Source organism: Chlorocebus sabaeus, chromosome 9, assembly GCF_047675955.1.
Source record: "Chlorocebus sabaeus isolate Y175 chromosome 9, mChlSab1.0.hap1, whole genome shotgun sequence".
Lineage (NCBI taxonomy): Eukaryota > Metazoa > Chordata > Mammalia > Primates > Cercopithecidae > Chlorocebus > Chlorocebus sabaeus.
The window spans coordinates 78,145,049-78,289,227 of NC_132912.1; the positions used below are offsets into that span (position 1 = coordinate 78,145,049).

Below are 144,179 nucleotides of genomic sequence, written 5' to 3' on the forward strand. Positions count from 1 at the left end.
CACAATAACTTAATATGTAGCTCCGAGGACACCAAGAGACTGCTGTGTACTCCACTTTGAGAAACAAGGATTTCTCTTCAAGATTCTTTCAACTTTGGTCAGTGTAAGATTCTAGAGAACACGATCTGTTCTCCAGTTAACCATAAAATGTGCGATCATTATTCTGGGGATGATTAATTTTCCTAGAGGGGGTCAGCATTTTTCTTTCCCATCAATTTCCTTAATTCCTGATACAGAAATGGCCTTTCCTCTCTGTTCTGACCATGCCCGGCCATCACTGGAGAGGCTGACAATTTAGATCCACATCCTAGAGTCACTGATAATAGTAGTATTTCCATCTTCACCATCAACACCCAGCTTTCTTAATTAACTTCCTTCTACTCTAAATTTGTTTCATAGCATGGGTAATATGATGCGGCAATGAAGAAACACTGTTCTTGGCATAGAAATATCTAAGCTAAACTCATACATAGACCTTCGGGAATCATAACTTCCCCGAAATTCAGTTTCTGCACTGGTAATCCATCCTCAATCCAGAATCAGGAAAAAATTCCTCGTCACATTACCCATGACAATCCTCCAGTTTGGGATGCCGGCGGTTGGGAAGCATGCTCCATTCCAGTTCTGAGGAGGCTGTGGCGTCAGCTGGATGCTGCTGTGGAGCTGCCTGTACAGGTTTGCACCAGACACAGGGAAAGCCCTTTTGGAAACAATGATGGGCATTGTTGAGCTGGGTGGGGCCAGAGAGGGCACGTCGGTAACCACCAGTGAGCTGCAGCCAAGCCCCTGCATGGCAAGAAAAGCTCTTTCTCTTGGGATTTGACTTTCTGATGAAGAAGTCACATCGAAGCTAAAATATTTTAAACTTTCAAGGCATCTAAGTCCCAAAGATCTCCAGAGGCAGGTGGTGAATGCCTCAATGAGTCTTGAATAGGAACTGGAACCTCTGCACCAGTTTCTGCTTTTTTGCTGCCACCAGCCCTAACCCTCACCCTCCACAGAACAAGTCACACCAGGGAAGAGTGAGAGCCAAGGTTTTTCTCACTGCCAAGCCATGAAGACACTTGAGGCCACATCAGACAAGCCATGAACGAGCAGCTCAAATTGAGCAACTTGAACAAGGAAACAAGCACAGGCGGGCACCACAAGAAAAACAGGGCAAAGATTACAGAAGGATGGAAAATGGAGCTCCCAAAGCTGTCACAGAAGAAAGGAGTATCAAGATTCAAATCAGAAAAAGTGGGAAATAAAGGGATCATAGGCAAAAGAAGTGACCAAACTCCTCCCTACATCTCCCACGCACGAATTTGCTCACAACTCAGCCTTTCTCATTCTGTAGCCATTGTTTTCCTGCTGTTTCCTGCATGTAGCTTTGTTTGGGGCAAGTGTGGATGAATTTATACGTCTAAACGTCAGGCAGTGAGAAGCTATTCCCAGTTGCAAAAAACAACAAGCAAATCCACAGATTGTGCTCTTGTTCAAAAACGGTTGGTTTCAGAAAAGATAACTCTTGCCTTAACTATATGTGATGAATATAGAGAAAATAAACTTTATGTCAGGGGAATAGGTTCATTTCTTAAAGGAGAAGAAGTCTCAGATAGTAATTTCATTTACCAAGCACAATATCCAGGAAATGTTCATCTAAGCACAAAACACACACTTTTAAATTATTTTTTGCAGATCGGTTTCTTGCTGTCTTTACTTACATGCATATGCCATATCAACTGGTCACCTGTTTCTAGTTTTTTGTTGTTATTCAGTTATTTGTTTGGGGTGTTGTTGTCTGTCTTGGTTGTTTTGTTTCTTTGTTTTTTTCCCTCTCCTAACTTTATTTGGAGAAGAATAAAGCAGCAGAAAGGAATAGGGGTTAGCGGCACACCTCTGGAGTTTCTGGCCCTTTTCTACCTCACAGGGCATAACTTGCTGAGCTCAGTGTAAAATGAAAATACAGGGCTCCTTGTTCAAAAATTATTAAGAATCTCAAGACAATGACCCCAGAGCATTAAACCAGGTACAGGCCTTTGACAGTTCAGTTCACACGGTAACTGTGTGACTTGAAAAAATCATCCTGAGAAGCCTCAGGATTCTTATCTTTAAATTTGGGACAATAATAGTACTTATCTCACAGACTTATGGAATGACTGAATGAAGTGATGTTTGTAAAGTGCTTTGCACAGTGCTTAGCACACAGCAAGCACTTAAACATTATTAGCTATTGTTGTCACAAATTACCTCCTTATACATAATACCAAGAAACTCAAAATCCAAACGAAATGAGGAATTAGGCAATAATTAGGTCACACAAGACAATCACCACTACAGTCTTTAAAAACACTTTTTAAAATAGAGATGGGGGTCTTGCTCTGTTGCCCAGGCTGGTCTTGAGCTCCTGGCTAAAGCAATCCTTCCACGTCAGCCTCCCAAAGTGCTGAGATTACAGGTGTGAGTCACTGCACCCAGCCTACACTGTTTTCTGTGCTTACATTTGAATTATCTGAACTGGAAAGCTTTAACATAAATTACCCAAATAATTACATTAGTTGCCTCATTCACTTCGGCAATGAGTAGATCTGGTCAGTCAAGATTTGTTGTTCAAATGTACAGTACAGTTCAAATGTTCCACAAAAAAAAAAAAAAGAACTAGGCTAAGACTCATGCAAAAAAGTTGATGAACTGGGAAGATTCGGAGATTGAGGAACCAATTTGAGGGGAAAGTGCAAAAGAAAAGGATGATAGTGACAATTTTGAGATGATTGTCATTTACTGCCAGTATGGACAGATCTGAGAATGAGAGCCTATATAAAATGCCCATCCTTTATAGAGAAGCTAGAGATTATGGAATAATTTTTTAATTCAAATGTTATATTGTAAAATGTTCCAAAGATACAGAAAAATACACTAATAATGTACCCACCCTATAGCTTTATCAAATTTTAACAATCTTTACATATTTGCTCCAGATTTTAAGATTTGTATTGTATAATATAAAATACAAAAATAGAACCCCAGCAAAAATAAGGTGAACTCTTGTAATCACCATTAGGTCAAGAAACAGAACTTGGACAGCCACACTGGGACCCCTCCATGAGCCCATTCTAATCACAAGCCTTTCCTTTGCCCAAAAAATAACCTCTATTCTGACTTTTATAGAAATCACCAAAGGAGACTTTTATTTTGGTTTGAGACAAAGAGAGAAAAGGAAATCAATATTGGCCACACAATACCAAAATAACACAACTGATAAATAGTATCATAAGCAAGAACCAAAATCTAACAGTAGAAATTTCTCTTGGGCAATAAAGACTTCCTTTACTCCCCCTCAAATAATTGAAAGCTTTCCTCTCTTTCCCCTTCTCTCACACATGGATTCAACATTTTCCACATTGGATCCACTTTGGCATTTTGCCACCTATTTCACCTCTAACAGTGAAAACACATTGCCTCTGTTTCTGTCATTATTTAGCTGAAGTCACAAAAACTGGATAACGTTCAAAGTTGGAAATAATAATTAACAAGTCCATTAGGGTCCTGCTTCTAATATTAATAACTATACTTTTATATTGAGGTTATTCTGTCATATTTTTGCTTTTGTTTTTATTTAAGTCGGAGATTATGCTTTGAATAAAGTTGCTAATATCTATGCAAAATTGCTTATTTCATATATATGATGGATCCATAGCTAGGACCTAGGTAAGGCCAAGGCTTTCATCTTATCAGATCCATAGTCTCCTAGATTTGAAAGGAATATTAGACTTTCGTAAGCCCTCTCCACTTGGTAGATACCTAAAATAGACACCATATCTGCAATAGACATGTAATGCATGAACTAGCATTAAAGGGGACAGTTTATGTATTAGGATTCTGGGTGCAAGTAAAAAAAAAAAAAAACCAACTCCATATCATTTCAGCAAATATGGGAATGTACAGGCGCATTTAACCAACTGAAAAAAAAAGGCCAAAATGACTGCAATACTTTCAAAATTATTTTTATCTCTCAGCTCTGCCTCCACATTGGTATGTCAGCTTTCTTATCCCTAGCTGGCTTTCAGTATCTGAAGGCTGGAGTCATAGCTGCCCCCCACTCTAGGCTCACATTTTTGAGCCTCACATTCCTGGTGGGAAAGGGACTCTGTCTCCACTTCTGATGAAAATAAATCCTGAGTGTGTACAACTGCCAAAACTCCACAAATATACCCTTAAGATATGTGCATTTCATTGTATGTAATTTTTGTAGCAAGAGAAAGCCCACTGTAAACAAATACTGAATCCTACTTAATGAACACAAGCTGAAATACTTATGGAGAGGTGTACTAATATTTGCAATCCACTTTTAAATGCAACAAAAAGAAATCGAATTAATAGCTGGTGAGATGGATAGATATGAGATAAAGTAAATGTAATAAAATGTTAATGGCTACTGGTAGAGTTTGAGTGGCGGGTGTTCACAATATAGTTCTTTCAACTTTGTGATACGTTTGACAATTTTCATAATAAAGGGTTGGGGGCAGGAATTAATCCCAAGGAAAGATTGTACATTAACTAGCTGGGGTCTCTTACCCAGTGCTGAACCAATGTGAGGGGTAAGACACTGACTGCTCAGCTTCCATCAGTTGCTTGCCATGAAACCATCCACTGTGACCTGCAAGGCATTGTCACATAGATCTTGTTCAGGACACATGTTAGAGGAGGGAGCAGAAAGAAAAGAGCTTCCAGGGAAGCATGATTCCCCCCACAAAATAGGGGTAAAGCCCAGACAAGTACTGGAGCACACCATCAGGAGGCAGGCAGCCACTCCATGTGACTCCTTGACAGTCTTCAGAACAACAGGGTGAATGGTAGGTTCTAACTGAGTCCTGCACTCTGATGATGTCTGCCCTTGCCATTCTCAGATCAAAACTAGCAATGGAATCCGACTTTTCTCAGCTAGTGACTTTTAAATACATGCCACCAGGGGTTGGAGGAAATAACAGAATATGCCAGAGTGAGTGACCAGTATTTCAGAGTGAAGACATACTTCTTTACAGATGGGCTAGCTTTCAACCATTTGCTAGATCCTGGCTTAAGAGTGAAGCAGTTTATGTCACTTAGCATCTCACTCCTGTGAAGCCCAGATTCCACAATAAAAAACAAATTATATATATATATATATATATATATATATATATATATATATATATATTTTAGTTTAGTATATTAGGTGAGCTTGTATGTAAAGGGGAGGTTAATCTTTTCCTCCCAGCCAAGAGAGGACTTAAGCACTTGTTCTTTAGTACCATTATGTATTAATGTATGTATTTTTGTACTAAGTTATTAAATTTAGTACCAAATTTCTTTCTCTCTCTTGCTATCCAACTTTTGGATATTGGCTTTTTTATCAGGAATTTTAATAGTCAGCATTAGGAGATAATACACCCTTGCCTACAAAATTCAAAACACATTTGCATAGTTTTTAATTGACAGGAACATGAGGTCAGGTTTGCTAAACGAAGCCGGGTGTCCTCAAGTTGGCTGAGAAAGGGTGTACGTTAGCCAAAGTCATCTCAGCCTTTTGTCTTTTCCCACTTGATTTAGGAGAATCCTAGATGCTCCTCCATTCTTTCCTCCACTACCGCCTCCCACATATCAAAACTAATAACTCAAGCTGCTCCTGACAGTCCCAGGCCAGAGCAGGGAAAGAGCAGTTTCAGGTCCAGCCAGCCCTTTCACCCCAGATAGCAGAAGCCCAGAACTCTGTAAAACGACCAGCAACTACAAAGTCAACCACACAGGCTTTTTTGAATGAATTTTTTTCCCAAAAAATTTTATAGCCATTCATTTCTTCAATATCTGCAGCAGTAGTTTCAAATTATATTATGATAAAGAAAAACTCTGTATCTGAAACTGTTGCTGTGTTTCCTTCTGCCCAGTCCTCCAAAGTTAGAAATATAAATTTAAGGAGCAACAATGATAATATCACATAGCATGTATCCAGAACTTAAGATACACCACACACAATACTATTCTCTTTACATACAGTAGCTCATTTAATATTCTCAACTACTTAATGATGTGGTTTTTATTAACATTTCCATTTTACAGATGAACAAACTGGGGCATACAGAAGTTGAACAATATGCCCCAAGTCACATGGTTAGGAAGTGGCAGAACTTGGGTTCAAAGTCAGAGATGGTGCTTTCACTACTATGCTATGAAACTGAAGAAATTCTAAAGGATATTGTCTTCCCAAGATCACACAGGAACAGGGACTGGAAACCTGAATTTGCTACTTGGAACTCTGGGTCCCTTTCTGGTACAGTACAAATAGAACTGGGGGACTCCTGAGAACTTTCTCACAAAGAAGGGAAGGAGAGCCATCCCAGAGTGCAGTGACTTGGGTTTTTCAACCTTACACTTACAGAATTTGGCTAAAGGTCACAAACTGTGTCTATGTGAGTAGGAACTATTCAAAAAAGACCAGTAGATTTGGCCAAATCAGCTCGACCTAATCTATAAGGGTATCCTATGAGACAAGGCCAGAGTTCCTGGGTTTATGGTGCCTAAGACTACAGTCAATAGAAGATGCTGGATCTCTGCCTTGTTCCAATTGTTTACATGTATGGGAACCCTACCATGGTCTGACCGAGGCCAATGAAGAAAAAGAACAATGAGACGAGCAAAACAAATATCAAATTTCCACTTTGAATCAGTGGTTCTCAACTTAGAATCTTAATATGATTCTTTTTTATAGTGAAAAATTTCAAACATACACAAAAGTAGAGAAAATGGTGTAACAAATCCCATGTACCCAGCACCTAACTTGAACAATTATCACCACCTTGCCCTTCTTGCTTAGATCTTTTTAAAAATAGAAATTGTAAAACCTCACTCTAGAAAACTCATTCAATAGGTGGGGTCTCAGAATCTGCATCTTTTTCAAAGCTCTCCGTGTAATTCTGAATAGCAACTTGGTTAGGGCTGCTTCACCCCTGCTCTTAAAACTGGGGACTGCACCTACCTGAAAGAGGTAAGAAGGCTTCCCTGGAATTGATGGCATGGCATTACATGACTTACAAGAGAGTCAAACATTCAGAGGTTTAACTGCCAGGGCCCCTGCAGGAAAGAATTCATTCCAGGTGATTTGAATGAAGAAGACATAAGGACAGAGGGGAGGGCAGGTTAAGGAAAAGTGAGAGTGGTTGATGCATCCAGAGACTAGCAACAATAGGAGGCTATTACCAGCCTCCTAGGGCCATTACCAGCCCTGAGGCCCAGGGCCAAGACAGTTGCTAGAGTCTAGTGAAAACTAGAACCATAGATAAGGGGCTAATTGGCAGAAACTGTAATTTGAAGTAATTGAGTGCAGCTACTTCTAGAGACATACTACAGAAGCAGAGGGCTCAGAAGTTATACACTGACCTCTCTTCCCACCCTCCTGTCTCCTACCAGGCCCTTTCAATGGCCAAACTCAACTGGAAACCAGCCAGCACACCAAGAGATGTATCTGCAGGGATCAGCCTCCCAGGGCACAGAGAAGAGCAGAGAATGCATCTGGGGAGAACAACAAGATGGGAAATGGGAGCAGAAAATAATCAGCAGGGGAATAAGTCAGTCCTACCTGACTCTGGAGTGAGAGGAAATGGCTGATGCTTCCTGGAGTCAATCTGACACTTCTCAGCCCTAGAAGATGCCAAGTCTAAGAGCAGAGGGATTGCCTAATCCTTGATAAAATCAGCCCAAAATCCTTGTCACGGATGGCATTGAGAATGCTTTGGTGGAACAGATGTATGTACCCCTTTCCTCACAGTCAAGCTGTACTCCATGGGGGCAAAAGTTCAAGACTGTAATCATTGCCTATTTAAGTTGTCCCAGTGGAGGGGCCTGGCTTAATTTTTTTTTAAGTTAACATTATTTACTGGTCACAGGGACATTAGTTCTCAGTGAAATGCAGTTAAAGGCGATTACCTCCTCATTGCCACTTATTCTCAATTTACCAACTAAAAGGACAATGTAGGGGTTCTGATCACAGAAGTTTTATGGAGCCCATTTTCCCCTTGAAATCTTGAACTCTATTATTTGCCAGTTGTTTAAAAGCTAGCATTTCAGTTTTCAAAGCTACAATCACATTTATTTTCTGGTTAAAGAGCAGGAGAAGAAAAAAACTCCCCAGGTTGAAGTTAATGTTTTTAACTCCTTCTCCCCAAGAGACATACATATGCAAGCTTGCACCTCTAGGCTCTGGAAACATGATAAGCCATGTAACTGCACGGAACCAGGGAACTGTAATAAGACCAGAGCATCGAAACACAAGGCAGAGGAGCCCAAGAAGGAAGGTAAAATTCTAAGCAGTCTCCTTTGAAAGGGTCACTGACCAACTGGGGCATACACAAAAGAAAGAGTGATCAGAGTGACAACAGACATTGAGGGACTCTATTTGTCTCCAAACTTCTGAAGGAATGGAATAACTAATTATGTGCTTTCAAAGGACAGAACTAGAGCCAATCATTACAGAAAAATCCCTTTCACCCAGAAGGAAGAAGTTGATAACTGATCTATTCACTGCTTCAGTGTTGTACTCAGTGCTTGACCTATAAAGGGCACTCAATGTTTGCCAAATGAAAGGTTGTCACGGGCACTGGTCAGTGGTAAAAACCGCCACTGTAGCTAGAGAGCTACGTGTTACTAAACAGAGTGTCCGGTGATTCAGAATTTGAAGCCCGGTTGAGCCCGTGCAGGGAGCACTGTCAAGTTCATCCCTGTATGCGATGGACAATTGAATCTGTTCTGTTTCTGGAGTTGGTCAATTCTAAAGCTAGTGGTGCTCAAGTGGACTAGAACGTGGTCAGGAGTGGAGGGTAAGGTAGTTATCAGGGCAAGTCTGTTCTCATCCCTGGGGACAATCAGGAGTGGAAGGTAAATCTCAGAAATTCCTCCCATGTTGGGGATAAAGGCAGCCTCTTAGACTATAAAAATAAAAAGCCAATGTGAGGACTCCCTGAGAAGACATCTGAATATTTTCCCTTGGTGGAAAAGAGGAATCAGGAGTTGAATCCACCATAGCCTGTGTGGAGGAGTAGGATTTCAAGAGACAGGGCAAAAGGTGTTTCTGCAAGGGGCAGGCATAGGAAGGAGGCCAGGAGGATTATTTAAAAGTTGATCTTTAAGCAGCCAAACGACATCCATCCCTCCAAACTTCTAAAGGTAACAAGCAAGAAAACGAATCCATCGTTTCAGCCCCGGCAATTGTAACGTAAGCCTGTGAGTATCTCCCTCCACCCCACCCACCACCAAGTGAACACCTTTAAATATCCTCGATTTTGCATACAGTTAATTAAAGAATGTAGTTTGATTGCTCATCTCATCTGTTCTATAGTTGTGAGTCAATGTATGGAATTTACACTCTGGCTTTGATTCATCTCTGAGCATTCAATTTAGCAGGGAAATTTTCCTTCTCTCTTTCGACTTGGGATCCTGGCTCTTTAAATTCTATCCTTATTGCCAGGCTGTTGTCATGGAGAAAAATAACTTTAAGTAGCTCTTTGGAAAGCTTTGAGTTGCTGTTCCTTGCTATTTAAAGCTCCCCCAGTAAAACGAAAAGTACACTCTGTTTCCATATAAGGCTCTGCCACTCCAAGGCAAGAGTGTCACTGGGGTTTGGTTCTGTGTGCTTATAGCAGTGTAAGACATGTCCCAAGCATCTGGGGATCACGTTTGCTAAGCATGTCTACCCAACTTGGGAAGGCAAAAGAAAATCAGAAATCAAGACTCTGCAATCTGAAATCTTTGGTTGACGGGGCTCCCAAGTCATTATGAGCTGAAGCAAATGAGACAAGCCAAATCTTATAATCACCATCTATTCTGCCTCCCACCTGAAGCATTTGCTGTTATGTGGCCTTACCAAATTGCTATAATCCATTTCCCTGTCACCTCCTAGTGAAATATCCAGTATCTCAAACCTTCTTCAATTCAATTCACAAGCATTTATTAGATATGTAAAATAGGTCCAGTTATTTGCTGGACATTGTAGGGATCCTGAAATATAGAGCAAGCTTCCAATTAAAGTAAAGTTGGAGAGAGAAGACAACATAGATGAAATGCCAAGTGATATAGAATATGTGATTCCCAACTTTGGCTGATGACTGGACTCAACTATGGAGCTATATTACCAGGCCCCTGCATCTGAGTTACACACCCAGAGACTCTAGAAGCAGGCCCCAAGAATCAGTAAGGTTCTGCCCTGTGTGGACGACTGATGTCTGTATGACTTCTAATGAGAACATGTCTCTGAGCCTCAATTTTCTTATCTGTAAAAAAAAAAGAAGATGGTCTAGATGGCCCTTGGGTTCTTCTTTCTCTTGCACTCTAGGATTTTGCTATTTGAAGAACTAATATGTATGGTATAGATAAAATCAATGCAAAAAGTAAAAGAAGGCTTCATGAACAACGTGGGACCTGGGAGCAAAAAGAAACTGGGTGTAGAATGGTTCTACATATGGACTTTAGGATCAGACATCCTTAGATTTGACTCTCAGCTCTGCAACATACTGGCTGTATGACCTTAGCCAAGCAATTTAACCTCACTGGTTATTCATTTCTTATTTATAAAATGGGAATAATAATAATATCTGCTTCTTGGAGTTGTTATGAAGATTCAACCAAACAATGTAGACAAAGCACAAAGAATACTCATAATAATCATTGATTATGAATGAGTGAATATTTAAATAATTTATTTGTCTTCTTAGTTATCAAGGAAAATATTTTGCCCACTTGAAGAGGGCCTTTTTTCTTTTGTGAAGGAAAGATTTGCCTCTTCACATAAAGACATTAGGTTTTAAAGGAATGACTTTAGAGATCAGATCATGTATTCATTCTGTTATTTACTTAATATCTAATATGTAGGAAGGACTTCGCCTGGCATTGAGGCAGTAACTCACAAGTGAGTAAATCACAAGTGATTCCTGGGCATACTTTCAGACGCTTCGTTTCTGTAGTTTTGAGGTAGGGCCCAGGAATCGGATTTCAGCAAACCTCCAGTTGATTCTGAATAATGAGATGGCACTTTTACAAACACTACTATAGAAATACACAATTAATAAGGCAGTATTTTCATTTCAAGGAACTTACAATTCTCTATATCATGTCTGTCAAGTTGCCAAATGCATTTTGCTGCTTCTAACGTTCTTCCCTTCTCTCTCCCCCTACTTATGCACCCATTATCTGTATACTCTGTAAAAGGCACAGTGCTGGTAGACATAAAGATGGAAGAAAAACCTCTGCCCTCTAAAAGTATATTTTTATGCAAAGAAGGAAACCACAGACACTGCAGTCTGCTTGAGGGTGAAGGTTGGGAGGAGGGAGAGGAGCAGAAAAGGTAACTATTGGGTACCAGGCTTAATACCCGGGTGATAAAATAATATGTAGAACAAGCCCCATCCTGTGACCCAGTGACAAGTTTATGTATGTAACAAACCTTCACATGTACCCCTGAACCTAAAATAAACGTTTAAAAAAAGAGAAAGAAACAAGAAGAGGAGATACATAAATAAATAAATAAATAAATAAATAAATGTATGCATTTATAAGGCTCATAATTATTAGCATTTGCATGGTAAAGTGAGCATAAACTAACCTCTGACATACGTGCATTTTGTATAACAGACTACTTAGGCAAAGTTCCTTATTCCAATTCAGCAGTCTCTTAGGTAAGCGTATGAGACTAATTTCAGGAGTCCATTTGGTGCGGGAGAAAGTGCGGAGAGGACAGAGGAAAAACATGAAGATTGCACATGTTTGTTTAGCTACTACTCTGTCTCAAGCACTGGGCCAGGTTCTAAGAAGTATCAAAATTAAAAGTGAGATGATATTTTTGAGGTATTTTAATATTTAGATTGTGTCAGTTAGGATATGTTTGGCTCTCAGTAGCAGTATACCAAATTAATAGTGGCATAAACATTAAAGACATTACATTAAATGATAGAAGATATAAGAAGCTGGAGGATGGTCATTTCAGAGGTGGTTTACTAGCTCCACATTGTCAAGGTCACTGGGTTAACATTTTCAAGAGTCCCTTGGGTTTCCCATTTTGTTCACAAGATAATTTTGCAGATCCAGACATTAAATCCATTATAACCTCATGCAAAATCAGGGCAAAGGAAGAGCCGCAGCTATTACAGGGCTTGCACATATGCTTTCCCCTCTTTGTTATAAAGAATATGTCTTTCTCAGAAGATACCAGTATATTTCCCCTATGCTTCATTGGCTAAACCGAGCTACACGTCCTATCCCTAGCTGCAAGGGAATCTGGGAAAGGGAGGCATCGTTAGGTAGTGAGTCAACATTTTTTTTTTTTTTTTGCTAGAGTTGAAATAATCATAAAATTCTAAGCGAAGATTATTTATTCAATTGCTCAATCACATGAGTGCTTCTGGAATAAACACAATGAAGGAATACACATGGCCTGGGGAAAATGTAAAGAGAGAGAGGAAGACAGAGAGAGACCGAGAAGAGAAAGAAAAGACCCATTATTAGTTGAAAGATGAGAAGAATTTAAATTGGTAAAGATGAAGGAACTTTCAAGTAAGGGAGAAAAACTAAGAAAGCGGGAAATGGAATTAGAATATCTATAATGACCAGAAACCTAAGTGTAGTATCAACAGCAGCAAGGTGACAGTCTTACCACTATTTATATCATCATTAGAATAATTTTATTTTCCATGCTAAACGACCACAAATGAGCACTATTTCCTATTTGAAATGTGTGTGTGTGTGCATGTGTGTGGTGAGTGTGTGTGTGTATTTCTCAAGAAGCACTCTAGCTAATTAGACAAAATGCTTGCAAGTTAGTGAGGCTGTAATGCAGAAGGAAGAGAGACCAGGCAAATTCCTTCTGTTTGATGCCCACCTTAATAAAGCTTTCTGAGTACCTGTGAGAAGCATACTGAGGAAGGATACTGGTGCTAGATACCATTCATCAGCTATTCCAAGCTTCAAAGGCACCAAAATGCTGACTTATAAGGATTTTGCCAGAATCTATTCAAGTGGAAAGCACCCGGAGTAAGGCACAGTGTGTCTCTGAATCTTCTGCTTACATAAGAGAATAGCAAAAGCCTTAGATAAGGGAATGACTTGATCTAATGTTATATCTCTTCCTTAATTCCAGTTATTTTGTATCAGCCCCTCATGTTTGTTTCCTTTATCTATCTTGTTAACACTCAAAATTACTTTACGTATGTGTTTGTTTACCTGGTTTCTGTAATATTTCCCTTTTCAATAAAAACTCTATGTGGCTGGGCGTGGTGGCTCATTCCTGTAATCCCAGCACTTTGGGAGGCCAAGGCAGGTGTATCACTTGAGGCCAGGAGTTTGAGACCAGCCTGGGCAAAGTGGAGAAACCTCATCTCTTCTAAAAATACAAAAATTAGCCTGGCAGGGTGGCTGCACCTGTAATCCCAGCTACTAGGGAGGCTGAGGCACAAGAATCGCTTGAACCTGGGAGGCGGAGGTTGCAGTGAGCTGAGATGGAGCCATTGCACTCCAGCCTGGGTGATGGAGTGAGACTGTCTCAAAAAAAAAAAAAAAAAAAAAAACCAAAAAAACAAACAAACAAAAAACAAGAAAATACCGTATGAGAACAGATATCATATTCTTGCTCCCCATTGTATCTTCAGTCCTTGTCACAGGACCTGTGGACTCTTAATATTTATGAAATGAATGCATGAGTGAATAAATACTCCTATCTGTTAACTAATTTCCCATACAGTTACTTGAAATCTACAAAGCTGTCCAGCACCAACTGTTATTCCAACAGTCCCATGCCATGCATCACGACAGAAAAATGATGTTGGGTGTAGAGTGTGTTCAGCAAATAAAACTCCTCAAACCAAATCTCACCAGCCGACCAATAAAAGATTAATACCTACATGATCAAGCCTGTGGTTTGTCTTACTTTAAAGTACGTGGATACATTATCAGCTGTCACCCCCTAGTGGTAGAGAATATAATTATCAGAGCTACTTGTTTCTGGTCAAAGGAAGGAAAGAAGCCAAGGGCTTTTGCAGAAAAATGCGTTTGCTACCAATCTGACAACCTTTAAATTGCATGTACTACTCACACACACACATACGTATATATGTGAATTTAGAAGGAAAAAGCTTTATGAGTTACACCTTACTCTGATGATCTGGCTGTTTGTTAACCGCCTGGAAAACATAACATGAGATGTAAATAACTTGCTAAAAACTCCCTTTAAACTTTGTCTGCTTCCGTCATTACAATTGCTTATGAAATCCCTTCCTGAGAAAGAATTAAAATAGCTATTTATTCTCAAAGCCTCTTAGAGAAGAATATTGATTTCCTATTTAAAATTTGACATTTACTCTATGACGTGAGTAGAATTTCCATAAAGCAAGGAAACCATGACGAAGTTACCCTAAAGCTTGATATAGATCAACTTTTTTAGATAAATTTCAGAAAACTACATTTTTTAAAGACAAAAAAACAGTTAAATTCAGCCAAACTGCTACTTACAAATAATTAGTCGCAAAACAGTCAGTTGCTTAACTGAATTCAACCACATACATTTCCCTGCCTCCACCCAATCCTATTTTCCAAAACACCCACAGACACATATATTTGTATCTATGGGTATAGATTGTGGAAGACTTTAAAATAAACCATCCAAAATGATCTCTGATTCTGAAATCACTGGAAACAGAGAAAACATTTCTCATACATACATTTAAATGTGGTATTTGACTCTCCTTCTTAGCTAGAGAGAGTTTATGTGGGGTTTATAAGAAAGTTTATAGTCAGAAGTCCATCTGCTTATCGGTCTTGTTTGAAATGCTTAGTGTGTCTGTACTAGCAGCATTTTTTGAAGCACTCGTTGTTTACTGTGCATTGAGCCAGGCATTTAACCCTCCAAACCAACCTATGGTATAAACAGTACTATCCTAACCATCTTACAGATGAGCCTGCTCAGGCATATTAAATTCCTGGCACAAGGTTACCAGCTACGGGACTAGATCTTACTAGATCCCAATTGGTTATCCTTCCAGCACTGGCTTTTTCAGTTAACTGGCTCTGCTCAACAAGAAGCAGGAACTTAGTAAGTGCAATGACGTTGGTCATGAAGGGTGCTGGCAAGATTCAAAAGGCTTCAGGAAATATTTATTTCTTACTGGATAAAAATTTCTTGGTGAAAATCTTCCTGCCTTAAAGAAATCATGAACCTGATTAACGACTAAGGTCTTGTAAGGCATCAAAATGATCCTTTGTAGCATTATATTTTTATGTGCTGTTACAGAAAATCTGGATATGTTCTATAATTTTCTTGTGTAACTAAATCTCAATTATTATTTATTTTTTTGCCAGTATATTTCTCCTAAATATAAAGAATGATTCCCTGTACCCTCTTTTAACCTCCCCAAAATAATCACTTAGTTTAATTAAGGGTTTTAGTTACTTTAGTACCACTTAACCAACTTTTTACCCTATTTAATTTGTATGGCTGTTGGAACTTTTGTATTTGTCTAGAAGAAAATTCCCATGGTCCAGAAAATTGCTTGCTTGCCTGGTGGGATTGCCAGTTACACGCTAATTATAGTATCTTCTATAATACATTAGGTGGTGGTGGCTCCTTCATACATATATAAGTGAACCTCACAAAGATGTTCAGACCAGTGCATCAGTAAGGCTGAATAAGAAAGAAAAGTAACAGTCTTAAAGTATTACGGTATTACAAAAAAAAAAAAAAAAAAAAACCCATAAGGCAAAAATTTTGAAGTCTCAAGTGTGAAATCCTACATTCCAAGCATTAAGGAAAAAGGACAAAATACCACAAAAACTGTCAGAATGGGTAGCCTTGTTTTGCACCAATGCTGAAATATCATTTTTTATACAACTAGTCTTCTGCTAGATATTTCAGATAATGACATCAAATTTGAGTAGGCTATTTATCCACTTTGCCTATGGGGAACAGACTGGTTTTTAAAAGAAATGAGTTTATTTTCTTGTTATGGAAGAATTTAGGCATTGCCAGAAGTCTGGATGGAAATGTGGCTGTAAATATCCATGGTAAAAATAACATGCATGGTAGCTAAAAGAATGAGTGAGAATTGGGATTGATTTTTCGTTTCTGATGATCAAGCCATTATAGTTCTCCCTTGATTGGGAACAAGCCATTTTTCCATAGTCTTTGTCAGATGATATTAAAAGTCTATGGTATCTTGCTATTATTGGCTGAGTGTTATCCTTTAATCTCCTGGAAATGGGCTACTAACATTCTGCAGCATTTAGCGTGGAGAGCCTTGCACTGTTCCAGATCTCTAACCTTTTTCATCATTTAAACCAGAGCTAGTGCTGAATACAAAAAGACTCAGATAAATATATCTCGGGCAAGTGTGAGGCAAAAAATGAAACCTTCTTCTTGGGAGTATTATTCAGAAGGTTAAGTTTGTCAGAAAAAAATTTACCTCCAAATGCTAGACCTGGGCGCTGGTCTTGCCATTTCCTTGGTCAGTCCTTTATCCTCCCTGGACCTCAATTATTTCACCCACCAATGCAGAGACACATGCTCATCTGTGAGTGAAAAAGATCACGTCTAAATAGTCCTTCCCAAATCTCAGCAAGACCTATAAACTAAGATCTTTCTCAGTCTGTCATTAGCCAATCATTCTTTAAGTCGGTTTCTCTGTTTAGTCTCCGTCATATCCCTTTCCACCCTCTGAAATGGTCTTATTTATTTGTCGGATTTTATTGTCTATCTCTGCTTTTGGAATTTAAGCTCCATGCATTCAGGAACCCATCTTGTTCATTACTATATCCAGAGGGTCTGAAACAGTGTCTGATGCATGGGAGGATTCAAGAAGTAATGTTGACGACATGAAAAAATAAGTTTCCTCAATAAATAATACTGAATACTAAGAGAAGAAACGTGTAATTGATGAGTTTTCACTCTTCTGAATAAGGTTATTCTAATGTCCCTTGTTAGCAGATGACTTTGTGGGAAGAGATTAAAACAGCTTAAAGAGGCTGCCCAGAGCTTGTACTCTGCAATGACAACACTAATTTTGTTCTGATTTCCAGTATACATCCTTGCTTAGGGGAGAAATGTCCTATTTCACTGTCCTTCTGAGGCAGGCTTTCCTACTTCAAGTGAGACCAGTTCAGTATAGTCTTCCAAGCAGGTAAAGTCATTGACTGCTTTCAGTGCTTTCCCTGCTAGTCTCAGTTCCACCTACTTCTAATTATATTAATATGCTGGAAAGAAAATGCAAGAAGGCTCTTCATTCTAGCATGAATGAATTGTTCAGGCCCTTCCTAAGAGGAAGTATCAATTTAGAGCGGGGACAACACACAGTCCTTGAGCACCTGAGGTTAAGTATATCCACAAACATTCATAAGCATTGTGATTGAGTTGCACATTGGCCCCACCAATACCTCTCCACCCATAGGCTGATTTGTTTTTCATTTGATTCTTATTTCTCCAATTTACAGGGAGAAAAAAAATAAGGTTTGGTGTGTTGAAGCATTGTTGAGCAATCTTAGACCTGAAAGATATCTTACTGATTATCTAATTCAATGTTTCCCAAACTTGTTTGAACAAAAAAATCACCCAAGGTGCTGGTTAAAATATCAATTCTCAGGCCTCACCCTGCTGATTCGGATTCAACAGGTTTGGGTGAGGCCAAGTGCATTCGGATTTTTTTAACAAGTGCCCCAGGTGATCCTTGTGTTCAAGCAGGTTTAGGAAACACCAACATACACATTTTCATTTACCAGAGGAAGAAACTAAGGCTCAGAAAGCCCTGAAAGTACATCCGGGTCACACAGCTCACTAAGAATCATCAGTTCCTGGACCTGGATTCTTTCCCTTGTGCCAGCCTGCCTCCACTAAATCTCCATCCTGCCAAAAAACTATAAAAATAGACACAAGGAAACTAAGCACCCCCAAAATGCTTTCACTTCCTCTGTATTTTCAATGAAAATGTTAACTGACTTATTTCAAAATTCCCTTGTTGTGAAAACATTTTTTTTAACTCCACTCATAACGTGTGTTTGGCCTGGATTGGTGTCCAGACTTTAAAGGCAAGCTCTACAGATGCCATTTCAGGATGCTCTCTCAACCTGAGTTGTAGCTCCGTGGAGTTGACCTTCCGCTTCTTAAATTCAAATCTGGATCGTCATCAAGTATCACTTGGTTTATCTAGTGAGTAAAGAATTCAGCGAGGTAGGTGTTCAGAGCAGCTTTTTCATCATCAGGAACTAAAAGCAATTACTAATCTGTTTTCACTAATGCAGTCCATCTGTGCATGAGCAATTTGTGTGGTTTTCCTAAGAAGGACATCATATTCTCTGTTTTTTTAAATGCTTAATACTTGCAATCAGAGAGACAGAAATATCCAGCCAGCCCCAATTCTTATAAAACAGAGCTGAAAGCAGGTGATTCAGCTGACTTTAGATGACTCAGCCCGCCTTGATGGCCAAAGTTGGTGAGTCATTTGTCTACTGTCTGAGAGAATTCATTTCAGGAACCCAAATTTCAGGGGCCTCCAAAAACTCATTAAACTGTTTAGTAACTCATTAGTTCTATTGGAGTTATTGTAGCCTTTCCTTTACCTCAGTTTATATTCCTGTTCAAACAAATCCAAGTCAAACTTCATATCAAGCAGTAGGTTCTACAAGGAACAGTCCACGATTTAGGATGAATTTGTAGTTCCTTTTGGTTTTATTTCCCTGGTAATCTGAGTTTTTAGGGAAAACCCAAAGTTTGGAGTGGTTTTGCTGTGGACACAGCCTCAAGTTTGTTAAATCTCATGATAAAAGAAAAGTGAGGAGGAGTTAATGGCTAATTTGGGTTTACAGGGAAATATCTCCATGTAAATTCTATGGCTCATAAGAGAATATTCTGGGGACTGAAACCTTTTCATATTATTTGAGATAAAGAAGTGGTCTTCTATCCTGATTTTCATCAATCTTACTGATATATTTGGAAATCTTTTAGGGCCTGACACTTAACCATAATCAGCTCTTGCAAAATTGCCCATCTTCTGTCATTATAATAATGGTAACAGTTGCTATCATTTGTTGTGCATTTATATTTTACCCAACATTAGGCTAAACTGAAAATATGGAGGTATCAATATACTCACAATGGTCTTAAAAGACAGTGGTCTTTTAAAAGATTTCAAGGTATTAATTGTTTAAGTAAGGGGCTTAGAAAAGGAACCCAGGAAATGTCAATGGTCAATCCACCTGTGCTAGGTTTGTAAATACTAAGGTACCCATTTCAGTGAAATTCTTCCTGGAAATCAGACTCCAAGACAGAAAAACAGAAGTCACTCAAACTATAGGATCAGCCCTGACCTGCCGTCATTCCTAAGGTTGCTTCCTGCTATGGAAGATTGAATTCAGGGTTGAATTAATGAAGTATTGGCTCAAATTCTTTCTGGAGCACATGAGTAAAATGTCTGGGACCAAGTGATGGAGACAATATGGGAAACATGAAACTGCTCTCCTAAAATATCTATTTGCCCCTCAGCTCCCAGAAATGCTAATCTGGACAAAGGCTGGACCCCTTGCCTCCAGAGCCCATGTTCACAGGGCCATGGCTTATAGGCTTAACCTGCATCCACTCATGAACAATACTGCTGAAAGTCTCAAGTGGCAGACAAATCACAGTAAACCAGACTAAAAAATAGTTCAAATATCTTCTAACACTTTGTTTTTACAGATGTGAAAGCTGGGATCCCAAGAAGTGATTTGCCCACGCTCACAGTATGTTTTTGTGACCAACTGTAAGTTACCTGGGATCTCTCATTCTTCCTTCAACACCAAGCCCTGCCTTTGTCAGTTTTGGATCTCAATATCACTATTGGAGTTTCTGTTTGCATTGGGTACTTTAAAAAACAAAAGGCAAACAAACAAACAAACGAAACCCAAATGCTATTTAAACCTCTCTAGTTAAAATGGCAGACTGGAGAACTTATCAGATGGCTCTTTTTAGGAAATCCTTCTTAAAATAATACCCATTCTTTAAAAAAATAAATAAATAATACCCATTGTTATCCCATTCTTATATCCAGAAGCTCATCCTCTGTCTTGCTTTGTCTTTATCAATGAAAGATTATTTTGTTGTGCAAACACTTTTGCCTAGAGGCTCATCATAAACATTCACTCCCATAAATATATGAGATCTGCATCAGGGCATTGGTTGGAACCATCAAAAATAGGGTAGACCCATCAGTAGGAGACTGGTCAAAAAAGATGCATTAGACTATGCATTAGACTATTAACAACATAGACTGTGTTCCTGTTTAAAAAAAGTAAGTGGAAAGATCTCTACTTACTGATATAAGCACATGTTCAGGATATGATATGAAGCGAAACAAGAACAGGATGCATGTATGTAGAATGACTATGTGAGTTTGTTAAGTGTTTATATATATACACACATACCTTTGTTTCTGCATAGACAATTCTGGAAAGACCCTCAAGAGAAGTACTGTTTTTACTGTTAGCATTATTACTTGATAAGAATTTCTTAAGTAGAAAGAAAGAGCAGAGGGGAGAAAGCCATCGTGTTTCTCTACTTCTAGGACTGTTGGCCAAAATTAATAGATTTGATCTATTTGTAAAAGGAAGTTAGTCCTCCCAAGCAGGGCTGCTGGAACTACAACCAGGGAAATGTGATAGAGACAGATGGTGAAGCATTTGACTTTTACCAGCTGCTTTGGTTTTCCCCTTTGGCTAAATGCATTAAGAGCCATTTGAAAGAGAAACACTATAATTATACCATGCATGACAGATAAAAACAGCCACAAAATGATAGTATTAGATTCTTAATCCTTATTACAACCTCCTTGAAGATGGGTGTGACAGCCACTCATTCAGGAATACACCTAAAGACACACCTTATATGTCATATTACATCTTGTTTGTCAGGTACCTTATGCTTGGTGTTACAGCAGAAAGAAAAATAACAAAAGAAATTCCACCCAGCAAGCTATCCAGGTTAGCTAAGCATTTGCATAGGCCAGAAACATAGCCAATGTCTCTTTTTCGTCTCTTTCTCTTCCTGTTTTGGCAGCTTGCATTTTGATGATGGGTGAGGAATAATTGTTTATAAAACTTGTCATCAAAATATCATCTCCTGTTTTCTCCAGGGTTGGCGTTTTATGGCAGATAAAGTTTAAAACCTCACAAGGGTCCATTCCATTCTATTTTTATTATGTTATTAAACTTCAAATAAGAAGATTTTCACCCTCCTCTTTTTAGGAAGATGGGAATCTCATAGAAATTCAATGTGATAAAACCTTTTCCAAAAGCAATTTTAGGTCTATAAAATAAGAACCTTTAAAAATGTCTTTACTTTTTGATCTAACAAATTTGTATCCGTAATTACATCCTAAGCAAATAACCAAAGAGTTAGATTTAGGTACAAGGATGTTCTTCAAATTCTTATTATTATAGTGAAGTCATACTTATGTTAAATTATTAGTTGGATCAATTATAGTGCATTCATGTGACAGACCAGTACGAAGTTATTAACAATGTTAATGACAAGATTCATATAAATCCTGCATATAGAATATCATTCTAATTTTATTATTTATATGTTAACTGTCACTGTTTCTGGTATTTGGGATAATTTTATGCTAGGACTGAACCTGAATATGCTTCTTTGGTGAGTAATGCTAGTGCAAAAAGATCTGAACTTTAACTTTTCACCACTTCCAATTGTGACTCCTAGCGATTGGCCAAACATCTAGCTTCTTCAGTCTGTCTTAGTTTCTCACAAGCAAAAGAGAGATAATAACCCAATACCTATCACGAGGAAAAAAGCTAATTTCTCCCCTTATTAAATAATAAGTTTCAATTACTGAAATTGCCCAAGAAGTTAGAATAAATGATGTTTGATGGTACTATGTTCCCAATAAATTGAACCGTGGAAAACTAAGATAAGTAAGGATATCCATCCCCAACAACAACAACAGCAACAACGACACACACACGCATGCACACACACACACACCTCTCTCAATAATTGCAAACACGTCTACTCCTTCTGCCCACAATCCCACATGACAGTTAAGTACAGTTATTCATCTTCTAGTCTATGTTCAAGGTCAAAATCTAGTTCTGCTTGGAGTTAAGCATTGTGTAAAGGTCTTCGCAATTCTGAAGGAAGTTTATTGCAAACAACCTCTTTAAATGGCAGCTATGCTTATAGTAATTCCGTTTTTTAATATCATGAAAACCACTTTGAGATCCTCAAGGCCAGGTGCTAAACAGCAATCAGTGATTACTTAGTCAACACCAACAATATGTGAAACAGAACATCTCTGAGAGGTCAAGGCTGAGATAAGGACATACACTATTAGACATGCATAAGATGCAACAATGACAACCATTCCCACTTCTTTCTCTATGCATCCCTGGTTTAATTGGAGGCTGGGAAGCTCCCTTGGAGAACTAAAACCCTGTCCATAACTAAGGTTGGCACACATTGGCTCATCTGGTTGGAGACAAGCCAAAGGCACAAGGAGATGAAGAACTCAGAAGTGTGCTACAGCCAGCTCCCATCAGCTAGTGAGTGCCTACTGCATGCTTCTCATCCCATCTCTGTTCAGTGACTGCACACTGATAGCCTGAAATTGACCATAGTGTAAGTATTTATCCCAAGAAAAGCAGTAAATGCCATAAATCAGGCTACATCCCCCCCCCACTTCTCCCCTCTCCCAAGCTAGCTGTTAAATATTTACTAGCATACCACTGGGAGAGCCCCTGAAAGAGAACACATCTAGGGAAGGAGGAGTCTACAGTGACAAGCCACATTCAGTGCCATGTAGGAATGTTACTCAGTATGGCGCTCTTACTTGAATGAGTTTCACCCCACCAACCCTAGATGCCACAGTGTGCCCTAGGAGGAGCTCCTCTATGGACCTGTATTAATCCATTTTCATGCTACTATAAAGAACTGTCTGAGACTGGGTAATTTTTAAAGAAAAGAGGTTTAATTGACTCACAGTTCCACAGGGCTGGGGAGGCCTCAGGAAACTTACAATCATGGCTGAAGGAGAAGCAAACACATCCTTCTTCACATGGCAGCAGGAAGGAGAAGAATGAGAGCCAAGTGAAGGGGGAGGCCCCTTATAAAACCATCGGATCTTGTGAGAACTCACTCACTATCATGAGAACAGCATGGGGGAAATGACCCCCATGATTCAATTTCATCCCACCAGGTCCCTCCCACAACATGTGGGGATTATGGGAACTACAATTCAAGGTGAGATTTGGGTGGAGACACAGCCAAACCATATCAAGGCCTCTCTAACGTCAGGCTAGAAAGACAGGGCATGAGGTCCAGCATGTGTTTTGAGTACGCATCTACATCCCAGAAGTCTTTTAAAAATCTCATATTTCCAACCTCACAATAGTACTCTAAGGTAAATATCATAATATTTGTGTCCTGACAAGCAAGGAATTAGTCACATAGGATCAACACTATAGCAAGCAGGGTGAAAAATGATATAAAAACTGGTTCTCTAACTAAACCTGTGGTTGAGGCTGCAAAGTTCCTATACCACTCTTGGTTTTCCACTATATTGGCTTCTGTGATGTTCAAATAAAGTGAATATGGAATTTTCCTCTGTGTCCAAGCTTCCCATGGCTAATTTCTTGGTGACTCAGAATACTTTTGCAAGAGGCAAGCAGTTGTGATCTATAGCACTGGCACCTACTGAAACAACAGAAACAAAGAAGATCCCCAGTGCAGGAGTTGCCTTCTAGTACCTACAAGCATGTTAACACAGAGGGATAGCAGCCATTTCCCTCCTCATTTCATAGACCCAAGACGTTAGCAACATGAGGGGTGATTAGCAGACCAGTATTCCTCTGGGGTAACACCGTGAAACAATGCAAGTACACAAAGTACCAAGCAGATGTAAAAGAGAAATGATCAAGTGGTAAAGGGTGTGTTTGTCAAAAGATTTTCTTTCTAGAACAGCATATGCAGAACTACTGTATTGCATATATTCTTCCTTTTCCATGTAAGTCACGTATCCCTAAACAACAGGGATACATTCCAAGAAATGCATCCTTAGGTGATTTTGTTGTAGTGCTAACAAAACAGAGTGTACTCACACATACCTAGCTGGCATAGCCTGCTACATTCCTAGGGTATGTGGTATAGCCTATTTCTCCTATGCTACAAACCTGTACAGCATGTTACTGTACTGGATACTGTAGGTGATTGTAACACAAAATGCTAAGTATGTGTGTGTCTAAACATACAAAAGGTACAGTAAAAATATGGTATTATAATTTCGTGGGACTGCCATCATAGATGAGGTCCATTGTTGACCAAAATATCATCATGTGTCATGTGACTGTAGAAGGAGTACACTCTAAAATAATGATAAATAGTATAGAAAAAGCATAAGCCAGTAACATAGTCATTTATTCACCATCACCACAAACATGTGAGTAATGTGTTGCGCTAGGATGTTAGGACAGCTACAACTTCACTAAGCGATAGGAATTTTTATGCTTCATTATAACCTTGTGGGACCATTGTCATATATGTGGTCCATCATTGACAGAAAGGTCATGATTGTTATCGTGATGTTTTGACATCATACAAACCTTGCTGGCTGGAGAGAAGCCTCTGCCCCTCCCAGAGCTAGCCAATTCTTAGAGTTGGCAAAGTATGCTCAGGGGGTTGCTCACCTTTGACATGCAAACTAATCATCTAGAGCCACACTTCTATCTGGTCAGTACATCCCAGAAGGTGACATTCCTCTACCTTAATCATCACAGGGCCAGGTGTCAGGCAACTAAGGACCATCCTTCTAGCTTAGAGCCCCATGAAATGATTCAAAGTAGCCAACCCTAAACTGTTTGCTCTGCCCAGCCTTGCCTTTCCCGTGGAAACCCCAGTAAAAACTCTAGCCTTGCTTCCTCTTGCTCCTGTCTTCTACCTCTTGGCCAGAACCTGGTGTTCCTCACATGGCTTTGAATGATGTGGCATGCCTCTTATTTTTAGGACCTGCGAGTATAATAAACTTTGTTTCCAGAGCCTCTCCTGTAGCTGCACCATCACATTAAAGAACACAAAACTACAAAGGAACAAAGCTCTGGGTATATTTAGGATTATGGAACTTGGGCTGTGTATATCTGGCAGGGGAGCCTGTAGGGAGATTCGACTGGATCATGGAAAACCTAGACAACTATGGTGAGCAACAGACCAGAGAGGCTTCTGGACAGGGGAGTGGCAGGTGCAGAGCTATGATTCAGATTAGTTTCAGCTATGTTTCAGATTAGCATGGCACTGATCAAGGCTGTAGGTAGGGGAACCAAAGAAGTTATTTCCGTCATCCAGATGAGTCAACCAGAAGGAAGAAAGAGGAGTCAAGGATTAGAAAGACAGTGACATCATCAATATAGTAGGCGAACCACACAATCAGGTGTGGGGACAAAGAGGAAGAGTTTGGTTCTGGAGTTCTAAAAATAAAACTGCTAGTATAGGCTTTAACATATAGGGAGGGATTAAAACATTTTGATTGATTATTGGCAAGTTTGTTAGTCATTACTGAGTCAAAATGGTTGTTTGGACTGGCATTTCTTTAATTATGACCAACTTGAGCATCTTATTATGTATTCATTTATTCATTCAGCAAATGTTTATCGAATTTCTACTAGATGCCAGGTACGAGTCTAACTGTGAAGGCTATAGCTGTCAGCACCATATTACATGCCTTCATATACCATGTCTTCTTATGATGATAAATGAACAATAACCAGATAAATAAGAAAATATGTGGTACATCCGATGGTGATATGTGCTATGAAGAAAAGCAAAAAAAGGAAAGGAAATGGGGAATGCCAAGTGTGCAGTGTGAAGTAGGGAAGGCCTCCTGAGAAAGTGACATTGACCCAAAGGCTTCACAGGTCAGCCTGAGAGCCAAAAGAAAATCTGGGGAAGGGACTGTTTAGGCAGAGGGAACCGTAAGCACACAGGTCCTTGGCTGGACCATATCTGGCCCCCTCTTTTCAAGTAATTATTGAGAATCTGTAGTTGTTACTCTGTGAACTGTTTGTTCATATGCGCATTTGCTGTTAGCTTGCCTGTCATTTCTTATTGATTAGGAATCCTTCACATGTTAAAGAAATCAGCCCTTGCCTAGCATATATATTACAAATGTTTTCCTCAGCTTACCATTGTGTTTTTATTTTGTTTATATTGAGATTATGTATTTTTATATATGTCATATATTTAGTCATAATTGCTATACAGAAGTATTACATTTTAGGTAATAAAATTTATCAACCTTTTCTTCATGGCTTCTAGACTTTGTGTCTTATGTTATCCTCACTCCATGAATGAAGAAAAATGTATTCTTTTTTTCCTTCTTTTAGTTTTATGGACTTAAAAATAACATTTAGAATGTTAATACATCTGGAGTTTATTTTGGTGTAATCAGCAAAGTCAGTTGACTGTTTGAAAAACAAGGGACTCTTGAAATGAAAAACTTCTAAGACCCAAAAAACTTCTAAGACACACTTTGAGCTTCTAAAGGTGACAGAGCAGGGAGGCTGTGTGGAAATCGGCTGCAGAAGACCCTGCTGAAGCCTGCATTCTCGGACGCCACCAGCCACTCTCTAGCCTCGTTTCCCAAAGTGCTTCTGCGGCGCTCTGGCTCCACAAGATGATTACAGGTATCCAGCAAAAATGTTTTCCATCTCGAAATAAGTTTCAGAAACCTGGGATAACTGTGTTGTAACTCTAGGACAACTCTAGGACAATTGACATTCTTTAATACATCAATGTCATTGTAAGTCCCCAACTGGGGCACTGCAGGCCATGGAACATTTGTCTCGTAAACTCTCTTGGCTACCAGTATTCTGTATTTGGAGCAGTAGCTCCCAGACTTTGGTTACATCAGAAATATCTAGAGAGGTTTTATAACACAGACTGTTGAATCCCATTCCTGATCAATGGAATCCAAATCACTGAAGACAGCATGCAAGAATTTTTAAAACTCTCATTGACAGGTGTTTTGTGATCAGTGGTCCAAAATAGCCTCTGTTTAAAAAGTTTCCACTAGAGAATGAGGCCTACAGAAAATTATCAAATGATTATTTTCTCGATTATCCCAAGGATGAGACATAACTAGTATCACTCTAGATGCATAGGAGGGAAGTTCATTCATTGCACGTAATAGATTCCTGAGAGCATCATGCTTCAATTCTCTCCTAAAACCCTGGTTGAGAAGAGCTGGACGTAGTACTGGTGCCTGCAAAAAAAAGTGTACTTTCTTGGACCTTACCATCTCTTCATCTCATATCACTTACAAAAAGAACATTAAGTGTTTAATTTGATAGCAAGGGGTGGGGGTAATGGGATAAAAATCAAACTAAGCTTCATTGGACAAGCATACTCACTCGTGGGCTTCTCAAATTAATAGAGTTCTCAGAAATTTGGTTTGATCAATCATTTTTTGTTCTTTCTGAAGATAATATTTGCTAAGGTCTGTTATAAAAGCTCATTAATAACACAGTCATCTCTAATAAGATCTAATTTTTTTCTTTATCCTAACCCCGTGCCCTTATCTTGTTTACAATTCTTTCCTTCCATCAGTCTCTCAAAAGAGGGTATAATATACTTCAGACTCCATAAACTTCATTGCATTGTGCAAAACTATGTACATTCAGTTTGGAAAATAAGAATGATTTTAATAATCTGAATAACCTAATGTGTAATCACAGTGCCAAATATCATGCTTATTATTATAATTATTTCTCTCTCTAAATCAATTCATTTGTAAGCTCAAAGCATGCATTTTATTATGTCCTAATTGGATTCAGAGAGCTGTGATCTCCTTGTAACCCTAATCCCTATTATGAAATGGAAAAATCATCATTAAATTTGATTTACATGCTCCTTTTGGGTAGTGTCACCTACATTACCCTCATGGCAAGGATCTTCTATTAAAATATCTTTTTGAACTAAGAATTCTAGTCATTTAGAATAGCCAAGATGAGCACATCTTACATCCTAGAGTTAGTATAAAAATTTAACACTTTCCTTCCTGGCTATCAAAACTAATATTCTGGCAAAACTGGAATGATCGAAAGTACTCAAATCATTCCTGGTCATCAGAACTAATATTCTGTCCAAGTCTGAATTGCTGAAATTCCCAAGGTAGATTCTGAAAACAACTAACCCTGTGAAATGCCCTATGAGGTAGGAGTCTTAGAGTCAAGTAAGCTTGAGAAATGCTGAAATTCAAAATGTATCTTAGTATACTAACTCCTTTAGAACTCCTGGAGTTTTTTTTTTTTTAAGTTTCTATTAAAAACGTTGTATAGACCAGGAATTGTTTTCAAGTATCTTATTTAGTGACATGCTACAGAACACAGTTTGGAAATTGATAAGAAAGACTAACATTTACAGAGTAGCTATTATATAAGTTAGTTGCCACAATAAATTCATTTAACATTATAGTAAGTCTCCCCCTAGCTGGTGCCAACACATCGTGTGAAACCATCCACGGAAGAGGCCATAATATTTCCTTCCTCAGACAACTCATTAGGGATATTCCTTAGGAGACCAGAGGTGTGAGTTGAGAACAGGTTGGCAAGACAGCAAAAGTAGGTGCCAAGGGAGTCTGTGCCAGGTACTCACACAACTTAGTTTCATCTTCAAGATCAACTTCATTTCAATCTCATATGCAGTTTTTTTTTCTTGTGATCATGGAATACTCTATAAACACCCAATTGTAAGGTTTGGTGGATGAGATAACACCTAACTCATGATTAGATGGTATGGCATTCAGTCTCTACTAGGGCCCAGTAAAGAATTAAGAACCATTTCCAAACTGAAGAAATGATCATTTTCAGAACAGAGCATGGCCGCACTCTAAAGCCCGAGGCATCTGCACTGTTTCTCCTACTGGGGTTTACTCACAGCTCCATTTATACAGCACCTCTAGCTGCCATAGACAAGTTGAGCATCATTGGGTCTACTTGATTATTAGGCCTAAATAGTAGAGTGGTTTTCACAGAAGTCCAGACCAGCTGCAGTGCCTCCTTTAGTCTAGGTTCATTCAAAACTGGCAAATTTACAGGTTATCATCTGGTAAATAAGTCAGAGCAGTACACTCAAATGTGGGGTATGTTGCCTTTAACAACCAAAGAAGTTCACAAAACATTGTGCCTTCTTAATGATGAGGGTGTAAGGTATAGCAACTTATATTCTCTTTCTTATGAGATATCACATTTCCCAGTTTACCCAACCCTAGAAGTTTCATCAAGATGAACAAGATGACATGCCTTGAATTTTCATGGGGTGTTTCTCCCACCTCTGGCATGCATGCAGCTATCAAGGCATCTAAAACACTAGTTCGTTCCTACTCACATGGCCCACTCAGCATGAGTCATCCATATAATGGACCAACATCCTGCCCTGTAGAATGGTGAGACTCGGTTTCTGTGGACTAGATTATTGCCGAAAACCAGAATACTAACATAACTCTGAACTAAAACAATGAAGAAGACAAGAAAGAAAACAGCAGTAGCTTGCAGATTAAAGCAAAGTGCTTCTGATATTTTTTGGCTATTCAGAATACAGGGGTAAAACATTATCCAAATCAATAGCTGAGTATACCAAACAGATGAGTTAATGTTGACCTGAAAGAAATCAATAGCTCTGCAGCTTTCAAGATTTTGACGGTGGCGCTGATCTTTGCAATTCCCTCAGGGATGTAGTATTAATTATTGTTTACTATTTGGAGAAGAAATCCCAAGGACTTATTGCATATCTCTATCATTAAAGCCTTTACTTCAACAGTGAGCATGCCAGTGTCGGGAGGCTGTCAGTACATAATTCAATCTATTTCAACCATGCTTTCAGAGATTAGCGCAGTGTGGTTTTGCAGAGTTCCTGGCTTTATGTGGTATGGACTTGGGTTAACATTTCATTTTATCACCCGACTTCTAAAGCCCGCCCCCCACCCCAGCCCGCCCAACTAATGGAGTATCGAGGATTTATGGTCCTGAGAAATTTGCATCAGCTCAAGGCTGGTGAGAAGTAATCCCTAAAAAGATTGGATATTTTACTTTATCAGCTGTGGATTCACCCTTGTAAATGACCACAGATTCTTTTGGTAAAGGCTGGGTAACAGATTTGTGGTACATAATTGTGCCAGTATTGTACGATCTTTCGTCAAGTTGACTAGACTCTCCTACATTCACAAGACCTGTTCAATTTGCGAACTAGCTCAGTTCAGAAAATTGGTGATGACGATATGATTGTTGATGACTTAGATATCAACAATCAAATCAAAATAGACAAATACATATTTTTCCAATATAAGCAATGAGCTGCCACTATCATTTGCCAATGTCTTTAAACCCAAGTAGGCCACATTTCTATCTTTCAAAGTCTGTTTTCCAGACTTCTTCTGGTACAAAATGCTTTATCAGTCAGTATTCAGAAAAAAAAAATCTCTACAAAAATATAAAAAACTACTTGAGTGTGGTGGCAGGTGCCTCTGGTCTCAGCTACTCAGGAGGCTGAGGTGGGAGGATCACTTGAGTCAGGGAGGTGGAGGTTGCAGTGAGCTGGCATGGTGCCACTGCACTCCAGCCTGGGTGACAGAGTGACAATCTGTCTCAAAAAAAAAAAAAAAAAAAAAAAGCCAGAGATTTTTTTTCCAAAGAAAGAAAAACAGAAACCATTCTAGAAGAGATTAGGTGCATACAAAGCAATGGAAGGTCCAGAAGAGAGAAAGTCAAGGTAGGTCATCCCTTTATTTTCAAGTTCACTGCCAACTTACAATCAATCAAGTTATTACTTCTGTAGTCCAGGCCAACAACTCGGAGGCTGCCAGAGACAGAAAGCTTGCTAAGTACTCTATTTACTTTCCTTTATTTATTAACCTCTTTTCAATTCTGTAGACCAACTAAAATGTGAAAAAATATGTGAATCATTTCTGAGTTAAGACAGAGAAAATCCTATATGCAATTCTCTTGTCTCTTTCTGTGACATAGCTATCTACAAGAATACAAATTTAAATTTAAGCTTAAGTCTCTGTGTTACAAAGATGGTGCAAGCTCCATCAAACTGAACAACAACAAAAAAATTAAATCACCGGTTCAAAGGAAACAAAATCCCAAATGTTTTTACAAGCATGTTCTAACAAACATTTATTACGAGTTAATTTCAAATTCGCACAAACTGTTTCAAAAATAGTAAATTCTAGTCTAACTTTGGTATCCAAATAAGACAATGTCAATACAAAAAAAGGAAAATTGCAGACCAATTAATTTCAACCTAAATGCAATAATGTATATAAAAATAACATGTAATGACCAACTATGACTTATTCAAAGAGCTCAGGTTTATTTGATGTTATAAAATAAGTTAACATAATCTACTACATTAAGATTTTAAAGAAGAAATATAAAGCAAAATCTCATTTGATAAAGGAAAAAACATCTCTTAAAATTTATACATTTTTGTGATGTGTCTTAGCAAACCAGGAATTGATAGGAACTATAATAACCTAAAAAGTGTACATACCAAAGACCTACAATAATGATCATACTCAATGATAAAACATTAATTAATATATGAGGATATTTCCATGACCTTGGGTAGGAAATAAAACAAAAAAGCACTAAGCATAAAGGAAAAGACTATTGATGAACTTGACTACCTTAACATTCCAACCTTTTGTTCATCCAAAAACAGCAATAAATAATATAAGAAAAACCCTACTCCCCACTTTGAGCTATGTATTCATCTTTCGAAATTGCTTGCTGTTGCTACAAATAGCTATAAATCAACTGAACAATGTCACATCAGACACTAAAATCCATGCTCAATAGCTTAACAATGTGCACCCAATCACTAATCAGTGGTATCTCTGTTAACCAATGAGAATTCCTGACAAACGACTTTGTACAAGCCCACCCCGTCCTTTCTTTTTCTTATTATTTTCCTTTAAAAACCTGCTTGTAACAAAAACCAAATGGAGCTCATATTCAAGGTTACTTGGATCTGAGTCTTCCAGATAACTGTCCTCACTTTGGCTCAAGTAAACTCTTTAAAGTATATATCTTGCCTCAGCCTCTTCCTTTTAGACTGACAAATGTCATTATGTGCAGTTTTTACATATGCAAATGGAAGCTCAGAGAAGTTAAGTAACTTGTCTAAGTTTGCAAACATAGTAAAATTAATCCAACTGTACAGCCTCCAAATCAAAACCAGTATGTAGTACCATCTTTAAAAGTAACATGGTCTGGAGATTGGCCATGTAACACATGTTACACTATCTTCAGGAGTAGACTGTATCAAAGCAGAATGCGCACATTTACTTTTAGATTTCCTTTCATTAGAAATATTGACCACATTAAGGAAAGCAACCTTGAAGTCAATGTTGATATTGGCAATAAATTTCCAGAGTATATTTACAATGTTCATCAGACATGTATAATATTAGTAAGATTGTTGGCTATTTGCTTAAGGTTCTTTGTTTCTATTGCCTATCTGAGCTTGTGCTAAAAGAGTTCAGAATAAATCATTCCAAAATTATACCACACTGGCATAAGGATCATTTTGAGCTAAAGGCAATTGAGACTCAATAGATGCAGGAATAGCTCTCTACTCTTCTAGGCTTTATCTGCATAAAAGCAAGGTATGGATTGCCCTTTGAGGAAGGTGCCCCTTTTATACTAGGGAGAGAAGAGCTACTATTCTTATTCTTATCGAAGACAGAGCCAATACCAAGATGAATATGCTTAAACAGACTTTAATAAAAATAGCCCTTATCTTCCATTACTTCACCCACGTATGTTCATACCTCCTAATCACTTGAAGCCTGATTTTTTTATTACAAAAAAATTTATTATAAACATCTAATTGACTTTTTCTAGAATCACTTCAAAGTTAATTTCCCTAAAGCTATAACAGAGAGGAGACAACCTTATGCTGTCTCAGGCACCCCTTCTGATTGGTTGTTATACATCACTTCTTTTTTGGAAAACTGTGTCATTTTAAAGATAGAGTATGTGGCACCTAGCTCCAGAAACTCCATTCTGGTTTGGTCATTTCACACAATGGCCTCCCATAAACTTTGTTTAACAACTCCAAACTGTTTTTCTCCATTAGAAGGGTAAATAAGCCCCTGAGTCTAACTTACTCAATTCTAACCAGCCTACTTTTTTGTGAGCCCCAAACCATATAAATATTGACAAAATGTATGTGCTTTTTTCTGTCAAAAAAAGAAATATTGACCAGAGTTGAGACTTTCATTTTGATGTTCAAATATCAATACTATAAGATAGACCACTTAAAATTATTCTGATAGTGAATACATTAGATTCTATTTTTTATTCCCTTAGTTGTTTGTACATTTTTGTCATTATTTTTCTACCTTTTCAATTTTTCTACATTTGAATTGTTTATTATGTCCAAAATGAAAATCATAAAACAAGGTAATTCGAGGTCTTAGTTCCATTCCTGTCCCCCCCTTCCTGTTCTCTCACTCCCTTTAGAATTAACTATTTTTATTAGGTTTTAGTTTATCACTTCATTGCTTCCTTTTGTAAATACATACATATTTTCTTTTTCATATATATCCCTTTCCCTTTCACGCAAAAAGTCAGTCTTTTTAAGAAAAGTAAATTTGTTACTTGCTGTCAAGGAGCTTGAAGTTTGAGAAAATTAAGAGACTCAGTCTGTATTCCGTGCCACTTTCTAGGTGATTCCTGGAATGTCACTCTATTAAACATGGTTTAGTTTCTCCAAGTATTAAAACAAAAGACAGGAGATGAAAGATCTCTAAGTTCTGTTCATTTCTAAGGCAAAAATAAAACAACAAAATTTAAGTTGTGGATGTTGAATCACATCTAGCTTGAGTTGGAGAAAGAGATCTGAGGAATATTAGCAAGTGTCCCAGTGTTTTTATTTAGATGAGTTGATTCTCATTTCTTCTCATTTTCTATGCCAACCCTTTAGCGGTAAAGCCTGCAGGCATGAACTGTAGTTGAACCAAACATGGCATTAGCAAATTGATGAGAATGGACATTTTGTTCATTTTTAGAGCAGGTTCTATTTACGAAAGACTATTAAATGTTTTATTCACTGGGATCATTACCGGTATTTTAAAAAAATGACTACTATGGCACAAAGTACTAAAGTAGTCTACTCCAAACACTTCAGACAAGATGCACAGTAATAATCAGCATTAGGCTGATGCAGGAGCAAACATTATAATGACGCAAAGGAAGGAGAAAGAATCACGTGTTTAGTTCAAGTACATTCAAGTCGCTGAGGACCAATGTTGGAAATTTTTAGGAAACAACACAAGTGGTCATCGGTAAACAAAGTAAGTACACTTCCTGAGGTTATTTCTCTTGAAAAGAAATACATATTTTAATATTATTTCCAGTAAGTCTTACGCTAACAAAATAGGTCTATTTGACCTCAAGTAATCTGAAATTCTCTGGGTTATTGAATTACTGAGAAACATGCCTTCAAGGGCTCTTTAATTGGTTTGGAGAAGTACATTAAATTATAGTAATAAAGGTTAAGCATCCCAAATCCAAAATACCAAAATCTGAAATACTCAAAAATCTAAAACTTCTTGAGTGCCAACATGACACTGAAATGAAATGTTCACTGGAGTATTTTGGATTTCAAGCTTTCTGATTGGGGATGCCCAACTAGTAAGTATAATGCAAATATTCTAAAATGTAAAAAAAGAAAAATACAAAACACTTCTAGTCTCAAGCATTTCCGAAAAAGGAGGCTCAACCTGTAACTTCATGTTCTACAATTATATATCTGCTCAACTCTCTCCGCCCCAATAAGGTTCAACATAAATAGAAAAAGTTTATTTTGAGCTGCAAAGGATCCATGACGTTTCAAACATCTTTAATCCATCCATTTATTTTCTCATTTTCTGTCCTCAAGATATTCGAAATAATAGGCTATCCATTCGAGATATCAGACATTTGGTTTTGGGATTCAGTATTAGGAAAACATGGGAACATTTCATATGAAAAGCATTCTTCAGAGAATGAATACCTAGAGAAAGTACTTCTCTTTCTTTTGTTAGGAGGACATTAACTTGGGTACAAATCACTCTTTTACCAAATTGTTTCTTGCATTTAGCTTTCTTTGTGTTCAGCTTATGTTGAGTTTTAGTTTCATAGTTGTTTTTTTCTGGTAATATTTTATCTGACCAGGTAGAAGCCTAAGACACTTGACCTGTGTAAGGACCTGTGCTGAGGGAGGAATCAAGAGATTTGCACAGCTCAGAGCAGAGGGCAATCTAAGAAATAGAATGCAAAGGTGAAATCTAAATGAAAAACCAGGGAAATTACGTGATTGAAGTGTCAATCCAAGAATAAAGATAGCAACATCCAGTTCTGAGTAGAAGGGGAATAATTTGTGACTGACCAATGCTTCCTTCAAGAACACTATAAACACTGAATAAAATACAGATTAACTCTCAAAAACATCAGATAGCTGTTGAACCAAAGAGGACGAGAATGGCTAATTTTCTAAACAGGAAAGAACCTCAGAAAGGTGAGTTGGTACCAGGCAGTCACTTTTCCCTGGGGGCATTTGCAAATTTTAAGAAACTGGCAATTTAAGGTTTTCCTAGACTGCTGTTAGAAATAAATACCAGCAAAGATTTTAGTGGTCTTGAGGGTCTGTAGAGAGAAGTTGAAGATGAGGAACCTCAAACACACAACCCCTCAACACTTTTGCCAATTTCAGAAGATGTGAGGGCAGGAGATTGAAAAGTTAAGCAGAAAATATATGAAACACAAGGTAGCATGCTCTTCCTGTACTTATGGTACTAGAGAAATAAGAGTAAATTTTAGAACTTGCAAGCTAAGCCCAAAACCTGAATATCAGAAGAGTTTTTTTACTGTTTGATAATGCTAATGAGATCAAGATTAGATTCTGCCAGAGAGAGAGAGAGCCCAGTGAACATAGCAAGCCTTCAGCTGAAAACCCTAAGAAACAATATCTTAATAGCAGGACCGGAGGTAGACTGAGTCTTATCAAAACTGAATATCAGCCTCAACTCAGTTCAAACCCTCATTACTTTAAATAATCAGTCTTAATTTCGTTTGCCCAGTAGTGGAAAGGGTGAACACACTGGGGAGAAAGAAAAAGTCATGTGGAGCCTATATAATTCTTATATGCAGTGATCAGCATTTGATTAAAAAAATTCTAGACATGCTGAGAGTCAGGACTTTGTTACTGAAAACCAAGAGAAAAAAATGCAATAGAAATAGAGCCACAGGTAACCTAGATATCAGAATTAGCAAAGACTTTTACGGTAATTAATATGTTCAAAAAAATAAGAAAGTACTTTTTAAAATGAGGAATTTCTCAGAGAACTGTAACCTCTAAAAACAAATCAGATGAAAATTTTAGATTTTAAAAATGTAACACATGAAATTATGAGTTTGCCTGGGACTAGACACACAAGACAGGATTAATGAACCAGAAGAATGGTCAATGGAAAATATTCAAACTGAATCACAGAGAGAATAAGGATGGAAAATAAGAAAAAGCACAGGAAACATGTGGAACACAGTGAAAAGGCGTAGCATACATATAGTCTGTATCCCAAAAGGATAGAAAAGAGTGAGGCAGAAGAAATATTTGAAAATATAGTAGCCACACATTCAAGAAGCAACCATAAGCAACATGAATACAAATAAAATCACACTTAAACACACCATAATAAAACTGCTGAAAACCAAAGGCAAGACAAGGAAGAGAATCTGAGTGTGAAACAAAAGGTTAGAAACTAGGGAAATGCCATATGCACAGAAAAAAAGAAGATGCATTACCTGGATGATCCACTGGGTAGTACAATTGGCAGAGTATTTCAGAAATGGAGCTGAAAACTTGTAAGGATAAAGTTCCAGATAGATAGCCAGACACAGTGGCTCACATTTGCCGGCACTTTGGGAGGCCAATGTGGGAAAATTGCTAAAGTGTAAGAGTTTGAGACCAGTCTGGGCAACATAGTGTCTCTATAAAAATCAAAGCAAAATTAAAAAAAAAAAAAAATTAGTCAGATATGGTGGTATGCCTGTGGTCCTAGCTACATGGGAGGCTGAGGTGGGTGGATCTTGTGAGCCCAGGAGGTGAGCTCTGATTGCACCACTGCACTCCAGCCTGGGTGACAGAGAAACATTCTGTCTCAGAAAAAAAAAAAAAAAGAGCTAGATAGGATAATTTTGAGCTTCATTTATAGTTCACTTGTGCTAAGAAGCCTAAAAATAATGATTAAAATCCTAAGTAATTTTTGCACTAATTAGAGTCACAAAGCATTTCTTCTTTATTATATCCAATAAACTAATATATATAATTTATTGGCTGAGAAACACTGTAAGTTTTAGGAAGTATTTGCTTCTCGCTAATAATCCTGAATTTATGAGGACTGCTATCTGTGACTCTCTCAGTCAGGAGCCCAGCCTTTGAAAAACTGAACCAAAGAAAGGAAGATAGAGTGAGTGCCTCAGAGTCATCTACAGGCATATTTCTGTTTCACGTTGTTTACAAGAATGATTCAGAAGTTTTGATAGAGGATCGTGAAGAGAGGGCCAATATTTGCATATTAGATGGCTCCTCCTCAAATTTCTGGTTAAAAACCTCTGCTTCTCTTAGTGAATGCAAAGGAACCATCTAAAAATCCTATTAAGATGCAGATTCCAATTCAATAGATCTAGGGTGGGACCTGGGATTCCTCATTTCTAACAAACTTCCAAGTGATACTGGATTCTGATGGACTACAGACCACTTTTTAAAATGAGGTTTTAGGTACACCCTAAATCATTTAAATTTGACCACTCTGGCTGACAGTTGTGAATTGCCTTAAGACAGAGAGCGTCAAAAGTTTTCCTAGGAAAACAGAGTGGTGCTCACTGATTGTACTTTTGAAGTGTTTACTATAATATATTCTGAACGGTAACTACTGTGTTTGCAGAAGATGTTAATGCATGTTCCCTTGGAAGAAACAGTTCCATGGTCAAATAAGTTTAGGGAGCATTTGTATCCTTTTTTCTCCTCTAAAAGATTCACAATGCACATTTTCATTGTTGTAATGCTGAACCGTCTACAGTAGGGAAATATGTTTAGCCTGACAATTCCTTTATTTAACTGGTGTGAGTCAGAGGAACTAGCGATCCATGGAACACACTTTGAGAAATATCACCATATCATTGAGCAGTAGTTTACAACTTTGGTGTATATCAGAATTAGTTGGAGAGCTAATAGAAAACATCAGATGCCTTTGTAGTTTTACTAAATTCCAGAGGTAACTGTGATACCCCTCAGGGTTTGAGAAACATTGCTATAGAGTAATCTCAGAGGAGTTTTTGTTACTACTTGAGGATGGAGAGTTGCCTGGTAGCCAAGCTTCTCTCTTTCCAACTTGCTCTGCCAAAGTCCATGCTATCTCTGGGAGGACCAGCATCAGCTTTGAACTGCCTTCATTTAAGGAAGAGCAATCAGATCAGATGGCGCTCAATGGTAGTTTAATGGGAATAGCATTGATCTGTAAATTACTTTTGGTAGTATGACCATTTTCATGATACTGATTCTTCCAATCCATGAGCATAGAATGTTTTTCCATTTGTTTCTGTCCTCTCTTATTTCCTTTAGCAGTGGTTTGTAGTTCTCCTTGAAGAGGTCCTTCACATCTCTTGTTAGCTGTATTGCTAGGTATTTTATTCTTTTTCTAGCAATTGTGAATGGGAGTTAATTCATGATTTGGCTCTCTGCTTGCCTATTGTTGGTGTATTGGAATGCTAACAATTTTTGCACATTGATTTTGTATCCTGAGACTTTGCTGAAGTTGCTTTTTAGCTTAAGAAGCTTTTGGGCTGAGACAATGGGATTTTCTAGATCATGTCAACTGCAAACATAAATAATCTGACTTCCTCTCTCCCTATTTGAATACTGTTTATTTCTTTCTCTTGCCTGATTGCCCTGGCCAGAACTTCCAATATGATGTTGAATAAGAGTGGTAAGAAAGGGCAGCCTTGTCTTGTGCTGATTTTCAAAGGGAATGCTTCCAGCTTTTGCCCATTCAGTATGATATTGGCTGTGGGTTTGTTATATATGGCTCTTCTTATTTTGAGGTATGTTCCTTCAATATCTAGTTTATTTAGAGTTTCTAATATGAAAGGATGTCAAATTGTATTGAAGGCCTTTTCTGCATCTATTGAGATAATCATGTGGAATTTGTCTTTAGTTTTGCCTATGTAATGAATTACATTTATTGATTTGCATATATTGAGCCAACCTTGCATCCTGGGGAAGAAGCCAATTTGATAGTGATGGATTAACTTTTTGATGTGCTGCTGGATTTGGTTTGCCAGTATTTTATTGAGGATTTTTGTATTAATGTTCATCAGGGATATTGGCTTGAAGTTTTCTTTTTTTCTTGTCTTCTACTAGTTTTGGGGTTTGTTTGGTTTTGGTTCTTGGTGTTAGGTTATCAATTTGAGATCTTTCCAGCTTTTTGATGTGGGCATTTAATGCCATAAATTTACCTCTTGACACTACTTTAGTTGCGTCCCAGAGATTCTGGTACATTGTCTCTTTGTTCTCATTAGTTTTAAAATTCATACGAAACCAAAAAAGAGCCTGAATAGCCAAGACAATCCTAAGCAAAAAGAACAAAGCTGGAGTCACCATGCTACCCAACTTTAAACTGTACTACATGGCTATGGTAATGAAAACAGCATGGTACTGGCACAAAAACAGACACATAAACCAATGGAACAGAATAGAGAACTCAGAAACAAGACTGCTCAGCTACAACAATCGAATCTTCAACAAACCTGACAAAAACAAGCAATGAGGAAAGGAGTCCCTATTTAATAAATAGTGCTGGGAGAACTGGCTAGCCACATGCAGAAAATTGGAACTGGATTCCTTCCTTGCACCTTATACAAAAATTAACTCAAGATGGATTAAAGACTTAAATGTAAAACCTAAAACTATAAAAACCCTAGAAGAAAATCTAGGCAATACCATTTAGGACATAGACATAACACAGATTTCATGATGAAAACACCAAAAGCAGTTTTGCAATAAAAGCAAAAATTGACATGTGTGATCTGATTAAACTAAAGACCTTCTGCACAGCAAAATAAACTGTCATCAGAGTGAACAGACAACTTACAAAACGGGAGAAAATTTTTGCAATCTATCCCTCTGACAAAGGTCTAACATCCAGAGTCCACAAGGAACTTAAACAAATTTACAATTGAAAAAAAAAAATCCCACTAAAAATGGACAAAGGGCATGAACAGACACTTCTCAAAAGAAGACATTTATGCAACTAACAAACATGAAAAAAAGTTTAACATCACTGATCATTAGAGAAATGCAAATCAAAACCACAACGATATACCATCTCACACTAGTCAGAATGGCAATTATTAAAAAGTCCAGAAGCAACAGATGCTGGCAAGGTTGTAGAGAAAATGAAACACTTTTACACTGTTGGTGGGAGTGTAAATCATTTCAACCATTGTGGAAGACAGTGTGATGATTCCTCAAAGACCTAGAAGCAGAAATACTGTTTGACATGAAAATACCACAGACATGGAATAAACCCAAATGCCCATCAGTGATAGACTAGATAAAGAAAATGTGGTACATATATACCATGGAATACTATACAGCCATAAAAAGGAATGAGATCATGTCCTTTACAGGGACATGGATGGAGCTGAAAGCCATTATCCTCATCAAACTAATGCAGGAACAGAAAACCAAACACCACATGTTCTCACTTACAAGTTGGAGCTGAATAATATGAACACATAGACATAGGGAGGGGAACTACATACACAGGTGCCTACGGGTTGGGAGGGAGAGCATCAGGAAGAATAGCTAATGGATGCTGGGCATAATACCAAGGTGATGGGTTGACCTGTGCAGCAAACTGCCATGGCACATGTTTACCTATGTAACAAATCCTGCACATGTACCCTGGAACTTAAAATAAAAGTTGAAGGAAAAAAAAAAGAGAGAGATTCCTCTATACATTCTACATACTGTAGGAATTCCTCAAAGTCTTTTCATTGTAACCTCCTAGTCAACAGTAGCAATCCCTTAGCCCTGTTCCAAATCACAGCTCAAGAGAGTTTTCTCTCTAGAACCAATTTATTGGTTCTTTGAACAAGGATTCGTCAATCAGGATTTTAGTTGCAGTCAGTGAACAAAACCAACAAAGCAGTCCCATGAGGTAAAAGGAAGGGAAAGACAATAAACAGGTAAACCAATAAATAAGATAATTTCAGATAGTAGTCAGTGCTGTTGAGAAAATACATGGTGCCATGGGACAGAGAATGACTAAGTCAGGGATTCTGTTGAGATCCTGTGGTCCTAAACGGCTATAAATGCACTAGGGCCAGTCAGAGTAATGTGGACACCATCACAGAGAGGAAATTGACCCTGAGAGTTCAGATGGGATTGGCCCTGATGTTTCAGAAAACTTCACCAGCTACCCCCATATATTTTTGGTCATGAGGCAGCCTGTATCTCCTGTACCCACAATTGCATGACTGGCTTATACAGGACCCCAAATAAATATTGGTGAATGGTTGGTTGGTTGGTTGGGTGGATGAATATCTAGTTAACTCTAGTGATTCTGACAAGATCCATCTGGTGAGGACTTAAACCAGGACTTGTTTAAGCTATTGAGCCAAACTGATTGTTCAGTTTGATGAACACCTCCCTCCTATTAGGCATATGCAGTACTCTGTACCTGACCCTGAAACACAAGAAGGAAATGGGCTGAGTAAGAATACAAAAAAAAAACCTTTTGTGCCACAGAGTCAATGACCACTTCATTACAGCCCGACTGGAATGCACTACAGACCCTTCAAGGGAAATGGTTCCTCACTTCCCCAAGTACTTGAAGCGGGTGTGGTCTATTCATCAGGGTTCTTAGTTGCAGGTAACAGAGATGGATTCTAGCGATCTGTTAGAAAAGAGTTTATTAAAATGGCATTCTTACATCACATTATCTCTGGGGAGGACAGAGAACCAGATGTGGAGGTGCTAGCCAGCCAGAAACAATGCCAAAATTATACCATTGAACTGGTCTACTGAAAACACTAAGATTCTGCTGTCAGAACTGTCATTGCCAATGCCTCAGGCAACTGGATGGAGCTGCTGCCTCCATTCTCTTCCATCACCAGACAGGATTTTAGACACACCCCACCTCTTTAAGTTAATTCCTTTGGACCAAAGCTTGGGGTGGACATATCTGATAGGCAGAGTCTAAGTCTCAGAGTTTCAGGAAAAGCTAGGAAGGTGAGCATGTGGCATTTTCAGCTTCTAAGTAGGAGATGGCCCTACCCCATCAGGGAAGGAATCCCCTGCAGATACAAGAAGGGGGTTTGAATTCCGAACAGCCAAAAAGAAGGGGCAGATGTCAACTACAGCTGGAGCAGAGAAAGCAGATCCAAGAAAAGAAGACCAGAGACACTATCTTGACCCTGCTGGGGAATAAAAACATAGGGCACTAAGAAGCAAAGCAAAGCAATTGCATGAAGGTGCAAAATCAATACATCAATATATGAGTAGAGTGTTCTACAATTTAGTCTTGCCAGTAGCTCTGATATTTTGGTCTCTAGGCATTGGGCTTGTGTGTTAATAAGTATTGGTTAATTCATAACTTGGGAGGGGAATTTTATTTACTGGCCCATATATCCCCCAAAAGATGCTGTTGGTATTTGTTTTCTGACCCTCTCTTTTCTAAGTCTCCATATTTAGCCAATAGTCTCAAATAAACAAATATATTAAGTACTGACTCTGTGCCAAGTATTATGCTAAAAACTTTATAAGGATATCTTATTGAATCTGCACCATAATCCTGAATACAAAGAGAGACAATGAGGCTCTAATAGATTAAGTAAGTTGCTCAAGATAATAAAACTAGTAAGTGGCGGAGCCTGATGTCTTTCTTTAGATATGTTAATACCTATCTGTTTCTATTAGATAGGTTAATATCTTCAAACAGGTTATAGTCAGTTCTTCACCACCATTCAGACCGTTTAATGTAACTTTATGATTTTCTGCTCTAGTTCATTAAACGTTGCCTTTCGTTTTAGTACACAGGGAAGAATCTTGTTTTTCTATGTCCAAGTTCTTGGTTAGAAAGTTATTAGGGGAGAGAGAAGACTTTATGGTTGTTCCCATGTGCTTTCCACATGTCCAAGGCAAGACATCATTCTATCTATTTTCCAGATGAGGAAACTGGACCCACAGTCAAAGCAGATGTAATTTGTAAAGCAGGATGCCAACACCAGTGCCCTTACAACGGCACCATTGTTGAGGAAGGGCAAATAGATTGTGATTTGTGTGCTGACTAGCTGGTATACTCATTTTCTATGGCTGCTGTAACAAATTATCACAAGTTTAGTGGCTTAAAGAACACATAATTATTATCTAAAGGATTCTTCCAAAGTTAAAAGTTTGGGTGGGTAGACGTTCTGCCTACCACAGTTGGTTAAGGCTGTGTTAAGAAGGATTCTGAGGCTATGTCTGTGTTCATCAGGAAAGATAACCCTGGTCAATTAGCAATGTCTACCATGGATTCAGAAGGAAATACCATGTATTTTCTATCTTACCATGATGCAGGTTAAAGAAGGAGAGTATTAAAATACCTCCAGATAAGGCTGTAGGACCGACAGGTTCATATGCCTCCTACACAGTAATAGTTCAATACACTGAGGCAGCAGGGTTTGCAGCAGAAAAAGAGTTTAACGATCACAGGGCACTGAGTCAGGAGATGAAAGGAGACCCTCAAATCCATCTCCCTGATTTTTCCTGGGCTGGCGTTTTTAAGGGGATCAGGGACAATGAGGGTCAAACGTCAAAAGTTTTCCTAAGAAGGGTAAAGAGGATATGGGAACTGCATTCTTTAGTGAGTCAGCATCTTGTCCTTCAGGCAAGCAGGTGTCAGTAGTTTCACTGGTACACAGGACCTGAAGGAATATCTCAGAGGAAAAGCTTAATGTTTTGTAGTGTTTGAGTTGTTATCTATACAGCAGTTCAGGGGAGCTATAGTCTTACAGCGGGGTCTGCATGATTCTGGGACAATAGGCCACAATCCAGTATGGGGAAGCAGGTCAGAGAGCAAGCTGACCTCATGACAAACACTGACTGTGCTGTCAGCTTGGTTTATTTTTGTTTCTCCCCTCCATGCTTCTCTGATTAATTTTATAAAATTTGTAGGAATGGCTTCAATAAGAGGAGTGGCAGCCAGTTTGTGGGCTCCAGCCCTTGCTGGAAGGACCCTTAGAAGCAGAAGCAGAGTGCTCCAACACTCTGCCTGATTCCATACCGTTGTAGTTTTTCTATTCCTAGAGCTGGAGCTACTTGTCCCTCTGGCAAGCTGAGCCCCTGCCCAGGTTCCAGGAATGATGCTGTCTCACTGCATCTCCTGAATCCCTACACAGCGGCAGGCCCAGCTAGGTGCTGGAGCATCAGGGTAGATACAGTTCTCCACATTGGGATACAACACTACAGGATAGCTGCAGACCTGATGGGCTTACCCTTCAAACAGGGAGACAGACTGGCCAAGAAATGGATATACAAGGAAAAATTATGTTACTTCCCAGGGCTCACTTGTCCTATGCTTTCTACCTCCATGACCACACTCAGACTGCCTAAAATGCTCTGTTCTGTTTTGCTAACTCCAATCCTGTTCATTCTGAAAAAGCACTACTTCCTCTTTGATCCTCCCCAGCTGGAAGAAAGTCCATTTTCTCAATGTACTTTTGTTTTTTAGCATATCTGAGGCCACTGATGTTCCCATACTTCACAAATACCTTATTGAAGACCCACTCTATGCTGGGTACTGCATCTGGCACTCAGGACATACCAGGGATAAAAGGTACAGACTTGGCCCCTTGTTATGGAAACGACAGAACAGTGAGGAAGGCAGATATGTGTCAAGTCGTCACACCATTAAATATTATAAAGGAGCACCTGGAATCAGTCTTACAAGGAATAGGTACATGGTATTCTGAGAGTTATGAAGCTGCCTTGGGGAAGTGACAATTGATCTCAAATCTGAAGGCTGAACAGAAATTAACTAGATGAAAAAGAAAGAGAAGGCCGTTCCAGGCAGAAGACACAACATGTCAGGGAAGCAGTGCGTGGAGAGAGCACGGTATCTCCAATGCTCTGAAAGGAAGGCAGTGGCTGGAAAGGAGCAAGAGGTCTGGCGCTGGCCGGAGTGGAGAGGCAGGCCAGAGCCAGGGCATGCAGGGCAAATTCAAAGCTTTGATCTTCATCCCAATAACTGTGTGTCTACTCTACTTGCCCTTACTCACTCTAAGCTCCTCCAGTTTCCCTTACCCTTTAAGAATCTACCCTACCAGACCTCTGTGTTTAGGACTACATGAGAAGTGTTAGCTATGATTTCAAGCTACAGGCACACTTAAAGATAAAAATACAGTACATTCCTGAGAATGGGGGAAGTGGGGTCTCACCCTTGAACAAAGAATTAGGGCTTGGAAAGAGGAGAGGTTGAGATATAAAACCATCTTTCTGTTTCTCTATGATATACTCAACCAAAGTGAACAACGCCACTTGTCAGTCAGCAAACAACCAATGTGAAATGTCCACAAACATATGCACTAATATCTAACAGACTTCAATCTGAGACTTTGAAATTCCTTGGCAAGTTGGGGTCCTCAGCTCTAAGAGGTGGCAGAGGTCTGGAGCTTGCAGAGTGGCAATGTCTATAACCCCCACAGTGGCTTCCATAGGGGCAATAACTGATCATAAATGTTAAAAACAGAATTGCAGGACACTGAGAACCTTTATGTAATCAACAAATGCATATAGGACCATTTTCTGGACTTTTGTCAATGAGGAGGCAGAACATGGTGAAGGAGCATTGGCTGAGATGTAGAAGGACAATTTCTTTTTCTCACTGAAGCTCTGTCACAGAGGCGTTCCTGGGCCCTGGAAACCCTTTCAAGCCATCATAAGCCCCACTCTCATTGCAAAATGTGATGATGTCACCTGCTTAAGTATATTAATAAGAAAGGCAAAAGCTGAAGAATAATCAAAACTACCTGGAAAATGCCTGAAGAAGGCATGATGCTGGAGCCTGACGTCACACACACCATCTCTAAGTCCAACATTGCTAATTTATCTTCCAGGGCTGGAAAGAACTGCTGTTGATTTAACTGAACACCAGATGAGGTTCCTGGCTTGCATTCAGGAGTCATGTTGTAACAAAAAATGTACCTTCTCTTTAAACACTAAAATCACATTCAGGGAGGTGAGATGCTTCCGTTCCAAGAAGCACATCATGCTGAGGTAATAGTAACAGATGTACATCTCCCGTTTCCCCAACTGCTGTTTCTCCACCTGCTAAGAGTAGAAACTTGTACCTCGTCAGCCCTACTTGCTTCAAAAGGATTCTGTACGAATAAATATGGGTGCGTGTTATCTTTGTGACTTTACAAAGTTTACAAACTTTGCAAAGCCCAAGTCAGTGAAATAAAATCTCCAAAATCAAGTTACCATGTCAACACTAAGTTTTATGTGGCCAACATTTACATTAATATAACATCAGTATATATATAACAATGGAATCCCAAGGCTACAAGTATTTTTGGAAGAACCCAGCCCAATTCCCAACCCAGTGTAGAATCCCAGTCTAACACAAAGGAAAGAGTAGCTCAGAGACAGGGAGCTCACTTTTTAACTAGGTGATCTATTCCATTGTGCTTAGAAATTTTTCATTTAGTGATTTGATATCTCCTTCCTCAGAACTTTCTCTCACAGCTTTCAGTAATATCTTTTGCAGCCACACAAAATATGTATTTTTCTATGTGATAACACCTCAGATACTTAAGGGCAGCAATCATCTCTCCTCTTCTCACAAGACATTGGTACCAAAGTTCTCACTTACCAACCTAGGCATCTACCTCCACATATGCAACATGTATCAGTGTCCCCATTACAGGGTGGGAAGGAGAATCTAGCCTGCCTATATGTGAGGTGCCTCTACTGGAAAAACTGTTTTCCATCCTGGAATAACAGCTGAAAATCCAGAGCATATTTAACCCAGGGCTACAGTTTGAATACTCCTTTCTTAAATGAAAATTTCAGATGTGTTCTGACCCAGAACATGAACAACAACAAAAAAAGGAACACAAAAGATAAAATGTACTTAATTCCGCAAAAAGGCATTCAATTTCTAAAGCTCTCCATCATTTAAACATTTGAAGTTGCTCCAGGGCTTGTTTGGGATTGAGCAGGCATGCCACCCCTGAAACTCACTTCTGAAGGATCCAGATTGCGCAGGATCAAGATACTGGGATTTATGTTTTCTAACAAACTGAGATAATCAGGAATGTCACAGCTATTTCTCAAAAACACTATAACCTGGGGAACCCATTAACCCTGACATAAATACAGTAGACTCTTGAGCGATATAGGTTTGAACTGAGCGGGTCCAGTTTTATCCTGATTTCTTCTGCCACCAAAGGTAGCAAAACAAACCCTTCCTCCTCCTTTTCCTCCTCAGTCCACCCAATGTGAAGACAATGAGGATGAAGACCTCTATGATGATCCACTTCCACTTAATGAATGTAACTATATCTTCTCTTCCTTATGACTTTCCTACTAACATGTTCTTTTCTCTGGTTTGATTGTAAGAATATGGTAGATAATAAATTTAACATACAAAATATGTGTTAACTATGTTATCAGTATGGCTTCTGGTCAATAGTAGGCTATCAGTAGTTAAGTTTTTGAGCAGTCAAAAGTTACTCATGGATTTTAACTTACACAGGAATCGGTGTCCCTAACCCTTGCACTGTTCAAGGGTCAACTATAAGGGCAGACTAAGGTCACCTCCCGAATAACTCTCACAGCTCCTAAACAAGTGGAGTCCCCTAAATTTTCCTGATTTCATGGTTCTTAAAAGAACAATGGCTGAGTAATTCCACCAGTCATATACTTCTCTCTGTTATCTATCCTGATCACTCTCTGGGCTTTGCAATGTCTTGGATGTATAGCATATATAGGCTGGGATATATACTGTGAAATTGGTTTATGAATTGCTAAGAGCTGACAAGTTTAAAAATACAGTGTAGGAAAATTACTCATGGTTGTGGAGGAAGATGGGGAAAAGTGCCAAATGGGCTTTTAATGAAGCTGTCTCAGTGTGAACATATGCAAAAATAACTTTTAGATATAGGCATTATGATGAACAAAAATGATCTAGCTAAGTTTTCAAGAAAGCCTATAGGTACACAAGATCCTGGTGATTATACGTATGATGAACAGCTTATTCATGAAGGACCATTTTGTTTCCTGTTAGTGGACCAACATACTTGGCTCCCCCAAAAAACACTCCAGCTAGACAAAACATATCAACACATTAGTCAGAAATATAGCTTTATTATCATAATATTTCATAATCTAAAAACTTCTTTAATTCTGGGAACAGAATATTCCAACTTCTGTACAACTGACTGGCCCTGCAGAATACTGGAAAACAGTGTCTAAGCAATTTGAACCTTGCAGATAAGGATCTGTAACCTAGTTTGGGGAAAAAGCAAAAAGCAAGAAAAACAGTTCAAAGGAAGATTTCTTCCCTACAAGACAAATAAAATTAAATCTACTCTCCAGTTTAACCTTGAACATAGTTTCCCAGACACTTTGGTGATTTCTTCAAAAAAGCTACCGCCTTAACTCTAAGGTCAACTGCCCATGTGGACAAAGGAAATATTTAAAAATAAGACACAAACGGGACATGGCACTTAGCTCGGGTCATGGTGTGTTAAGTGGAGTATGCTTCTGAGTAAGCCATCTTCCATGTTTTGACACTAAATTTATGTCTCTAAGGAGGCACAACATACATAACACATTTCTTTATATGGGGGTCAAAATTTAGTGGGAACTTAAAAAGATTTTTAATATAATAAATCTCAAAATAATCTGTCTTGTGAAATGTAGAGTAGGATGACATTATGATACTTCCTGAAGATCATGGGGTACCACTGTCAGAGAGAGCTGCCATGCCCTCTAGGTAAGCTAGATGAAAATCCAAAATGTCAGTTACTTTAAATAAAACAGAAACAAGTTGTCATTGCACACACAGTATGGGACAAAGAGCATGCAATACAACTAACAAGTCATGTTTTTAGTATGTAAAAGGCTAAAGTGCAATCATGGTATAAGCATCAATAATAAATAACTTTAGAGGGGGAAGTTAATTCTTCAAATAACAAATAATTATAACATTACAATTTTTACAATGTTAGCCTAAAACAGTGATATTCACAACAATGTTTTTCCCCACTTGATAGCTGCTTATATATCACATGAATATCCACCCCCCATAAACCAAAAGTCAAAGTGAAGATTCAAAAATGGACATTTTCATTATGGTGGTTCAAAATGTTTGTATAATGATAAGTTACACTTTTCAATTGACTGGCATTTAAGCAACTGCTTTATTACCTATTTTTAATGCACTGCTAATTTGATGCTTATTGCAATAACAATCATAATTCTGCCAATGTTAATTAGGTTACAGTTTTGATTTTTTAAATAAGAGAATTCAGTTTACATGAACAAACATATATAGTTTAAAAACCACCCACCACAAACACACACTTTCTCCATGAGTATTTAAAAATAAATTATTAATATACTTAACATATATATTTTGCATGTGTTATATAGATGTATATATGTATATATTTGTGGACAAAATTATTCCTGTTTTCAGAAGAATGTCAGCACTTGTAAACTCTGCATGAGACCTGATGCTATTGCTAAATTTAAGGAAAAAATAACATGGAAATTCATTCTTGAGGAAAATCATACAGCAGGAAATTCTTAACAGCTCTTTGTGGAAACAAAAGCCATTTTAGGGAAGCAAGAGGGGAAGACAGTGTCAGATTCTGGCTCCTACATGCATTGTTTAGTTCAGAAATTACTTGAGAATGCAACATACAGTGAACACTCCAGATATTTGGCTGAAAGATACCTGAAGCCTTAACAGGGCACAGAAGCAGCAGGAGGCGAAGTGAACCACCCAGTGGAAAAGTTAAGCCAGCGAAGAGAAAGTCATGCCCATAGCAGAAAGAGAGAGGGCCAGTGACACTGTCCAGGAAGCAGGTCTTAGGAAAGGGCTTGGCGACACCTGCAGTGCTTCCAGGATGGTCACAATGTACCAAGTGTGCAGTCCACTGTCATTCCAACCACCTAGACACTGAGCCCATGCTGGGTGCTAATCAAAAGAGGGTTTTACTGCACTCCCCACCCAGATCCACAGAAGCAGCTATTAAGATAGAGGCTGGCAGCGTGGTCTGTGGGTGCAGAATACTCAGCCAAACAAGACGGCAGAGGTGTACCAAAATCTGAATAAACATGCATCTAGGCCACCAAAAAACCTCAATCAAACAAACGAACTGAAAGACACTCTGTCGAAATGAGAACTGAAGTCTGACTGAATGAGTCCCTTGAGCAACCCAGAAATTGAAATCTTGATTAACCAGAATACTCGGGGAATGGGAATCCTTATTTTGGAGGCTTTCAAATTAGCTGAGGCGAAGGTTATACACAAACACAAATATTTTCATTTCACTGCTATTAACAACTTTACACTCCCATTCCTTGCCTCGCACTTTGGAGAGCAGTAGGCACAGATGAATTTTCTCCCTAGGCCTGACATTTTGTGTGGCCTTGGGCCTGAAAATTAATGACCACTGCATAGAAGCCCAGATACCAAGATTACTGGAGACTGGCCCAGTTACTTTAGAAGTTAGAGCTTTAGGATTGATTTAATTTTTTTATTCTTTCTGTAACTTGCAAGCTTCTAAAAGGCGGTTATAATAAAATTCTGGTTCACTAAGATTCCCATTTGCTAATCTCTGGTTAATCGAGGTGCTTGCCTGTGTTATGCCCTTGGCTTTTCCGATGTGTCTTACCATGGAATGTTTCCAGAAGGACATTACTGTTGGCCCCTGGAATAACGTTCCCCAAAGCCCAGCGATGATTGGTCCAGCACCACCCACCCTTTTAGATGATGTTCACAATGGCTGTTGGCTTTTTTTTAGCCATTTTGGGCCTGATGTTGCCTTTGCGGCCAAACCCCAGGAGCTCCCCTTTCTTCTGAGGTCTGCAGAGGTCTCTTGAGGACTCGGCCTGTTCGTGAATGGCCTTGGCAGGTTGCATGCTGGCTCTGTCATCCTTGGCCTTTTTCAGGCAGTTCCTTCCCTTTGGGTGGAAATGGGCCTTGAGATCAGGATGGTTACACACCGAATGTGGGTGCCCTCGGCTTCTACAGAGGGTTGGGGGGAGTGGAGAAGAGATGAGCAGAAAGAAAGATTTCTTTAAAACCTTAAAAGAATAACTACTCATGGCACAATCTCTCCTACATGCTACAGTGGTGATAATGCTACCACAAAGACAAATCATAATATGGGTATTTTTCTTCCAAAAATTCCTGTGGTCTCCATGAAATGATCACATGGTACTAAATTCCCAGGGACATATTACTAGTCCTATTTACAGTGATAAGACTGAGGTACAGAAAATGTTAATTACTACCCAGAATAATACAGACAGTTGGTCTATGGAGAAGATGGGACCAGAACTCATGTCTCTTGACTCGTTAAGTGACGACTAGCAGACTCAGACAAATTCACTGCATAGACGTTGGAAAGCATATAACTCCCAGTATGAATTTACGTAAACAATGTAGTACATGAACTACATTAACAGTATATAGAGTTATTACGGCCACACTATACCTCAATGAGTGAAAGTTATACAATATAATACTCTAAAAATATTCCTCCGGTACCATCATAGTGGCATATACTAATAGACTAATAGGATATCGAAAGGTCACATCCACTTTTCACAAAGTTAGGTAGACATGCAGGTCAGTTTTCACTTAAGCCTCTCAAATCCATTTATAATATAGATATCATATAAAATAGATATGATCTCATACAAAATGCAACAGGAAAACATACAATACAAACATTATCAAATGGCCCAAGTATAAAAAGACATACATACAGGCATTTGGGTTTCCTATTTGAGGAGATGTCTGTAAGCTGAAGGAAGACAAATAAGAAAAAATGTTACTGCATTTGAGGGCTGGATTTGGTTTTTAAAATATTTCTTTTATTTTCTAAAACTTGCATTCCCATTAAGGGAGTCAGTAAGTGTTACTGGTAGCATGACCTGCAGCACCATCCATCGCACCGGTGAACAAGAACATCTCATCTCATCTTTGCTTGCTTACTCCAGGAGCCTCTGCAGGCACTTGTTCTGAGAGTTCTGAGAAGTCTATGTCAACAGATCTCAAAAATCTCAAACACTCAAAAGAGCCTCCTGGCAGAGCAACATCTGAAGAAATACGTTTTCAAATACTAGAATGCCTTTGCATCCTCATAGCTTAGCTCCCACTTGTAAGTGAGAACATAAGATACTTGGTTTTCCATTCCTGAGTTACTTCACTTAGAATAATGGCCTCTTGCTGCAAAGACCATTATTTCATTCCATTTTATGCCTGAGTAGTATTCCACAGTTTATATATACCACATTTTCTTTATCCACTCATTGGTTGATGGACACTTAGGTTGATTTCATATTTTTGCAGTTGCAAATTGTGCTGCTATAAACATGTGTGTGCCTGTGTCTTTCTCATATAATTTACTTCTTTTCCTTTGGGTAGATACCCAGTAGTGGGACTGCTGGATCGAACAGTAGTTCTACTTTTAGTTCTTTAAGGAGTGGGGTGACAGATAAAAGACAACATATGGGTATAATGTACACTGCTCACGTGATGGGTGCACCAAAATCTCAGAAATCACCACTAAAGAATTTATTCATGTAACCAAAAACCACCTATTCCACCAAAACTATTGAAATAAGATAAATACATAAAATTTAAAAACCTGAAATGATCTGCCATGATTTCTTGATTGATGCAGGCTGTATTTGCAGCTAATCTATAGCTGTGGCCAGTCACAATGTATCAACTAAGGAGAACATTGACATAAAAGGTTTCTTGCCTATCATACATCATTTCTAAAATGAGAGAATATGAAGAACAACCCCACAGTTGTCCCTGAGGCTGTCTCTCATTGAGATGATTTCCCACTCCTAATAACTCATGCAATAAAATATCTGCATGCACTTTTGTGGCTGGGCTTGGAATATTATCATTTGCAGAATAAATTGGTAATTATCATTTTGTGATAGACATGTCACCATCCAGTGTGTAGGCAGTGTATTTCCATTCTCCTGATCCTGATCTTCCTCATGTAGCTTTCACTAGAATAAGTGGTGCCACATTAGCAGGCAGACCAACAGAAGAAGAGAAACGACAAATAAAATATGGAGAAAAGGCCACCTTGGTATTGGGCCAGTGTGGTCAAGCCATGTGTCCCTGCTGTACTAAAATAATCTGAAAACCCAAGCTCAGCCTAACAGGATCATCGCTTGTATTCTTCTGACTGCAGCAAGCCACAAAGGAGGTTCCTTAAAAAAAAAAAAAAAAGGAGGCTCATGTCATGAAGAGACAAGATAGGATTCTTGTGTTCTGTCTTTTGACACATTCAGACCTCAGCAATATTTGACCCTGTTCATGCAGGCTGGGTTTGGCTTGAGATTAGTAAATTGTAACAGAAAAAGGCACCATTCTCACATGAGGTCCCAAAGATTATGCAACATACAAAGAAGGTGGGACAGATGGCTCTGGAAAGCGCCAGGCTGGTAGCTTCTGGGGACCTGAAGGCACTGGCATCAACTTTCTCTACCCCACCATCACCAAAAAGTATTTCTCAGCTGGGCTCCTGCAGTGAACTTTAGTCAATGTGTAAACTGTAAAAATAAACAGGGTATTTCTTCCTTTAAATCTTTCCTCCTTATTTTTTTTTAAATTATTGGAGAGTAACAAAATGTGTTCACTTTACTGTTTGTATGTATGTAAGTGGCAGTTGAATGATTTGTTGCATACGTTTGTATATATACTGCTCTTTGGAATTTTATGCAAAATTGAGAGACAGAGAGAGAGAGAGAGAACAAATACATGTGTATGTATGCTTCTTTCCCTGAGAAAAAGGCTAACGGTGTTATCACATGTTCAAAGTGATCTCTGACTTCAAAAATGTTTTTAGAACTCCAACCTTAGTGACTATGAATGTCACTAATGGGCCCTCCTGGGACCTCAAGAAATGAAAGGACTTTACTGTGTCTTACTGAGAGGGAAATGCATGATAAAGATGAGTAAAGATAGGTCATGAAGCTCACACATATAAAGGTACTATAAATTGTGCATGTGTAAATGTCACATACCAGATCAAATACTGACCACATAACAGGCAGAATTAACCCTCATAACAGCCCTTAGGAGGTAAGTACCATCATTCCAATTTTACAGATATGGAAGCTAAGGCAGCAGAGTTAAGTAACTGACTTGAAGCCTCAGTGCTTTACCAGTGTTCAGGCTGGGCTTCAAATCCAAGTTAGCAGACTCTAAGTCTGAGCAAGCCTTCACTCTGTACTGTCTTCTTAAAAACTATGTGTTCATGTACCTAAATATAAGAACAAAGAAGTACGTACACAATAAATTAAGTGGAATAAATGGCTGGACTAGAATTCCTCCAAAGATCCTATGAATGATGAGGTTTGGGGTGGAGGCTGGGGTTTATCATCATAGCCACCACAGAATTTCCTCTGCTCCCCCCGTGAACACGAGAGGCTACTGTTCTTCCTGGCCCTTTTGGCCTCAGGCAGATGGAAAACCTTTTCTCACTTAGCCCATCTACCTACTTCCATTTTCTCCTAGTACAACATTTTTGTTTTCTTTTTGATTAGGGAGAGGAGGATGTTAAGATGAAGATCAAAAGAGCCTTTGATCAAGGTCCCAGGTTGGAAAAACACAAATAGCCTTGTACTAAAAGCCAACCTAAGTACAGGTTTGACTAAATCTTATCCAAAATGCTTGGGACTAGAAGTGCTTCAGATTTAGAATTTCAGAATATTTGCATTCTACTTACCGGTTCAGCAACCCTAATGCAGAAATATGAGAACCGAAATGCTCCAACGAGCATTTCGTTTGAGCATGACCCTGGAGAGCACTCAAAATGTTTTGGATTTTGGAGCATTTAGAATGTCAGATTTGGCTGGGCGCAGTGGCTCATGCCTGCAATCCCAGTACTTAGGGAGGCTGAGGTGGGCAGACCACCTGAGGTCAGGAGTTCGAACCAGTCTGGCCAATATGGTGAAACGCCCCCGTCTCTACTAAAAAGACAAAAAAAAAAAAAAATTAGCTGGGCATGGTGGCAGGCACCTGTAATCCCAGCCACTCAGGAGGCTGATGCAGGAGAATCGCTTGAAGCGGGGAGGCAGAGGTTGCAGTGAACTGTGATCACGGCATTGCACTCCGGCCTCAGCAACAAGAGCAAAATTCCGCCTCAAAGAAAAAAAAGAAAAAAGAAGGTCAGATTTTTGGAATAGGGATGTTCAGCCTGTAATATACATTCACCTATAAAATAAGAAGCCATGTCTTTGATATCATCAAACTGCCAAATCTGTGCCCAGGATATCATCAAAGTGCCAAATCTGCCCAGGATATCTGTGGCTATAGAGAAAAGAATAACTCAGATGCTTTTAACAAAGAAAGTTTTGAATAATATCTTTGGCCCAGCTTAGTGAAGGTACAGAGAGCCCAGAAACCCAGGCTTCTGAAGCCTCAGCCATACCAAGGACAGCTTCTCACCCCAGTGCACCACAGAACAAGCAGAAGATTCTGACTCTACTCCCCACTCTCCCCTTCTTGCTTGCACACCTGAGTTTCCTCCTTTAGAACAATGAGGAATACCATCCCCAGCCCAGATCTCACTCTCTCCACTAAGGTTGCACTACAAAAACACCATAGATCCTCATTTCCCTTCTTATACCACCTAAGTTCCCTCCCTCTCTTCTCTTACCTCTTTTTCTCATTACCACCTCTAGAGAGCAGTGAAATTCCTAGATTAGTATGTAAGTTTCTTCTTTCTAAGGTGACTTACAGCATTAAGAATCTTCTTTGCTATGGAAAAATTTCCTTCCCCTCACATTTAGTGCCTTTGCTGAAATAATGTTTTGGCATCTGTATCTTTCCCTCAATTCCCTTGAGCATTTATGTTCTTGTTCACCTGGCTGATTTCTAAAAATACAATATGCTTACTCAGATATTGTATCTTTATGCTCTGAAAAATGGTGTCGAATTAGACACAAAGTGACCTACTATCCCATCTGTCAAAATCACTCACACAACTGCTCAAATGGAAGGTCATGAAACAGCTTGGATAATCTTATTTTAAGTGTTGCATTTATGTCCTGCAGGTTGCTAAATCAGGACTAGCAGTAATTCATTTAACACATATTTGCTGGGGTGCAGAACTTACTGGTACTGAGGCAACTGCTCTCAGTGAGGAGGGGGACACAATTACCAAATAAACAAATGAATATAATTTTACATAGTGCTAACTACCGCAGGCTGAATATCCCTAACCCAAACACCCAAAATCCAAAAGCTCCAAAATGGGAAACTCTTTGAGAGCCAACATGACCCTCCAAGGAAATACTCACACTGGAGCATTTTGAATTTCTGATTTTGGATTAGGAATGCTGAACCAGTAAGCTGCATGCAAGTATTTCAAACTCTAAAAAAATCTAAAATCTGAAACATTTCTGGTCCCAAGCATTTCAGATAAGGTATATTCAACCTGTATGACAATGAAACAGACTGTTATGAGAAAAAATGGTCTACAGGGGGTGCACACTGTCTCCTAATGTGGCTGACTATGGTTCAAAGCAGAGTTTAGAGTACTATACAAGGAAACAAGGGGAAACCACATCTGCCTAATCCTTTCAGAAATCACATACCTCATTCTTGGTCTTCCTTGGGCAACGTATCCTCCTTCCAACCCTCCAACAGTTCCCTCACCACAGCCTGACCATGCCCCACTCATACACAGCTCTCATCTCTAAATTTCTTGCTATATTCTAACTGCACTGTATTTTATTTGAATTAGTCCATTTTTCCTTCGGTAGAGCAAGTCCGTGAAGGTAGATCATATCATATTTGGAATACAGAAGGTACAAACATAAATATTTATTAATTTCCCATTTGTGTATGTATATATGTATGTGTACATTTTTGTGCATGTACTTATGTGTGTATATGCATGCATGTACATGTATAGGTACATTTTTTTGTGGTACACACATATACACAGTCATGTACTACAAAACTACGTTTTAGTCAACGACAGACTGCATATATGAGGGTGGTCCCATAATATTATAATAAAGCTGGAAAATTCCTATCACCAAGTGACACCACAGCTGTTATAAGGTCGTAGCACAATGAATTACTTGTTTGTGGTGATGCTGGTGTAAACAAATCTACTGTGCTGCCAGTCACATACAAGTATAGCACATACAATTATGTACAGAGCATAATACTTGATAATGACAATAAATGACTATGCTACTGGTTTGTGTATTTACTACACTATACTTTTTATCTTTCTGTTTTAGAGTGTAGCTGTTCTACAAAAATAAAATGTTATCTGTAAAACAGCCTCAGGCAGGTCCTTCAGGAAGTATTCCAAAAGAAGGCATTGTGACCACAGGAGATGACAGCTCAGTACACGTTACAGCCTCTGAAGACCTTCCAGTGGGACAAGATGTGAACAGGAATATTGATAATCCTGGTTCTGTGTGCATTTGTGTCTTAGATTTTAACCAAAAAAAAAAAAAAAAAAAAAAAAAAAAAAAAAGCTTAAAAGAAAAATTTTAAAATGTAAAAACAGAAAAAAAACTTATTGAATAAGGACATAAAGAAAATATTATTGTACTTCTCTGGTATAAAAATAAGCACATAGGGCCGGGCACAGTGGCTCACGCCTGTAATCCCAGCACTTTGGGAGGCCGAGGTGGGCGGATCACCTGAGGTCAGATGTTCAAGACCAGCCTGGTCAACATGGTGAAACTCCATCTCTACTAAAAATATAAAAAATTAGCTGGGCATGGTGGCGGGCACCTGTAATCCCAGCTACTCAGGAGGCTGAGGCAGGAGAATTGCTTGAACCCAAAAGGTGGAGGTTGCAATGAGCCGAGATCACGCCACTGTACTCTAGCCTGGCAACAGAGCAAGACTCTGTCTAAAAAACAATTAAGAAAAAGCACATAGACCAATGGAACAGAATAGAGCAGAATAGAGAACACAGAGATAAAGCCAAATACTTACAGCCAACAAGGCAAACAGAAACATAAAGTGGGGAAAGGCCACTCTTTTCAACAAATGGTACTGGCATAATTGGCAAACCACATGTAGAAGAATGAAATTGGATCTTCACCTCTCACCTTATATAAAAATCAACTCAAGATGGATCAAGGTCTTAAATCTAAGACCTGAAACCATAAAAATTCTAGAAGATAACATCAGAAAAGCCCTTCTAAACAACGGCTTAGGCAAAGACTTCATGACCAAGAACCCAAAAGCAAATGCAACAAAAACAAAGATAAATAGATAAGACTTAAACTGAAAAGCTTCTGCACAGCAAAAGAAACAATCAGCAGAGTACACAGACAACCCACAGAGTGCGAGAAAATCTTCGCAATCTATGCATCTGATAAAGGACTAATATCCAGAATCTACAAGGAACTCAAACAAATTATCAAGAAAAAAAAACCCCATCAGAAGTAGACTAAGGACATGAATAGACAATTTTGAGATATACAAACAGCCAACAAACATATGAAAAAATGCTCAACATTACTAATGATCAGGGAAATGCAAATCAAAACCACAAAGTGATACCACCTTACTCTTGCAAGAATGGCCATAATAAAAAAAGTTTTTAAATAGATGTTGGCAGAGATATAGTGAAAAGGGAACACTTTTACACTGCTGGTGGGAATGTAAACTAGTACAACCACCATGGAAAACAGTGTGGAGATTTCTTAAAGAACTAAAGTAGAACTACCATTTGATCCAGAATCCTACTACTGGGTATCTACCCAGAGGAAAAGAAGTCATTATATGAAAAAGATAATTGCATATACATTTATAGCAGGACAATTTGCAAATGAAAAAATATTGAACCAGCCCAAATGCCCATGCCCATTAATCAACTAGTGGATAAAGAAATTGTGGTTTATATGTACTGTGGACTACCACTCAGCCATAAAAAGGAAAGAAATAATGACATTCTCAGCAACCTGGATGGAATTGGAGACCATTATTCTAAGTGAAATAACTCAGGAATGGAAAACCAAACAATGTATGTTCTCACTCATACGTGGGAGCTAAGCTATGAGAATGCAAAGGCAGAAGAATGATACAATGGACTTTGAGGACTCGGGGAAGGGGTGGAGGAGGAAAGGGTGGGAGGGGTGTGAGAGATAAAAGACTACAAATTGGGTACAGTGTACACTACTCGGGTGATGGGTGCACCAAAATCTTAGTAATCACCACTAAATAATTTATTCATGTAACCATACACCACCTGTTCCCCCAAAACCAAAAGAAATCAAAAATTAAAAAATAAAAAAAATTTAAAAAAGAAAATATTGTTGTACTTCTATATAATGTTTATGTTTTAAGCGGTTATTACAAAAGAGTCAAAAAATTAAAAAACAATTTAAAAGTCTATAAGGTAAAAATTTTATAGTAAGCTAAGGTTAATTTATTATTGAAAGAAAAGTTTTAAACAAATTTAGTGTAGCCTAAGTGTACAGTGTTCATAAAGTCTACAGTAGTGTACAGTAAAGTCCTAGGCATTCACATTCACTCACCAGACACTCACTGTGTCACCCAGAGCAAATTCCAATCCTGCAAGCTCCATTCATGTTAAACGCCCTATACAGCTATACCATTTCTTACCTTTTATAATATCATATTTTTACTGTGCCTTCTCTTCTTCTCTGTTTAGATACATAAATACTTATCATTGTGCTCCAATCACCTACAGCATTCAGTACAGTAACATGCTGTGTAGGTTTATAGCCTGGGAGTAATAGGCCAAACCATATAGCCTAGGCACGTAGTAGGTTATACCATGCAGGTTTGTGTAAATACACTCCATGATGTTCACACAATGACAAAATTGCCCAACCACATATTTTTTAGAACGTGTCACATTGTCAAGCAACACAACTGGATATAATCTTGCATGTACATATCTAACTAGAAGAGCCAAAATGCTACCCAACTTTTGATTACAGTATTTGGCTTGATGAGAAATAATGACTGGCTATGTCTCTTTAAAAAATGTTCAACTTTCAAGCCAAAAAAATAAACTACAAAAGAGGTGAGCAAAAACAATTTTAAAAGAGAGAATGAATGGGCTTCCTTTCTTCCTCCTTGCCCTCCATTGTTTCCTCTCTTTGAGATTCCTCTTGGCTGAGTATTGGAAGATTTCATACATTTCTTAGCTCCGGATGACTTATAATTCTAAATATGAAAGTGTCAATGCTACATTTTAATTTTAGAATTCCTAACCATCAAAGTCAGGTGATGCTCAGATAAGTTAAGAGGCCAAAACAACTTAGAAAGCACTGAATCCAACCCCTTCATTTTACAGAAGAACTACAGGCCCACAAAGACCAACTATCTTGCCCAGTTAGAAGCAGGGTAAGAATAAACTGGAAGCCAGGTATTTTCAGGCCTTTTCACCTCACATCAGGCATAAGCTGATGCCCCAACCCTCTCTTGAGAGGGCAGGATGAAAGAAGATGGCAGAAAGAGGCTCAGATAGTCCCTCCAGCCACAGCTAGTCAAGGCTGGACACTCTCATGGTTTCCCAAGGAGGCAACGGAGAGGGATCAAGGTGTGACGTGACTTCCCCCTCAGAAGCATTTCACGTAGAAGACCACAGACATCCACCCAGAAAATAATAAATATGTTACATGGATGAGACTGCTTTGAATATAGTGCCTGAAACCTCACAGATGTAACACACTTCCTTCCAGTCTCTTTTTGTTCTGGAAAGTTCTGGGGCTTATATCACTGAGCTGCGCTAAGGCCAAGTGTATATGATTACAGCAAGCACCATGTAAGATTTCTTCATTTCTTTCCATCCTTCCTCTCTGCTGTTCCTTCTTTTATCCACCTGCCTTTCATCTCATTCCTTCTTCTGGACAATTAGCTTTATTATTTAATCATGTTGCCTTTTCACCCTGGCTTCCAGAAAGCTCTAAGTAAACTTTTTAATCAACCAGTAGCAACCTTGCTAATCTTTTGATCAGCATAAATGTTGTTGCCTATTTTTCTTTTCCTTATAATAGAGCCCATTTGCTGCGGGGGTGGAAGCAGTAAGAAAAAAATCATTTAAAAATCTTCTAGGAAGGAAGTAAGCATAAATAAAGTTCAATAAGTAATGGAAATATTATAAATAAACTGCTTTGGGGCATCCAAAACTCTTTCCTTGGCTTTGTTGTAGGGAACTGGAGAGAGGGCAGACATGACTACCTGCCCCCGCCCCCCTGCCGACCCAGAGTATGGTTATTTGTACCTCCCTCTGCCCTCCAATGAGACCAAGGGAATCCTGATCAAGCCACTTATGAGAACCTGGACCTTTATCCATATCCAGGGATCTCATCTGGGCTCTAGGCATTTCTTAAACTCCTGAAACTATATGCAAAACTGTATGCAGGAATCTAACCTAGAACTATCACCTGTGAATCTTTCAGTCTTTTTGAAAACCTGTATGAAGAATTTTAACCTGTAGAGACTGTTGAACAGTGTTTGCCTCCCTATTAAGGAAAAAAAATGTGTATGTGGTTTGATTTTACTTTACTGAATTCATAAGATTCTCTTGAAGAGCTCCAAAACATGATAATAACTTCTGAGCTACTTGAACACAAAATTGAAATGAATGATTTCTTTGGATACTTCATCTATTTTACAAATTTAAAAATATATATATATTTCTACCAACCCAGCATGGTGTGGAGTGGGAGGGTGAAGAGGGACTGGAAACGGCACATGCAGCATTTACCTTATTTCCAGGCGTCCTGGACTCCCGGGTAACATTTCCACAATATAGGCATGGCCCAGGCAATACTCTCAAACGATGTTTAGAGAGTCCCTGCAAGTCACCCAGCTCCCTTTTCTCTGTCCTCAGCCCATTCTCACCAACCACAGCAACCTTACACTTGGTGGCCGGTCCAGGGTGACTCACCACGTGCCCACTGAGGTCACGGCCAAAGCCAGAGGCCTGCTGGCTCTGATAGTACTCGAGCTGCTTCTCTGCCAGTTCTACCCGCTGTAACAGATTCTCAATAAAGTCCTGGAGCCGGGCTTTCCCTTGAACCTCCTTCTCAGCTGCCGCTTCCAGGAAATGGTTGAATGTGACAACTTCTCTGTAAGGCAGAAATGTCAGAACACAAAATGGAAATATGAGGCAAGGAATTCACTCATTCAACACATATTTATTGAGTGCCTACTATTTGTCAGTTACCACCCTAGGCAGTAGTACTCCATGGCAGTGACGAGAGAGGTGATCACCTCTTAGTGATTACATTTAGAGACTGTATTTTAATAGAAGAAGATAGTCACCATAAAACATACAAATAAATATATGTCAGATGGTCATAAGTGCTAAGAAAATTGAAACTGGGTGCAAGGGGACAGTGACAGAGGAAGGAAAGGAGTGAATAATACTTTAAAAAGCAAAGTTAGAAACGACTTTTTGAATGGGGTGACATTTGAACGGAGACCTGAGGAAGAAGCCATGCAGGTGTTTAGGAAGAGCAAACCAGGGACATGCAGATGGGTATGAGGTACAGTAAGGGGTTATATGGAGGAGGGAGCCAGGTAGGGCCTCACAGGTCACTGTGAGACTTCCGGTTTTATTACAAATGAGATAGGAAACCATTGGATGCATTGTTTTTAAGACAAGCTCTGACTTGGATTTTTAAAGTCTGGCGATTGAGAGAGAAAACTCTAAGGGAGAGAAAGTATAGGAGCAAGAGACCAAGCTGAGCACCAAAACAGCACAGCAAATGAGTCATCTTGTCCAAAAGTACATTTTTCAGCTAAGAACAAAACAGCCCATACAGCTACCATGAGGTCAACCCAAAGACCACCAGGAAAACTATTCTAATGCTGACATAAGAGAAGCAATGCATGGGTTGCCTTCTCATAAGAAGCTGAGCAAAATACTTCAACTACATAATTCACAAGTAGATTACAAATGCAGAAAAATTCTAATAACTTTCTTAGCATCTTATATTTTGCTTTCATTTTTAATGGAAATATGAAAATAGTATTTTTTTCTGATTTATAAATAAGCTCTTTATTTAAAAAATTCAAATAACTCATTAGAAATATAAAAAAGGAAAGATCACTTGAAACTCCATTATCCTGAGACCACCACCATTATCTTGTTAGCCATCCTCATGAGCATCACACTCATCCCCAAACACACCCACCCAAGCACACATACACACACAGTTTTCCTTCTTTTCCTACCTTGCCCTCAACTCTCAATTCTCCTCTCTCCCCACCCTCTTTCCCAGGCCGAGGACCCAGTAATCACCACTATGAATAGGTGTATATTGCCAGAGTTCTCTCCACCATATTGTCTTCACTTAATAAGAAGCCATGAATATCCTTTTAGTCATCACCCTTGTATGTTCTGCCAGTCCCCCTGGAGCTAATGAGTTCCATAATTTTACTATCCGTTGGGTAGTCCTTCCTTTAGGCACCTCCAAAATCTCTCTCAATCTTCAAGGAACGTCCTCTCATTGTTTTTGCCATGTTTAACTTACCCAAGATTCTAAAGACTCTACTTTCTGTCCTTTCAGCTCTTTCAATTTTGATTCGTGAATGCTAATTTTTGTTTATCTAACCTCATTCAGTTGTTCTAGACAGTCAATTAAATTCATTGGCTTCTCTGCATCTTCTCAACCTCCACTTGATCTTTATTTTCCACTGAGTTCTATAATTCTCTTGAGAGTAGAACTTCAGGGAAGTCTGGTTCAGGAAGTCAGAGTTTTACATAAGATCTTTGCAAAACAACTGGTAGTGACTTCCAGCTCTTTTCTTCTGTACTACCAGTCAGTGTGCCACTTTTACAATTAGTCATGATTTTTCTCTCACAAATATATTACGCCACACTTGGCCATACTGAAACTTATTCTGACACTTCCTATAGAATCACACATCCCTACGAAACTTTGGGAATTACATATTTATAAAAACAGATAACAGGTTGGCTCTAATAATGATTCACTCAAAGAAATGCTAGTGATACCAGCCCCTGTCTTTTCTAGTTTCCTATCCAGGATCAAACATAAACCCTAACTCCATAATAATTCCATCATCTTTCAGTAGCTAAGAAATATCCACACACAAGAAATAAGAGTCCCTCTGGAAAAGAATTTTTTTAATCATCAAGTTTCAAGTTTATTTCCAGATGTTTCCATATTAGCCCTCCATAGGGCTACATAGATGTGTACTTTTCAAGGTCTTCATTATTCAGGCCATGAACACAAGCCAATTTTTAAGCCCTACCGTCATTCACTTTGATCTGTCTCCTACCTGAGCCACAAACCTTAACTAGCAGCAAAGGAGTGGTGGGCCCATGTGAATGCATCCCCAGCCCTTTCGTGGTTCTTGCTTATGATTTAGGTCCTTTGGGATGGAGTATTCTGGAAATGCACCACAGGAAAATACTTCTTATTTCCAACATTAAGGCTTCAATTCATTTGGTGTCTGAGAATCCAAATTTCTACAAGTCTGTTGTAGAGGTTTCCTGGGTGATATTTAGGATAACTAAATATCACTCCAAACTGTACTTACAGGGCAAACAATCAAAAGTTAAAAAAAGAAAGTACCATTTTAAAAAATTCATTTTGGTCGATATTTCCTATGTCTTATTATGGAAATCGTTCACATATATTAAGGAAAATATAAAAATTGACCTTTTGGAAGACTCAACTGGGCAGGGACAGAATCAGCTTTTGTTCTCTGTTCTAAGTCCAGCACTCAACACAATTGTGTTTGACACACAATATTGAATAAGTATTTGTTGTAATTAATGTTTATAAAGGACAAGGAAGATATTAAAAATGACCCAAAATCCCACCACTTAGAAGTAACTACTGTCAATATCCAGTATATTTTTTCCTGTCTTTTATCTCTGTGCACATTTGCTATTCCAGGACTCTCATGCTATGCAGTCTAGCATATGCAAAGATGGCAACATTTGATGGCTTAATCTCAGGGGATTAGCATCACAAAAGCAAGAGAACAAATTTGAATGCAACACCTTTTATGATTGTGGCTGTATTTTTAAATCACATAATATTTTACCAGTGGTTCCATATGAAACTTTTAAAAATTAACATTAATGCTGATAATATTAATTTTTAATATTAATTTTAATACGCTCCCGGAATGTTATGCCATGTTATAGAAAAGAAGGATCTTTTTTCTAACTTCTCTCAACCAATTATCTTGTGCCCTGAAGCTGAGAAGTTAATACCCTCTGTATTTTTCAACCAACCTGGCACAAACTGCTAACCTAATTTCAGTTTGTAGATGTATTACATTAACTAAGGTGGAAAAAAAAAAGAAAACAGTTAAAACAAGCTTGATGGTATACTATGATTTTGTTTTAAAAAACAGGTTAAACACAAGACAAAGACTGGAGTTCATCATACTGAGATTGTATAGGGTATCTTTGTTAGATGAAAAAGGTATCAAAACCAAGTGACTAATTGTGGAAATCATGTATGTACATCTCAGATCCACATTTCATTTACATCCTGTTCAGTCTGGATGAATATCCAGAACCACCTCTTATTTCCCCATAGAATCTTGGGGTTTTTCTGAATGGAAAAGAAAAGGGGTTAAACACATTGCATTTGTAACGTCTTTCATAATTACACTCCAAACAATTAAATATCCATTCAAAGTGCAAGACAGACCAATAGATTTCAAGGTAAGAAAGTACAAAACGTTCACTGATACAGTTTCAGATCCCACATTGCAATGACTCTTGAAGAAACTACCAACTGTCACATTTGGCACAGCATCAAAGCAAAATATCCACGATTATCTGAGAAGGCTATTAAAATACCCCTCCATTTTCCTACTACGTATCTGTGGGAGACTAGATTTTCTTTATCTGTTTCAACCAAAACAACAAATTTGCAACAGACTGAATGTGGAACTACCAAAGTCCAGCTGCCTTCTATGAAGCCACACATAAACTTTTAAAACAATACCGCTCTTTTCACTAAATTATTTTTGGGAAAACAGTTATTTTTCATAAAAATATGTTATTTACGTTAGCATATAATGGATACATGTAGTGAGAGAGTCAAACAATGAAAGAAGGAAATACTGAAATAAACACGTAATTACAAAGCTAGTTAAATGTGACTAAGAAGAAGAGTAATATGATGCTATCGGACAGAACAGTAGAAGACTTGTGTGGTTTTATTTCTGGTTCTCAACCCTGTGACTCAGAATACAGTGTGAAAGCTGGAAGGCCAGATGAGAAGATAAGGGCCAACCTGAGTGAAACTCAATCAGGGTGTGGGTGCCGACGAGTGCTGGGGAAATTTAACTGATTCTAAGCCACTTCCAGCCCCATCTTTGACTTCTTCTTCATTTAAAAAAAAAAAAAAGGCCAAATATTATTAAATCTGAGGTTTTAGTCTTCAGTAGAAAACACGCTAATTTAAAGCAATATTTGACACTAAAAAAAAAAATACCAGTACAACATAAGAAACTGACCTTGAAGCTCATTATGATGCAGAATGATTTCTAGATCTGGAAATCTGTCAGACTGACAGGTATCCAGAAACCAACACAGTAGAAGAGGAGCAATGAGTGAAAAAGTCCTTTCCAGAGAGCCAAACCTTCAGTTAGAAAATATATCCATTCACACATGCATTCATTCATTTACGGGAGGACCATATGGTCTGAAAAATAGATATTATTATTTCATTTTTTACAGATGGAATCCTCTGTTACTTCTTCTGAGATGGGTTAAAGACAGGTTAATTCAGAAAAATCAAAGACATGCTATCATGTGACCAAGACACCCTAGAAGCATGTGCAGAGATTAATGGAAATATGTGTTCGCACACTGTGGTGCTCACTGCAATTTTGCATAGGCATTGAACTATGCATTTTAATGAGTGACAACACGCTGATCCTATCATCTATTATAATCTACTATCCACAAACCATTTCTTACGTCTATTTTAACTTCCTTCATTTTTTGCACTGAGCCATGCTTACTTTTGGATATGCTGTTCTCTCTGCCAGGGTCATTCCTCCTCCTCTTCCAAAGCCCCCACAATTAATTATCAATTAACTATTCCTCTAACCTCAGACTCTCTTGCCAGGGAGTATTCTCAGACACACGTCCAGGTGTACATGACATGGCCTACTGTGTTTTCCACAGAAGTTTGTACCCTATCACCATGCACATCACAATGAACCAGTGTGCCATTTCCCCATTTGACCACAAAATCAGTGAGTTCGGGACCTTGTGTGCTCCTTCACTGTCTGCAGGTACCCCCTGCACCTAACCTGAGCCCAGCACACAATACAGGATTAATGCATTTCTGCTGAATGCATGAAATGTGCAACTATATCTCTACTTGAAAATCGTTAACCAACACAGATATCCTTAAGTTTCTATTTTCCTTTTCCAGACAAGTACTGGAGCATCAAACCAATGAGTAACCTACGGGTACCTCCTACAGGAATAGGGGGTGGGATCTAAAACTGATGCCTCTCTTCTATTCTTAAACACTTTAACATCAGCTTCTCCTCCCAAAGGCAAAGCTCCACCAAGTTATTTAAATTTCGTTTTACATGACTGATTTATGAACCTCTTCAGAGGAATATGAAATGGTAAAAATACCTCTGGCTAAAAATAGTCTAGCTATTGATCACAGAGCACCTCAGACAGACCATAATGTCAACCACAAGGCAAATCCCAAAGCAGGAGTCGACCACCTCCGAGCACAGGGAGCTTGGCTGCAAACCCATAGCACAGAGTCAGCTCCTGCCCTCTCTTTGGGGCACCACAGGCCTGAATCTGCAACAACTGCACGTCTGGAGGCATGGCCCATCTCTACTCTTCTTGGCCCTTAACTCTAATGAGAAAATCAAACTATTCTCATTGGTTGTAAGTTGACCAATACTATATTCTGAGTCCCAAGGGCGTAGAGTGGGGATGTGGTAGGCGGCAGGGGAGTGGAGAAAAGAGAATATGCAGAGACAGAAATCGAAAACTTTCCTGGGTTTCTGAATTTTACCATGTGCCAACACTGAGAGGGTATGCTTGACACCTCGTTTATTCTGTATGAGTTTGTAAGTCTGCAAGGAACACAGCCTGAAAAGAGGGGACCCCATTTATATGCACAAACCAACAATGTGGAGCAAACAGACCCTTCTCCACACCACTGACCTCTATATCCAATGTGATGTTTTTCTTGGCCTGCTTCCTAGCTGTGAATCAGTCTGGACACTACATTGCCTAGTCACTGCTTTAGCTGATCAAAAAATGGGAATGAATTAAATGGCAAGAGGATTTAGTCGTGCAAAGCAAGTTACCAAATCAGATTTGCCTTTTAAAGGCCAGCGTTCCAAGGTCAGTTCTGGATAAAAACCTAAATGGGCATTACCTAGCTCAGGCCAACCCCTCCATGTCTCTTTTGTCACACCCCCTAATGACCTGTTTAACGTCAGTTTTCCCTTCTGGTTTATAAGGTCCATGAAGGCAGGAACTGGACGCACTTGGTTTACCATCCCATGGTCGGAACCTAGATCAGTATCTGCTGCTCAGCAAACACTCATAAAGATTTGTCTTCTGCATGGCTTTAGGCTGGAATGAGGCAAATGATGAAGGAGAAAGGGAAACAGATTCTATGTGTCACTGCCTGCAAGGGAGTAGGATGGAGATTAGAGACGGAATCACAAAGAGGCCTCTCATTGAGATCAAAGCCTAGCAGTGGCAAAAGCCCTACCCCGATTAAACAAAGACATCTGAGAGTCAAGTGAAAAGCCCTGGACTGGGTGTTCTGGAAGCTTAATATCATGACCACACTGATGATGCCACCCTTCCCCTGCCTCCCTACACCTCAGATGCCAGCTGACATTTTCTTTAATCACATCAGAAAAATAAATGATGTCACCATGGCAGTCCTCTCAAAATAGCAAAGAAGTAAGCCCATGCAAAATGGGCCACATTCAGTATTACATAAGTCTTGACGCTTTGGGGAAAAAAAATCACATTTTCAGGAGTCTGGCTGGGACACAGTGAACTAATGGAAAAAGCACTCAGCAGAGAGACAGAGAAATTGGATTCCAGGTTCAGCTTTGCTACTAAATCTCTATCCTTGGGCAAGTCATTCCCCTGCTCTGGGCCTTATTTTCAGCATGTATAAAATGAGTGTGTTATCCTACAGGAAACAGGGGCAACCTTCTGGTTCTCAAATCAGAAATCACATGGTCTACCCAGAGGCCATCTCTAGCAGCCCTCCCTGATGCCCCTTCAAGGTCACTCTCTTCTGGCCATCAGTGCAAATTCAGCCTTTCCTCCTCATTTCCTCAGTGTGGCCTCTCCACACAGAAAAATCTGTTCTCTAATGTATTACCAACTCGAAACTGTGGCTTATATTGAGGCATTTCTCAAAACTCCCCTTGCATGTTCGTGGGTATCCCTTATTCTTCCTATACAGAGCACAGACACTTTAGGGAAAGACAGCAAGCATTTTATGTTCCCCCTCACACACCTCGCACAGCATTGGGCACATTACTGATGTTCAGTCAGGACTTTTCAACCATATTGCAGAAAAGTATATATGTAAATTCTGTATTACTTTTATTACACTCAAATTTTCCAAACCCCATGGGACCAACTCAGCCAGCAACCTAGCTACTAATTCCATCCTTTCTTGTTAGGGATGCCTTACCGCAATGTTTCCAGGATTGATTTACCTGATCACAGGCAGCACTACCCAACAGCTCTGAATACTCTTCAATAAGTAAATACCTGTTTCACTAGAACTTTTAAGTTACACTGACTTTGTCAAGACAATGAGCAACTTCTCTCCTGGGTTTGCACTCCAAAACCTGCAGATACCTTCTACGGGGATACAATGAGACCGACCAGTATAAAAGTGCAAAATAGTTGACCCTTGAACAATGCAGGGAATTAGGTGAACCAATCTCCTATGCAGTTGAAAATCCAAGTATAATTTTTGACTCTCCAAACACTTAACTCCTAATAGCCTACTGCTGACCAGAAGCCTTACTGAAAACATAAACAAATGATTAACACAGATTTTGTATGTTACATGTGTTACATACCTGATTCTCAAAGTAAGCTAAAGAAAATGTTATTAAGATTATCATAAGGAAAATAAATTTACTACTCATTAAATGGAAATGGATCATTGTAAAGGAGGAGGAGAAAGAGAAAGGTTGGTCTTGCTGTCTCAGTGGTGGCACAGACAATAAAACCTCTGCATTTAAGTGGAACTGCACAGTTCAAACCTGAGTCGTTCAAAGGTCAAGTGTATTCTCCATTCAGACAACCTCCTCCGCTATGAGCATATATGTACAACTTCTGCAATCTGGCTGATTCAGCCTATAGATGGCCTCAGGGCAGAAGCAGCCTTTGGGCCTTTTATTTTAACTTGAAAGAAAGGATTTTAAAAGTTGAAGGAAAAAATCCATAAGCAAAAGAAGCTTATGTGAATTTTAAATAATAGATGTTTACTTTTTTTGAAACCATATCTACTATCTGTGTTTCCCAGGGTCCCTGGAGTGTAAGTCAATTGTGAATGAGACTGTTAACAACCTACTTTCTCTCACAAATGGGCCTAGGGAGCTCATGTGGAAGTGTTTGGCAGGGGCGCACAACTCCTGGTATGGTTCTTGGCAAAATAGGGCCTTCCCTTATCTAAAAGGCCAACTCTTTGGTGGAAGGCACAGCTCTCTGAGGTAGCGGTTAGGATGGAAGAGGCACCCACCGCCCAGCTAGGCAGATGCAGTCAAATCAACCCAGTATTAACAGTGTGACAGGTGGGCAGCTCCTTCTGCATCCCCATTCAGAGGGCAGGGGCGTGGGGGTGGGGAGGCTAGACGCTGCAGACACTGAGGGCGCTGTCCATAGTCCCATTCTTAGACCAAGAGCTCCAGTGTCCTCCCCGGAAACAAGACTCTTTCAGTCCCATTTTATGTACAGAAAGAGTGACTATTTTAGACCTGAATATAGAAACTGATGGGACTGGCCCAAATGAATGTTTCAAAAAAATGAAGACTTGGTTTATGTTTAAAACTTTAAGGCAATTTCCCTGCACTTTTATTTAAAATACTTTTTCTTTTTTTTTAAATATCATTGCTTTTATCTATTGGTCCAAAAATGACATATAAAAATCACCTTGTGGCCGGGCACGGTGGCTTATGATTGTAATCTCAGCACTTCGGTGGCTTACGACTGTAATCTTCAGTAGATCACCTGAGGTCAGGAGTTCAAGACCAGCCTGGCCAACATGGCAAAACCCCGTCTCTACTAAAAATACAAAAAAATAGCTGGGTGCAGTGGTGGGTGCCTGTAACCCCAACTACTTGGGAGGCTGAGGCAGAATTGCTTGAACCTGGGAGGCAGAGGTTGCAGTGAGCCAAGATCATACCATTGCACTCCAGCCTGGGTGACAGAGTGAAACTCTGTCTCAAAAAAAAAAATCAACTCGTAATTTATCCTCAGGTATACTCACAAAAATGTGAACAAACATGTATGGGGATAATAACCAAGGCACTATTTTTAATACTGGGAAAATGGAATAAAACTATGTATTCATCAATAGCAAACTGGTTAAATGGATCATGATGCATCCATACCATGGAATACTACACAACAGTCAAAAAGAGTAGTATAGTTCTATAGTTAGTAAACAAAAGATGCCTGAAATCTATTATATTAAAAACGAAAATAATTCAATGTGTAAGCGGCAGAACAGTATGTGTCACGATTTCATTTAGAAAAAATGGAATCTGTGTGTGTACAATTGTAGGCACACAGGAAAGGTCTGGAAGGACATTTACGGAACTTAACAGTGGCTGTCTCTGAAGGATAGGATAGGATGTGCTTGGATTGGAGAAGCTATTTTTACACATATAATTCTGTCCTATTCAAGTTTTTCCATGTATTAGTTTTTCAGCTGGTGCTCAGGTGGCAGATTTGGATTAACCATAACATGTAACTGACCCATGCATAGCCCACTGTTATTTAGTCAGATATGTTTAACAATTAAGCATTTTTGAACCCATCACTCCAGGCAACTACTACTCCAGATCTCATGTTCATTATTACTTGTGTAATTAATAAGTAAAATACAATAAATAAATAAGTTCAAAAAATTAATTTGGTTGCCTTTTAAACTCACTGCTCTTGAATGAAGCAAAAATTTTCAAATTTAATTCTAGGTCTCTCTTAACGCATAGAGTAACCACATCTGCCCTTGTTTCAACAGCACGGTGCAGGTCACCCTGGTGGCCATTAATGGGTCTAGACACTAACTTCCCACCAGGAAACACCAGAAACCGAAAGGGAAACATTTTTCATTAGAGATTATTTCCCTAGGAGCAAAGCAAGTCAGAGGCTGATTCAAATTCATCCTAACTACGTAATTTAAAAAATCTCTCGCCTGAACGAAAAATGTCTAGGCTTCCCTTCAAGGTAGAATGTAAGCATTTACGTGATAGCAAGTAAGATCTCTTTAATCTATGGAGTGTCTCAGGAAGTTTTAATTATTACATTTTAAGAGACAACACAAAATAGAAGAGTACCAGAGGGCAAAGAAAGGATGACATTAAATCAATCTCTATAATAGAACTCAAATTATTTGGAAACCTACCTTCTAGGATGTTATACTCCATCAATTTTAATGTCCTTTGATTCCATGAATTTCTAAGCCTCTATTTAAAACGAAATCTGACATTCTGCATTTGAGAAATACACTGACTTGTTATGTATACTTTTCTAGTTTGGGTTAAATTTATACTTACTGATAAGGAAATGCTTCTCTAAGTATGATGATTTCTCAAGCAATAGCTTCTATGATCTACAACTTGTGAAAACCAATCTCAACTCTTTGCAAGTGGGCAACACTTAATCTGATATATGTCATTTTCCAAAAAGTCAAGTCTCAAACTTAAATCATAGAAGTACAACAATATCAGAAAGTCTTTCCTCTAGGTTTCCTAATGTCTGCTTCTCCCAAATATAAATTAAATTAAATGGATTCTCAGCTACTAACATTTAATTAATCTGGGCAGATAATACAACATGGCAAATAAACCAAACTTATTTATACTGGAGGAATGTTTTTGAACTTAAGACAGCATCTTGCCCTACTGACTTTATAATACAGAAACTGTCAAGAAGATGAGCTCACTCAGCTCACTCTTTCTGCCTTCCCATTCAACTCACCCTTGCACGCCATTTGGTGCTAGGAATGGATCCCCCGCCATGGCTAGGCTATGCTAGTCTTCTCTCTAAAAACATTATCTGTAGTTTACAAATTCCCAGCTGAGAAGGAATTAGATATTTGACTTTGTTGCTGGGTTGCAGACCATGCACACAGAGGGTAAATGATATCAAAGCCCTTTGCCTCCTGGATCAACTATATCAATAAGAAATGCAATCAAGGCACCTGCAAATAGCAAAAATCAACCTTGCTTAGCATTTGTTTGTACGGGGATTGGGGTGCTGCTTAAAGCAATGGGGTTAGCATCCCCTGTCAGCAGCACTTACTCTTCTTTCCTAAGAAGCTCCTCCTCTGATTCTGTCAGGCGTTGCCTCAGTGCAGCTATCATTTCCACGGCCACGTCCACCTGTCTGTTCAGGGCCCGCTCTCGTCTCTGAACTTCCTGCTTTTTCTGAGTCAGTTGCACAAAAGCTGCCCGAACTTCCAATAGTTCCGCAGTTTTCTGGGCCAACTCTTTGGTGAGTTTATCAATTCTCTTCTCAATGGTCCTATCCACAGCCTCAACCATTCGATTGAATTTTTCTCTGACATGTGCCTCGAAAGAAGCTTTAGTGTCTGAGGTGGGCAGTCCGGGACCGGACCGTGGCCCATCCAGCGAGTCTGCACGGAGGTCCATGGCAGTGTAGGTCTGCACATAGGACACAGGCCTCTCTGCCACCACCTCAAATGGCTTCCTGTCCTTGGAATGTTCATGTGAAATGCTGTACAAGTTAACATAGCTCGGTTTCTGCTTTACCACGTTGCCACTGCTCTGCAGTTTTCCTGGTTTCAGGAGTTCTGAGGAAGTGACTAGGTCTGTGTCTTTGAGGGATGGAAAGACACTGCATTTTGTCAAGAGGGTTCTTTCTTCGTAGCTGTGACTGAACTCCAGATGGGCCCTCAAGGATGACAAGCTTCTAAATCTGGTATGGTCTCCACACCTCGGGCAGCGGAATGGCAGGCACACAGCAACATTCTCAAAGGACTCCTGCCAGGGATATCTGCTTTCCTCAAAAGCCTTCTGTTGCATTACTCTAAAAGTCCTGGGAGGGGGAAAATAGGTAGTTTACATGTCTGCTGAAAGGCACACTACTAAAATGATTGCTACTTATCTCCATGACAGCAGAGGTTTTTTGGTTTCAAGTGACTTTTGCATAGAATATTTCATGTTGCAATTAAAACCTACAGCCCATGGGCCAAATCCATCCACATCAATTTCTGCATTATTTACTGCTGCTGTATCAATTTCTGTATTATTTATTGTAAACCAAAATGGCAGTGGTAACTGAGACTGAGATTCTGCTCCTAAAAGCTAAAATATTTACTGCTTTTACAGAAAAAGTTTGCCATCTCCTACCTAGAATCAAAAAGGTGAGTAACATCCCCTCTTCACAGATGAGAACACTGGAGCAAGGAAGTAAAGCCATTAATCCAAGGTCAGATGGAAAGTGGTAGATCCAGAAGTGGAATTCAAGTTTCCTGCCCTCCTGAATTTGGCACACTAAATGCAAAACCGTGTCCCATTTTAAGGATACAATCCGAGATGCGTGAACACAAGAATATATGAAAACTCACATGAATTGTCAAAATGGGTCCTAAGACAGCAAGCTCGGGACCTATCCTCAAGCACAGGAAAGATTACTCAAGCCATGCACAGTGGCATTAAGCCTACAATCAGCTGAACATTTTTCACCCTGAAATTTTTGCCATTTTTTCCTTCAAGTATTGCTGTGATGACATAAACCAAAGTGCTTATCATAACAATAATAGACTTCATACGTGAGTTTTCCTGAAACCTGGGGACCCAATGTGTCAAATACCATTTGACATAAGTGGGGCCATGGCCAAGATTTTTATTATCATAGAGGGTTCTGGATGGATTTGTCTTGTCTCAGATGCTATTTTATATGACAACCTCTAGGGATGGTCAATGTGTGAACCAGGTAGGTATCAGCATACTCTCTTAATAACAGGAAGTTCTGGTTTCCTTGTAGGAATTTATTATCTTCACCCTAGCAACAGATGACTGTTGGCAACCCAATTCTGCAAGCAGTGCATATCTTCTATTCTTCCATGAATGGTTTCTACTTAAATGTAACAAGCATTGGACCCAAAATGAGGGAGCCCAGCTGGGGTCTTTGGGTGAAAAGAATCCTCAACCTCTTCAAAAGCAGAGGTGCAAATAGTCCCCAGGTAGCGAGGCGGGCAAGGCTTCTAGGTGAAGCCTTTGGCCCCCAGAGAGGGTAACCTCTCCCTGTGCTGGGTACACCAGGGTGTTTAACCACTGGTTTTCTGGGAATGAGATGCAAACCCTGGCTCAGCACAGGGCCAAAGACGCTGGCAAGAGGTAAAGAAAGGGGAAGTCAGGATTCTAGGGGGGCAATGGGAAAAGGGTGGCATTTTGGATGGGAAAATGGGTAATCACACACTTCAGAGCACGCAGGCTTTTATGGGCCCAGGGGAAACCCCAGTCCACGGGGCTCACGGAACAGCCCTAAGTGACTCTGCCAGAGAAGGGCAGGCTGGCAATGACCCTGCCCCGGGGTCCCAGCTCTCCCCGCCCCCGCTCCGCTGCGTGCCAGCCCACGGGTGCCAGAGTGGATTCGTGTGCACACGAGTTCCTGCTGGTCGGGGCCGGGAAGCCGGCTCTCCCAACTCCCCGCCATGCTGCGGGCTCAGGGACCCCCTCCCCAGCCCTGGCTACCCCGGTCGGTCCCCTCCGCCGAGCCGCGGGCGCAGATAGCCGGCGGCCGCCTCTTACCCGACTTGTTGCTGCTGCTGCAGCCGCCGCCGCCGGTGCTGATGCTGCGGGAGCTAAGCGGTTTTCAGCAGAGCCGTAAATCAGACTGAGCCGGGCCGGCTCCCACCCCACGCCGCACCTCCGCGCCGGGACCGGCGGCGTCCAGGGCGGAGCGAGGCGCGGCTAGCCAGCGGGGGCGGCGCTCGCGGGCACCGGGGGCACCGCGCCGGGGGTGCGAGGGTTCCGGAACGCCGCGGCCCAGGGCTGCCACCTCCGCGGGAAACACCCTTGCTCTGCCCAGCTGGCGGGAGCATCATCTGCCCGCCCGCCACCAGCCGGGAGCCCGATCCGACTCAGGATTACACTGACATCACTGCGAGAAATGCTGGGATCATTCCCCGGGGGAGGGAAGGGAAGACGCGTGTCAGCCTCGCTGTCGCGGCGCTTTCTGCAGGCCCTGGCAAGGTTTTTGCACTTAGGGGGAGCGGGAGAGTGTGGATGAGGATACAGCATAGCTGGGCATCTTCTTTGAAAATCTGCCAGTTGGAAGGCCCGGTTATTTAATTAGGACCTCTTCATCCCTAGCAGCGGGGCGAGAATGTCCCAAAATAACTAACCCAGAGAGTACACTCCAGCCTTCCTAGGCAAGTGTCCTGAGGCTACGTTAACGGGCAAAACTAAATCTAGTAAAGTGCAGGGATTATGAACAAACAAAGCAACAAGATCCCCTCACCTACACCCCCATCTCTGAGGAGGACGCCCCCTTTCCCTGGAGAAAAGATTCGTCCTCCTAAAGAGAGAATGCCCTGAAGAGAAGACGGCAAATCTTCCTTCTGAAGGACTCTGATGCCTCAGCTTGCTGGGTTTTCGCTTTTCTCTCTCTTATTTTATTTTTTTTTTTAATCTGTTTTGGTTTGCCCCTACTGTAACTCCTGAAATGTGAAACCAAGATAAAAGTTACTTTTGGGTTTTCTTGTTCAAAGAAGATATTCTGTTCATCTGTAGACAGTTAATGCATCCTCTTGACTCCTCGGGGTGTCTTCTCAAGGCTTACTGTTACTCATTTCAACACCTGATTTTATTTTAACTGTTAAGAGCGCAACAGTTATCTTAGTTGAGATTTTGTTTTGTTTCTGACAAATGAAAACAAATGAATTGCTTTGTTTTTCACAGATGAATTATCACATCAAATGCAATGGAGATCCCAAGCTCTAGCATCAGACTTGGTTCAAATCCTGGCTCTAGGGCCTGGGTCGAGTAACTAGACTTTTCTGTTCCTTCGATTCCTCGTCTACGAAATGAAGATAATCAGGACCTACGTCTTAATATAGCGGTGGATCGAATGCGCTGATGATGATGGAGTTTTGTAAAAACGCTACCTGACCGGGACACACGCTGATAGCTGTTATCGTTGTTGCTACTTCATTTATAATAATTATTAATTCCATAAGAAAGGGGCCTGCACACCCTTAAAAAGCAGGAAGGAGAAGAGGAATTAATATGTACTAACTTCCACATAAATGGAGATAGGCTAGTGTGCTGGGGTGTGTTTGCTTTGAAAATATTATATTTCATTGAAGTTACTTTTTGACTCGCTCTCAAGACTATTCCAAGAATCAATTCATTTAGTAAAAACTAAAAGTCTGAAAGGTACACACATTGGAGTGGCAAGTTATCTCGGTCATCATGGGAGGCGCCTGCAGGTTAAGCTCTCACACCTGCTGCCTTCATGGCAAAACACAGCTAAAGCGTGCTCTGGAGAGGAAAAGGTTTCCGGTTCAGACTCCTCCCTTCCTTTTTTTTTTTTTTTTTTTTTTTTTGAGACAGAGTCTTGCTCTGTTGCCCAGGCTGGAGTGCAGTGGCATGATCTCAGCTCACTGCAACCGCTGCCTCTCAGGTTCAAGCGATTATCCTGCCTCAACCTCCCTAGTAGCTGGGATTACAGGTGCCTGCCACCACCCGGCCAATTTTTGTATTTTCAGTAGAGATGGGGTTTTGCCTTGTTGGCCAGGCTGGTCTTGAACTCCTGACCTCAGGTGATCTACTGGCCTCAGCCTCCCAAAGTGCTGGGATCACAGGTGTGAGCTACCGCGCCTGGCCAGCTCCTCCCATTTCTTAGCTGCTACTCCTTTTTTTGTCCTAAGTTCCTCCCCTTTTAAATGAGAGAATGGAGATTTTCAAAGTCCTTTTCTCACCCTAAAAATATCATAAAATATTATCAAATAATTGTGAAGAGGTTATTCATGCAGGGCCTAAAGCTGAGTATTGTGGGAAATTCAACTTTGGTCAACAGGCATTTAGGACCTTAAGTGGTTCTCAGAGTGTCACTTGTGTATACCACCAATTACCTCATTTAATCTTTGGACACCTGTGAGGTAGGGCGGACCTTGTGCACTCAGTTTCAGCCATCTTGGCATCCCTTTACTGAACAGCCCTGCTTCTTCCCGTCTCTGGGGCCTCTTTATCAGGTAATGCCTACTCATCCCTCAGAGTTCATCCTAAGTATGCCCTCTTTGAGGAGGTCTTCCCTGACACTCCTGGACAAGGTTAGTGCATACTAGGAAAATTTATCACGACAGGATTTGTCACAGTAATTCTGTGTGCTGGGTTATGGGTGTAGTTGTCTCTCTAATATTTATGTCCACTGTTAAATTGTTAGCAATGTGAGTCAGGGACCCTGTCTGTCTGACTCTCCAATATATTCCCAGGACTTAGCACAGTGCTGATCAAAGTGCTCAAAAAATATTTGTTAAAAGAATGAATAATGAACAAATAAATCCCCTTTCTACATAGGAGGAAACAGGCCCAAAGAAGTTAAGTAACTTTCTCAAGATCACAAACATAGAAAGCATTAGAGCCAGGATGGCAAACCCTGGGCTTTTAACTACTGTACTCGTTGGCTTTCCAGTTTTTGATGAAGAAAATAAAGTTCTAGGAAGTAAAGTGACTTGCCTAAAGTCATATAAGTAATAAATAATAAAATCAAGATTAGAGTTCATGTCTTCTAACACTGATGTTTTTCTATGGCACATTATGCTGTTTTACTCTGCCCTCCAGGCACTTACAACTAGTGGGATGGTAACAAGGCATATATATATAAACATATATATATATAAAAAAACATATATATATATATATATATATATATATATGGTTAAAGGAATTAAATGGGAAGTGTCTGTAGGGCCTGACATCATGCCTGGCACATAGTAGATGTTCAATAAATGTTTGCTGAATTATTAATGATCATATCTCTCACCTGTAGAGTAATTACAATGGATCTTACTATACTAAACATTTATGCACATATCCAGAGTTTCTCAAAGTCGGACCTATGGAGCTGGTCAAAATGCAGATGTCTGGAACCTTGACCAGGCGTGGAATCTGCAGGTGTGGATCTTGAAGATCTGCATTTTCACCTATCTCCCCAGGTGACTCTCATGACCACTGTAGTTTGAGAAACACTCCGTTGTTACATTAACCAACGAGGCAGACATTGGCAGCCCTTTATGCACAAGACAGAATGCTACTGGAGATGTGATGAATAGAGCTAAAGGTCATTCCACTAAGAAGCATGAGAGGTAGTAAGAATTTGAAGCTAATTCTGACTCCAAAAGCCTGGGCTCTTTCTGTCATGACTGTGAAAGGAAGGGTGGTGGAGAGGAAAAGAGATGGGCAGAAAGGAAGAGTAAGTAGGAAAAGAGACAGAGGAAGAGGCAGAAAGGAAGCGAAGAAGGAGGGGAGGAAGGTCAAATGATTAATATAGAATACAGATTTCCTTGAGATGGGAAACAGCCCGTCAGGCTGGGGTGGTTGGAGAATCCCTGCTGAAAGACCTAGGAATTGAATGGAGATTTTTGAGTTGTCTTTCCTCTCCATTTATTAAATAACATTCACCCATTGTGGCCAGAAGGGCTGCCTTTCAAACACAGGTTTGAAAGGTTTGAACCAAATAGGCTGTTTAAATTTTTTGATCCATTTATTAAATATGTTGATTACATTTGCCAAAAAACAGCCTTATGGGGACTGAACACAGACCCTCTAAGATTTGAATAAGTGCCCCAGATAAAAGGTCTGCAAGGGGAACCCAGAGTCAGATTCCTGCTACTTTTTCCATGTCTGCAGCAAACATCTGTGTGCAGAAGGAACCGCCTGGAATGCAGAGCTAATAAGTGGCCTAAACATCAGACACAGTCCTTTGGAATCAGACAAATCATTTCTCACACAGAGTGTCAGGTAATTATGAAAATCCAGAGCTACACCACTTCCCAAGAAGGATGTGATAAACTTGCTCCACACTGACTTTTAAGTACTGACTTTAAGTAACAGCTCAGTTCTCAGCTGTTAGGTTTTCCAGCTCCCTCATGCAACTAATTGCATATATGTATTCATTCTGACTTTCAACAAGTATTATGGTATGCCTACTGTGTGCCAGTACAAATAACTTGCATCATTTAAGCTTCAGAGTCAGAGCTGTAATCTGGCTTTAAAGCCTTCACCAGAATACTCAACTAGAAAACTCTATTTCTATTAAATTTCGTTGTCATGGCAACCACCAAGCAACACCATGGAGAGTGCCTTAAATCCCACAGCAGTCTGTTAGCCGGAGTGAATCTGCAGGGAGTAGGGCTTCTATAGGGGCTAAAAATAGAAAACTTACAGCAAGGTAAACCCCCCACCTAGGAAGAGCAGTGTTACTTGTTCCCTTAGTGGGGTCAAACATGAACCAAATGAGAGAATGGGCTAATTTTCTACTTTGCAGGTTTCTCCAGCCCACTGCCTGAACTAAGAATGTGCAGATCCAAGATCTAATACCCTAATTAGTTGTGTGAATTTTTATTCAAGCTGGGCAACATCTCTGGGCTTCATGTCTTCATTTGTAAAAAGCAGGAGCTGGAATGAACTAAGGACTTTCCAGTACCACAATCCCAGTTGTTAGTCCAGTTAATGCATTCGTCATTTCTGGCCAGACACCGTGGCTCACGCCTATAATCCCAGCACTTTGGGAGTCCGAGACAGGTAGATCACTTGAGGCTGAGAGTTCGAGACCAGCCTGGCCAACATGGTGAATCTCCATCTCTACTAAAAATACAAAAATTAGCTGGGACATGGTGGTGCACAGTTGTAGTCCCAGCTACTCAGGAGGCTGAGGCATGAGAATCACTTGAGCCTGGGAGGTAGAGGTTGTGGTGAGCCAAGATCATGCCACTGAACTCCAGCCTGGGTGATAGAGCGAGACTGTTTAAAAAAAAAAAAAAAAATTCTCATTTGTCATTTCCTTGCTAGCATGGATTGTGTGGCTGGAGAAGAGGGCATGGAAGGCAGTCATGGTGGTGGTGGAGAAGTTTGTCAATAGGTAATTGGTCAAAATTGTTAGGTATTGTCTTAGTCCATTTGTGTTGCTATAAAGGAATACCTGAGTCTGGGTAATTTACAAAGAAAAGAGGTTTATTTGGCTCACGGTTCTGCAGGCTGTACAAGAAGCACATCTGCTTCTGTGGAGTGACTTGGGTTACTTCCACTCATGGCAGAAGTGAACAGGAACCAGTGTGTGCAGAGATCACATGATGGGCAGGTTGGAGGGGCAGAGAAGGTGCCAGATTCATAGAGTGAGAACTCACTCATTTTCTGAAGGAGGGCACCAAGTGGTTTATGAAAGATCTGCTCCATGACCCAGACACCTCCCAGTAGGCCCCACCACTGACACTAGGGATCAGATTTTAACATTTGCTGGGGCCAAACTGTATCCAAAACATAACAAATGTCAGCTACTCTTGTAATAACAACTGACAAGTATTAAGTCCTTATTATGTGCAAAGGATGATTCTCAATGGTTTCCACATGATATGCCATTTAACTTTCCTAATAAAGCTAGGAGAAAGGTGTTACTTGTATTCCTCTTTCATAAATGAGTAAACTGAGTCATAGAGAAGTAATTAGGTAATTTTTAAAGAGACAGTAAGTTATACAGCTAGGATTTGAACCCAGCCTATCTAAATGAAGAACCTATGTGCTTTGCCATTATTCTGTTGTATCTTTAGTGCCTAGATCCTTGCCTGGCATCTTGGGGACCCTCAAAAACTAATGGTTGAACATGCAATAAATGACTGATGTTCAGAAGGTTTTCAGTGCTTATCATTTACAAATTTTAAAGCCCTTTCCTTTCTTGATAGTTTATAATGTGAAGAGAAATCTTTGGCACACCTTCCCTAAGCAAAGTGGTTGTGGGAGAGCTAGAAAGCCTGTTGCTATGGAATAAAAGATACAGAAAAAAGATACAGTTAAAATATGAAGATTGCTAAATAATTAGTTAGAATTATGTAATTACATGAAGAATAAATTATGAAACTGATGCTCTGTCAAAATAGGGTCCGTTTTCTGGGACCAAAATACATAGGCATTTTTATTCTACTATTTTGGGTGAGAATTACATTGTTTTTAGCAGCAGAGAGTGAAAAGAGAGCCCTTGTAACTATAGGAAAGAGAAACTGAACTTGCAAATAAAATATACATAGACTTTTCTCCTGTATATAAAGAAAACACATGGTGTACACAAAATCCTAGTGAAACAGCTAACTCGACAGTATAATATGAATCATTTTTTAACATTTATACCCAAATGCAGATAACTGAATGTTAATTGGAGTAATTTTTACCCTTTATTGGCTTGTAGGAATAATTTTTCTGATTACAAAAAAAGAAGTATCTTCTCCTTCACCCCCAATCAGTACAGGAGTGGTTTCCTAGTTTATTCTAAGAGATGTATTTTACTAGGCAGCTCATAGCTAAGATTTTAAGTGAGTTTAAAAGGTAACGTCTTTGGATTATCTTTATTTTTGGGTGAAAATAAGTGGTGTTCTTCAGTCTCTACCTTCTAGTCTAACTCCCATATAACAATGAGTTGTTAGATTATTTTAAACTTTTTATTGGAAACTAACATACATACACAAAGTTTTCATATCATGAGTCCCAGTGAACTTTTACAACTGGACACACTCATGTAACCAGCATCCAGATCAAAAAACAGAGCAAGTTTCTGTTTCCCAGAACACTCCTGTGTATTGCTATCAAGTATTTACCCCTCCCCTTAAAAGTACCATCATCTTGACTTCTAATAGCATAGATTAGGGTAGATTAGGCTTGCCTCTGTGTATTTTGAATAAATGGAATCCTATTGTATATATTCTTTTGTGTCTGACTTTTGTTCAACATTATGTTTATGAGATTCATCCATATTGTTGTATGTAGTTGTAGTTTGTTCATTCTTATTGCTGTATAGTATTTCATTATGTGAATATGTCCCATTTATTTATACATGATGCTAATGATGAAAATTTGGGTAGTTTCCAGTTTAGCATTATTGTGAAAATTGATAGGAAAATTCTCGTGAGTCATTGAATATATAAACAGATAACTGCCAGATCATATATAAAAACAGAACGCTGACCTACATTGGTAGCCCGCGTTCCAGTATGCTGAATCACAACTTTTGTAGTAATTGGCCCCAAAGTGGCCACAAGTTGACCTTAACTATCAGTTTCCCTAATTTTTCCGCCTATTTATAACTCAGGACCAACCAGAGAAAGCCAAGTATGCTTATCTAAAAGATCAAATAGTATGCCCCACTTATACTTAGCCCGCCTCCAGCTTCTCCATTTGAGCAACCTCTAGTTGGGTCATGGTCAAATCCTTCTCTTTTTTCCATTATAAAGCTTTCCTGGTCCTCACCTGCCTTTGAGTCTCAGCCAAACGCAAGTGAGGGTGGCTGACTCCCTTGCTAGAGCAAGCTCTGGATAAAGAGCCTTTGCTTCTTCTTGTCTGCATGATCTTCATTTATTTCCACATAAATATGTGTCTTTTGGTGAGCATGTGTACATATCTCTGTGGTGTATATACCCAGGAGTGAAATTGCTAGGTCATAAAATGTGCATATATTTAATTTTGGTAGATAATGCCTAATAGTATTCAAAAATGTTATACCAATTTTCAATCCTACCAGCAATATATAAGAACTCCAAATGCTGCATAATCTCTAAAATTCTTGAAACTTTCTGACTTTAATTTAGCATTCTTATAGGTGAGCAGTAGTGTCTCACTGTGGTTTAATTTATGTGGTCTTGATGGCTAATGAAGTGGAAGCCACTTTTCACATGTGTTTTTGATGTTTGCATATCCTCTTGTAAAGTGTTCAGATCCTTTATTTTTTCTCTTGTTGTCTATATTATTTCTATTTATTAACATTTTCTATGTATTCTATATATGAGTCCTTTGTCAGATATACATATGGGAATCCTCCCTTTAAGGTTAGTGCCTTTTATATCTTGTTTAAGAAACCTTTACCTACTCCAAGGTCATGAAGTTGTCTTCCTATTTCTCCTCTAAAAGCTTTATTGTTTTATTTTTCATATTTATATCTGTAATCCATATGGAATTTTGAGCAATGGTATAGAAAGGGGTCCAGATACATTTTTCTCATATATCTCATTAATCTAGCAATGTTTATTGAAAATAGGATTCTTTCACCCACTGTATTGTGGCCTTCATCTTGAATTAGGTGGCCATGCAGGCGTGCATTCTCTGATATAGGGTGTTGGTTAGAATACCCTTGGCCCTTTGAATTTCCATATAAATTTTAGAATCAGTCTGTCAACTTCTGCCAAAAAAGAAAAGAAAAGAAAATCCTGATAGGGTTTGGACTGGGATAGTGTTGAGTTTATAGATTGATTTGGGAAGAATTGATGGTTTTACAGTATTGAGTTTCTAAATATTAAAAGTTTATGTCTAAGTTTAGTTTTTCTCAAGGATTTTTATAATTTTCAGTGTTGGGGTATTGAAAATCTTTTGATAGAATTGTTCCTACATAGTTTATATTTTGATGATATTATAAATAGCATGTTATAAAATATAATTTTCTATTTGTGGATGGTATGTAGAAATATAACTGATTTTTAAATAATGAAATTGTATTAAGCAGCATTGTTGATTCAATTATTAGACCAAATAGTTTATTCTTTTGAATTTTCTTGGCATATGCTAATTATGTCTACAAATAATGAAGCTTTACTGCTTCCTTTGAAATCCTAATTAAAAAAAAAAAATACTGCAATGGCTGGGACCTCCAGTAAAATGTTGAATGTAAGTAGCAATAGCTGGCATCCCTGACTCATTCACAATCTTAGAAGTAACATTTTCAGTATTTCACCCTGTATATGATGTTTGCTATTGGGTTTTTATAATGTTCTTTATTTGTTTAAGAAAGTACCACTTATTCCTGGTTTGCCAAGAGTTTTTCAAAATATAAGCAGAGGGGGGGCAAATGTTGTCAATTAATTTCTCTGCATCTATCAAGATGTTCATATAACTTTTCTCCTTTTTTATTTTAAAGTGATTGTGTTATTTTATTTTATTTTATTTTATTTTATTTTATTTTATTTTTATTTTTATTTTGAGATGGAGTATCACTCTGTCACCCAGGCCGGAGTGCAGTGGCGATCATCTCTGCTCACTGCAAGCTCCACCTCCCAGGGTTCCCGCCATTCTCCTGGCTCAGCCTCCCGAGTAGCTGGGACTACAGGCGCCCGCCACCACGCCCAGCTAATTTTTGTGTTTTTAGTAGAGACGGGGTTTCACTGTGTTAGCCAGGATGCTCTGGATCTCCTGACCTTGTGATCCACCCATCTTAGCCTCCCAAAGTGCTGGGATTACAGGTGCGAGCCACCGCACCCGGCCCGTGATTGTGTTAATTTTTCAATGTCAAACCAAGATTGTGTTCCAAAGGGAAGTTTGGTGTATATAACATACATACACACACACACACACATATAAAAAATATCCAGATTCAGTAGTTTAATATGTTGATAAAGATTTTTAAACTATGTTTATGTGAGATTTGTCTGTAATTCTCTTTCTTAGAATATACTTGTCAGGTTTTGGAATTGGGTTGTACTCGTCTCATAAAAGATACATGAGAGAAACAGTTGTCTCTGTTTTATGGAAGGGTTTATGCAAGATTTGTGTTATTACTTCTTTAAATTTTATGCAAGATTTGCATTGTTACTTCTTTAAATGTTCACAAGAATTTACCAGTAGAGTCATTGTGACTCTAGAGTTTTCCTTAGGGGAGATTTTTAAATAGTGGATTAAATATCTTTAATAGATATTGAGTTATTCAGATTTTCTACTGCTCATAGCTTTGGTAAGTTGTATTTTTCTGCGAATTCATTTGTGTCACCCAAATTGTCAAATTAATTGGTGCTAAATTAAAATATTATTTTATTATCTTTCTTTTCTCTATTGGATCTGCACTAATGTCCCTTATTTATTCCTGATAATGGTAATTTGTGCCATGTTCCCTTTTTCTTAAACAGTCTTGCTCTGGGCTTATACATTTTATTAATCCTTACAAATACTCAACTGTCGGTATTGCTGATATTATTAATTATATGTTTGTTTTGCCTTTCACTGATTTCTGCTTTAACTTTTTCTTTTCTCTACTGCCCTTAAATTTAATTTGTTTCTCTTTTTTTAGCTTCTTGAGATTGAAAGTTAAATGATTAACTTCTGTCTGTCTTCTTTCCTCATACATGCATTTAAAGCAGTGTATTTCTGCTTATGCACAGCTTTAGCTGAATCCCGTAATTTTTTATATGTTGTATCTTCATTATGATTTAGTCAAAATTTTTCTAATTTCCATTTTTATTTATTTATGTATCGATGGTTTATTTGAAAGTTTATTGTTTAATTATCAAACAGTTGGCATCATTCTAGTTACTTTTTGTTATTTTTTCTGCCTTGATGCTGTTTTGGAAAGATAGCACACTGTGAATGATTCTAATTTTTTCAAATTTACTAAGTCTTTTATTATGATTTTGGCAAAAGATCTATTTGCACTTGAGAAGAAGGTTCATTGTTTGATGCAGTATTTTGTATAAGCCAAATTGCTCAATCGTGTTGTTTTATGTTTCTAGATTTTTTTCTAGACTATTTTATAAGCTTCTTTTAATTCAACCAATTTTTGCCTTAACATTTATCTTAGTTTGGGCTGCCATAACAAAATATGATAAAGTGTGTAGCTTATTAATAACAAATGTATTTCTCATAGTTCTGTATATGGGAAGTTCAAGATCAAGGCACTCACAGATTTGGTGTCTGGTAAGGGCCCACTTCTTCATAAATAACACCTTTTCTCTCTGTTCTCATATGATGGAAGTGGCAAAGGGGCTCTCTGCGCCTCTTTCACAAGGGCACTAATATCATTCATGAGGGCTCTGCTTTTATGAACTAATCACCTCTGTAAGGCCCCACCCCCAACTATCACATTTGTGATTAGGTTTCCACAAATAAATTTTAGGGGGGAAATAAACATTTCAACCATAGTAATATTTGACGCTCTGTTATGAAGTTTATAGAGAGTTGGGATGTGATTGCCTCCTGCTAAAATGGCCCTTTTATGTTTATGAAATCTCCATCTCCATAGTAATTATTTTTGCATTAAATCTACTTTGTCTAATTTTAGTGATGTTCATCAACTTATGACGAGATGACATCCTGAGAAACCCATTCTAACTTGAAAATTGATATTTTGATTTGATAATCAAAAATGCATTTAATGCATCTAACCTACTGAACTTCATGGCTTAGCCAGGCCTGCCTTAAACATGTTCAGAACACTTACATTAGCCTGCAGTTGGGCAAAATCATCTGGCAGCACAGAACACTGTAGGGTATGGTTATCTACTCTCGTGACCATATGGCTGACTGGGAGCTGCAGCTCACTGCTGCTGCCCAGCATCGCAAGGGTTTCATACTGCATATCACTAGCCCAGGAAAACATCAAAATTCAAAATACAGTTTCTACTGAATGTTTATAACTTTTGCACCATTGTAAAGTGAAACAAAAAATAAGCTCAACCATCATCTTCAGGAACCGTCTATATAGGCACACCATCTTCCTTTTGTTTTGTATTTGCATGGTGTATTAGTCAAGGTTCTCTAGCGAGATATCCCACCATTCTATGAAACCAACTCCTTCCGGATGATAGGAGACATGGTAAGAATAGTGAATTCCATGAGCATAAGCCCATTTTTGTACTTCTTTGTCTGTGAAGTGAGTTCCTTGATCAGAAGCAACAGGATGTAGAATATTATAACAGTGGATAAGGCATTCAGTAAGTCCATGGATGATAGTTTTGGCAGAAGCATCATGTGCCACACAACATACATAGAAACATATGAAAGGGGATTAGGGGAATTGGCTCACATGATTATGGAAGCTGAGAAGTTCTATGACAGGCTGTCTGTAAGCTGGAGACCCAGGATACCAGTAACATGGCTCTCTCCAAGTCCAGAAGTCTCAGAACCAGGGACGCTTGTGGTGTAATTTTCAGGCCAAGGCAAAGGACCTGAGAACCTGGCAAGCAGTTGATGTAAGTTGTGCAGTCTTAAGGCCAGAGAGCCTGCAGTTCTGATATCCAAGGGCAGGAGGAGGAGAGTGTCCCAGCTCCAGGAAAAAGATTAAGGAGATTCCATCCTTTCCTTTTTTGTTCTATCCAGGCCCCCAGCTGATTGGATGGTGCACGTACACGCAGCCACTTTGAGGGCAGATCTTCCCTACTCAGACCACTGAGTCACATGGCAGTCTCCTCTGGAAACACCCTCACAGACACACCCAGAAGTGATGATTTACCAGTTCTCTAGGTATTCCCTAATACAGTCAAGTTGACATCTAAAATAAACCATGACAAGTCCAGCGTTTGTTAACTTGGTAGCCATATGCATACCCTTGAACCATACTTAATCTGCAAATAAGGATAATAAAAAGGAATAATTCCACCTAACATGATAAAATCATCCTATGTACAACCATAAATGCACTAATCTCTGCCCAGAAGAGGAGGTAAAGTCCTTGGATGATGTTTACTTTTCTCCTAATGTAACTTAAATACTACTATGTAAAATTAACAATACTTAAAGACTTATGTAAAGTTAATATATCTTATGTTACATGAAAAAGGAATAAGAAAGGAATGAAAACATGTATTTGCTTAATATGTGTATAATATACACAAAGATATTCTTAGCAAAATAAGGAGAAAATACTCATGACAGTTATAGTCCTTGTTCCTGTAACTTGTCACATGGTCATAGCTGGTTTTGATAACTACCTTCTTTTACTATCCCTTCTGTATTCCCTTTGCCTTCAGCAATTTCCTCAGCTGGTTGTGGATATTTACATGGTGAGGTGACACAAACCTTTGTTCCTGAAGGGTCTGGACCATTTATAGTCCTGCCTGTATTGGGTTGCTGTAATTTCCCATTCACTTTAATCACAGGGCATGATAGTAATAAGAGATGCCCTAAAGGATCTCCTATATCCCACCCTTCCTTACCTTCCTAGAGGTAAGGACTACCAATTTACCCTTGGTAGTCTGGATCATTCCTCTAGCCAACATCGTAACTCCCTTAGCCTGTTGACTCAGTCATGAGGAAGTCAAGGTTGCTTGGTGGTAGTCTAAACTTCCAGTTCACTGAAATCAGTGTTGTGTCTCCTGGTGTCAGCATTCCTCACTCTGGAACTAACACCTGTAGACCAGCAGAGCATAAAGTCATGGGAATAGGGAGCAAATATTTTGCCACTGGGTCACTGGGGGTAATGGTGGGTGGTGCCATTCCCATTTTCACCCCTTGATTCTTAGGCCCATGAATCTTGGCTGTGAGAGAAACTGTACCATATAGTGAATGCTGACTTGGGGAATACACACCCTTCTGGAGAACTTTGCCTGAGCCCTGCCAAATATTATAACCTAGCTGGCACTGTAACTGTGACATCAGAAGACCATCCTACTTTTCTGTGAAGCCAACTGCTTCAGGATGATGGGGAACATGGTAAGAACAGTGAGTCCTAAGAGTATGAGCCTTTTCTGTATTTCTTTGTCTATGAAGTGTTCCTTAATCAGAAGCAGTGCTCTCTCTGTGGAATGCCATAAAAGTAGATAAGGCATTCACAGATGGTAGTTTCAGCAGAAGCACTGTGTGCAGGGAAGGCAAATCTATGTCCAGAGTAACTGTCTATTCCAGTAAGCACAAAATGCTTCCCCCCACGATGGAAGCAGTTCAATGTAATCAACCTTCTACCAGAGGGCTGACTGTTTACCCCAGGAAATGATGCCATATTGGAGACTCAGTATTGGTCTCTGCTGTTAGACTGAGCTCTCACAGGTGGCAATAGCCAAGTTGGCCTTAGTGAATGGAAGTCACTTTGCTGAACCCATGCTGATATGGTTTAGCTCTATGTCCCCACCCAAATCTCACCTTGAATTGTAATAATGGTCACATGTCATGGGAGGGACCCAGTGGGAGGTAATTGAATCACGGGGATGGGTTTTCCCCATGCTGTTCTCATGATAGTGAATAAGTCTAACAAGATCTGATGTCTAACAAGATCTTTATAAAGGGGAATTCCCCTGCACATGCTCCCTCTTGCCTGCCTCCATGTAGGACAGATGTGCCTTTGCTTCTCCTTTGCCTTCTGCCATGATTGTGAGGCCTTTCAGCCACGTAGAACTGTGAGTCCACTAAACCTCTTTTCTTTGTAAATTACCCAGTTTCTCGTATGTCTCTATTAGCAGCATGAGAACAGACTAATACACATGCATAACCTCCATCCCTGCCACCATGGCCACTTTGTTCACAGGTCCACTGTGTTATGACAGGAGTGACTGAGGAAAGAGATTGACTAGTATCTACAGAATGGATCGTCCTATTCACCTGATAATTAAAGACCTCTGCTGAGAAGGTTAGCATTCACATAGGACACAAATATTCCCATATTTTTTTGCCCACTCAGATCTAGCCCTATATGTCTTGTTACCGATTTTCCAATCCCCTTCCTTTCAAGTCCCTGACCAACTGGCAAAACTATTGGCTACAACCTGTGTGTCAATATACAATTGCATATATGGCCATTTCTGCTTTCAAACAAAGTGTACAATCAGGTGAAGTTCTGCCCATTGAGAAGAATTTTCTTCACCACTTTTCTTCAGAGATGTCCCAGAGAGGGGATGTAGTGCTACAGCTGTCTCTTCTCGGGTGGTAACTGCATATCATGCAGGACTGTCTATAAACCAGGCCCTGGTCTTCTCCTCCTCTGTCAACTGATCACAGGGTACTTCCCAGGAGGACATGGGTGTAGACTGGGAGAAAAAAGGCTGTGTAGTAAGAATAGAAACCATGAGCTTTTGGGCCACTTCTTCATGTAACATACTTGTGCCTTCAGAACCTGCTCAGGCCCCATCACATACATGCAACTTCGAATTGATGATAGAGTGCTGCTGTGCACACCTAACTTTATGGTTTGGTGGGCCAGATAACACCCAGATAGGTAGCTCTGGTCATGTAGTAACTTGATAACTCATGTTCAAGCATTCTGTTTCTTCTAAAGTACAGTGGCAGGCCAAGAGCTGTCTCTCAACAGGAGAGTAGTTATCTGGGATGATGCCAGGGGCTTGCTTCAAAATGACTAAAGGCCTCCACTACAGTTTACCTATAGGGGTCTGCCAAAGGCTTCAGACAGCATCCCTGTCTGCCACTGACACCTCAAGTACCATTAGATCTACTGGATCATCTGGCCCAAGTGGCAGAGCAGCTTTCATAGCAGCTTGAAGCTCCTGCTGCTCCAGGAGGCTACAGAGCCTTCTCCTGGAGTTCCACTCCAAACTTGCAGTTTTTTTAGTCACTCAATAGATAGACCAGGATAATGCATCCAAATAAGAAATGTATTGCTTCCAAAATCCAAATAAGCCCACTAGGATTGTGCTTCTTTCTTTGTTTTAGGAGGGGCCAAATGAAACAACTTAACCTTCACCTTAGAAGGGATATTTTGACATGCCCCACACCACTGGACCCTAGAAATTTTACTGAAGTAAAAGGCGCCGAATTTTAGTAGAATTAATTTCCCATGGTCTGACACACAAATATGCTACCAGTAAGTCCAGAGTAGTTGCTAGTTCATGCTCACTACTAGGTCCAATCAGCACCGTGTCATCAATGTAATGGACCAGTGTGATATCTTGTGGAAAGGAAATGCAACCAAGATCCTTGCCAACTAAATTATGACATAAGACTAGAGAGTTGATATACCCCCATAGTCTGACAGTGAAGGTGTATTGCTGGCCTTGCCAAATGAAAGCAAACTGCTTCTGATGAGCCTTATGGACAGGTATGGATAAAAACACATTTACAAGATCAATAGCTGCGTACTATTGTTACCAAGAGAAGTGTTAATTGGCTTAAGCAATGGAACCACATCTGGTAGAGCAACTGTAATTGAAGTCACTGCTTGGCTAAGCTTATAATTCGCAGTCATTCTCCAGAATTCATCTGTCTTTACCCAAGCCAAATAGGAGAGTCGAATGAGGATGAATATGCTGCCTTTGCATATTTCCTGTTCTCACAACTTTATGCTCTGCTGGTCTACAGGTCCTAGTTCCAGAGGGAGGAAGGCTGACACAAGGAGACACAATGATTCCATTAAACTGGAAGTTAACACTGTCACCCAGCCACTTTGGGCTCCTGATGCCTCTGAGTCAGCTGGCTAAGAAGGGAATTATGGAATTATGAAATTACGAATTGTGGTAGTCTGGAGTGACTGATCCGGACTACCAAGGAGAAATTGGACTATTACTCCACACTAGAAGTAAAGAAAGTATGCCTGGAATACAAGAGATCTCTTAGGGCATCTCTTAGTACTACCATGGCTTGTAATTAAGGTTGATGGGAAATTACCTAAAATTAACCATCACACATGACATTTTTTTGGTTCTTTTATTGTCTACTTTTCTGTGTCTTTATATTTAAAGCAAGACTTGTGATCACAATATAGTTGTTATTGTTTAATCCAATCTGATCACCATAAGACTTTACTCAGTGTATTTAGATCATTTACAATTAATGTAATTATGGACATTATTAAGTTTATATATACATTTTTGCTATTCATTTTCTATTGGGGTCATGTGTTTTTATGCTTCTTTTTCTATTTTTCTTTCCCTTTTTAGAATGAAAACTTTTTAAATGATTATTTTATTTACATTTTCTATTATCTTGTAATCATATGTCATTAACTATTTATGCAGTTCTCCTAGATACAAAATATATAGCCTTGACTTATAATAAACTATTACAAATTGTTACCTTTACTATTACCTATCTGCCACTTTTGTGAAATTGTTCTACACATAATTTAAACCTCAGATCACATATGACTATTGTTTTATATATTAATGATCATTTATATTTACCATTTAGTTCCTCTTTCTGGTGTTCTTTATTCCCTTCCTGCATTTTTATCTTTCTATTTGGGAATGTTTTCTTTCTGGTTGAAGATATTTATTTAATTTACTTTTAGTGAGGACCTTATATCAAAATATCCCTTAATTTTGTTTGTCTGAAAATATGCATATTTTCCTGTCATTGGTAAAAGATATTTTTTTACTGAATATGGAATTTGAAATTAGTAACCATTTTATTTTAGTTTCCAAAGATTTCATCAATTTTCTTCTAACTTTCATTGTGTAGAGGTTGCTGTGGTATACCACAAAGACTGTCTTTCAAGTATACAGTACTTACTCCTTCTCTTGCCAAGAATATTGCATTCTGATAGCCCAGAGCTTGTGCCCTTCCTAAGAACCACCATTAGATTAATATAATGGCTTGCTCAAGGTTGGGGCAACTCACCAGGGAGAATCCACATTCAATGACTGCTTGATGTAGGTATATAAAATTTGTCCTTAATTCAGGACACATCTGAAAAGCTTTTGCAGTTTTGGAGTTCTCCAGGGGTTTGGCTGGGGTCACTGTTAAACTTTTCCTTCTGCCTAATGTTGGTTTCTTCTTTCCCTCACAGGTATTGTCCCTGCTGACAAGTCCAAATACATTTCTGCATACAAACCCTTATCTGTATTTCCCATCCCCTAATATTGTCCCCATTGATCCTCATCTCTTTGTACTCATAACCTGGTATAGTTACTTTCACATTGAATTAGAGTGGACTTGTGGAAATATAGATTCTACAGAAGTGGTGGTGTTTAACTTCTGAAGATCATAAATGATGTTGCAGCATCCCATTTTCTCTAGGATTTCTCACTGTGAGAGAAGTGAGCCACCAGATAGAGAGGACACTCAAACAGCCTCATGCAGAGGCCACTATAGAAAGGATAAAATATCCAGCACCAATTTGCCAGCTTTGTAAGAGAGCCTTTATAACAAAATCCACAGCCCCAGTCAAGTCTTCAGATGACTGCAGCTCTAGCCTACATCTGGCTGCAATCTCAGGTGAGACCCTGAGCCACAGTGTACCAACCATATTGAAAATGAATCCCTAACCCACAGAAACTAATAAGAATAAAAAATTATTTTTGTTGTTTTGATCCAATATGCTTTGGGATGACTTTTTTGTTTTGTTTTGCACGACAGTAGATAAATACAGATTTTGATAATTGAAAATGAGGTGCCAACATCACAAAAACCTAAAAATATGGTGATAGTTTGGTGGGAAGAGCTGAAAAGACTGTGAGGAAGTTATTAATGGAACCTAAATGTCATTTGGGACATTTAATGGAAACTGCATGTTGTTTATTGAGGATATAAGATGAGAAATTAAATAAAAGTGAAGAAAATGTTATTGCAAGCTGAAAAAAAGAGGACATATTATTGACTGATGGGAAGCTTATTTGTATTGTTGAGTGGGGTAGAATGGAAAATTTTAAATATGCTCAATGAACTGGAAGAATTCGCTAAGAAGATATCAACACAGAGTGTTAAATGTATCGCCTGTCTTCTACTTGCTGCTCATAGTAAAATACAAGAGCAGAAAGAAAAGCTAAAGGAAGAACTGTGAAGAAATTAAAATTGCAGAACATGTTGGGTTTGAAATTAAAATTGTTTCTTATTCCAAGATTTACAGATGGAAAACAATGCTAAAATTAAGAAATGACTTTTAGGCATATATCAATCTAGGGCACGCTCAGGAAAAACATGATCTAAAGATGAAGCAGATGGTATGACTGTAAAATCTTTTGTTCAGAGTGTAAAGAAACCTAAAGCAATGTCTCAGGGAACTGTTTAGTAAGATAAAAAGTCCTATAAGAATTTGAAGGATGCTCTTTGCAGATCTCTGTTAAATGTTGAGGCTTCTAAGCATCTTGGAGACGTTTATTTCAGTAGCCCCAGAGGAAGCCTAAGGTTCAGGAGGGCTTCCAGTAAAGACATTGTGGGTGTGGCTCATCTCTAATGGAGTAAATGCTAATAAGATCCATAGGAGAACCACAAAATTTTAAAAAGTTGTGCTGATGGTAACAGTACATGAACTAAAAGGTATCAAGACGGCACAAAATGGCAAGAGGTGTTTAGACCCCAAATTTCTAGTGTCAAGAAAAAGGCTGAGATAAACTATTCAGCTGTAAATATGTATTATCATTTGTGGAAAAGGAAAGATGATTTAGAGGTGGAACTGAACTAAGAATCCAGAGTGTAGGCCTAAAGTGCCATAGAGAATCATTTCTAGGCAGTAATAGGTTTGAGTCTTAATAAATGAATTGGCAACATGTGCCCAGGTCGATTTCAATATTTCTATGTGCCAGTGAGTCCTGTCTGCCTCTCATTTCCTCCTTTTTTAATGGAAGAGTCCATAGTGGTTATCTTATGCCTGCCTTACCATTGTAATTTGGATATTTGGGAGTGTAAAACTTGCCTCTTTTGTTTACAGGTGTTCAGATCAAGGGAAACTACTCTAAGAGGCTACACTTGAGGAACAACATCCAAGGAGCTTCAACTGCATCTGGGCTTCAGGGTAATGCTGTTGATGATGAGATCTGGGCCTTAGGGTAATGCTATTATATGATAAGTCTTTTGAGATACTTAAGAGGGGGTGAGTTTATTTTGTGTGATGGAAGGATATGAATCATTGAGGATCAAAGAGCAGAGTGTCATAGTCAGCCTACACTGCTCTTTGTTATTCATGCTGTTGGTTAGCACCCTCCCACATGGAATCAAAGCTGATCCACATGGCCAATAGAACACTGGGTTTGATTATGTATGGCTTCTTAGATTATAAAAAGCATTGCAAATTTTTCTTAATTTCTTGGATCATTCTCTATGGTGGAAGCTAGCTGCCATGTCATGAGGACACATAAGGAAGCCTATCCCAAGACCCACATGGACAGGGACCAATAGCTAGCATTAACTTGCTAGCTGATATGATTTGGGGGCTGTGTACCCACCCAAATCTCATCTCGAATTCCCAAGTGTTGTGGGAGGGACCCGGTGGGTGGTAATTGAATCATAGAGGCAAGTCTTTCCCCCTAAGGTGACTCTTGTTACATTTTAGCAAACAGACTGGCAGTATTTGGCCCCTGTGCTAGAGATTTGTGGAACTTGGAACTTGAGAGAGATGATTTAGGGTATTTGGTGGAAGAAATTTCTAAGCAGCAAAGCATTCAAGAGGTGACTTGGGTGCTATTAAAGGCATTCAATTTTATAAGGGAAGCAGAGTATAAAAGTTTGGAAAATTTGCAGCCTGACAATGCAATAGAAAAGAAAATCCCATTTTCTGAGGTAAAATTCAACTGGCTGCAGAAATGTGCATAAGTAACTAGGAACCTAATGTTAATCTCCAAGACAATGGAGAAAATGTCTCCAGGACATGTCGGAGGTCTTCACAGCGGCTCTTCCCATTACAGACCCAGAGGACTAGGAAGAAAATGTGGTTTTGTGGGCCAGGCCCTGGGTCCCCATCCTGTATGCAGCTTAGGGACTTGGTGCCTTGCATCTCAGCCACCCTAGTCATGGCTGAAAGGGAACAATGTAGAGCTTGGGTTGTGGCTTCAGAGGGTGCAAGCCCCAAGTCTTGGCAACTTCCACATGGTGTTGAGCCTGTGAGTGCACAGAAGTCAAGAACTGAGGTTTGGGAACCTCTGCCTAGATTTCAGAGGATGTATGGGAATGCCTGGATGCCCAGGCAGAAATGTGCTGCAGGGGCAGGGCCCTCATGGAGAACCTCTGCTAGGGAGGGAAGGGAATTGTGGGGTTGGAGCCCCCACACAGAGTCCCTACTGGGACACACCTAGTAGAGCTGTGAGAAGAGGGCCACGGCCTTCCAGACCCCAGAATGGTAGATCCACCAACAGCTTGCACCATGTGCCTGGAAGTGCCACAGACACTCAACACCGGCCAGTGAAAGCAGCCAGGAGGAAAGCCGTACCCTGCAAAGCCACAGAAGTGGAGCTGCCCAAGACCACCTCTTGCATCAGCATGACCCTAATGTGAGACATGGAGTCAAAGGAGATCATTTTGGAACTTTAAGATTGTACTCCCCTGCTGGATTTCAGACTTGCATGGGGTCCATAGCCCCTTTGCTTTGCCCAATTTCTCCCATTTGGAATGGCTAATGCCTGTACCCCCCACCCCCTGCCCACTGTACCTAGAAAGTAACTAACCTGCTTTTGATTTTACAGGCTCATTGGTGGAAGGGACTTGGCTTTTCTCAGATGAGACTTTGGACTGTGGACTTTTGAGTTAATGCTGAAATGAGTTAAGACTTTAGGGGACTGTTGGGAAGGCATGATTGGTTTTGAAATGTGAAGACAAGGATGTAAGATTTGGGAGGGGCCAAAGGTAGAATGATATGGTTTGACTGTGTCCCCACCCAAATCTCATCTTGAGTTCCCACATGTCGTGGGAGGGACCCAGTGGGAGGTAATTGAATCATGGGGACAAGTCTTTCCCATGCTGTTCTCATGATAGTGAATAAGTATCCAGATCTGATGGTTTTTAAAAGAGGAGTTCCCCTGCACAAGCTCCCTCTCTCTGCCTGCTACCATCCAGGTAAGATGTAACTTGCTCCTCCTTGCCTTCTGCCATGATTGGGAGGCTTCCACAGCCACATGGAACTGTAAATCCCATTAAACCTCTTTCTTTTGTAAATTGCCCAGTCTTGGGTATGTCTTTATCAGCAGCATAAAAATGGACTAGTACACTAGCCAAGTGACTTAAGAACCTTGGAGGTGAATCTTTGAGCACCAGCTGGATTCAGACTGTTAAATGACTGCAGGCTCAGTCAACATCTAACTGCAGCTCTATAACATAGCCTGAACCATAACCCAATGAAGCTGCTTTTAAATTCCTGCAGTTTCCACAGAAACCATGAGAGATAATACATTATTGTTGTCAACTTAAGCCATTACATTTTGGAGTGACATGTTATGAAGCAGTAATAGCTAATACACCATCACAGATTCTATTTCCATTTGTATGTGTTAGACCTTTTGAGCATTTCTCACGTCTACTCTATTTTCTCCATTCTTTCTTCTCTATTTACTTCAATGTGGTTATATTCCAGTGACCTGTCTTAGGGTTCTCTATCCCCATATTCTGTTTGTTCAATTGCTATTAAACTTATGCATTTACTTCTTTATTTTTTTTCTCATTTTTAGAGATGGGATCTTGCTATATTGCTCAGGCTGGAGTGCAGTGGCTATTCACAGGTGCCATCCCACTACTTATCAGCTTGGGAGTTTTGACCTACTCCATTTCCAACCTGGGCTGGTTCATCTCACCTTGTGCAACTAGGTGGTCCCCTACTCCTGGGGGGTCACCATACTGATGCCAAACTTAGTGCAGAAACTCAACTGTCATAACGCTACAGCCAAGAACTCCTGGACTCAAGTGATCCTCCTACTTCAGGTGAGGCTGGAAGATATTTTCACTCCAGTTATCCAGAGTGGAAAGACACCAAAATAAGTGTAGACCCTAAAATGATCACATCTTAGTAATAGGTCTAAATAAGCCCCAGAGTAAAGGCTGCTCAGCCCACTCTAACCAATTTTTAAATAAAGATCAAAACAACCAAGCTGATGTACAAGTAATTTAACCAACTGCCAAAATAAAATTCAACACACTTTAAAGAAAGACAAGGAAGTCCAGACACTTGACAATTTAACACCACAATATCCAGCATTAATTTAACACATTCTAGACATACAAAGAAACAGAAAAATGTATATAACTACAGGAATATTCAGTCAGTAGAAACAGATTTGGAAAAAAGAGATGATAAGATTAGCAGATTAAAAACTTAAGACCTTAAAAGTATATGCTCAAGGATTTAAAATATGAACATGATGAGGAGAGAAACAGAAGTTATAAAAATTAACCAAATGTAATTTTTAGACTTGAAAAATGCATATGTAAAATAAAAACTCAACTTATTAGCTGATTAGGCACTGCAGCAAAAAAGAGATCAGTGAACTTGAAGATACAGCAATAGAAAATATACAAATATATAGATGGGGGAAAAGTATTAATATTGAGGAAGAATGAGCAGAACATCAGTGATCTGTGGAACAGTATCTACCAGACAAACATTTATGTAATTGAAATCCCAGAAGAAGAAGAGAAAACGAAGTGAGACACTTGAAAAAGTAATGATTGAGGGTGGCCACGGTGGCTCATGCCTGTAATACCAGCACTTTGGGAGGACAAGGCCAGTAGATTACCTAAGGTCACAAGTTCAAGACAAGGCTGGACAACATGGTGAAACCCTGTCTCTACTGAAAATACAAAAATTAGCTGGGCATGGTGGCAGGCATCTGTAATCCCAGCTACTCAGGAAGCTGAGGCAGGAGAATTGCTCAAACCCAGGAGGCAGAGGTTGCAGTGAGCCGACATTGCACCATTGCACTCCAGCCTGGGAGACAAGAGTGAAACTCCATTCCAATAAAAGAAAAAAAAGTAATGGTTGAAACTGTTCCACATTTGATAAAAAATTTTTAAATCCACAGATCCAAGATCTGTTTGCAGAGTGAGCTTGGATCAGATTAAATAAAGACAATAAACCCAAGAGAAGGAACACAAAGAAAATCAAACCACAATATCTCATCATTGCACAAGTTATCGATTTATTGCCTCTTGAAAACAAATTTATTCTTCACTATGTGCTTTGTTATAATGAATTGGACTCTTTATAATTATTTCTCCTATACAGTGAGCATAATATTAAGTTTTCTCAGTGCTAGATGCTGGAGGGATATTGCAAGTTAAAAGGGTGCTTCTCTTTCTGGTCCAATTTGCTGCTGTTTTGTTTCTTCTTATTCTTGTACAGCAAATATATGTGTGCAAAGTATATTTCTGTCAACTGAACGTATGTGAGGAAACATCTTAGTGGCACGCTGTCCCTGCTGCAAGAGAGGGCACATAGTGCCTCAGTGACCTTGCAGCTCTGGCCTGAATCTGGTGACCACCTCACTGAAGTCCTCCAAAGTATACAATGCAATTAAATACTCATGCTAGAAGTGGCATCCCAACTCCCTCTGCATGACTGTCCACAAACCTCTGCTCATCTGAATCCTGGAAGGTTGTTTGATTCTGTCCAGGGATTGTGGACCAATTCTAATCCAGATAACTCAGTGAACTTCTCTGCCATTCAGTGGGCAATTTTCCTCAATGAGAATTGAATACCAGCTTCTATAGTTAGACACCCATTCCAAATTCATTCTTCATTGAGCACTCCCTTTAGCCCTGAGGGGTCCTTTCAAAATGTTCTTACATGATGATTCACTTTCTCTTGCTACTTTTAAAGTTCTCTCTTTGCCATTATCTTCTGGAAGGTGGACTATTATGTGTCTAGGTATGGAATTTTTTGCATTTATCCTATTTGGAGTTTGTTGAGCATCATTTATATGCTAGTTAATGTTTTAAATTTAATTTGAGAAGTTTTTTGCCGTTATTTCTTCAAGTATTCTCTCTACCACTCACCACATCTGGGACTCCCACTATGTGTGTGTTGGTATGCTTGATGGTGTTCCACAGAACAAAGAGGTTGGAGGCTCTTTGTTTTCTATACTGTTTTAATCTTTTGGTTTTCTGATTTTTAACTGACCTGTCTTCAAGTCAGCTGATTCTGTCTTCTTCCAGTTAAAACCTGCTTTTGAGTTCCTCTAGTAAAGTTTTCATTTCAGTTATTGAACTTTTTAACTCCAGAATTTCTACTTAGCTCTGTTTGTAAAATTTCACCTCTTTACCAATATTTTCTATTTGGTGACACATCATTCTCTTATTTTCCTTTACTCTGTAGACATAATTTTATTTATTTCTTTGCATACATAATAGATAACTTAAATATATGTCTAATAAGTTTGACATCTGAGTTCCTAAAGGGTAGTTTCTATTGGCTGTTTTTTCATCTATATGGGTCAATTTTCCTGTTTATTTTCATAACTTTTTCTTAAAAACTGGCCATTTTCAATCATTAAAAAGTTAGGAAACAACAGGTACTGGAAAGGATGTGGAGAAATAGGAACAATTTTACACTGTTGGTGGGACTGTAAACTAGTTCAACCGTAGTGGAAAACAGTGTGGTGATTCCTCAAGAATCTAGAGCTAGAAATACCATTTGACCCAGCCATCCCATTACTGGATATATACCCAAAGGGATTATAAATCATGCTGCTATAAAGACACATGCACACATATGTTTATTGCAGCTTACTATTCACAATAGCAAAGACTTGGAATCAACCCAAATGTCCATCAGTGACAGACTGGATTAAGAAAATGTGGCACATATACACCATGGAATACTATGCAGCCATAAAAAAGGATGAGTTTGTGTCCTTTGTAGGGACATGGATGCAGCTGGAAACCATCATTCTCAGCAAACTGTCGCCAGAACAGAAAACTAAACACCACATATTCTCACTCGTAGGTGGGAATTGAGCAATGAGATCACTTGGACACAGGAAGGGAAACATCACACACTGGGGCCTATTGTGGGGATGGGGGGAGGGGGGAGGGATAGCATTAGGAGATATACCTAATGTAAATGGTGAGTTAATGGGTGCAGCACACCAACATGGCACATGTATACATATGTAACAAACCTGCATGTTGTGCACATGTACCCTAGAACTTAAAGTATAATAAAAATAAATAAATAAAATAAAATAAAAACTGGCCATTTTGAGTAATATTTTGTATCAATTCCTGAAGTCAGATACTTCCCTTCCATAATAATCATTGTTGTTAGTTTCTTTAGTGATTTTTCCCATACCAATTACATAAAGTCTGTATGTTTTGTCATGTGCAGTCATTGAAGGCTCTGCAGTTAGCTTAATGATCAGCTAATGACTGGGCAGTGATTTCCTTAAATCCCTTGAACCAATAAGGCTTACAGCCTTTGCTGATGCACTCACCATGTTAAGTCATGCCTTTAATGCTCTGGCAGATTGTTTACAACTCTGCCTAACACTTCACTTCCTACTAGCACAGAGCCTCAAAATCAGCCAGAGGTAAAAGCTTAGCACCTTCTCAGATATTTTCTGAGAATGCACACAGTCCTGGACATGCTCACAACCTTTGACATGTGCATAACCCACTAGATTCCTAGTTGATTTCCAAAGGCCCCTGTGAACATTTCATGCCCTGGTTTTATCTTTTCAGCTCCTATCCAACCTATTGTTAGCTTCAGCTGGTAATGCTGCCTTAGGCAGCTGAGATTTTTTTTTTTTTTTTTTTAATACCACTGTTTATAACAAATGTCTGAAGGTAGGGCTGTTTTCCAAGTGGGATTAAAGAAAGACAAGCCCTGAAAATTGAATTTTTAAGCAAGCTGCTCTACAAGCCAAATAGTGAAAATTCTCTAGAGATGGGACTTCGAGGAGCTCCAAACTTGTACTGCCCTTCCAGTGGCTGATCATATAGTTATAATGCCGTTAGCCTTCAAGACCATGACAAGAAAACTGGGGAGAGGCAAGTTAAAGTGCCATGTGGCTCACTGTTCTTATAGAAATTTAGCTGTTTTCCTTGACTAATCACTTCTCAGATTGTTGCAAGCTTTCAGTTTATTTCCAGAGTTCTGAAAAAGTTAATTTTGGCTAGTGTTCTCATTGCTTTTATGGAGAAGCATATTTTCATAGGTCCTTACTCTGTCATTTCAGAAGTAGATCCTGATTTTTTTAAGTCTCATTTACAATGCATCCAAAAGCATGAAATGTTTAAGGATAAGTTTAACAAACTTGAGCAAGACCTGTGTAGAAAATGAAAACTGAAAATGCATTCCTGGAAGACATTAAGAAAAATGTAAATCAATGGAGAAACATACCATGTTCATGAATTGAAATGCTCAATATTGTCAATATGGTATTTCTCTCCAAATTGATCCATAGATTCAATACAAAATTGACAGACCGAAACATTTATATGAAAATGCAATGGGCCTAGAATTGTTCAATGATTTTGAAAAAGAACACAGTTGAAATACTTTAGCTTATTTCAAGATTTGCTATAAAGCTGCATATGGTGTGGTAGTGAAACAGAATGTAGAGTTCTAAAACAGAACATATGTAGGATCAGTTGCTTGTCAGATGTTATGTTGTTTTATTTTGTTTGTTTGTTTTGAGATGGAGTCTTGCTCTGTTGTCCAGGCTGGAGGGCAGTGGTGAGATCTCAGCTCACTGCAACCTCTGCCTCGTGGGTTTAAGCCATTCTCCTGCCTCAGTCTCCCAAACAGCTGGAATTACAGGCACCTGTCACCATGCCCAGCTAATTTTTTTTATTTTTAGTGAGACGAAGTTTCGTCATGTTGACGAGGCTTGTCTCAAACTCCTGACCTCAAGTGATCTGCCTGCCTTGGTCTCCCAAAGTGCTGGGATTACAGGCCTGAGCAACTGCACCTGGCCTGCTATGGTTTTTATATACTTTGTTCCAAAAACAAACCATAGTGAAATTTGGTCCCTAGTATGGTGGTATCAGGAGAAGGGGCCAAATGGGAGGTGTTTGGATCATAGGGGAAGATTCTCATGAATAGATTAATGCCTGGAGTTCTCTTTCTCTTAATTCCCACAAAAGTTGGTTATTAAGAGCTTCCCCACATCCCCATACACAATTGTTGCTTCTTCTCTTGCTGTGTGATTTCTGCACACATCAGATCCCCTTTGCTGTCTGCCATGAGTGGAAGAAGTCTGAGGCCCTCACCAGATGCAGATACCCAATCATGAAATATCCAACCATCAGAATCATGAACCAAATACAGTTTTTATAAGTATATATATATATATTAGCAGCCTCAGGTTTTTCTTTAGAGCAACACAAATAAGCTAAGACATCAACACATCAACAAAAGTGGCAACATAATTTACTTCAAAAATGGTACCTTTGTCCAAAAATGGTGCATTTCCAACTGTATTCCAAAAGTTGAAAAAAACCAAAAAACAAAAACAAAAAAAAACCTGACTGCTCTGCCTGTGGAGTACCAATTCTTTTAGTTTTTTGTTTTTGTTTTTGTTTTTTTTTTTTGTTTATTTTTTTGAGACAGGTTCTCACTCTGCTGCCCAGGCTGGAGTGCAGTGGCATGATCTTGGCTCACTGCCACTTCCCCTCCCTGGTTCAAGTGATTCTCCAGTCTTAGCCTCCCAAGTAGCTGGGATTACAGGCACCACAATGCCCAGTTAATTTTTGTATTTTCAGTAGAGACAGGGTTTCACCATGTTTGCCAGGCTAGTCTCGAACTCCTGACCTCAAGTGATCTACCCACCTCAGCCTCTCGAAGTGGTGGGATTACAGGCATGAGCCACCACACCCAGCCTACTTTTTTTTTTGTCCAAAAAAATTGGAACAGATCCTGTACTTTCTTAATAAACTTGCTTTCACTTTACTGTATGGACTCACCCCAAATTCTTTCTTGCATAAGATCCAAGAACCCTCTATTGGGGTCTGGAATTGGGACCCCCTTCCAGTAACATCTTTCTGGAAAATCACAAAGAGGCTACACTGAGGAGATCTCCAACCCAGAGGAAATAGACTGCTGCACTGATTGGCCAACTTTGGATAAGTGGTGGCATACCCAGGTAAATGATGGGATTGGGTTAGAAGCCCAACTTAGGGGATTTAGAGTCTCTCCTAAGACATAGAGGGTTAAAAGCCTTTCTTTATGAAAGACAAGGACACTTGACTGAACTTGGGTTTGAGGCCCAACTTAGGAAGGTTAGAGTCCTTCCTAAGATTTAAGGAGTTGGAGATCCCTCTCAGTAAAGTCCATTGCAGCTAAGAACGAATTTGGCCTTATAGAATGTTAACCACTGTTCTCTTTGTATTGATCTGCCTTGCACACTTTGCTGATGGCTGTGGATGACAGGATTAGGCAAGTACAGGATCATGGGGCATGGGGAGCTTTTTCCTTCCCAAAACGGGGAACTTGAGAGCTGACAGGATTGCTGGAAAATATCCCTTCGTGACCAACAAGCAGCTGCCTGAACTTTTGATTCAGTGTTGCTGCAGTGGGTGGGTCTTTATCTGGCCTTCCTGAGCACCTTGCCTTCCCCACCCTGCCACCAGCAATGTTTTTCTCCCTTTCTTTCCTTTCTCTTTCTACTGTTTCTGTTACTCAGGGTGACCATCTAGCCCAGAGAGAACATGTTGAAAAATGCTATTGGGATCTTGACCTTGTAACCATGTAGTGGTACTTCCTCTTAGTCTCTGACATCTGGAGGACAGGAACTGGGGGTTTATGTCAGCCCTAAAAATTATCTTCAGCAGTTAAAAACCATTGCAAGCTCAAAATTGGCCACCTCTAGGCCCCTCCTGGAAAGGGTAATGGAAACTGCCCAATGCTGTAGCTCAGCAGTTAAAGTTTGCCATTTTACAATGGCAACCTGGTTTCAATTCCCAGTTTAGAGAATGAGTCCTTTTCTGGTTTGATATCTGTGTGACCTTTACCATTTTTTTTTCTCCTCCTCTATGAACCACTTTGAATTTTCCTTTCTCTAAGCACCTGGGAAGTTATCGTTGGTAAAGTTCAAAAGCCAGAAATATTGGCCGTTTGGCATGGCTAAAGTTGGATAATTTAAAAGAACTTTTTTTTTTCAAGTGCTATGGCTAAAAAATCAGCTTAATTAAAAGTGGATATTCAAGCTCAAATGGTGTGGGACTCCTTGGGGAAAACTCATTTTCCTCATGAAACCCTAGGAATTGAAAGTGGTTAGATTCCTCTCAAAATCTAAAATTTTTCTTCTGTTTTGCATTGCATTATTTGATTTTTTTAACATTTGGGGTATCAGAAATTACTTCACATCATGAGAGAACTTTGGTGTGTAATAACTAGGTAAGAAATATACTTTTAAGGATAGCTAATGGCAGTTATGGGGGGATGCATGGCTCTTTGCATGCTTGGATCAGAGAAGCATGCTCCTGGCTGCCTGGAAGGTATGGACATATTCCCTCACTAAGAGATAAGACTCCCATGGGAGATGGGCTAATTCCCTCTTTTGGGGATCTAGGATCTGGTATAAAAATGGGACCCTTAATTTTTTGGCATCTGTTTTGCCTTCCAGCTGTGCCTGCTTATTAGGCCCTAGAAATTGCATGCTTTAAAGAGAAAATTAGAAACTGGCAAATGAAAAATCTTACAACTACTGAATATTTTTCTGTGTGTTCACATGTGTTGCATGTGTGATATGGAAAAGCTGTGATTAATTGGCTTAAAAGTAATAATGGCCAGGCACAGTGGATCATGCCTGTAATCCCAGCACTTTGGGAGGCCAAGGCGGGAGGATTGCCTGAGGTCAGGAGTTTGAAACTAGCCTAACCAACATGGTAAAACCCCATCTCTACTAAAGATACAAAAAATTAGCCAGGTGTGGTGGTGGGTACCTGTAATCCCAGCTACTCGGAGGCTGGAGCAGGAGAATCATTTGAACCAGGGAGGCAAAGGGTACTGTAGGCCGAGATTGAGCCACTGCACTCCAGCCTGGGTGACAGGGTGAGACTCGGTCTCAAAAAAAATAAGAATAATAATAAGTGCTTAAATAAAATATTTGTCAGAAAAGTAAAAACTGTTATGTCTTTTAGATCACATGACTTAAGTAATCTTTTGGGCATAGAAAGAGTTCTACATGTAGAGCATTTAAGAAAAGTGAAATGTGTTTTTGGTAAAAGATTATAAGAAGTCATGGGAATGTAAATTTTTTTGCCTAAAGGGTTAAAGAATTATTTTAAGTTAGATAGGATAAAGCTGAAGGTTTAAACAAGTTGTGGAAGGTCTGTGAAAAATTAATAGTGTAAAATAAATTCTGTATGTGAACATATTAGCTAAAGTTAAAGGAGTATTATTTAGTTTTTCTGTAAACTGAACATTAAAATAAAAGCACAACAGGCTGGGCACGGTGGCTCATGCCTGTAACCCCAGCACTTTGGGAGGCCGAGATGGGCAGATCACGAGGTCAGGAGATCAACACCATCCTGGCTAACACAGTGAAACCCTGTCTCTACTAAACATACAAAAAACAAATTAGCCAGGCGTGGTGGCAGGTGCCTGTAGTCCCAGCTACACAGGAGGCTGAGGCAGGAGAATGGTGTGAACCCAGGGGGCGGAGCCGAGATTGCACCACTGCACTCCAACCTGGGCGATAGAGCGAGACTCCATCTCAAAAAAAAAATTAAAAAAAAAAAAAAGCACAACAGATTTTTCTGACAGCACTGGTTTGCTCTTTAACAAAAATTTGTAAAGGTTTTAGAAGATTAATGAAAATCTTACCTTATGGTCAAACATTATAATTGGATGGATTTGTCTGTAAAGTTTTATTAAGAATTGGGTTTAACATTAATAGTACACTAATATAAAGGTGAAATTTGGCTTATTTGGTATAAAAATCATACAGGAAACATTGTCAAATATAAAATGGTGTTTGGCTTTCTTTGGGCTGTATTTGTTTAAATATGTTATCGTATGTGTTCCAAAATATGAGAAACTCCTACAATCCTGATATAGTTTATGTTATGAATAATTATAGTTGTTATGTAAAATTTTTGTATGCTATAGAAGTAACCAAAATATCCTTGTCAACTGTGGCTTTAATAGTGGCTGTCCTAAGACTTTTTGTCATCCACAAACAATTGTCTTGTTTTGATCCTCTTTAAAAGGTGGTTTATAGTCAGCTATAAGACTTTGACAGGTGTTTTTGAATGCAGATTTTTGATGACTTTGGAGATTGTGACATCAGAATAGAGGAAAAACTTTCAGGACTCTCATGGTGAGCTGAAATGTTCATGAATATCAAGCAGAACAGAAGTTAACTGCACAGACTGTACTAATAGAAGACTGAAGTAGTCTTTTCTAACTTTTTGCTTAAAATTTTGCTTATCCTTTGTTTTGTTTTTCAGAGTCAGGAAAACTTTTCTTTTGAGTCAGGAAAACAACCTTTAACAATTAAGTAAAGTGTACTCCTGTGAACAAAATTTGGAGCCTATTTGTTTCTCTCTACCTAATTTCTCCAGAATTTGGAAACTATTTGTGAGTATTCTTAACTTATGGAAATAAAGTTATTTGCATTAGTGCAATAAGAATCTGTTTTCATTTGTAACAGGACACAATTGGGAAAACTGATTCTTTTACCAAGGCTTTTACTGGAATGGTGTGCTTTCTTTTAAGAAATCAAACTTGACTTACAGAGCCAATAAAAGCCCCTTGGAAACACTGGCCTTATATATTGTCTACGCAGTCTCTGTGTAGTGTTCCTAACCTGGGATGAGTAAAGAATGTCACTTTTTAACAGTCCCAGGAGCCCCCAAGTTATCTTGGAACCTGACAAGGAAAGGAATTTACCCAATAATAGATATTATAGTGTACAAACCCACGGCTGGGCTCAGCTTTAGAAAAAAGTCTTATCTGAGATTCCTTATAAAACAGAGTTCTATCAAAGCCAATTTAGAAAGCCTATGTGAAAAATACTTATTCTTGCTGCACTTAGTATGAATAATCAGGCCAAGTATAATAAAGTAAATCAGTCTTACTGTGATTGGTCTTTAGTAAAAATGGGAAACTGGAGAGAGAAAAAAATTGTTTCAAGAACTATGGTACAACTATTACTAGATTCTAGTCTCATTCACTGTTTTTGAATTTTTTCTGCAATTTAGACTAACTCTTCTTATTTCTGTTAACCAACCAGTGATCTCTGGCTGTTGCTCAGAAGAAACAAGAGGGGTGGGTAATATAAAATCCAGATCAATATTCTTATTCTGGACACAGATTGGAATCAGCTAACAACCCCATATCGGGTTGGTTCCAACAATTGCCCAGTTCATGGAAAGCCTCTAATTTTGTTTATTTGGGGTAATTTTGCTTATTTTGCTTTATGGTTGTGGAATATATTGCTGTTGTACTCTTTGTGTAGGAATGCAGGATATGTTTGCTGAATGTTTTCTTAAATTGAACTCTTATTCCTCTTCCAGATACCATCTTTTGTTGGAACTCAGTTACAAATAACCCTCACCATACCAACACTTTCTGAATGAGCTCTTCTCTACCTTGAAGGCAAAAGACTCAGTAGTTAGGCTGGAATATTATCACCCCTATTCAGCCTGAAGAAGTTACAGAAAATGGATCTTCATCTCTCTACAACCTTTAGGATTAAGTGTTCTTTTATAACAGGGAGGGGGGAAATGTCAGAGGCATTTGAATCAAAGCAACTCCATTTCAAATAGGGGCTAAGTAAAATAAGGCTAAGACCTGCTGGGCTGCTGCATTCCCAAGAGGTTAAGACATTCTAAGTCACAGGATGGGATAGGAGATCAGCAGAAGATGCGGGTCATAAAGATCTTGTGGATAAAACAGGTTGCAGTAAAGAAGCCAGCCAAAACATCAAAACCAAGATGGTGACATAAGTGATTTCTGGTTGTCTGCACTGCTACACTCCCACCAGCACCACAGCAGTTTACAAATGCCATGGCAATGTCAGGAGGTTACCCTACATGTTCTAAAATGGGGAGGAACCCTCAGTTCCAGGAATTGCCAACCCCTTTCCCAGAAAATTCGTGAAAAATTCACCCTTTGTTTAGCATATAAACAAGAAATAACTGTAAAAATGGGCAACAGCAGAACACCACTGCTCTTCCTATGGAGTAGCCATTCTTTTATTCCTTTACTTTCATAATAAACTTGCTTTGACTTAAAAAAAAAACTTGACCCTTACCTTATGCCGTGTATAAAAATTAACTCACAATGAATCAGGAGGTATTCCTTTTGCCTGACTGCCTTTGAACTTGGACATCATTTTTCTCCATCTTCAGACTTGAACTGAAACATCAGCGCTTCCTGAGTCTTGATCTGCTGTTCTGTGGACTAGAACTGCACTATTGGCTCTCTTGGGTTTTCAGCTTAACAACTGCAGATCTTGGAATTTGTCAGCCTTCACAAATACTTGAGTTAATTTCTTAAAATAAATATATTCATATGTATGTATATAAAATACTTATCTGTCTACCTATCTTCTACTGATTTTTTTTTTCCTCTGGAGAACCCTGACTAGTACAGCTACATATAGTGTGGTATTGGTGTAAAGATCAATAAAACAGAATGCAGAATTCAAAACAAAACATATATAGAATTAACTGCCAACAAATATGACAAAGTAGTCTACATAGAAAAGGGTAGTTTTTTCCCCAAATGCTGCTAATAACAACTGTATTTTCACATAAAAAATGAAAGTGGACACTTAACTCATGTTGTACACAAAAAATTAACTTGTAAACAAAAAATTAACTTGTAGTGGATTATAGACCTAAATATAAAAGCTAAAACCATAAAACTTCTAGAAGATAATATTAGATAAAATATTCACAAACTTGGAGTGGGCAAAGATTTCTTAGAACACAAAAAACACTAACTATTAAAAAATCCCAAACTTCAGCATCACACCATATGCCCAAGTAAAAAAGCTGCACGTGTACCCACTTAATCTAAAATAAAAGCTGAAAAAATAATAATTAAAAAAAATTTAAATAAAAGTAAAATAAAAGGGATAAATTCAGCTTCATCAAAATTTTAAACTTCTGAGTTTTGAAGGACAGCATTAAGAAAATGTAAAGGCAAACTATATGAATAAAGAAAGTATTAATAATGCATATGGAACAGGAGAGTTCACTGACCCCTTCTTGGAACTTGTGACAAGGGCGTGGTTCGCTTGCTCTGCCACCACAAACTCAAACACCTTACAGGAAGGGGAGCATGAAGATGGGCAGGTGCAGGAGCTAGGGTAAGCACTTTTGGGCTCCTGCCCCATCATAGCATCTAGGGGTATGTTATGATTAATGCTCTTTTAGCATTTGCCATGCATGGATGGCTAAATGTTAAACCAGCTCAGTGAAGAGTTAGGGTGATAGCCTTTTACACATTGCCCTCTTGGTACCCAGATCCTTGTCTGGCATCCAAGAAGAATCAGGTTACATGGACTTGATGAATGGTAAATGTGGGGATTTTATTGAATGGTGGAGGTGGCCCTCAGTGAGAGAGATGGGAATCTGGAAAGGGATTGGAGTGGGAAGATGATCTTACCCTCGAGTTCAGCTGTCCTGTGGCTGATCTCCTCTCTGACCATCCCCAGCCAAACTCCTCTTTATATTCAGATGCTCCTTTCCTTCTCTCCCTCTTTACCATGTTGCTCTGCTGCTCTTCTGCTGGTGTCCTCGTAGATCCTGTGGTTTGGGGTTTATATGGGTACATGATAGTGGGCATGGGGGTCAAAAGGCAAGATTTGGATACAAAAACAGGAATGCCTGTTCTCATTTAGGGCTGTGTGTTTCCAGGCTTGAGGGTGGGGCCTTTGCTGGGCAGTCACCTTCTTCTACCCAGTATTTCCCTGCCTCCTGTCTGTATCACATACATCTAACAAAAAGTTTGTGTACAGAATATATGTGTGTATCCATGTGTGTATATATACATACATACAACATACATATATGTATCATGTGTCTGTGTGTATACATACATTAATAATGCACATATACTTTTATATATACATATTCACATGTTCTGTACACAAACTTTTTGTCAGATGCATGCATTGCTAATACTTTTCTTTTATATTATAAATATATAATATAAATCTTTGATAATCTATAATTTAGATTAAATTTTTAATCTATTATAATTATTAAATTTTAGATTATATTTTATTTATAATTTAATCTACTTATTATTTACAATATTATAATCTATTTATCCATGTAAAAAATCTCATAAAAATGGGGAAAAGATGGAAATAGATGCTTTACAAAAGAAGATACATGATTGGCTAAAAACACATAAAAAGATTACCTTTTGTCAATAGGTAAATGCAAATTAAAATCATAAGGAGATACCACTACACATCCACTACGATGGCTAAAATTTTTAATGCCAAATATTGGTGAATTTGTGGAGAAGCTGGAACTCACACATTGCTGTTGAGAGTCTAAGATGAAAATAACCACTTATGACAAAATTTCGTCATGTAAAAAATTATACTTACCATGTAAAATTGCTGTTTTACTCTTTCGTATTTACCCAAGAGAAATGAAAATTTATGTCCATAAAGCACTTATATACAAATGTTCAAAACAACTGTATTCATTATGGTCAAACCTCAAAGCAGTCCAAACTACATCAACAAGAAAATGCACAGCACACACAATGAAATATTATTCAGCAATAAATGGAACAAACAACTTTTACCTACAAAACATGGGTGAATCTCAAAACTATTATGTTGAGTGTAAGAAACCAGACATGAAAGAGCACATGCTTTATAAAATGTTATTTATATGACATTCTAGAAAGAGCAAAACTAATTCATAGTAACAGAAAATAGAGTAGTACTTTCCTGGGTTTAGGAGTGGGTAACAGAAGCAACAACAGAAAAGAAATACATGAGAATTTGCAGTGCAGGGGTGATGAAAATGTTTTACATGTTAATTGTGGTGGTGGTTGCATATGTATGTACATTTGTCAAAACTCATCATTTGAAGTGTACACTTAAAATGAGTGCATGGAAATTACTTCTTAGTAAAACTCTTTTTTTTTCTTTTTTTTTTTTTTGAGATGGAGTTTTGCTCTTGTTACCCATGCTGGAATGCAGTGGCACAATCTTGGCTCACTCTAACCTCCTCCTCCTGAGTTCAGGTGATTCTCCTGCCTCAGCCTCCTGAGTAGCTGGGATTACAGGCACCCGCCACCACGCCCAGCTAATTTTTTGTATTTTTAGTAGAGACGGGGTTTTGCCATGTTGGCCAGGCTGGTCTTGAACTCCTGACCTCAGGTGATCTTCCCGCCTTGGCCTCCCAAAGTGCTGGGATTGCAGGCGTGAGCCACCATCCCTGGCCGGTAAAACTCTTGAAGACAATTACCTATAGAAGATTGAGCTCTATCTGATCTTCAAAGCCCAGTTCTTGGACTTCTCCATCCACTTCACCCCCACTGCAACACAGCTCCAAATCTGCAAACATCTTGATGTAGATAACAGCTATGTGCTTGAGACAAGACCCTCCCTTAGTTGATCTTTTTTCCTTAGTATGTAAAATTCCACAAAATTTCACCTACTTTTTAGAAGGCTTTAGCCTAACTCACAAATTTCTCATAGTTCCAGAATTTACTGTGCTTTTGAGGCTTCCCAATCTCCAATTTGTTACTCCAGTTCATGCAACCACTGAAGACTTACTGGTTTCCCTTATTTTCCCAGTAGAAGCTCTCCACTTTGGCTAAGCCAGACTTTGATCCTGTACCCAAGAGCAACACATGTCTCCAAGGAAAGAACAGCTGGTGACTGACAAATTATCTGGGAAAGTTCGATGAATTCATCATATTCATACAGTCCTTGTTAGGGACGCAATGTCTGTGTTCCCCCAAAACTACTTTGTTGAAGCCCTAACCCCCATGTGACAGTATTTAGAGATGGGGCTTTGCAGATGTAGTTGGGTTTCAATGGGGTCATCAGGGTAAAGGCTCACGGTAGGATTGGTGCCTTTGTAAAAGAGATATTAGACAGTTCTGCTTTCTCTCTAATCATGTGCACACACTGAGGAAAGGCTATGTGAGGACATAGCAAGAGAATGTGGCCATCTGCAAGCCAGGAAGAGAGCTCTCACCAAAACCAGACCACGCTGGCGCTGATTTCAACTTTCAGCCTCCAGAACTGTGATAAAATAAATTTCTGTTATTTAAATCCCCCAGTCCATGGTATTTTGTTATGTATGGTTGCCTAAGCAGACCAATACAGTTCTCATTGCTTCCACAGTTTGCTAACACTTTTAGAAATATATTTTTTGCAATTTATTTGGCCTTTTCCAGTTATTGCAGTAGGAGGATTGGCGCAACATGACCTGATTTTTTGAACTTTTAAACCAGGCTTGTATATTGCTCTCAATGAGTCAGGTATTTCATTGGTTTTACTACACACTCACTGTAGTCTCCCAATATCCATCCCTCTCTTCTTCTGTATTAACAGAAATATCATCTGTTAGCTGGTTATGTGGTTGCCCAGAATAAAGTACATTCTCCTGTGTGCTCTGCAGGTAGGCATGGATATTTTATTCCCATTAGGATGTGGGCAGTAATTATGTGGACAGCTGCCTGGTAATGACGCAGGATTTTTTGCTCCTTAGCTCAGCTAATCTGGGTTCTCGTCTCATGACCAGGAAGAATTAGGCACATGAATACATTGAAGGATGAGGACAGCAGAATTTATTAAGCAAAAAGAAACCTCTCAGCAAAGAGAGGAAGTCCTGAAAGCAGATTTCCATCTCCCCAATTGAATACCAGGGCCACCATACTGAAGCTGAAGAGGCCAGGCTCCTCCCCTGCATAAAGTGTGAATTCCCGGTGGCTCCACCCCATTCTTCCAGTGCCTGTGGGCCTTTTGTCCGCTGCAGGCATGCCCAGGCAAGCAGCATGTGTAAAGGCCCAGAGGAATGAAACTATATGGTAGGCCCAAGTAGCTCACCATGGCTATCGTGTCAGGTACATATGCAAGAGAGGCAAAGAACAGATCATGAAGAATTGTTGGGACCAAACTAAAAATGTTGGATTTAAAATTTTAAATTTTTAAATTTAAATCTTTTAAAAAATATCGCAGGGCGCAATGATGACTTTTAAGCTGAGAAGAAAGGCAAGGAGATTTGCATTTTATAAGGATCGCTTGGGACCAATGCATACAAATAAATTGGAGAAGAGCAAGAGTTGAGTCATGAGAAAATTAGGAGGTTATTATAGGATTCTAAAAGTTTAACGAGGGCCTGAACTGAAATGTTGTCAGTGGAGATGGAGAAGCTATAGGATTTAAGTATACTTTTAAAAAGTAGAATCAATAGGAAATAGAGATATATTTGTTGTGGATGTGACAAGAGTTGGAGGGATAAGATGACTCCCAGATTTCTGACTTGGGAAGGTAGTAGATATTTGTGCTGAATATGGAGATAGGAAATACAGAAGAGTAGATCTTGGGGAAAAGATGGAGAATTCCGTGGTGCACCTGTTGAATTTGGGGGTAAGATAATTTCTAACATTTTGAATACGTTTAAATTATAGATATCTATCAGAATCTATTGAATAAGTCTTTGCATATATGGGTCTGAAGTTTAGGAAACATGTTGTAACTATAGATATGTTTTATTATTATTTTGAATCCTCTTTGAAGATCCTATTTTATTAATTTATCTTACCTGCTTAAAATCTTTCCCTGTAGAATAAGATAAAGATTCATTTTTATTAACTTGCCAAGATGACAGGGAAGTTGGATATTATTCTTTATATATATATATATATAATAATGTTGTGATAGATGCATTACTATCAGGTAATGAAAATAAACCAACACTTCACTCCTGTTTCTCTTCCTACTTTACAAATACCAATTAACATTCAAATCACTCATGCACGGTGAATAAGAGCATCACAGAGATTATTAATATACTTCCTGGCTGTTGGGGATCTAATTTATCTCCATAGTAGATTGAGCACACAGGAAGTGACTAACACATGTATTAAGTTGCATGATAAAATAAGCAAACCAAGCAGAATTCCCTGAGTTGAAAACTTACAAGAGAGGGAAAAAAATATCTCCCTCTGGAATAGGTATTCAGATAGAGTCCAGAGCTTGATTATCTAGTGTGTGGCTTCTCTGATACACGTCTCATTTTTCTTCTTGTTCCAACTTTGCAGTTATTTGCAAAAAAAGACAGATTCTGTGATGTCATTCATTTATTCAGGTGTTGTACTACTACATATAATCTGTACCTACTTGTTTCCTGAGTCCTAGACATAAAAGGTGAGGGAATTTTTTTAAGCACACCATGCTCTTTCTGAACTAAAGAACATCCTAGAAATATTTTCATCACCACCTCCAATTGTCCTAGATCTAGACTAGGTCTTTCTCATCCTTAGACTGGGAAAACTTTCCTCCCACCATGCTGTCTTTATTCATTCACCTAAGTTATTTTTTCATCATAGAATCCTGCTTGCTTCTTTCTTAGAACTGAGGAAAATCTGCCATTATCTATTTATTTTTTCTTAATAAAACTAAACAGGAGTGTAATTTTAGTGATATTTTCCACTTGGATTATCTTATCTTTTGATTTTTTAGCTTTACATTTAGTAATTGTTGCTTTTCTATCTTAAGATTTCATCTTTCTAGCTCTTTTAGTTTATTTTGTTGAGCTTTTTCAATGTTCTTAAGATTTATACTAAAAACTCCCTCCTTTTTTATCATTTCTTCTTTAATAATTGAAGTGTTTAAGGCTGATGCTTAACTTCTCTGGTATAGCTTTTGCAGCAGTGTATTACTTTCTAGATAGTTTGTAATTTGCTTTGAATTTATTTTCAATGCAATAGTTATCTAGAAATATATTTTCCAGTGTCTAAGTAGACTGTAAACACATTTTATTATGTAATATTTGATACTCTCAAAAGACTATGTGTAAAAATTGGCAGCCATCAACCAAACTTAAAAAAAGGAACATTAACAATATCATTGAAGCCCATCTGTGTGCTTTCTCTTCTTGTCTATTCATCAACTTGACTAACTGTAAAACAAACCACACTGTGTTATTATACTAGCTTTACAACTTTTAATTACTGTTATGTTAAGTCCACCATGTTTCTATTTCTTAAAACATGTCTGAGAAATGTCAGGAAAAACGGCAAAGAAGGGAACTTCAAGAGCCTGTCCCTTCACCAAAGCACTGAAAAACTGTCAAAAAGTGTTAGAATCAGTTTTATCAGAACTTTGGAAAGCAGTCAATGGCTTATAGCAACCAAGAAAACACAATCAAGAAAAGGGAAACTGAAACTTGGTAGTAAAGATTTGTGGTGCTTTAACTTACCCTTGTCCTATTACTCTCTCTTCCAGCTTGGTAATCTGGAAAACGACAGCTTGTGGAGGGAGCAGAGCTGATCTGATTTTCAAAGAATTATGGTTATTTGTTTGGACCTGTCTGGTCACTCCCTGAAGGACTCATGCAAAGAGCTCCCCCATTTTTAATCTAACTTGGAACTCTTTGAAGCCATAGGAGCTGCTATGTACAGATATTTTACAAAAACCTTTAAAGGCAAATGAATTACTTGCTACCAGCTGTGTCTAAGTGTACCAGTTGACTAAAACAATAGACACTTTTAAAAGCCTTTGAGAAAGATTAGGAAGTGAGATATTGTGGGAAATAAGAGCTTTGAAAATCCTTTACTTATATTTGGCAATCTAGAGTGCTACATGCATGTCCCGGATAGGGGGCATGCTCAGAAAACACCTCAGAAGGTCCTCTGGATGGCCTTTCAATTCTTCACATGAAGGAAGTGAGACAAAGGAAGAGTTTCAAACTGCCCAGCAAAGTGTTAAAATCATGCCTCAACACACACACACACAGAGTCCGGCTGCAAAGACTGGAAGATATTTTGACTCCAGGCATTTAAGGAAATCTCTGTGAAATCACTATCTTACCACTAGGCTAGTGGAACAGAGACTTCAGATACCACATACAACAAATAATACAGACTTTATGAAAGTAGTTTAGAGGCTGGGCGCGGTGGCTCAAGCCTGTAATCCCAGCACTTTGGGAGGCCGAGACGGGCGGATCACGAGGTCAGGAGATCGAGACCATCCCGGCTAAAACGGTGAAACCCCGTCTCTACTAAAAAATACAAAAAACTAGCCGGGTGAGGCGGCAGGCGCCTGTAGTCCCAGCTACTCCGGAGGCTGAGGCAGGAGAATGGCCTGAACCCGGGAGGCAGAGCTTGCAGTGAGCTGAGATCCAGCCACTGCACTCCAGCCTGGGCAACAGAGCGAGACTCCATCTCAAAAAAAAAAAAAAAAAAAAAAAAAAAGACAGTAGTTTAGAAAAGTCACTGTACAAACAACTAAAGTCCACAAAAAGCACCAGCAAAAAATTTCTGGGAGGAGGGAAAATGCAATTTTTAGAGTTATCAAATTACGATATTCCAAATGTATGTATGCCTAAGTTTCAGTGAAAACTATGAGGCATGCAAAAAATACACACACATGTGCACAGAAGAAATTATAGTCATTACCGTGAAAAAAAAAAGGACCAAAATTGTCCCTGAAGAAGTTTGGCTATTAGACTGACTAGAAAAAGACTTTAAGTCAACTGTCTTTAATAGTGCCAAGAGGAAACCAGGAAAATTATATCTCACCAATCAGAGAATATCAATAAACAAATAGAACTTATAAGTAAAGACCCACATAGACATTCTGGAGCTTCAAAGTACAATAACCACAATAAAAAAATTTAACAAAGAAGCTGAATGCCAGATTTAAGTAGGCAAAAGAACAAACCAGCAAACTTGGAGATAGGTCAATTGAAATCATCCGGTCTGAGAGGCAGAAATAAAAAAGAATAAAGAAAAAATGAACCGAGTCTAAGAGACCTGTGGGACAACATCAAACATATGAACATACTCATTATGGAAGTCCCAGAAAGAGAAGAGAGAACGAAAACAGAAGAAGAATGATGTTAAAAGAAATAATGGATAAAATCTTCCCAAATTTGATAAAAGACACTAATCTATGCATCCAAGCAGATCAATAAACTCTAAGTAGAATACACTCAAAGAGGTATACACCAATATACACTGTAATCAAACAGTTTAAAGACAAAGGCAAAAAGGATTTCTGGAAGTAGCAAGAGAGAAATGACCTGCCATATGAAAGAGATCTCCAATAACATTAATCACTGATTTCTTGTCAGAAACCATAGAAGGCAGAAGGCAATGGAACATCATATTTAAAGTGCCTAAAACAAAACAAAACAAACAACAACAAAAAATCTACCTAATGCATCTGCCAAAACTATTCTTCACAAATGAAGAAAAAACTAAGGTATTTCCACATAAACAAAAGCTGACAAAGTTTATTGCTAGTAGAACTACTTACCCAACAAACAAAAAATGCTAAATGGAGTCCTTCAGGCTGAAATAGAAACACACTAGAAAGAAAATTGAAGCCATACAAATAAACTTTTAAAAACTGGTTAAATTAACTACTTACACAAATATAAATGCAAGTACTTTTGCATTTTTGTATTGTAACTAATCCTTTTTTTTCTATATGATTTAAAAGACAACTGCATTTAAAAAATTTATAATTCTATGTTAATTAGCATGCAATATGTAAAGATGTAATTTGTGACAATAACAATATAAAAGGGGAGAAATGAAGTTATATTAGGAGCAGAATTTTTGTATTCTTTCAAAGTTAAATTCGTTTTACTTCAAACTAGAATCTTATAAATTTAAGATATTAATTATAATCCACAGATTAAACACTAAGAAAATGACTAAAAAATATTCAAAAAAGGAAACAAGATGTGAATCAAAATAGTATGCTAAAAGAAAACCAAACACAGAGAAGACATTAATGGCATGACTGAAAAGCATAAAAAATGTAAGACATACAGAAAAAAGAATTTAAAGAAGTGTATCATTCCTTATTGATAATGACTTTAAATGTAAATGCATTGCACTTCAATTAAAAGACAGGTATTGGCATAACGGATTTTAAAAGAAAACATAATCTAGCTATACTCAGTCTACAAGAAACTTGCATTAGATTGAAAGACAAGTAGATTGAGTTGTGAGGTAGAAAAAGACATTACCTGCAAATAGTAATAAAAGGAGAGTAGAGATGGCTATATCAGACAAAATAAGCTTTAAAACAGAAATTATAATAAGAAACTAAGAAGGACATTATATATTTATGAATGAGTCATTCCATCAAGATGATATAACAATTATAAATAAATTACCTATATTTGTATTTTATATGTATTTTTTAAAATAAATAGTATATACACCTAATAGTAGAACCATAAAAAACATGAAACAAAAAGTGACAGAATTAAATGGAGAAATAGTTTTACAGTGATAGTCAAAGACTTAAATATCCCACTTTTGAAAATGGATAGAACAAGTAGACAGAAGACAAAAAAGAAAATAGATAATTTGAACAACATTATAAACCATCTATATCTAAGATATGTACAGAACATTCCTCTCAACAACAGCAGAATACGCATTTTCCTTAGCTGCAAGGGGATCGTTATCCAAATAGACCATATGTTAGGCTACAAAACAAGTCTCAGTAAATTTAAAAAGAGTGAAATTATACAAAGTATGTTCTGTAACCACGATGGAGTGAAACTAGAAATAAATAACAGAAGGAAATTTCCAGTATCTGGAAGTACTTTTTATTTTTTCCTGGTGGTTTCTTCTTTAATCTATTGATTGTTTAAAAGTGTCATTTAATTTCAAATTTAAAAAAAATTAATCAACATACTCTTAAATCACTAATGAGTTAAAGAACTCACCAGGGAAAAGTAAAAAGTATTTTAAGACAAATGAAAATGAACAATTTTCAAACTTTTGGAATGAAGAGAAAGCAGCACTTGGGGGAAATTTACAGCTGTAAATAATTACATTAAAAAATAAGAAAGATCTTTAACTAAAAACCTAACTTTACATCTTGAAGAACTAGAAAAAAAAAAGCAAACTAGGCTCAATGCTAGTGGAAGTAAATAAATAATGATTAGAAGGGAGGTGAATTAAAAAGAGAATAGAAAAAATAGAATCAACAAAACCAAAAGCTGTGATCTGTAAAGATCAACAAAATTGACAAATTTTAGCTAGACTAAGAAAGAAAACTTCAAATGAGTAAAATCAGACATGAAAGTGGATCATTACTGTATTCGTTTACTTGGGCTTCTATAAAAATAATACCACAGATGGGTGTTTAAACAATAAATATTTATTTTCTCAGAATTTCAAAGACTAGAAGTTCAAGACCCAGGTGTCAGCAGATTTGGTTTCTCCTCAGGCCTCTTGCCTTGGCTTACAGAGAGAGATCACTCTCTTGCTGCCTCTTCACATGGCTGTCTCTGTACATGTGCATCCCTGGTTTCTCTCTGTGTATCCTCATCTGCTGTTTCTATAAGAATATCAGACAGATTGGATTAGGTACACCATAAAAGCCTCATTTTAACTTAATCACATCTTTAAAAGCCCTGTCTACAAATATGGTCACATTCTGACTATATTGAGTGTTAAGGCTTCAACACATGAATCTGAGGGAAAGGGGGGGGGGGGTTATTATTGACCTTACAGAAATAAACATGATTATAGGAGAATACCATGAACAATTGTATGCCAACAAATTAAGTAACTTAAACAAAATGAAACAAATTTTTAGAAACGTACAAATTGCCAAAACCGGCAAGCAGAAAGAAAAAACGTGAACAGACCTATAACAAGTAAAAAGATTAAATCAGAAAAACAAACGTTAAACACTTTAAAATGTTATCAGTAAGAAAAGCTCAGGAGCAGATGACTTACTGATAAATTCTGCCAAATTTTTATTTAAAAATTAACACTAATCCTTCTCAAACTCTTTGACAAAATAGAAGAGAAGGTAACATTCTCACCTCATTCCGAGTCCAGCATTACCTTACAATAGAATTTAAAAGAATATAAAATCCTTAAGAATAAATTTAACCAAGAAGGTGCAAAACCTACACCTAGAAAACTACAAAAGACTGCTGAAAGAAGAAGACCCAAATAAGTAAAAGACACCCACTGTTTAAGGTCAGAAGACTTAATATTGTTAAGATGGCAATACTTCCCAAAGTGATCTACAGGGTCAATTCAATCCCTATCAAAATCCCAACAACCTATTTTTCAGAAATGAAAAAGTGGATTCTAAAATTCATATGGTATTGCAAGTCACCCTCAATAGCTAAAACAATTTTGAAAAAGAACAAAGTTGGAAGACACACTTCCCAATTCCAAAACATATTACAAAGTTACAGTTATTAAGTCGTATGGTATAGTATAAGAATGGACATATAGATCATTGGAATAAATTGAAAGGTCAGAAATAAACCCACAATTCTGTGGTCAGTGGATTTTCAACACAGGTGCCCAAATCATTAAATGGGGAAAGAATAGTTTGTTCAGCAAATGGTGCTGGGAAGTTTGACCCTCAACTCACACCATATACAAAAATTAACACAAAATGGATCAAAGACCTAAATACAAGAGCTAAAACTTGCAAGAAAGGGATTGTTATGGGTTGAGTTATGTCCCTCATAAAACATACTGAAATGTTAACCCCAAATACCTCAAAATATGACCTTATTTAGAAGTAGAATCTTTACAAACGTAATCAAGTTAAAATGAGGTCATTAAGGTGGGCCTTAATTCAGTATGACTGCCATCTTTGTAAAAAGGGAAATTGTAGACATAAAGACAGGCATGCACAGAGAGAATATGATGTGACCACACAGAAAGAAGATGGCTACATGACTGGAGTGATGCATCTGCAAGCCACGGAGTGAAAAGAATTGCCAGCAAACACCAGAAGCTGGTAGAGGTAAGGAAGGATTTTCTCCTAAGCTGGCAGAGAGAGCATGGTCTGGCCATGCTGACATCTTTGAACCTGTAGCCTCCAGGACCATGAGGCAATCAATTTATTTTGTTTAAGCCACCTGATTTGGTACCTCATTACAGCAGCCTGGGAAAGTAATACAGGGGTAATTCTTCATGACCTTGGATTTGGAAATACTTTCCTAGTGATGATACCAACGGCATAAAAGAAAAAAAATAGATATATTGAACTTCATCAAAATGTAAAACTTCTGTGCATCAAGGACACTATCCAGAGAATGAAAATCAAACTCGCAAAATAGGAGAAAATATTTGAAAGTCATACTTCTGATAAGAATCTAGTGTCCAGAATATATAAAGAGCTCTTACACCTCAGCAACAAAAGGATGAACAGCCCAATTTTTAAAATAGGCCAAGAACTTAAATAGATGTTTCTACAAACAAGGTATACAGATGGTCAACAGCACATGAAAAGATATTCAATATCACTAGTCATTAGGGAAATGCAAATAAAAAAACACAATGAGATAATGAGATATCACTTTACACACGCTAGAATGACTATATATTTTTTAAAAGAGAATAAGCGTTAATGAGGATATACAGAAACTGGAGCTTTCATACATTGCTGGTAGGAATGTAAAATGATGCAGCCACTGTGGAAGACAGTTTGGCAGTTCTTTAGTAAGTTAAATATAGACTTATCATGATCCAGCAGTTTCACTCCTAGATATATACCACGAAGAATTGAAAACGTGTGTTCAAACAAAACTGTACAGAATGTTCATGGCAAGACTATTCACAATAACCAAAATGTGGTAACAACCCAGCAACTGATGAATGGACAAACAAACATGGCATAACCCTACAATGGGATATTCTTTAGCCACAGAAGTAACAAACTATTAGTGATGGTTGATCAACATTGTGAATGCAATAAGTGCCACTGAATTGCTAATTTTAAAATGGCTAAAATGGTAAATTTTTTGTTGTGTATATTTTATTACAATAAAAAATAAGTGAAACAATTGTATCTGAGTTCATTTTAGGTCATCGCTCCTCCACATAAAACTTTTGGATGGAACTATACATTTCCTTGACATCGTTATAGTATTGAATCTTTCTATTTGCATATTTTATTAAAGTATACATTCAGGTTATTATATCCCAGATACTACCATTGCGACTTCTTCTTTGATTCATAAACTATGTAAATGTATTTCCTTAATCTCCAAAGATTTTGGGTGTTTTCTAGTTTTCTTTTTATTATTGATTTCTAGTTTAATCCCATTATGATCAAAAGGCATATTCTGTTTGCTTTTAATCCTGTCAAATTTGTAGAGACGTGTGATCAATTGTTTGCTCCATGTACCCCCGAAAAACATGTCACTGTTGAGTGGCATGTTTTATATATGTCATCTAAGTCAAGTCTGTTAATCCTATTATTCAAGTTTTCTATACCTTTAATGAATTTTGGACTACCTGTTTTATCACTCAGTGAAAGGAGCATGTAAATTCTCCCATCATTTCTGTGGACTTGGCTATTCCTCATTTCAGGTCTGTAAGTTTTGTTTTGTATATTTGAGACATATAGCCAAATACAGTACATAGATCTTGTTTGGACTCTGATTGAACAATGTCTTACAATATCAAAGACATTTGAACATAGACCGAGCTTTGAACAGGATATTAAGTAATCATGAAATTTGTTGAATGTGTTAACAATATCTACTAGAAACACAGACTAAAGAGTTAATTGGTTAAATTGTATTATATTTTATAGAATTTGTTCATAGAGTAAATTGAAAAGACTGAAAAGTATATTTCCTTTAAGACTTTTATACTAGATACCTTTTCATACTCACAAAATATACATGATAAATAAACCAAGCTGATTGGCTTCACATGGAAAGCTGGTCTAATATTTTTCAGAGGCCTTAATTAAACACAGATAGAGTCCCTTTTTTTTTTTTCTTTTACTGCTAACAGATTATTTTTCTTTCTATTACTATACAAAAATATTTGAACCAACCAATATTTTTTGATATAATGGTCTAGAATACACAGTTGCAGATCTGTTGGAATATTTATAGAGTATAACTAGAAAACCCATAATACAAATTTTATTCCAATTTTTTTTTTAATGTAGCCAGACTGAGGTGTGGTTTCTGATCAAAATAAATTTGCTAGGACGTAAATTGTCATTACCGCCCAGGGATGTTTGTTGGTAGTCTTCAATATAAGAATCAACTAAGGTTTTGAGCAACGAGGCATAAAGGAGAATGCCATTGGGCATTTTAAATTTAATGCATTCAACTAAAATTGACCTTTGTAGGCTGACCATGGAGGGAATTTAAAGAAAAGAAATAGTTTTCCTCCATTCCACGGGTTTAAAACTACCCCCACATATAGTTTTTAGGAAATTTGGAAAGAGACATGAAAAATACCATTTGCTAATTGCCTGAGCTCAGCTCCTTTCAGTCAACATGACAGAAACTAATTTTTTTCTGCTATCTTATGCAGAAACTGAAGTTGAGAGATGTTGAAAATTTCCCAAGTCCACACAGCTTGTGTATAGCAATAATGAGTAAAGCCAACCATTTATTGAACATCTACTGTGAGGTACACAGTAAGCCAAGTATTTCACTATCATCAGCATTCTCATGATGAGCCTGTAAGAAATGTATGATTACATCTATTTGACACATGTGAAAAGTGAGTTTCAGAAAGCTTACGTGACCTGCCCAGAGCTTTACACTATTAAGTGCTGTACTGTTGGGATTTAGTCTTGGATCTGTCTGGCTCCAAACCCTATAATTCTTCCCCATGAATTATAAAGTCATTGACTGCCATGTGTTTCACATTAAAATGATCATATAACTACATTCATATAGTGTTGTTTTAGAACATATTATATTTAATTTTTTCCCTTTTCGGCCAATTGTTTTGTCATTTGTTTTCTTAAAATGTATAAAAATAATGCTTGCTTGTAGTTTTTTTAAGGTTAAATAATAAGAAAGGTATAGAAAATTTTCCCCCATTCCCATCCCAAATTCTTCCCAGAAATGACTAATGTTACATTTCTTACATAGGCCGTTTTATAAAGTTTCTATTTATATTCAAACACACACAAACACACATTTTCTGTTTACTCAGATGAATACATATTTTGCATACTCTTATGCACATTTCTTTTTTCACTTATCATATCTTGCATATCTTTCTATACAAGTATATATAGTTCCATATTTTCAATTTAATGGCTACATATATTCATATTTCTTTGTTGTATAAGTACTGAGCTCTAACTGCTTGCACTACTGGAGCTCCTATTCATATTTCTTTGTATGGATGTACACAACCCATGTAACCAAGCCCTACGATGGTTATTTCCCTTTTTAAATTAAATTAAATTAAATTTTTTTAACTTTTACCTTAGGTTCAGGGGTACATGGACAGGTTTATTATTTAGATAAACTTGTGTTATATGGCTTTGTTGTACAGATTATTTTGTCACCCAAGTACTAAGCCTAGTACCCAATAATTATTTTTTTCTGCTCCTCTCCCTCCTCCCACCCTCCACATTCCCATAGGTCCCAGTGTCTGTTGTTTCCCTCTGTGTGCCCATGTGTTTTCATCATTTAGCTCCCACTTGGGAGAACATGCAGTATTTGGTTTTCTGTTCCTGCATTAGTTTGCTAAAGATAATAGCCTCCAACTCCATCCATGTTCCTGCAAAGGGCATGATCTCCTTCTGTTTTATGGCTGCTTAGTATTCCATGGTGTATTTGTACCACATTTTCTTTATCCAGTCTACCATTTTTGGGCATTTAGGTTGATTCCAGGTCTTTGTTATTATGAATAATGCTGCAGTGAACATATGTGTGCATATGCCTTCATAGTAGAATGATTTATCTTCCTTTGGGTATATAGTCAGTAATGAGATTGCTAGGTCAAATGGTAGTTCTGTGTTCAGCTCTTTGAGGAGTTGTCACACTGCTTTCCACGATGATTGAACTAATTTACACTGTCATTAACAATATATAAACATTCCCTTTTCTCCACAACCTCAACAGCATCTGTTATCTGTTGACTTTTTAATAATAGCCGTTCTGACTGGCATGAAATAGTATCTCATTGTGGTTTTTATTTGCATTTCTTGAATTATCAGTAATGTTGAGCATTTTTTCATATGCTTGTTGGGTGCATGTATGTCTTCTTTTGAAAGGTATCTGTTCATGTCTTTTGCCCACTTTTTAATGAGGTTGTTTGTTGTTTGTAAATTTAAGTTATTTATAGATTCTGGATATTAAGCCTTTGTCAGATGCACAGTTTGCAAATATTTTATACCATTCTGTAGGTTGTTTGTTTGGCCTGTTAATAGTTTCCTTTGCTGTTCAAAAGTTCTTAAGTTTAATTGGAACACATTTGTCAATTTTTGCTTTTGTTGAGGTTGCTTTTGGCATCCTCATCATTAAATCTTTGCACATTTCTACAGCCAGAATGGTATTGCCTAGGTTGTCTTCTAGGGCTTTTATAGTCTTGGGTTTTACATTTAAGTCTTTAATCCATCATGAGTTGATTTTTATACATGGTGTAAGGAAGGGGTCCAGTTTCAATCTTTTGCATATGGCTAGCCAGTTATCCTAGTGCCATTTATTGAATAGGGAGTCTTTCCCCATTGCTTGTTTTTGTCAGCTTTGTTGAAGATCAGATGGCTGTAGGTGTATAGCCTTATTTCTGGGCTCTCTATTCTATTCCATTGGTCAGTGTGTCTGTTTTTGTAGCACTACCATGCTGTTTTGGTTACTGTAGCCCTGTAGTGTAGTTTTAAATCCAGTAATGTGATGCCTCCAGCTTTGTTCTTTTTACTTAAGATTGCCTTGGCTATTTGGGCTCTTTTTTTGTTCCATATAAATTTTAAGATAGTTTTTTCTAGTTCTGTGAAGAACACCATTGGTAGTTTGATAGGAATAGCATTGAATCTGTAAATTGCTTTGGGCAGTATGGCCATTTTAATGATATTGAGTCTTCTAATTCATGAACATGGAATGTTTTTCCACTTGTTCATGTCATCTCTGATTTATTTGAGCAATGTTTTGTAATTCTTATTGTAGAGATCTTTCACCTCCCTGGTTAGCTGTATTCCTAGGTATTTTATTGTTTTGTGACAATTGTAAATGAGATTATATCCCTGAATTGGCTCTTGGCTTGGCTGGTGTCGGTGTATAGGAATGCTAGTGATTTTTACATGTTGATTTTGCATCCCAAAACTTTGCCGAGTTTGTTTACCAGCTAAAGGAGCTTTGGGGCTGAGACTACGGGGTTTTCTAGATATAGAAGCATGTCATCTGCAAACAGGGATAGGTTGACTTCCTTTCTTCTTATTTGGATGTCCTTTATTTCTTTCTTTTGACTGATTTCCCTAGCCAGGGCATCCTGTACAATGCTGAATAGCAGTGGTGAGAGGTGGCATTCTTGTCTTGTGCCAGTTTTCAAGGGGAATGCCTCTAGTTTTCACCCATTAAGTATGATGGTGACTTGGGTTTGTCATATATGGCTCTTATTATTTTGAGATATGTTCCTTCTATACCTAGCTGATTGATAATTTTTAACATGAAAGAATGTTGAATTTTATTGAAAGCTTTTTTTGAGAGAATTATGTGATTTTTGTCTTTAGTTCTATATATGTGATGAATCACATGTATTGATTTGCATATGTTTGAACCAACCTTGCATCCCAGGGATAAAGCCTACTCGATCGTGATGGGTTAGCTTTTTGATGTGCTGCTAGATTCAGTTCGCAAGTATTTTATTAAGGATTTTTGCATTAGTGTTCATCAAGGATATTGGCCTGAAGTTCTCTTTTTTGTTGTGTCTCTGCCAGGTTTTGGTATCAAGATGATGCTGACTTCCTAGAATGAATTGAGGAGGAGTCCGTCTTTGATTTTTTGGAATAGTTTCAGTAAGAATGGTACCAGCTCTTCTTTGTACATCTGGTAGAATTCGGCTGCGAATTCATCTGATCCTGGGCTTTTTTTGGTGGGTAGGTTGTTTATTACTGATTCAATTTCAGAACTCGTTATCGGTCCAAATCAATTTCTTCCTGGTTTCATCTTGAGAGGGTGTATGTGTCCAGGAATTTATCCATCTTTTCTAGGTTTTCTAGATTGTGTGCATAGAACTGTTTTTAATATTCTGTGATAGTTATTTGTATTTCAGTGGGATCAGTGGTAACAACCCCTTTATCATTTCTGATTGTATTTATTTGGATCTCCTTTCCTTTCTTCTTTATTAGTCTAGCTAGTGGCCTAATTATTTTTTTAAAAAAAAACCCAACTGCTGGATTCATTGATCTTTTGAATGGCTTTTCATGTCTTGATCTCCTTCAGTTCAGCTCTGAATTTGGTTACTTCTTGTCTTCTGCTACCTTTGCAGTGGTTTTCTCTTGCTTCTCTAGTTCTTTTAATTGTAATGTTAGGTTGTTAATTTGAGATCTTTCTAACTTTTTGATGCAGGCATTTAGTGTTACACATTTCCTACTTAACACTGCCTTAGCTGTGTCCCAGAGATTCTAGTATGTTGTTATTTTTGTTCACGTTAGTTTCAAAGAATTTCTTGATTTCTGCCTAATTTCATTATTTACGCAAAAGGCATTCAGGAGCAAGTTGTTTAGTTTCCATGTATTTGCATGGTTTTGAGTGATTTTTTAAGTCTTGATTTCCATTTTTATTGCGCTGTAGTCTGATGCTGTATTTGGTATAGTTTTGGTTCTTTTGTATTTGCTGAGGATTATTTTATGTCTGATTGTGTAGTCAGTTTTAGAGTATGTACCATGTGGTAATGAGAAGAATGTATATTCTGTTCATTTTGGGTGGAGAATTCTGTAAAGGTTTATTAGGCCCATTTAGTCCAATGTTGAGTTGAGGTCCTGAATATTTTTGTTAATTTTCTGCCTTGATGACCTGTCTAATACTGTCAGTGGAGTTTTAAAATTTCTCACTATTATTGCGTGGGAGTCTAAGTCTCTTTGTAGGTCTCTAAGAACTTGCTTTATGAATCTGGGTGCTTTTGTGTTGGGTGCATATATATTTAGGATAGTTAGATCTTCTTTTTGAATTGAACCCTTTACCATTATGTAATGCCCTTCTTTGTCTTTCTTGATCTTTGTTAGTTTAACATCTGTTTTGTTATTTTCCTTTTCATTGCACACAAAACTACAATGATCAGTTCTACATGTTGAATTGAATTAGGTGCTTGCAAAATCAAGAATTTTAAGCCTTTAAGCAAATTTTGGTTATAGTAAGTAATGGGACAGAAATTTCAGGGACCCAAGAGAGTAAGAAACCAGTTTTTAAAATGTATTGTACAACCTGTTTATTCTCTCCTCAAGTGAATATCATCCAGAATTCAAATGTTATAACATTGGCTTCAGTTTATTGCTGGTAAGAAGTATTTCAAATATCTGAGCTCTCCGCACTCACCATGTTTTACCAACATGATCATGGGGGGTTTGCCTACTGTGAGTGACATCTTCAAAGGGAGAGTACGTTCTGGCTCTTTTGATTAAGGCAGAAATCATTGTGAGTGCCCTTTGAGAACTGTTCTAAGAGAAAGTACCTATTGCTAATTTGGTAAAGTGATATTAAACAACATGCTGGAATAGTTTTTTGAACACAGATTTTCCATAAACTCTGCAATCATTCCATGTTCAGTTTGTAGCAATAATGTGAAGTAATTCTTTTCAGAAAGGAGCATGCAGATCTTGATGTGACTTACTTGAGAATGATTGTTATCTCACAATTTGGTATTTCTGTTTCCTCAAGACACACACACACAAAATCAGTAAATATATAGAGTATGTTAAAAATGGGAAGATTCACTAAGGATTTATTGGAATAATGGTGAACTCCCAAAAGTGGAATTGTTTACTTAAATGACATGCCTTTTCAATTTTGTAAATATTGTCAAAATATTTTCTGAAAATATCTTTAAATTTACATTCTTACATGTTTAGATTACTCTCTTTCCCTCAACACACACAAATGTGCATATACACACACATACACACATTTTTATCCTGGGCAATATCAGTGTTCTAATTGTGGATAATTTGTAAAATATGGTATCTTGGTTGTCAATTGCATGCTCAAATTATGAATGAGTTTTAGCATCACATATTCTTTTTTTTTCTTTTTTTCTTTTTTTTGAGATGGAGTCTCACTCTGTCACCAGGCTGGAGTGCCGTGATGCAATCTCGGCTCACTACAACCTCAGCCTCCTGGGTTTTAAGTGATTCTTTGCCTCAGCCTCCAAAGTAACTGGGACTACAGGCACCAACCACCACGCCCAGCTAATTTTTTATTTTTAGTAGAGAAGGGGTTTCACCATGTTGGCCAGGATAGTCTCCATCTCCTGACCTCGTGATCCACCCGCCTCGGCCTCCCAAAGTGCTGGGATTATATAACTTATAGAATATGATAGAAGTGGTGCTGTGCAAATGCCCAGCCCTCAAGAGATCTGGCAACTTCTGCTTTTACTTGATTATGGAGTGAAACCTGGGGTTGGCCATAATGTTAGAAAGAAAAACAGGCCCAGCCAGCTTGCAAGCACCCTAGGTGAAGTGCCCAACATGTGTGTGAAGCCATCTTGGACATTCCAGCTCAAGCCAAGCTCCCAGCAGATCGTAATCACATGAGGGATCATAGCCAATGTCATGTGAAGAGGAAGAACCCCAACTGAGCCCAGCCAACCCACACAACTATGAAAAATTGAATAAATAACAAAGGGAGGGATTGTAATGTACCTAAATGTTAAAGTAGAGCTGACAATAGTACTGAGAGACAAAGTCACGCAAATTGTAAAATGAAAACCGGTTGTCAAGACAGGCGAGCTCAGTGTAGATGGATGGGAGAGGCCCCAGATCAATGAGAGAGTACAAAACTCTAATCCTGAGTTAGACTTCAACAGCTAGGACTGATATTTTACAACTGTGTTTCCAGTGGAATTTTCTATGATGATGAAAAAAATATGTAGCTGCTGAGTACTTGAAATGTGACTAGTGTATCTGTGGAGCTGCATTTTTAATTGTATTTAATTTTGCTTAACTCTCATTTAAATTTAAATAACCACATGTGGCCAGTGGCTACAATACTGGACAGTGCAACTACTACATCACAGGCAGGACTTTACCCTGATGAAGGGATAAATCCCCAACAACTCTCCCCAAAATTGTGTCTTTTCCATGTGCATATCCCTCAGAATTCTGAGAGGAACCTTACTACTTACACCTTGATCTACTTGAGCTGCTCAGAGTTACCAAATTACCTGTCAATATCTCCATATGCAAACCAAGAATCAGAAGGCACAAGTAAAACCCTCCCCCTTGTGTTCTCTGAGTAAACAGAGATGGGGCTGAAAGTAATGACTTAAATAAAGCCTGTCTCTACCTTTTATACTAAGTCTATAAATAGCCTCTAGGTAAAATCATCTATTATAAAGGGAATTTCTAAGAATTTTAATTAGGGTATTTAAAATTTAAATTCATATATGTATGTGTATATATATATGCTCCCCAAGCATCCTTCAATATAGAAATATTTTGTCTATGTGACCTCTATTAACCTCTTGCAGTGGTAAGAAGACACATTTTGGGAAAGCTCTGCTAGAAAACTGCAGAAGAATTTTTATTAAGCAAGGCTAAATGTCATAGTGAAATATTGAAAACTTCAACCATGAATACTACATAACTTTCCAAAATCAATTCCATTTCCTTAATTACAAAATTAATCATTTGAGATTATTAAACAAATATGAGACAAGACTAAAATGATGATTTTCATTTCCTTATAGGTTAATTTTTAAATATTTAACAAAAATAGAGTAATACTCTTCTCAAAGAAGGCAAAATTGTAGCTGAGACTTAATTTAATTATATGGTAACTAGCCTCCAAAATTTTCAAACACTAATTTTAACATTTTTACCTAATGAAGGCAGTATTGACATTTACACGACTAAAATTACCATTTTTCTGTACCTGTCTGGCAATGAGCCATGATTTTCCAAAGAGCCAAGGACAAATAACTATTTCAAGGACTCTTTGCTAGATAGAAATGCTTGCATTCTTAGGAGAATAAAATTTGTTCTGCTTCACTGTCTAATTTAACACCGCTGAAATTGAAAATGAAAATGTATTATTTCTACTCCCTATGAGTCCTCAAAAACCCTTCTGCCCTCTAGAGTTTGTTCCAATTGAATCATCAAACTAAGGTAAACCAGGAAATTGTTCCAGTCACTTAAAGATTTGGCTAAAATATGAGATGTCTCTTCTCCCAAATTCCTATTCACGGCATTTTATTTTTCATAGCAGTCCTTAAAGTTCATCTTCCTCCAAGATTCTCATCCTGGATGCATATTGGGATAACTGGGGCTGAGGGTAGACTTTTGAAAATACAGATTCCTGGGCCTCACCCCAGACTAATCTCAGCATGGGGAGGAGAAAGTACGAGGGCCAAGCAAAGACATCCTTAAAGCCACTCAGTGGATTCTCATGACAATTACACCATTGGGCTAGTCTATTCTGCTCATTTAATGGACTTGGGTGCCGAGGTCCAGCCAGCTAAGTGAGCTGTTACCATTTCATTTATTCTTCCCAAGACAATCAGGACTGGAGCCGTCTGAATACTTGGTGGTTTCCAAACTTGGGCATGAGCCACCAGGGTTACAAAGATCCTTAGAGAGTGAAAGGGAACATGAGGAAAGAGGAGATTCTCACCTGTCACCAGAGAACCAGTCCTAACTGTGTACTGAGGTTCTCCATATTTTGTTTGAAAAGAGGGTTCCACTGCCAAAGTATGCCAAGTCTGAGAAATCATTCCACTAAAATTGTGAACGTGATATGAATAATGGACGTGTCTGAGATGTTTATCAAAGTACCTTAGGAGCCAGACACCAGTTCAACTAATAATGAAACGTAAAAACACTTAAAGAACAGAGGAGTGTTTATTCTTAAGTCACATTTTTTTCAGGTGTTTGGTGAGCTCTAAGGAGATATGCAGTTCAAATATTAGCACCCATGAAAAATATGTGTCACAGGTAAGAATCCCAGGTCACAGGTGCAAGTTTATTAAATTAAAAAAAATTTTTTTTTAACTGACAATTTCTAGTTCCTATCTCATTACTCTGATATCTAATATTAAGGATACAGTTGGTTGGGCCTAATTTGGGGAAGTTAGACAGTTCTAAGGCATCAGGGAAGGGCTCTGGTCCCCGGCGCTTTTCTGACCTCACTGGCATCCTCTGGGATACCCTCTGTCTCACTGAGCCTCAGGGCATGAGTACACACAGAGCCCTTTCATTCCTAACTATAAAGCCTCTTGGGTCCAGCTTTCTATCAACGGCCTCTGCCCATCACTTGGTCTCTCTAGAAAGCATCCTGCTGCTCCCTCAACCATCCTGGGTTTGGGGGACCATGTAAGGGTGTCTCAGGCTCCTCTGTTCAGACACCCCTTCCACCATTTCTACTCCATTGCTTCCCTGTCATGCTGCCAAGCGGGCATCTGTGAAGCTGGCTGCCTCTCCTAGCTCCACAATGGAAGCAAGGCACAGCTCTTCCCTGCTGCTGGATCCCCAGAGTTTTCTCAAAGGACCAGCCCCAGCAGTGGGGACCCAGGCATAGGGTCTCTCTGTGGGAACCATCAGTGTTTATGTATCAGCAACTCTCCTTTCTTAAGGAGATTGCAGTCAAAGGGGAGGAAAAACTATCTAGAACTGAAAACATTTTCTTCTAAATCTATGACTCTGTTCTGGAGCCTTTAGAATCCAGGTTTTTGCAACTCAAAACACTTTTTTTTTTCTCAAGGCAATTGTTTACAACAGCCTATTTTAAAGTCAAATGCAGAGAAGTCTACTCGTTCTTCTTTTCTCTTCTGTCATTTCTTCCCAGGAGTTGCCCCAGTGGAGGTGAGGAGAGTCACAGGAGACAAAGGAGGATGGGGGAATAAACAAGTCAGTTAATACATCAGTATTCTATCTTTCTAAACACGCACATTGATCAGGTTCTGTACAAAATAAGGTAAAAAATAAAATGTACAAAATAAAAGTGTGAGCCTCCTTGTTCAAAAATTATTAGGTTAGTGCAAAAGTAATTGCAATTTTTGCCATCACTTAGAAAAAAAGAGGCAAAAACTGCAGTTACTTTTGCTCTAACCTGATACAATGAATTTCAAGACAGCTATAGCAGAGTGTTAAACCACACACAGGGCCTTTCTGAATACAGTGGCCCTATGTGACTGCATATGTCCACACCCACAAAGCTGACCCTGTCTTTAGCTCTTAAAACATATTTTTCTTTGATTTTTTTTGGAGTGTTATTTGTACTGTCATCCCTCAGCATTCTTGGGAGATTGATTCTGATCCTCCCCTCATCCCCAGATACAAAAATCCGTGGATGCTTAAGTCCTTGATATAAAATGGTGTAGTATTTGCATATAACCTATGAACATCCTCCTGTATACTTTAAATCATATCTAGGTTACTTATAACACCTAATACAATGTAAATGCTATGTCAATAGTTGTCATACTTTTATATTGTAAAATTTATATTATTTTTATTATTGTTAAATATAAACCTAGTATTGTTTTTATTGTTGTATTGTCATTATTTATTGGATTTTCCAAATATTTTTGATCCATGGTTGGTTAAATTCACAGATGCAGGAAATTATCAAAATAATTTGGAGGATAATCTAAGTAGCAATAGGAATTCATAATATAAACTATAAAATATGACAGATGACTATGCAGTTTTTAATAATCATGTGTGGATATTAAATGGCATGGAAAATTATTGCCATGATTCTGTATGTTGGAAATGTTAATGTTTCTGCCCTGACTACACCATATTTCCAGGGAAAGAGCCCCACCCACCACTCTGGGAGCAGAGCTCTTATTTCACCACTTGGCTTCTCCTTCCTCCCTCCTCTATTGCTAATTGGCTCAGGTGTGAGTAACAGATCCAAAAACAACCAATCAGTCTGACTTGCCAGAAAGCTATTATCTATGCGGACATGATGGAAAAATGAAGAGGGCAAAGTTTGAAATGTGGAGTAAAAACTCAGAATGTATCAGACAGTAAAGATAAGAGCTCAGTTATAAAGTCACAAGGTAGAGTTGAAGCTTGAGGAGTCACTGTAAGTAGTAAACTGAAAGTGTTGGGGAGCAGAAATTAAGAATAAGTAGAGAAAGCTTGTTGGAAACAGGGCAAGAAGTAGGTAGAGGCCTGCTAGCCTTGTCTGCAGAGACGACTTGGAGCTCTTGTTGCTGAGGTGTTGAGAGTTGCTTCAGTTTCAGACTCACACTGTAGCCTAGCTCTTCAAGGGACTTGTCCTAACCTGGGATCTGTTCTTGGATTTCCAAGACAATGTCCTTGTCATTTCTTGTAAATCCTTTCAGTAAGCCCTTCAAATGAACTGCCTTCAGTGAGTCTCCATCTTGCAACTGTTAGGAAAGAGTGAGTAGATTACAAGCCCAATTTTATAGTTTCAATGAGTGCTTACACATATGCATGGTTATAAAGCAGTGTTACATAATTGCCAACAGCATTTTTCAGTGTACCAAGATTAGGTGGCTTCGTTATTTCTCCACCAACTGATGTGATCACCTAAAAGACACTCCCCACTGGCTCCCCAGGACAGTTAGACTTGGCAATGTTCCAATCTTCTGTGGCATAAACGTCCCCATTCAATTCACACATTTACTTAAAGTTTGACTGGGCATGGTGGCTCATGCCTGTAATCCCAGTACTTTGGGAGGCTGAGGTGGGAGGATCACTTGAGCCCAGGAGTTTGAGACCAGCCTGAGCAACATAGCGAGACCTTGTCTCTAATAATAATTTTTTAAATTAGCTGGGTGTGGTGGTGCACGCCTGTAGTCCTAGCTATTGATACTTGAGAGGCTGAGGCGAGAGGATGGATACCTTGCGCCCAGGAGACTGAAGCCACAGTGAACCATGGATCATGCCTCTGCACTCCAGCCAGGGCAACAGAGTGAATCAATCAATCAAAAGTTCAACTCCCTAGGTTTTTGCTAAATATATACTTGCATGTGCACAAAATAATATATTTGTAAGGTCATTCATTGCAGTATTATTTGTAACAGCAAAACTTAATCTCTGTCTGTTGATAAGGAAAGAATTAAATAAATTATGAAGCAGCCTTACAATGAAATTATTCTCCAAAAATCAAACAAGCAAAAGAATGAGTTCACTGTATACTGATATGAAAATCCCAGTGATATATTTTAAAGAGAAGTATATTTAAAAGGTCAAAAATACTTATGTTACCATTTACTTAAGAAAAGAAAAAAAGCAAGAGTAAGATGACATGTTCACATTTTTTAGTAATAGTATAAAGAAACTCTGGGAAAGATACACCAGAAGCCAATTAAAATGGCATCCTTTGGGAGGCATGGTACTAGGGGACTAGTAATGAGGTGAATGGAAAGAAATACTCTTCCCGTAAGTCTTTGTTTTGTTCCAATTTACGGACCACGTGAATATATTACTATAAAAATGAAGCATGGCTGGGCGCAGTGGCTCACAACTGTAATCCTAGCACTTTGGAAAGCCAAGGTGGGCAGATTACAAGGTCAGGGGTTTGAGACCAGCCTAGCCGACATGGTGAAACCCCGTCTCTACTAAAAGTACAAAAAAATTAGCCGGGCATGGTGGTGCATCCCTGTAGTCCCAGCTACTCGGGAGGCTGAGGCAGGAGAATCACTTGAACCCGAGAGGTGGAGGTTGCAGTGAGCTGAGATTATGCCACTGCACCCCAGCCTGAGTAACAGAGTGAAACTCCATCTCAAAAAAAAAAAAATTAAGCATATTTTCAAGTGTAATGATCTCTTCTGAGAGTGATTTAAATAGTATTTTTTGTGTGACTCTGGGCTAGTGATCAGTCTCTCAAACTTACTCTAAGTCCCCTTATATAATATCTGATTAGAAATAAATTAAATCATCTCATGACGGTAGAGTGAGGGGAACTCTGATCACTGCTGGTGACCTCTCTTCTCTACCTGGTCATGATTCATGTTTTCCCTGCTAGCATCTGCAACTAAAGTTAGCAACTGATACACATACTTTACTGTCTGGCCTTTTTTTTTTTTTTTTTTTTTTTTTTTTGAGACAAGGTTTCTCTTTGTCACTCAGTCTGAAGTACAATGGCATAATCATAGCTCATCACAACCTTGAACTCCTGGGCTCTAGTGATCCTGCTGCCTCAGCCTCCCAAGTAGCTGGGTCTATAAGAGTACACCACTACACCTGGCTAATGTTTACTTGTTTTAGATATGGGGTCTCACTGTGTCACCCAGGCTGGTCTCGAACTTCTGATTTCGAGCAATTCTTCTACCTTGGCCTCTCAAATTGTTAGGATTATAGACATGAGCCACCACACCTGGCTGTCTGGCCTTTCTTAATGGGGTCAGGCCAAATGGTCCTACCTACCAGGCTGACATGGCTTTACCTTAGCACCTGTTGATGCTCAAGACCTCCTGGGTCCTTCCATATCCTTCCTCTGGCTCTGCTTTAAGTCCCATCCCATACCTTCTGCTATACAATCATCCTGCCTGGGCCTGCTGACTTCCACTAAACAATCTCCTGATTTGACTCAAGCCCACCCACCCCCGCTCTCCTTTCCTCCAGTTATAGGAACCCCTGGCCCAAGCCCTGGCACATAGGAATTAGAAGAACCCTGGAAAGCTAAACCAGAGTCTTCCTTGTATTTATGTTGGAGAGAATCTCCAAGTTCACACTGATGTGGCCCATCGCTAGGTTTCTACACTATGCGAAAACTTGCAATGCTATCTCCAACCAGAGATCCAAATGTAAAACTAGGCAAAGCCCCTGCCCTTAGCATTCCCCTCCACTTTTTTTACATACTTGGGTTTGGTCCAGAGGGGAAGGACTTTGTTTTATAATTTTTATTTTTAAAATGAGCAAATATTTTCAAGATGTTGATTTTCTGTTATCATTGGTGGTAACATGAGAGTTTTATGTAGGGGCCTTTGTACTTTTCCAAATTTTTTTCTTATTTTTATTTTTAAAATATTTGAAGACAAAAAATTTAATTCAGTGTCAGTTTTAATGATGTTTCAGGACCATTTTTAGAACTATTTTAGGGGAACAAGCTGGGATTTAATTCAACCTCATGATGGGTTTAGTTTATGGGCTCACAACTAGTGAGATGAAAACTTTAAATGGAAGATAAAATTCCCATCAACACCACCACCAATAGCTCGGTGATGGTTTCTTTTTCTTCTAATAACCAGGTAATTGCCTGGGATCGCTAGTTTATTTAGCTAGTTCAGACTCAGTCTAGTAAACAGGTAAGAAGGGATAACTTGAGTGACTTCTCTATCTATCTTTCCTCAGGTCTCAAAATTTAGTCTTTGAAGTCCATCCTGTTTGTTCGAGAGAATGCTGACCTTCCTCCATAGCAATAATAGATTTTATTCAGGGTAACAATGTATGCAGAAACCACTTCCCAATCTCCTTTGTAGATAGTTATGTCCATGTGGCTAAATTCTGACCAAAAAGATATGAGTTAATGTCATATGGGACTTCTAGTAGAACGACTCAGAGAAAGCTAACTCCCCTTCCCCTTTTCTTTGTCTCATTTCCTGAAATGTGGATATAATAATATCTGGAGATCTGGCAGCTGTGAAAGGAAAATAAATCTTGGGACCCCAAAATCACTAGGCCAAGGAAAAAGTCAAGCTGGGAACTATGTCAGACAAACCTGCCTTCTATTTTATAAGATAGCTACAAAGACAAAAAGCTACACGCCTCCCTCACAATTTGCCCACAAGGAAGTTCCTTGTGGACAAAGGACAGATAGAATTCAAAGTCATCTCTCCGAGGCTCACCTGAGGCAAATGCATATCTGATTGCTTCCTCTGCCTTTTGTTTATGTAAAAATGAAGATTTACTGAGCCAGACTAAATTGTGCATTCAGTGGAAGGCTGATCAAGGACTCCAAAGAATACAACCTTTTGTTCCTTATCTACTTATAACCTGAAAGCCCCCACCTCAAATTGTCACAAACCAAGGTACATCTTAGACGTATTGACTAATGTCTTATGTCTCCCTAAAATGTATAAAAGCAAGCTGTACCCTGACCACCTTGGACACATGTTGTCAGGACCTCCTGAGGCTGTCACAGGTGAATCCTTAATCTTGGCAGAATAAACTTTCTAAATTGATTGAGACCTGTCTCAGATACCTTTTGGTTTACACAACCATCTTGGATAACAAGATGCATGTTCAAGGACTGTAGGACCTCAAAGTTGAAAGCCACCCCAGAGAAACAGAAAGAAGGAAAGAACCAGGGACCAGGGTCCTTTATGACTTAATGGATCAGTCTTCAGTCCTGAAAGTCTGCCTCCAGATTTCTTTTCTTTTCTTTTCTTTCTTTTGTTTTCTTTCTCTCTTTCTTTCTTTCCAGGGTCTTAGCCTGTCACCCATGCTGGAATGCAGTGGTGCAATCACAGCTCACTGCAGCCTCAACCTCCCCCAGGTCAGGAGATCCTCCTAACTCAGCCTCCTAAGTAGTTGGGACTATATGCTTGAACCTGGCTAAATTTTGTACTTTTTGTAGAGACAGGGTTTCACCATGTTGCCCAAGCTGGCAGATTTCTTTTACATAGAAACTAACCCTTGTGTTTTTTTAAGGCACTTGTACTTCAGCCTCTTAATATCAACCTGGTTTAATGTCTAATGGATACTTAACCGAGTACCTTCATTTTTCTACAAGATAGTTTAATTATTTTATCTTCTTTATTTTCTCTTTCTTCCTTTTCTTCACTTCCTACTTAGCTCTTTAGAGATGCAATTATAGCCTTTTACCTCCTCTTCACCAGACACTTCCTACAGGACAAGTTCATCTATGTGCTTAGAAGTTCCAAAGCGGATCTCTCACCCACCAGAAGGTTGCCTTGACAAATAACAGTCAATTTATAACCCAAAGTATATCCACTAGAGTTTTTAGCCACCTTTATAACCATTTCTGCCCATGAAGATGCTAACATTACTGCCCAGTAGATAAGTCACCAAAGTAAGTATGTAGGCCCCCACCTGCTTACTTCCACCCGGTACAGGTCTCCCCCTTTAAAAGCACCCATTTTCTCTCCAAAAGCAAAATGATACCCTTAAGGCAGGAATCCTATACTTCTTCCCCTAAGCCATCTTTGCAATACAAAGTCACTTTCTTTGTATCAGCTCTTGCTCTTGTTAATTGGACCCTGCAAGTGGTGAACATTGTGCATTACAGAGGCAATCATGGATGGGAATTTGTTCATTCATTCAGTAGATTATTATTGCACATCCAGGCTCCAGACATTATGCTAAGCATTGAGTATTCTGGTGCCAGCTGCTGGAGTAATAAAAATAGTAATTATTGTTACTACTATGGATACTGTGTTAGCTCCCTTTTCCACTTGCCCCTCCAAATCCACTCTCCACACACCCCACCTCATGCCCCTAGGAGGCTGACCTATATGGATGCCATGAGTGGGCTTCCTTACCCTTTAGCTCCAGGTGGATCTGGTCAGTAAAGAGAACCAGTGGGAGCTAAAAGGAGAGAGGAGGAAGAGGTTGGAGTGTTTATTCCCCTTGTTCTTGTATTAGTCCATTTTCATGCTGCTGATAAAGACATGTCTGCGACTGCGTAATTTATGAAGAAAAAGAGGTTTAATGGATTCACAGTTCCACGTGGCTGGGGAGGCCTCACAACCATGGCAGAAGGCTAAAAGCACTTCTTACCTGGCAGCAGCAAGAGAGAATGAGAACCAAGGAAAAGGGGTTTCCTCTAATAAAACCATCAGCTTTCGTGAGACTTACAAGAACAGTATGGGAGAAACTACCACGTGATTCAGTTACCTCCTACTGGGTCCCTCCCACAACATGTGGGAATTATGGGAGCTACAGCTCAAGAGGAGATCTGGGTGGGGACACAGCCACACCATATCAGCTCCCCACTGCAGGATTGCTGTAAGCTGGCTTTGTCTGGCTTCCAGTCAGGCAGCCCCCTTTACACTATTCTCTGTCTCCACGTCCTCACAACTGCCCCTTTTCTTATGTCTGCAGACCTCGGGTAGTCATTGTGGCCAGCGGTACTGAGCTTGAAGTTTCACTACATTCTATCCACGTCTTTATAAAAAATCCCTTTTCAAAACACTCCTCAAATGAATTCATTGCAATGTGCCATCTGTTTCTTTCTGGGAACTGAAGACCTTCTTATGAAGTGTTTCTTTTTTGACAGATACTGCTAGGTATGCCATTTCATCAAATCTTTACAATCTTATCTACATTTTACCTAGTAAGGCTGAAAAAAAGAGAGGCTGAGTGAATTGTAACCAAGGTATTGACTAGGTTCTTTTACTTTCCTAACCTGGACACATATAGAGATAGGCTGGACCTTACACAAGACAAGCAAGATTTACCATGGTGTACCCTTCCATCTTGCTCTCCATCCCAGCTTTTCTCTTTGTGTCTCTTGCTTGCAATATCCTGTTGCTATTCCTTGGAGTTCAAGGATCCCTGTTGTGGTGTCTCTCTGGTCAGTCGTCCCAGCAGTGTTTCTTGCTGTGGTTATCTTCCCTGTGCTACAAGCTCTCAGAACACTGTCCTCCCTTCTCTTCAGTGATGCCAAGTTACCCGGATAATAATACTGAGCTCTGCAGTACTTACTTGCTGATACTTATTTATTGTTACCTCTCCAAGGGTAGCAAGAACTCTAATTGACCAGTTACCTTCATTTAAACAGAGGACTTAACCTGTACTGGTAGTTTTAGAGACTACTGTGGTGACTAAAGAGACATTTTGATGGTTATATCCTCATTGACTGCAGACCCACTTGGTATAAGGTGGTCTTGTGCAAGATACAAGAAAAATATTTCATATTTAGTTCTGCAAAAAATTCTGTGGCAATTCTCCATCAAAGTATTCTGATTTGATTCCTAATATTGTTTTCCCTAATGTATCTTTTAAAAGTCTTATTTATATATTCCACACAAGGAGAAGAATTCTCCAGATGATATGTGAAATTAGTAGAAGTAAAAAAAAAAAAAAAAAAAAAAGACTTTCGGTGGTGGAACGAGACTCCCTGATACCGTTCGTCTGTTGAGGAAAAGTCCAGCCAAGTCCATTTTATCGGTATCAAAGACAACATGAAACTTAGCCTCCTAAACACTTTGAAATTGTCTTTCCACATAATAGCACATTTTTTTAAAAGAGTAAGCTGTGTCCAAAAGTGTGTTCAATATATTTCTCCAGACAACAAACATTCTAGAATTGTAACTTATTTGTTTCTGGTATAACTGGGAGGCAAGAAAAACAATTCAAATGATTCTAGTTGCATAACAAAGTCTACATACCAGGAACTGTAAGAGTCATTCCCAAAAGCAGTTCTTCAAATGTGCATGCCCTAGTTCCATTATCCAAACAATGCTTGAATGAGTTAGCACTTTCTTACTAGAAAAGACTTGTGTATATTGAACGATACTGATGGCAAAGAATTCTGCCAAAAACATTCTATTGCACAGGTAAAAGTCTTGTCTGAAGGGTAGAACTCAAGAGACCCCTGGCATTTGGTTCAGCATGGTACATTTAATCATAATATAAAATTTGCAAAACAGTGTGGACTCTTGCAATATTCTCTTCCTATGATAGTGGAGAGAATTCTATTACTCCTACCAATTTTTCTTGACTTATGTAGTAAGAGGCAGATTATAAAGATTAGAATAACTTTGATAGTTTTAAAACATGACTGCAAATTCTGTGACATTCTTCCCATTGAGAGCTGTAGTCTCCGTTTGTCCCCCTTGAACCTTGACAAGCTTGTGAAATCTTAGGCCAGTAGGGTATGGTAGAAGGAATGCTAAGTGATTTCCAAGGCGTGGTCATAATTTCTGCCCCATTTGCTGGAAATTTCTTCTTGGAGACTTGAGCCTGAGTCTGTCATGCTGGAAAGACCTGGGGTAGGCACTCCAGTTACCAGTCCCAACTGAGTCCAGACTTCCAGTCATCCATCCATCCC

General features: G+C 38.7%; 3 protein-coding genes across 4 annotated transcripts; 2 read left to right on the forward strand and 1 right to left on the reverse strand.

Annotated features, from left to right (window-relative positions):
- Positions 1-48,455: 48,455 nt before the first annotated feature.
- ZNF365 (zinc finger protein 365) lies at positions 48,456-76,496 on the reverse strand. Of its 2 annotated transcripts, XM_007963325.3 has the most exons (5): positions 76,371-76,494; positions 73,897-74,652; positions 62,284-62,464; positions 52,115-52,152; positions 48,456-51,368 (listed from the first exon to the last, which is right to left on the reverse strand). In XM_007963325.3, exons 2-5 carry the CDS (start codon positions 74,637-74,639, stop codon positions 51,107-51,109), a joined length of 1,224 nt encoding a protein of 407 aa, XP_007961516.1. In that variant the 5' UTR covers positions 74,640-74,652; positions 76,371-76,494; the 3' UTR covers positions 48,456-51,106. The 2 variants fall into 2 exon arrangements, with proteins under 2 accessions (XP_007961516.1, XP_007961517.1); XM_007963326.3 differs by lacking the exon at positions 52,115-52,152 and having other exon boundaries at positions 51,217-51,368; positions 76,371-76,496.
- LOC119627931 (uncharacterized) lies at positions 75,700-110,641 on the forward strand. The gene is made up of 4 exons (XM_038009181.2): positions 75,700-75,956; positions 94,482-94,679; positions 96,112-96,195; positions 108,555-110,641. The coding sequence occupies exons 1-4, from the start codon at positions 75,908-75,910 to the stop codon at positions 108,575-108,577; spliced, it is 354 nt and encodes a 117-aa protein (XP_037865109.2). The 5' UTR covers positions 75,700-75,907; the 3' UTR covers positions 108,578-110,641.
- On the forward strand, positions 76,023-79,495 carry LOC140712447 (uncharacterized). Its single transcript, XM_073019511.1, has 3 exons — positions 76,023-76,317; positions 76,429-76,814; positions 77,523-79,495. The coding sequence occupies exons 1-3, from the start codon at positions 76,023-76,025 to the stop codon at positions 77,562-77,564; spliced, it is 723 nt and encodes a 240-aa protein (XP_072875612.1). The 3' UTR covers positions 77,565-79,495.
- Positions 110,642-144,179: the final 33,538 nt, after the last annotated feature.

Excerpts from the sequence above, each read along its gene's own strand:
- ZNF365 (XM_007963325.3), bottom strand. The coding sequence starts at position 74,639 with ATGCAACAGAAGGCTTTTGAGGAAAGCAGATATCCCTGGCAGGAGTCC. Across the intron at positions 62,465-73,896 it reads GAGCTTCTTAGGAAAGAAGA|AGAAGTTGTCACATTCAACC; the intron begins GTAAGTGCTGCT and ends TCTGCCTTACAG. Across the intron at positions 51,369-52,114 it reads AATAGGAAACCCAAATGCCT|AAGCCGAGGGCACCCACATT; the intron begins GTATGTATGTCT and ends AACCCTCTGTAG.
- LOC119627931 (XM_038009181.2), top strand. The coding sequence starts at position 75,908 with ATGAGATGCAAACCCTGGCTCAGCACAGGGCCAAAGACGCTGGCAAGA. Across the intron at positions 75,957-94,481 it reads GCCAAAGACGCTGGCAAGAG|GATTTCTCACTGTGAGAGAA; the intron begins GTAAAGAAAGGG and ends CATTTTCTCTAG. Across the intron at positions 94,680-96,111 it reads ACATCTGGCTGCAATCTCAG|GTGTTCAGATCAAGGGAAAC; the intron begins GTGAGACCCTGA and ends TTTTGTTTACAG.
- LOC140712447 (XM_073019511.1), top strand. The coding sequence starts at position 76,023 with ATGGGTAATCACACACTTCAGAGCACGCAGGCTTTTATGGGCCCAGGG. Across the intron at positions 76,318-76,428 it reads CCCCAGCCCTGGCTACCCCG|CGGTTTTCAGCAGAGCCGTA; the intron begins GTCGGTCCCCTC and ends GCGGGAGCTAAG. Across the intron at positions 76,815-77,522 it reads TTTCTGCAGGCCCTGGCAAG|ATGAATTATCACATCAAATG; the intron begins GTTTTTGCACTT and ends TGTTTTTCACAG.